This window comes from Brienomyrus brachyistius, unplaced genomic scaffold (genome assembly GCF_023856365.1).
Source record: "Brienomyrus brachyistius isolate T26 unplaced genomic scaffold, BBRACH_0.4 scaffold433, whole genome shotgun sequence".
NCBI classification, from domain to species: domain Eukaryota; kingdom Metazoa; phylum Chordata; class Actinopteri; order Osteoglossiformes; family Mormyridae; genus Brienomyrus; species Brienomyrus brachyistius.
The window spans coordinates 1-114,962 of NW_026042708.1; the positions used below are offsets into that span (position 1 = coordinate 1).

Consider the following 114,962-nt stretch of genomic DNA (forward strand, 5'->3'; position numbering starts at 1 on the left):
TCAGTCCAAAACCACACCTGCTGCAGCCTGAGAAGCAGGAAGTTCCTCCCACTGTCACACACAGACGACTGTGAGAGAAAACGAGACTGAATCCTATCAGTGTTCGTGGTAAAATGGCAGAAGCCAGAGTTGCAGTGGATGTAAACGAGTTCAGCTGTGCAATCTGTCTGGATCTACTAAAGGATCCAGTGGCTATTCCCTGTGGACACAGTTACTGTATGAGCTGCATTAAGAGCTGCTGGGATCAGGAAGATCATGCTGGAGTTTACAGCTGCCCCCAGTGCAGACAAACCTTCGTACCCAGACCTGTTCTGGGCAGAAACACCATGCTGGCTGAAGTGGTGGAGAAACTGAAGAAGACTGGACTACAAGCAGCTGCTCCTGCTGACCAGTATGCTGGACCTGGAGATGTGGAGTGTGACGTCTGTACTGGGAGAAAACACAAAGCTGTCAAGTCCTGCCTGGTGTGTCTGGCCTCCTACTGTGAAACTGACCTGCAGCTTCACAACAAACTCCACCATGCAAAACAGCACAAGCTCATTGATGCCATCGGCCATCTGAAGGACAAGGTCTGTTCCCACCATGACAAACCGCTGGAGGTCTACTGCCGTACCGACCAGCAGTGTATCTGTTATCTCTCTACGATGGATGAACACAGAGGCCATGATACAGTCTCAGCTGCTACAGGAAGGGCGGAGATACAGGTCAGGCTAATTTAAAAGAATTTCCCCTTTCTATCTAAAAGAATTTCCCCAAAGGGATCAGCGAAAGTATCAATTATTGTTCTTATCTAAAAGTAAATTTTAAATAAATGGATTTTGTCTTAACACATGTTAGTGTAATTGCTACGAAACACTCAGATCAAGTCTGGTTCGGTAAAGTTGTCATGACCTACTTGTCCGGTCTTACTAGCGGGGTTACTAGCTTGTCGGATTTAAGGTAGTCTGGGCAAAATGTAAGTAAACGAATATGAAGTCCATTTAAACTGTGGTACCTTACATCCGACAAGTTACCCCGAAAAGCCAGTAACCCTTCATAGTACAGAAGAACTCACTAGAGCCACAGTACAGTAAGGCCGTGCCGCCGAAGATGTTTGTACGGGACGCCATGACACTCAAAATAAAATAATAAGTATATCAAAAAATATAAATAAAATGATAAATATTTCAATAATGAATCCTTTTATTTTTAAATAATTTCATAAAATTTCATAAATTTCATAAAATTATGTTTCATAATAACACTTGTCTTCTATGTATAATTTTTAAATTTGACAATTTATTGTTTCGTAATAATGTTGCGATTTTCATTAGACAATTATTATTATAAAATAATATTTTCACAATAAAGTTTAACTTTTCACATTATCCACATGCATATTTATACTGCATCAGGAGGTGTTTTGCAGGATTGGCACTGCAGCCACCGGATAAAACTCACACTGTTCCATTGGGACTGGTGTGGTGCTGAGGTGTCACCCACTGCACGGCTGCACTCAGGTTCTCATCCCTGAGGTGGTTCGTCGTGTGGTGGGTGCGGTAAGGCACTGTACTCAGTGTGTGCTCCTTACCTCCGTACCTTACCTTACCTTACCTTACCTTACCTACATCAACACAGTACAAATGTACATGTTAAAAAAGGTCTTTCGGTACCAAGATATACGTAGATTAATACTTTTCTATTCAAGGTTAAAGGGTTCAGCCTTTAAAGCATTGTGTTGGTTGCCATAGGATAATATTTTGGCTTTCAATGATAACCAGTGAAGCTCAAAATTTATGACAATATTAACAAAGAGGTTCATTGTTTTGTCTAATATGCTGAATTATGTCTGACTTGGAACAAATGAAGTAAAAGTAGTCAGGGCTGCAGTGGGACTGAATATCTAACCTGGAATTCAAGCCCCCGGACAGCCCAATATAAAACTATATAAACAATTACACTGTTATTATATGTTTCTATTCACACATCCATTTGCTTGGCTACTGAACACACATTCTTACCTACATGCTTTAATTTTACCTTCATGTCATTTTTACCGGCACATTTCACTAATATTAATAACGCGTGGAGCAGCTTTGACATAAATAATGAAGCTTCGCCTCAGTGCCTGTCCTTGTGTCTCTTCCCCGTGTGGCCAGCAGCCATCGCTATCCATCCCCTTTGTCCTCTCATCGTCTTTGGCCCTAGTGTGTTCTTCCTTTTCCCCACATGGCTGCATTTGGCTCATTGGGATGAGTGTGTGACACAGAGGCTGGGACCAGCTGGTTAAGGGTTTGAGGCAGGTCAGGAACCAACCTCACCTCTTTCATTTAATTATTGCTTTTCTATTCTTCCCAGTGTTTGTTAGTTCTCTGTTCTGCTTGTGAAGCTTGTGCCTTGTTTTATTATGTTCCACATGTTTCTGTACTTTCTAAGTATTGAATTCCTTGTGTGTGTTTCTTACTTTCAGTGTTTGTGGGAGTTTTCCTAGTCTTGTGTTCATTAATATAAGTTACTGCACTTGTTGCCTGTTTTCCCTGCACTGTTGTTATTGGTTAATTGTCTCACATCTGTCTTTGTTAATTCGCTACAGCAGCCTGAGCATTAGATTGGCTACAGAAACCTGCAATGCAGGTTGTGTGTCTGACACAGACAATCACATTTTGTGCAGCGTCAGTGTGAGCCATCGGACTTTATTCTGTATTCCCCACTCCTCCATCAGGCTGCCTCGACTGCAGCCATGTTTTCTGCAGAATGAGACTCTGGGAATTTTCCTGCTCCCAATAATAAGGTCAACAGCTCAGTCTTATCATTTATAAAATGGCATTTGACTGCTAAATAAGCTTCCATATGTATGAATGTCCACATGTCAGATGTTAGTCTTACTGCTTTGGCATTTCTCACCTCTTCCTTTGCTTTCTCTTTTTCTATCTTAAATGTTTCTGTCACCAAACCCTTTCATGTTTGCCTGGATGGGAGAATGTAGGTTGGATCCAGGATCCCCACAACCTCCCTAAATCCTGCGTTATCCACTATGGTGAAGGGTTGTGCATATTGACCAAAGCCTCATCAATCATTTGTTTCTTGGTCTCTATACTGGGAAAATTATACAGATTATTGGGTAATACCCTCACCCAAATCTGATATTATGTATTCATACAATTATTATTATCATTCATACAATTATTATTAAATTATTGAATTATTAAATTAATTATTGAAAATGAATTATTATTAAATTATTATGATGATTAAAACTTACGCTGCAGTGTGTGTGTACGCCGAAATATGTGCTGTACAACAGGTTTGAAACCGGTAATGAGGATTGTGCCACATTTTCAGTTTCCAAAGCAGTCACATGGTTGAGTGCAGAATGAAGCTTCAGATGACCATGGTCACGTGTTCAGGGTGGAACGAAGGAAACTGAAGCTGTGCTTCAGAATGTAGTGAATCGCTTTTTTATTGTCAAGCTTAACATCACTAGCTGCCCCATTCCCTCTGTTAGTCTACGTGTCATTTTCTTAGCTACTTTTTCCCTGGTGAGTTTTGACCCCTTATTGTTCCTTTATTGTGTGTCTTTCCAGTTTGGTTCAGTCTCCTTAATTCCCTTTGTCTTGGAGCTTTTAAGTGGATCCTCACCTTGTTTCCCTGCCTGCACCAGGCTGCGCCCCAACATGCACATTAAATATATGATATGTTCAAATTCTGAAGAATCTTTAATGAATCCCATTTTACACATTTTCCTTTCTGAATTTGCGTGGAACATCAGTGATGCAGACTTTGTCACAGTTTCCATATGAATGGGTCAAACAGTCCAATATTAAACCAACTTCCCTGCAGATTCAGAGTTTTTAGGGTCGCAGGAGAAAAGATGCATTGTTGTTGTTCACAGTGCAGTTTATACACAGTGGCCCATTATCAACTGACATGCGATCTGACATCAATCTAATAGGACGTCAGTTGAGTAGCCGGTCCTGCAGTGCAGCCCAGGACACATTCGCCTTCACATTGCTATAAGAATGTGGCCATATGCAGCCCAGACCACCTCCTAATGTGGTTTGAGTGATCGGATCTCAATGCATCTTCAATGCGTCCTGGGTAATTAGCGCTGTCCACTTGTGATTGGATCACCCAGGACGCATGTTAATACCAGGTGGAAACAGGACCAAAGGGTCTATGTCCATTGAATCCTACCTACAGTCAATAAATCATTAATGAATATCCATCCATCCATCCATCCATCCATCCATCCATCTCCTATCCGGTAATCCAGGTCAGGGTCAGGGGGAGTGCCTGGAGCCTTTCCCAGGCAGCATAGGGCCCAAGGCTGGGGTCCACCCTGGACAGGATGATAAATGAATGTAATCTCAGCTAATGAAACAAACTTGTTTTGTTGTCTTGTTTTCTATCTGTAGAAACAAATGGGTGAAATACAGAGGGAATTTCAGCAGAGAATTCAGATGAGAGAGAAGGAGCTGCAGGAGCTGAGAGAGGCTGTGGGCTCAGTCACAGTGAGTATGAACCTGAGGAGAAGATAACAGCTGGCTTGTAATCATATTGTATCTTCTTTCAGATTCAACAGATTGCAGATTTACAGACTTGTGCGGATTAATCAAATTAATGCTGCTGTGGGTTATTCTGGGTCAGTGGGATAAAGTTGCTGGATTACAGAGTTTAACCAAGTGTTGCAGCAGTAGTAGTTTATTTATTTAAAAAATACCATAAAAGGCCCATTTGAGAAAAATGCAACTTTTCACAACCCAGCGTAATGCAAATAAACACTAAAAAAGTCACCTATTAAACTGAGACCTAATGGTGACAACCAACCTGCCCCATACAGCCACCAGTCTCTGCCAAATCCCTGCAGCTGACAGTGTATGAGCTTAATGAGCGATCATTTCCAATCTGTGCTGGATGGGTTTCAGTACCTGAGGCGTCCAGCATGGTGTCGCTCCAAACCCCAGCCCTGTGCTGTTTTTATACCTCCTGTCGGCTCACATCTCTATTGTACAATGAGGCTCTCTGGAGTCTCAAAAGGGGCCAATTGTAATTTACCGTCCTCTGCTCCCTGTGTCACCAACAGAGCTCAGCACAGTCAGCAGTGGAGGACAGCGAGAGGATATTCACTGAGATGATCCGCTCCATTGAGAGAAGACACTCTGAGGTGACAAAGCTGATCAGAGATCAGGAGAAGGCTGCAGTGAGTCAGGCTGAAGGAGACATGGACAGACTGAAGCAGGAGATTGATGAACTGAAGAGGAGACACTCTGAGCTGGAGCAGCTTTCACACACAAAGGATCACGTCCATTTCCTCCAGGTAACAGAACAGCTACTTTGGCAATAAGAAAACCAGAGTATTCAAATGGATGCATGTTCTCATTTGTATTTCAACTAGTCTGTCATTGGTCAGATGTTAAAGGTTCTGTTAATTAGATTGCAATACACATTTGTGTTGATGAAGCTGTTTAATCAGACTGTGTGTCTGTAGAGGCGCCAGGCTCTTCCTGTCACTCCTGAAGCTGGATTTGGACCCAGAATCTCTGTCAGTCCCAGATCTGATTTTGGGAATTTGAGGAAGGCGGTTTCTGAGCTGAAAGATCAACTGGAGAATGTTTGCAGAATGAAAATGGCAGAGATCCATCACCAGGTTAATACATTTTCTAGTCTGTTCATGTTAATATAGACCAGGGCTGGCCAATCTTACCCAGAAAGGGCTGCTTTTGCTGGATTACTAATTAGAGGACTGATTGGCTGAAGGGTCTCACACCTGGGGTTGAACAGCTGCAGAGAGAGTATGCAGTACAGTCAGCCTCACATTTGTGTGACCAAGTCAGTTTGTTTACAATAAGTTTAAATCTTTGTGATAACTGGTGAAAGAGCTTCACATTCTACTGGCTGCAAAACCCAGATCACATGAAACATGTTTCTTCTACATTACAGAAACCAAAAATCTGTATTATGTGTAACTTACCATGATTTGCAGTTTGTTAAAATGCAATTTTATTTTTTATTGTCCCTCATAATGATAATACCCCACTGCTGTTATCTCCACAGTGAGTGAAGTCCATCTCCCACAAGTAAATTCCTTTTACTCACATCGCTGTTTCTCTCTGTCTCCTTCTAGTTACCAAAGACACCGTCCTACCAGTATTAGTGCCCAGGACCAGAGAAGAATTCTTACACTGTGAGTCTGTTCACACACACACTTCTCTCTCCCTGTATGAGGTGGAGTGTGTTTTATTGTGTTTCATTTTCTACTGCTAGTGGAGCTTCTCTTTCTCTCTCCCGCTGCCTCCGGGTCTTTCACATTTACATGAGCTTTTTATCTCAGTGGACTTTAAATCCAATTGCTAAGTAAGGCAAGTTTATTCAGGGTGCTTTTCCACTGCACCAGGTTCGGTACTTTTGGTTCTTTCCCTTTTCCATTAACTTCCAGTTGAGTACCAGTACCAGAAGTTCCAGTACCAAAAAGCACCACTGCAACTGCGATACTTTTTCGGTACTTCAGAACTTTGGTGTGGGACTTACAAACACGTTCATTGTTGTCTTGCCCGGCTCGTCCACTTCTCATGTGTGCCACGCCCCCTGATTACCCACTTGTGCTTCCCTGATCGTCTCCAGCTTTGTCCACTTACTTTGATTAGTCCCGTCCTATTTAAGTCCTGGTCTTACCTGTTTCCCTTGTCAGTCATAGATGTTAGTCGGCGTCAGATGTTTTCAGTCCTGAGTCTCCCCATTAAACCCCCGTATACCCTGAATCCTGCCTGTTTGCCTGCTTTCCGCTTGCTCGCCCACCTGTGCGATTACCCGCGTCCAGCGAGATCGTGACAATTGTCAATTTAAAAGACAATTTTAAAAAGTCTAAAAGCCCAAAAAACAAACAGTTAACTTAAAAGAAGTGACATTGTAGAGGCAGCGTATGACTCAACTCCTGCTGATTTAATTTATTGAGAACCTGCAGCAAACAGTAACGTTTTAATCCCTGATTATAATGAACTGACAGTGTTAGCAGACCTCAGGTCTTCAGGAAGCTTATTCCATAGACAGGGAGCATAGAAACTAAAAGCTGCTTCAGCCTGTTTGGTCTTCATTCTGGGACACTGAGTAAAGTTTCAGGGGTCTGGATGCTTCAAAGGTTTAAGGAAGTTAGTGCCATTTAGTGCCTTGTAGACAACGAATAATATATTTAAAAATCAACCCAGGAAGCCAGTGCAGTGATTAAGGAGCTGTGTGATATGCTCCACTTCCTTGGTGTTAGTGAGGACTCTGGTGGCAGCATCCTGGATGAGCTGCAGCTGTCTGACTGATTTATTACCAAGACCTGCAAAGACACCATTTCAATAGTCTAGCCTGCTGGAAATAAACACATGAACAAGCTTTTCCGTATCTGGTTTAGAGAGAAATCCTTCTCTCTCTCTCTTATTGTGCTAGTTTCAGCTTCTGTTGGGTGGATCTTAAGCAGACCTTGGGCTGGACCTGGGAACACTGTACTGATGCCTCATTTCCACCAACATGGAGCCGGTGCTGGGCTGGTTGTCACTTGATGCCTTTTCAGAACCTGCCTGCATTTCCACCAGTTTAAAAAATGAACATAGGTGACAGTGAGAGTAAAGGCTCATATGTATTCCGTTTTGTTGGATTTGTTCTAATCTGTTCCAGAGTAAGTTTTTATAAGCTGCCAACTGTCCTCTTACCGATCGCGCTATTAAAGATGCCAATAACTGAACTTTGCAATCTGCCTCATGATCTCTTCGCCACTCAAGTGCCACTATTTTATTTATTAGACCTGGTTTTCATTTATAATGCAAAGTTACTCCGATAATAAGCTGGCTAGTTGTTTTACTGCTGGCACCGGAAATATTAGACAAAACTATATTGGTGATTGACTGAATTATCCAGGTATGCGGACGGTTTGGACACGATGGCCCCTCCCACTTGCACTGATGTTATGAGAACTTTTTTTTTTTTTTTGTGGTGGCCTATAGCCTTCTACCTTTGACCGAATCACAGCCATGATATACCGGAGTATCTTCTTATATGTTATTGCTTAATTATACTGCACTCATAAAGCATTATAAACACAGCTATAAATATTTATAAAAAAGCATAACACATTATATCCACCATTATAACGCTTTATGAATGCTTTATGACACACTCAGCTATAAGGCACTATAGATACCTTCATAATGCAATACAAAGCATCCTTAATGCTTATACCGATCATTGTAATGCATTATGAAGGTATTTATAAGGCACTAAAGATGAAAGCTTCATACATCATTCATTATGCATAATAAGCATGCCTATAATGTGTTATGCCTTTTGATAAATATTTAAAGCCATGATTATAATGCATAAGAATGGATTATTATTTGTTGTGATTTTTTTTAAATTACTAACAACATGGCCTTAAGTGTTCCAGAGATTTTATAGTGTTCCGTAATCTGAGCAAATGGAAGCATGTAGATGATGAACAAAGAGGCTCAGTGAGGATTATAATTCTAATTGGTGATCAGTGTTGACACACCACAGCACACAGTGCACAACACCGAAATGTGTCCTCTGCATTTAACCCATATGTGACATCGTGACATAGCAAGGGGCAGCTAATTCAGCGCCCTGAGAGCAGTGTTTTGCTTAGGGTCCCTCAGCGGTGCCTTGCTGGTCGGGGATTCAATCCAACAACCATTAAGCCACCACTGCCCACTGCCAATAACGGACCCTTGAGGAACTCCACATGTAATTTCTGTTCATTCAGATTCATAATTACCCTTCTGACAGAAAGTAGTGCCTGACTTGTAAAAATAATTCAAACCCATTAAATAAGGCGGCGGCTCCACCTCCTTCCCTAAGTGCTCTAGTCTCACTGATAAAGGGCAGGTAGGAGTAGCTGGTTTGATCAGGGCTGCTGCATAGTTTTCATTTGACCCCATTTCAGTTTAACGCATAAAAATCAAGGTTTATCTTGATATTAAAATCAGTCATTAATAATGATTTTCCAGCCACAGACCTGATATTCAGTAAAGATCAGTTTAATGTATTAAACACATTGTCTGACCCAGTGTGTAGGTGACACACAACTGGAGTCAGATGAGAGAGAGAGTAGCTGTGGGCTTTGATGCACTTTGTTCCCCCTGAAGTCAGTCAGAGCAGGAATGGCTGACACTGGGGCTGCTCCTCACTGCCTAGTGTGGGCTGTAGCTACAGCAGGGGATCCAAACCAAGTCAGCGGCGGGCGGTGGGGTAAGAGCCCAGCCTGTCCTAGGTGTCATCATGCACTGTAATGCTGAAAGCTGGGAAACTGCCCTCGCTTTGTTTGGGTAGCAGGAACTTTTGGTATCACTCAGTAACAGCTCATCAAAACCTTTTATCTGCATCCTTATCTTGTGTGAGCTACAGTATCTATGAGCAGTGAGGTCCGGGGGGGGGGGGGGGGGGGCTTCCTTCCCTCACATTTGCCCTTTTTGTGCATTCGCTGACTGTACTTTTTTTCAGATTCATTAATATTGCCTAAGACGGCACCTGCAGTCTTACCCAAACTGGCTGTGACACTGAACATCTCCTAAGTCTGTGCTTTAGGGCCATGACTTCACACGGCACGACTACACTTGCGTGCGTAGTTTACATCTATCTGGAGGACTGAAGGTCATGTCCACCGGGGGGCAGTGCGAGAAAACCATCTTGGTCGGTTCCTTCGTTTCCAGTCTCACTTGTTAGTATGAGGTTGTGGCATTAAATGTTGTACAAGGAGTCAAGACGGCACTCTGAAGAACACGCTTTGATTAGAGCTACAAGCCCGCTTGGTTTGTTTACCATGTACTGTGAACTATATGCAGTTTTACTACTGTCTGGTTTTATTTAATCATCCAGTGACTGCAATAACTATACATAGTCATGGTTAGCTTGATGATAGGCTTGCTGACTTTCTAGCCTAAAGAAATAGGCTGAGTTCTGCTCACCTTGTTCAAGCCATTTTTGCCACAATCTAACAAAGGCTCCTTCTGCCTTATGTTTATATATAATCATACAATTTATTCTGTAAGTCACCTCCTACAATTTTTTCTGTATCAGTAAGACGAATGACTGGTTTGCAGGTTAAAGCAGTAAATCTCATTTATAATTTTGTTTTCTTCATCTCTTCCGATTCGAGCCAAGTCACTACTAAACCTTCTGACAAATTTTGCTACATGATGTTATTATTGCAATACGTTTTTCTGTATTGGGTCTGTTCCAGTGTAAGTCAGTTAATTATTCTATATTTAAAATAGCTACTTTATTTCTCAAGATTGATCTGTTTATTATCCAGTTTGAAGATATTTTATATCCAGTAGACGATGACAAAGATTGCATGTTCTCCCCATGTCGTTGTGGGGTTTCCTCTGGGTACTCCGGTTTCCCCCCACAGTCCAAAGACACGCTGAGGCTAGTTGGAGTTACTAAATTGCCCATAGGTGTGCATGTGTGAGTGACTGGTGTGTGAGTGTGCCCTGCGATGGGCTGGCCCCCCATCCTGGGTTGTTCCCTGCCTCGTGCCCATTGCTTCCGGGATAGGCTCCGGACCCCCCGCGACCCAGTAGGATAAGCGGTTTGGAAAATGGATGGATATATATATAATATATATAACCGCACACACACACACACACACACAAATAGATTATATGTTATATATTAGATAAGTGTCAGAAAAATCGATGGATGGATGGAACTGTATGAAAAATAATGCTGCTCATGAAAGTAGGCAAGTAAGAATTTCAGGTTAGAATTTCATTGTACCTTGTACGCATGACACTGCTTTCTTAGAAACTTATACTGCCATTAAATTTTGAAGACGCTGTACAAAGAAGGACACAATAGTGTTCGGAATATTTCTTTTCTTGTCTGTGAAAATATACAGCTCTTCTGGACACTCATTCTTAAAAAAATCAGATGCTACTTTAATACTATCTGTACCGTTAGTAAAGACAATGTTCCGTGACAAAACGTGACCATACTGCCACCCCAATTTCTGGTGGCACTGCACGTCGCGCATGCGTCTTGTTATCCTCATGTAAGTGCACAGACGAAGCCGGAATCAACACAGAAAACGTGGCAGCCAGACTGGTACCTCTCCGCGCACGTATAAGCGGACGTGTTTGTATAGACTTTTATGATGCATTTTACTCCTCCGCGGACGACCGCCTGCCGCACTCCAAATTTGTCTTTAAACGCCAACATAGATGATTTTGATGAGGATTGGGGTAGTTTGCAAACCCTACAGCCAATTTGCACGGTAATAAAACTGTTACATACATATAAATGCGTATGCATATGTGTGCAGACTTGTTGACCAAATTGAAAATCTCACACCAGCCAGTTGATCAAAGCTGGCAGCCCCGTGAACTGCCGCTCTGAATTTGTAAAACGTAGGGAAACATACACAGACCTCGCGGCTGTGGTACGTGTGCAGGGAATATCAGAATTACTACTAATACTTAAATAGGACACGTGCGCATGTGCAAAGTACACAGCTTGACCAGAGAAATATGAACGTTTCCATGTACGCATACGCGGTGTAATACGCGAGTGCTGCGCTTTGCGGAGAACCAGCCTAGATGCGTCCGCGTTGGGAGCGTCGAGTCGGCGCGCTGCTGGAGAGAGGTGTGTGTCCAAAGTGGATTAAAAGACGTTCATATTGTGACCTAAAGACAAACTCACTTTTAGTGGTAATCTTTGTTGTGTAATTTTATGGTTAATATGTTTGATGAATGCTGTTTGTAATTTTATTTACCTGTAATTAAGCCTATTAGTTTAACATGCGCGTCATTTCGGCGCGTCTTCCCACCGGCGTCGCGCGGGCGACCAACATTTCCTGAGGTAATTCACATATTAGACTTTTTATATTTTATGTATCGTACAGAATAATAGAGCGCAGGCTAAAGTGCAGTTTGGCCCCAGCGAGTCTCTCAGCGCGGCGTGTCTCACAGCGCAGGGGGCAGCCGGAGCGCCGCAGACTCGGGCGGCTACATGAGTATATTGGGAATAAAATGTGTGTATTGGAGCGAGTTCTGTGTGAGTGAGTGTGTGAGGTGTGACAGTGATAATGATGGAGATGCTGGGCTTTGTCATGGCATCAATCGCTCTTCCTCTTGCCTACAGACTCCTGCCAGCTGACGCTGGACCCCAACAGCAGAGAAGTGTCTCTGTCGGGGGGGGGGGACAGGAAGGTGACAGGGGGGGCAGAGCAGCCATATCCTGATCATCCAGAGAGATTTGACAGATGGAGCCAAGTTCTGTGGAGAGAGAGTCTGACTGGTCGCTGTTACTGGGAGGCTGAGTGGAGTGGAAATGGAGCCTGGATAGCAGTGACTTATAAAGGGATCAGGAGGAAAGGAGGGAGTGACTGTGGGCTTGGATTCAATGACAAGTCATGGAGTCTGTACTGTAATACTAACAGTTACTCTGTCCTGCACAATAATAAACCGACTCTCATACCCATAGAGCCCTCAGGCTCCCGCAGAGTAGGAGTGTATCTGGACTGGGGGGCTGGTGCTCTGTCCTTCTACAGAGTCTCCTCTGATGGACTGACCCTCCTGTACAGATTCACCTCCTCATTCACTGAACCCCTCAATCCAGAGTTTTGGGTTTATCCAAACCCCCCCGTGTCGCTGTGCATGCTGGGATAGCTCACTGTGTGCTGGAGGAATCATTTTTACCTTATCAGAGTCTCACATGTCGCTGCTTCTCCGTGGCAAAAAGGTAAAATCTCTGCTTTATAACCAGTATAACCCTTTTTACTCTGTCTGAAGTGTGACGTATGTTAATAATTGGGTTCTGTAAGCTGAACAAACATACAAAATGACTGTTTTTCTCTGACTTATGTTCTATGTTGTCTGTAAATGCACCAAAACTGCCAAAACAAATTCATAGTACATGCAGTTGTACCAATAGAGTGAATTCTGATTCTGAAAAAAATAAAATGTAATGAAATCTAAGCCTGATGAGTGGGGGGAGCTTTTCCCCTCCCCTCTATATGTATATTTTATATTTCTGTCTATATATTGTATTTGCTACCTGTACACTGACAATAAAGGCTTCCTATTCTATCCCATTAATGTCCCGGTTCCGCGCTGCCCAGAACGTAACTGAGTAACAGACTTAATCCGCGCTCTCTGCTCACTGAGCGCAGCAGCCTGATATCGCAGCGGCGACGCTTTGGCCAGCAGGGGGCGGCAGATGGCAGACCGTTTATTAACTCAAAACCTACAGCGGTCCTGAGGTAACTTAGTAAAGATAATAACATAATCAAATTAATCATATATTAACTAAGTAAACATAAATAACATAAAATCTTAATAAGGCACGTTAGTACAACAACAGAAAAGCACCTGATCATCATCAAGTAGTGTAGGTGATTACCAATTACCAGAAAAAAATCACATAAATCCTGTTTCATTAGGAATCCTGAGATATATACAGTACTGTGCAAAAGTCTTAGGGAGTCATAGGAGTCATCAGCTGGGTCCAATAAATCTGACCGCCGTAGTCACAGTTAGCATTAGCACAACTTCTCTATCCATGGCCTTCTCACTTCATAAGTCAAAGTCAACTTTACTGTCATTGTGTATGAGCACAACGAAATGGGGTAGTAGGGCCAATAAAGGCAGTAGAATAGAATAAATAACAATAAAGGCAGTGCGACAATTAGCGTCCTGAATATATACATATATATATGAAATTGCTAATGGCCACATTCGGATTCAGATATAAAGTCAAAGTAATTAAAAATCTGGGGCCGAGTGCCTGAAAGACTACAAGTCCTGCTACAGGTTGTCCTGTAACTAATAGTTGTCCTATGGACAGATTCCCCCACCTGAGCTGTAGATCTCTGCAGCTCGTCCAGAGTCACCATGGGCCTCTTGGCTGCATTTCTGATCAGTGCTCTCCTTGTTCGGCCTGTGAGTTCAGGTGGACGGCCTTGTCTTGGTAGGTTTACAGTTGTGCCATACTCCTTCCATTTCTGAATGATCGCTTGAACAGTGCTCCGTGGGATGTTCAAGGCTTTGGAAATCTTTTTGTAGCCTAAGCCTGCTTTAAATTTCTCAATAACTTTATCCCTGACCTGTCTGGTGTGTTCTTTGGAATTCATGGTGTTTTTGCTCCCAATATTCTCTTAGACAACCTCTGAGGCCGTCACAGAGCAGCTGTATTTGTACTGACATTAGATTACACACAGTTGCACTCTATTTAGTCATTAGCACTCATCAGGCAATGTCTATGGGCAACTGACTGCACTCAGACCAAAGGGGTCTGAATAATTACGCACACCCCACTTTGCAGTTATTTATTTGTAAAAAATGTTTGGAATCATATATGATTTTCGTTCCACTTCTCACGTGTACACCACTTTGTATTGGTCTTTCACGTGGAATTCCAATGAAATTGATTCATGTTTGTGGCTGTAATGTGACAAAATGTGGAAAAGTTCAAGGGGGCCGAATACTTTTGCAAGCCACTGTAAACCACAGGCATCCCCCTAACGGTAAGAAGTGTGATCCGCTTACGACTGACACGCAGTAGAGACAGGATCCCATCCAACACGGGATCCACTATAGGCTCACACAGAAATAAAGGAGAAAAACACCAGCTGCCTTTTCCAAGCTGTTTACATTCCTGCGCTTCCTCATGGTGACAGTAACAGCCCGTGTCACATGACCACTGTCATGTCCTACCCATCACACCTGCCTGACCCTCCTGTCTCCTCATTAGCGTGACCCTGATGATTCATGCCTGTTGCTTGTTGCCCCTCGTTAGTCTTTGCATTTAAGTATCTATTTGTCTCGTCAGCCCCAGTCCGGTCATTGATGTTAAACCTTCCTGCTGCCTGTGACCTTCCCGGTTGCCAGTCCTCCCATTTGTGATCCCTCACGATCCTCTTTGTTTCCAGTCTCAGCCCATCTAGTTCAGCAAACCCCCTTTTTCTTTCGCTACCAAGGATACAGAGATGAGAGTCTTTTACCAAGCGTACGGTGTCCAGAGTGGATGAGCATGACCACAGTGAGAAGAGGATCTGATGGATGGAGGACCTAAGTACCATAATCTTAGTAACGCATGAGCAGAATTGGACCATAAGAGGAACTGGCCGGCTCCATCTCACACATGGTACGTGGGTGTAGAAGTTACTCAAAACCATATGGCTGAAATCCTCCACATGTGCATTTTGAATGTATTGGGCATGTTGTCCTGTTTTAACCATGAGAATCCAGTGAGGGGCGACTCAGTGGGTAACAGGGCTGCCTTGCAGCTGCAGTGTTGAATGTTTCCATCCTTCTCCTACACTGTCTGTGTGGCGTTTGTTTGCTCTCTTTATCCCACATGGGTTTCTTCCTGCAGCGACTCAGACAGGCATCTGTAAATTGTCCGGACTCCATAACTGTGAGTGTGCCTTGTGATTAAATGGCATTCTATCCATGGTGGACCCCAGCTTTGTGCCCTGCGTTTCCTGTAATTGGCTCTGGGATACCCTTGTGATAAGTGTTTGGAAGATGGATGCATCACATCTTAGTACTTGTGACGATCTATCCCGTCTCCTCCCAATTGAGCCAGCAGAGGTCACTAAATGCCCTCCGTAACTCTCCTAACCCTCCCCAGCTGTATCCCATCATTGACGTTCTCCACCCTGATCTGTTAGCCTCCTACACCTCTCTCCCATCGGTGATTACTGTGTATAAATGTTCCTGCTCTCATGGTTCCTCAGCTCCGTCATCGTTGTTCCAAGTGTTGTTTGCTGTATTCCCTTAATAAAGCCTGTGTCTTTCCCAGAGCTACTGCATCTGAGTCGTCCTTAACCCAGATTATATTACTCATCACATAGAATATCCATTTACATTTAACCCCATGGACACTAAGCTTTTCTCCCAGGGGTCTAAGGTAAGAGAGATCAATTGGACCAATTCGTCCAGATAAATACATTTGTAAAAGAAGTAGTGAATACGTTTCCAATCAATTCCTATTACACATTGATGTTATAATCAGAAGCCACATTATGAAATGGAATATATCCAAACAGCATTTTAATCTGACCAGTAGGGCATGCTGTTGTATCACTTGTAGAAACACTTTTGCATTTACCAGACTTGTTTACCCAAAGTGACTTACAGCAGTGGGAAGGGTTATGTTTTATGCATATTCTTGGGGGATTTGAACCCATGACCAATGCATCATAAATGCAACACTCTACTTGTTCAGCTAGAGAATCTCTATGAAAAAAGTCCTAATGACTTGAAGTAATCAGCTCCTAATGCCAGGTAGCTGAAAACACAATGAGGTTCTTCCTCAATGTGATGCTGCCCAACCCAGCAGACGGGAATCTGATGAATCAGACACGCCTGCCAGTGTCCAGTTTAACCTTTGGGGTCCGTAGACTCGACGGCCAATCAGAGATGGCAGACAGCTGTCCGCATGGCCCCGATTGAGCGGTACGTTTGCGTAACCTGCTGGCTGTAAAAGGAGACCATGTGTTTGAATGCTGCATCGCAGGCCTGACACATGAGAAAGACCAGATGCCAGCCACCTCAGACATGTGGATTTTATCTGTGTTCCACAGGCACTTCCATATAAGTGATTTACAGGAACAGCCAGTCTAGTGCAGGGCAGCGCAAACACCCTCATGCATATACTGGTTTTAGCACAGCTTCATTGTAAAGCATATCAGATGGCCTCAGAATCCTGCTCCCTGCTTAATACAAGGTGAATAGGGAGTAGGAACTGGGGGACCAAGGAGTAGTGGACTATGGTATTAGGGGCCACAGGACTAGGAGACTATGGGACTAAGGGAATAGGGGACCAGGGGAAAAGGGGCTACAGTGTTAGGGACTATGGGACTAAGAAACAAGGAGACTAGGGACTTGTGGATCATGGAAGTGGGGCAAAGGGGAATTGGGCACTATGGACTATGAGACTAAGGTATAGAGGCACCACAAAATTTGAGCACTTAAGACTAGAGGACTGTGGGACTGCAATGCATCATCTCCGGAAACCTGTTTACTCCTGCTGGGCAGCTTTCATGTGGCACCCCCTGCTGGACAGTGGAGACACTACAGAGGCTGTGTATTGTGTTCAGTCACCTTTTACTGTAAATCACACATGGGTTCGCGCTCATTTGTGTCTGCTCTGAATCCCCATGCGCCGAGGTGAAAACTCCATCCACTTCAGGTAATTCAGGGGCCTCTTGCCAAGTTATGTGAGCTTCGTGTCTGATTCTTTGGGCTTCCGTACTGGAAGCAGTCCAGGGTAATTCTGGGAAAGTGTGGAGCTTAGACAAACCAAACTACAGCGTAACATGCAGCCAAGGGGGATTTTAAGATTTTGGTATATTGTGTGGGCATCTTTCTGTTCTTGATATTGATTGATGTATGTAATTATGTAGTATTTTTAATATACGGATAGCGCACTATTGTATACAAAGCGACAAGCCAAGCTTGCAGTTTTGCAGTGATCATGTGCTGCCACCTTCTGGGAAAACGAAGAACGGATTTTCAGATTAAGATCTAAAAAACTACACATTTACATTTTAGCCCATGTTACACTGGGCTTTTCTCCCAGGGCAGTAAGGTCAGAGAGACCTACCAGAGAGAAATCTACCATAGTTACTGTTGTATATACATTTATACTGACTTACATTTTACTTATTTATCAGAAGCTTTTATCAAAACGACATACAAATGAGGAAGCAGATTGACACTGTACGGTGCTGGGCGTCGCCCCGGTATGCAAAGTGCTTGGAAAGATTAAAAGCGACAAAACATTGTATCAAAGATCGAGTGCAAGTGCATCAATTATTAAAAATAATACTTAAGAATATCAGTAACAGAGCTCAGCACCAGCATGTATGGGTCCGCAGGACCTGGGATGATGAGCCCAAAAACACCAACGCAAATCCCCAAACTGCACAATACCCACCAACTGTCTACTACCCCTCTTCCATCCGGAAGAAGATTCTGCAGCATCAGGAGCAGGTCTGCACGACTGTGCAATAGCTTCTTCCCCCAAGCAGTCCGGCTCCTGAACAGCAATAAGTCTTCCATTCATGGAATCTGGTATTTTCTTGATCTGTTGACAATAAACTTTTTGTGCAGCAGCAACCACAGCCTCCCAGATACTGTTCAGAGAGCTGTACTGCTTTCCTTCACTGTAAATCTCCCGTTTAAGCAGGGCCCACAAGTTCTCAATAGGGATTATGTCAGGTGATTATGTCATTATTCTGTCATCCTTAAGGCCTTTACTGACTAGCCATGCAGTGGAGTACTTCGATGCATGCGATGGAGCATTGTCCTGCATAAAAATCATGGTCCTGCTGAAAGATGCTGACTGTTTCCTGTACCACTGCTTGAAGAAAGTGTCTTCTAAAAACTGACAGTAGGTTTCGGAGTTGAATTTGAATCCATCTTGGTATTTTCTGGGAAAGTAGAGTGTACCCTTGGGGAGGTGGGCTCCGGCTGGGCTTAAGATACGGTTTCATTAATGAGACTCACATGGTCAGAAGGATTGAGGTAAACGAGTCTCACTGGCTGTTTCTGAAAGTGGGACCCCCCCCCCCCCAATAAAAATCTCACATCTTCCCATTAAAATTATAAAATTGTAACTCTCCACTATGATTATTCATGTTACAAGGTCCAACTGACAGCACTACTTTGAGGAGAGTTCTTCATCTTCTACCTGTGTGTTGGTAGAATAGTGATTCAGAACTTGGGCCTGTGATCTGAAGCAGGCGGGTGTTTGCCGTTGTACCTTTGAGGGAGGTTCCTCACTGAATTAATCTTGTTTGTATAAACCTTCAGCAGCGAGAGTAGTAACTATTGTAGTGAGATGGAGCTGGAGGGTGCGATCTCTTAAGGTATCGTGATTTTGTTAAATTGATTGATTAATTGTTGTGGCCAGCGTGCGTATATAAGATCCAGTTGTAGTTGTCTGTTGGACCGCCCTGTAACCAGTGACGCGACTCTCCATGTGCCAGTATCTCCTTTTTCAAAGTTGTGGGTATCTCCATCGCTGCAGTTTGCGAGGGCTTGGTAACCTAGCCACTTGCAGTTGTTTCCCGTTTTAAGGTTCCCTTTTAATAGCGCTTGTACTCAGTCAGTGGATGGCGATTTGGTGGAGTGTCCCGGACCGGCGTGAGCCAGGCAGCCGGCGGGATACTGAGCCACTGCAATTGCTGCTGTTTTGTCCTGCTGTGTTTTCTGCTTTTGTTTCGTTTATTTTGTTTTCGGGTTTCCTGTTTAATTAGTATTAAGTATTTATGTGTTTTGTTTAGTTTGTTGTACGTAAACCGTGGGGCGCCGTTGGGGAGGCTTGGTGTTGGGTGGTGAGGATCTGGTTTGGGGGGGGGGGGGGTAGGTCCTGGCGATATAGCGCTGCGTGGTCGCTCTGCCTTCTTAGCCCACCCCCCTGGTGTGTGTATCTACGCCATGTGATGTGCTGACCCCATGGAGTACCTTCTGACAGTGTGTCCCCCCACCCCAAGGTAATAGCTGCTGGGTTTGGGTTTCTTTGTGTGATTGGAGTGTTATTCTAACATGATTTGATTTGTACCATTTGTGGGTAGTAATTTGTTTGCTGTTTGGTTTTTCCTTTGGAGTGTTAACTGGAAGCAAAATAATAAAGGCAGTGTTCATGGTCTTCACGTCCCCCAGGCGGTGATTACGAATCTGTGTCCTTTTATATCGGAGTGGGTTGCAAACTCCTGTACTTAATTCTCTGGGTGAATTTCCCAGAGTGGCGTAGTCGGGTCTCCATTTCTGTGTCCCTCTCTGCTTCCTCCCTAACCGCTACAGATTTGACGCAGTCGGCAGGATTTCACCAGTATATGGTGGAGATGTGACTCCCTGATCGCTCCCTGGGAAGGTTAGGTGAGATTTTTTTGTTTTTTTATTTTTTGGTGTTTAATGTGTATTAGTGGAAAGGCAAAGTAAAACAGCAGCATTTGTTTCTCAGGAGTCGGTACTATTTTGAGTAAATTTTGTTTGCTGGGCTTTGTGTATCCTGTCTAGTTTTATCCTCTGTTGTCATTATGGACAATAATGTTGTCACAAAGCTAAACATTGGGTGATCATCTAAGACAGAATTCCATGGCACAACATAGGCCTTCATTGTGGATTGTAGCCTGAGGTAGAAGAAAAATGAGAAGCCAGGCAGACTGTATTCTTTTTGAATGTCCTGGAATGTGCGCACAACATTCGCATCAAACGTATTAGAAAATGTGAAAACCCCCTTGGATGACCAGGGGGGACAAACAAAAGCTTTATAGTCTGACAGAAAGTGGAAATTGTTCCATAAAGGAGATTGTTGACCTATTACTTTTTCAGCGTTGTACCATGCAGCTAAGGTGGATGAAAAGATACAACCAAGTTTGTGTCGTGATTTACGAAGACCTATCCCTGGGAAAGGTAAGTCCTGGAGTCCGTGGGGATGCACTATAGCCGATTCAATACCTCTCCACGACACTACACTGCCTGCGTCTGTCCAAGTGCGCATAGCCCTAATTTGAAATGCCCAATGCTAGAGCTTAAAATCAGGGAGGGCGAGGCCACGGTCTGATTTGGTGCGCTGTAAAACTGAGAACCGTTTCCTGGGTTGTCTGCCGTTCCAAATTAATTTGGATACAATGAAATTCAAATCTTCAAAATAATTTGGAGGTGGTACACATAGAATCATAAAAGACCAAAAGATAAGTGAGTAAAATATTCATTTTGATTGAACGGCATCTTCAGCTAGAGAAAGACGTGGAGACAAAAGGCTGGAGGAGATAAAGACAGTGCAGAAAGAAGACGACGTATGCAGACAAGTGACAAACCACTGTTTCACAGAATGGCCAGAGAGATGTAAGTTAGATCCAGACATTAAACCATACTGGCAGCGCACAATGGATTTTCACCTTGTTCACGACCTTCTCATGAAGGGAGAAGGACTTGTGATACCTCCCCCCTTGAGAGCGGATGTTCTTCAGCGTCTGCATGAAGGCTATCAGGGAATTACAAAATGCCGAGCCAGAGCTACACTGTCAGTATGGTGGCCCGGTATCACAGCACAGATTAGCCAGATGGTGGACAGCTGGGTCCTAAATGGCCAGATCTGCAAGTTTTTCGCAAGCAGGATGAGGAGAGAAGGCGTCAGCAGGCAAAACACTACAACCGCAGACTCCACTCCAGACCTCTCGCAGAACTGACATCTGGTCAGACAGTTTGGATTAGCACAGAAGGGACTGCTGGGAGTCGTCAGACCTGCAGATACTCCTAGACCATATGTTGTAGAGACTGTAAAGGTCATCTTTGGCCTACAGGGACTGTTACTAAGTCAAGTTGACTGGAAAACCACCTGACAGAATGGACTTGTGAACAAAGAGGGAAGTTCAGTAGAAGAGAGAGAGAGAGAGAGAGAGAGAGAAGGAGGTTGTTGATAGCAGTAACAGAAATTAATGTCAAAAGGTACACAGCACATTTGACTTAAGCTAAAAGGAGGAGGTGTAATAATAGGACTACTGTTCCCATAATGCTCTATTCCCCACAGTGCTTTTGTGCCTTGTATGCGGTATTCCAGTTGTTGTATTAAACACAATCTAACCATGTAGAGACAGTCCTATCTGCTCATTATACAGTTTAGTCAGGGTGATGACTGACTGATGACTGATAACTGACGGGGACAGTAAAGTTACTTTGGTTAGTCTTTATTTATTTACAATTTTTTTATTTTTGGTTATTTCTGTATGTTTTTCCCTTTTTTTAAATATTCTTTCATTACATTTGGTTGTTTGGAGCCTATTGACACTTGATAGAGGGATTTAATGGACAATAAAGAATGTGCATCCTATCCTATCCTGCAAGGCATTCAAGTTTGTCCATCAGCCCACAGGCCAGCAAGCAAAGGCAGTTTAAAGTTTATAAAAGTTTAGATGAATGCAAGTATTTTCTGGCTGATCATGTACGCGGGACTGATTGCTTCCTAATTGTATAGTTTTTATTGTTTATCATTTTATATGTTTTATCCTGGGGGTGGCATGGTGGTGCAGTGGTTAGCACTGTTGCCTCACACCTCTGGGACCCAGGTTCGAATCTCCGCCGGGGTCACATGTGTGTGGAGTTTGCATGTTCTCCCCATGTCATTGTGGGGTTTCCTCCAGGTACTCCGGTTTCCCCCCACAGTCCAAATACATGCTGAGGCTAATTGGAGTTACTAAATTGCCCATAGGTGTGCATGTGTGAGTGAATGGTGTGTGAGTGTGCCCTGTGATGGGCTGGCCCCCCGTCCTGGGTTGTTCCCTGCCTCGTGCCCATTGCCTCCGGGAAAGGACCCCCCGCAACCCAGTAGGATAAACGATTTGGAAAATGGATGGATGGATGGATATATATGATATTTGATGTATACACAGGCCTATAGAGGACTCGGACGTCAGCCCCTCACACAGGCCTGTAGAAGACTCGGACGTCAGGACTAGCCCCTATAGAGGACTCGGAGGTCAGCCCCTCGCACAGGCCTATAGAGGACTCGGAGGTCAGCCCATCGCACAGGCCTATAGAGGACTCGGACGTCAGCCCCTCGCACAGGCCTATAGAGGACTCGGACATCAGCCCCTCGCACAGGCCAATAGAGGACTCGGACGTCAGCCCATCGCACAGGCCTATAGAGGACTCGGACGTCGGCCCCCCACACAGGCTTATAGAGGACTCAGACGCCCCTCGCACAGGCCAATAGAGGACTCGGACGTCAGCCCCTCGCACAGGCCTATAGAGGACTCAGACGTCAGCCCCTCACACAGGCCTATAGTGGACTCAGACGCCCCTCACACAGGCCTATAGAGGACGCGGACGCCAGCCCCTCGCAGGCCTGTAGAGGACTCGGACGTCAGCCCCTCGCACAGGCCAATAGAGGACTCGGACGTCCGAGTCCGGACTAGCCCCTATAGAGGACTCGGAGGTCAGCCCCTCGCACAGGCCTATAGAGGACTCGGACGCCGGCCCCTCGCACAGGCCTATAGAGGACTCGGACGTCGGCCCCCCACACAGGCTTATAGAGGACTCAGACGTCAGCCTCTCACACAGACCTATAGAGGACTCAGACGTCAGCCCCTCACACAGGCTTATAGAGGACTCGGACGTCGGCCCCCCACACAGGCTTATAGAGGACTCAGACGTCAGCCTCTCACACAGACCTATAGAGGAATCACTGAAAGTATCCTTACCAGTGGCAGTGAGAGGAAATCTCTTCAAGGAGTTGTTGTAAAAACTGCAGGATAAAGGATCATTGGCTCTGACCTCCCCTCTTTGGACACATTATATACACAATGCTGTCGGAGGAAAACTCAAAACATACTCAGTGATCAACATCACCCAGCATTATGCCTGTTTAGGAGGAAGAACTTTATGATACAACCTAAGACACCGCAGGCCAGAGAGCATGACCGCCTACAAAACACGATTCTACAACAGCTTTATCCCAGCCACAGTTAGACTGATGGCTAAGCACATTAAAGTGGGTATGAAATACAGGCCCCCCACTTCCCCCGTGGACATTACCTGGACAGTTACCACTCCAAAGAGGCAATCAGACACATCGGAGCACTACAGCCTCACTTTCATTCTTTCTCTTAGGTAGTCAAATAACTCTTTCAGTGCAATAGTCTAACAAACATGTGCAATATTCCACTTTTCTGTACATTATACTGTCTTGATATTATTTCTGTGAAATAATTCACTCACACACCCAGGCCATGCACTCTGTATCCTGTATCTGCATCTGTACACAGTGTGTAACCACTTACTGTATTACGTTCTGGAATTAGTGTGTTGGCTGCTTTTATTATTTACATTTTTTATATTATGTTATTTAATGTTTTAAAAAACTATCTCTTCTCCTCTGTCTCTCTATTTTTTTAAAATGACTCTGGGAGATACGCACAAGAATTCCAATGTACTTCTACTGACCTGTTCCTGTGCAAATGGCAATAAAGATATCTACTACTACTCTACCAATGATATACCAGGCCCTTCAGGTCTGGGTGTGCAGCAGGACCACAAGACAGGAGAGTTCAGGACAACTGACTTCACTGACTCGACCTGGTCCACTGATGCTGAATAACCTCTCAGGTGACAATGAGCGAAAGCGGAGAGATGTAGGTGGGAGCTATGGAAGTGAGAAGAGTGAGCAAACTGTAGGATATACCCAAGATGACGTAAACCAGGATGGGTTACCAAAACATAATAGTGGAAATTGGTGGTATAAAGGGGCTGATACACCGCTGCTTCATTAGGGAGGAGGATTGTGTGGTGTGTGCGAGTGCAGAGATTCCAGCTCAGGGAGTCCACTAATAACCAGTGTGGAGACTGGGGAATGGAGAGAGTTAGAAGGGTCTGGAAGGGTCTGTGTCAGGATGGTTTGATTCCCCTGATAAAGTATGCAAACTTAAATCTAGTCCGAAAGTGCGCATGCAGTACTGTCCATATTGGTGCCTGATATACCAGGGAAATATTAAATATGCTTATAGGGTGGACAGTTTAGGCCTTGGGAAGGTGGACAGCGATATATTATGGGGCAGAAATTGAGTTTTTTTCAAGGGACTTCCTTGTGAGTGTTTTAAGAATAATGGGACAGAGGAGGTGGGGATCTCCGGGGGAAACTGTGGAACTGTTTGGGATGTGAAAGGCGACCAAGTGCAGAATGGAGAAGTATGGAGCATTCCGCTGGATGCATTAGAGAACCAGAGCGTACCTCTGGCAGATACGTGGTGGCTGTGTGGTCAGGAGGGAGGATTGAGGCCTCCTCTCCCCAATAATTATGGAGGCCTCTGCACTAGGGGGATGTTAGCTAGCCAGGTGGATATTTACTCTGACAAACAGCCCTCTAGGTCCCACAGGTTTGTTACGAGCTGCGAAGATGATCCCAGTGTGTATATAGATGCCATATGCCAGCCGAGGGGCATTTCAGACAAATATAAGGTGAGAAGTGAGATAGCTGCAGGGTTTGAATCAATATTAATTTGGCCTACTGTTAACAAAAATGTGGAATGGAAAAATTATTTGTACTATAATCAGCAGAGGTTTACCAACTATACTCAGGAGGCACTCGCATCTCTGGGGGAGCAGCTTCAGGCCACCAGTCTGAAGGCATGACAGAACAGGATGGCCCTGGATTGACTCCTGGCAGAGAAAGGGGGAGTGTGTGTGCTGTTCGGGGATCAGTGCTGTACATTTATTCCCATTAATACAGCCCTGGATGTTTCATTTACTGAGGGTATGAGAAAGTTGCAGGGGTTACAGGATGAGATGGCGAGAAATTCGGGACAACATGACGGGTTGTTTGACTGGTGCTATAATATGTGGGGTAGTTGGCAGTAAGCCCTTATGAAAGCACTCTGTGTGCGTGCTGTGTTCATTCTTGCTTTGCTACTAATCTTTTGTTGTGTAGTTCCTCTTGTTCGCTCCCTAGTGGGAAGAGCGCTGTCTCAGCAGGCGACTATAGCTGCAATGTTTAGAGTGGTGGGAGGACCGTTTGGAGCGGCAACCTCCTGGACCAACACGGAAACGGATGGCGACATAGACACCTTGGATACGCTCCTGCCCATAGCTGAAGTTCGGCCGTACCGCCTGTGAATACTCCATGTTGGAAACGCTGCAGCCTGCCTGCTGCCCACGACACCTGGGACTTTCCTGCTCATGACAGAGTGCCTGTTATAGTAATCTACAGTGTTATCAGTTAACCTTTCAGTTATCTTTGCATTAGCCGTATATGTTTATGTAATGAGCTTGTGGTAGGTGATGTACTCCTGGTAGATTATGTATTCCTGATAATATATGCAATGTATCCTGGGGAGTTCATTGCTGTTGGTTGATTCTGAGTGTTGATAGTTTGTGAGCCATGTCAGCCATGGACCCCGAAGGGGGGCCGCGCCTGTGGCGGGCTGGGAGTGGAATTTCCCTAGATCTTAGGGTTTTAGCCCTCCCTCCTAGGCTGGATGGACAGAATTGTGTGTGGGACTCTTTAGAATCCCAAAGGGGGGAAATATATGGGATATTATTTAGCACTATACAATGTAGAATATAATCATTACGGTATTATTAAAAAGCATGCCAAATTCCCGTGATGTAATCATTGCAATGTAATCATTATAATGTAATCAACACAATGTAATCAATTGAGTATGTATTTGCACCTTGTATTAGCCTCAAACTTTCTGTTAGCTACTTTATGTTAGCCCTGAATGCATGAATATCCACCTTTATTAGTGTTATGCCTTATCATTATGTTGAATGACAAATATATTATCAACCCTCTAATTAGACAATGTGCAACAGGTTGAAGCTGCCAAGGTTTGCTACTGAAGGAAGGTATTCGCCCGAGTTCCCCAAAAGTTCACGACTGAGCATTTTTAAAAAACCAATTGGAGATGGTCGCACCACCATTATGTTCGGCTGAGGGACCAAACAGTAAAAGAAATGATGGACAAACTTATCACCTAGGGGTGTGGATTGATGTAAAAAACAATGATTGTGAATGGTTGAAGGAATGATGATGCTTAAGTGACGAGATATTGTTAAATGATAAGAACTTGTATAAAAATAGGTATAAAACAGTACTGGACACACTTTAAGTGTCCGGCCTTGGTTGTAACTTGTTTGCAATAAAGACTGAATTTGGATCTACACCGGCGGCTTCTGACTTCTGATTTAGCAGGGAATGAAAAACCACAAAACTAACATTTTGCCTTTTTCCCCATCTGTAACTGTTATTATGTTATTATCATTTAGAACTGAATATCCATACTCCCTTTTAATCTCATGCATCTTTTTTATCATTCCCCAGACTTTACTAATGTCAGTTTCCCGTCCTACTGAATTACAGAAGGACCTCCAAAACTCCCTCTTTGCTCATTTAACTACCCTCCTTACGTTAGCCTGCAACTTTTTGTACTCAATCAAATTCTGAAAGTTGTGAGTACTATTTAACATTGTAAAAGCTTTGTTTTGAGACTTAACTGCAGTATCACATTCCTTTGTTTACTATGAGATCTTTGGTTAGTCTGCTTTGCTGCCTCTAGAATTACTGCATCATGGTTAGATTTCTTTTGTCCGACATAAAGCCGGCCCTGCAAAACGTCACCTAACGTCACCAAGTCACATGGTACAAAAACCTACAAGACGATCGTGACAGATCGTGCAGCACGTGCAGAGAGCAAGTAAGATCGTGCAGCACCTTTCAGCCGGCATAACTGTAAATGTCGCTACTATGTGCCCCTGGCTTATTTTGTAAATGTCTCGTAAATGTTCTTGTTTGTTTTGTTAATGTTAATGGTCACTGGTCAGCTATTACTTCTGTTGTAATTTAAAGCTTCAATAACAAAAATAATAAAAAAAACCTCTCAGCCGGCTGCACAAACTGGAACTGCCTCCGTGACACAACTTTGCCCTTATTGGCTGAACAATTTTAGCATGACGTTTGTATCTCTGGAAGTTCCGATGCGTTATCTGCTATTTCTCCCGAAAAGCCTGTAAAGAAGTAAAGTTTCAATAAATGCTCTAATAGTACACATAAGTTAATCGTTTATTTATTGTTAGTTACTGTAATCTTGCGCTGCTTTATGTGTTTAATCGTCTAGTCTGTGAAGAAGGCATTCAAGTAAGAATTGCATTGTATTCTGTGCATGACAATAAAAACTTTGAATCCTTGAAATAAATGTATTTGATCTTTTTCCTGGCAGCTATCTTTTCACTGCTAGCAGTTTGGATCAGGAGTTGGTTATTGTAGAAGAAGTAATGTGCATGCAGGTGATATTTGTATAGATGTATCTACACCCTTCTGGCAGTGCGGCCATCTCAGTCAGGTCTCGCACTACGAGGAGTAGAAGTTGTCTAGTTTGGCTGCTGTCAGTTTATATTACAAGTTTATATTACAGTTTATATTATTATATTACACTCCTGCAGCCGCCGGCAGATGGCGCTCCCCCTCACGTCAGCTGCAGTCAGACCTAAGTGAAGTCGAACGCACCCAACGCATTCCCAATTATCAAAAAAACCCACTAATTGAATGGGTCGCGTAATTATCGCTATGAATTCTGGGAGTCTGTGCAACTTCAAGACCGCAGCTCTCGTGTTACTTATAACAAGGAAGGAATATTATTCTATATTTTTAATGGCGACCGAATGATTGATTGATATAATGTAGTGTTTCATTCTATATCCTGTTTTGATAAGATATCGACATTTCGTAAACATTCGATATACAGTTAAACCATAATTGGTCCGTCTTGTTTCTTTGTCACCCAGAAACTTCACAACTGTGTTGTGAGCGGATTTTCAGCGCTTATATGTTTTTAAACTTGTCTTAAAAATTTGTGGTACTTCTACGTTTCTGCGCTTTTGTAAATGTAGATCGTATGTTTCGTCATTTGATTAAAGCGTTTGAAGACTTTGCAGCGCTCTGACACCAATCGGCCACCGTAGCTTAGCAACCGAATCATAACAATTCTTTTCCGTTTAGAGTTTTCATTTGAACATTTAAAGCAGCTCAGACTTGCAGTTTATCAGCAAGAGAGAAGACGCGAAAGATGTCCATCGTGAAAACCACCGTGAATCTCCAGAGGATTGACTGGCTGCTGCCGAAAGGTGCAGTCAGTGTGCGGATCGCCCCGGAATACATCCCCGGTCCAGTTGGCCGAGGTAAGGATGGCAAAATGATGCCCAGACTAACTCAGCACTTAAAGAGTTAAAGTCAGAATATGCTTGACTAGTCTTCTTGAATCTTCTGTTCTATTATCTTGTTTTAGAAGTACATGTCTAAATAATAAAGTAGTTCACCTTTAGCTTTAATATACGGGAGTCTTTTTGCATGTCTACTGCATTATATAATGAAATCAGTAAAATCTGTGGCTGTGCTGTGTTTAAAAATCAGAGAAAATCATCATGAAGTGGTAAAGTAACAGCTGAATATGTCCTAATATACGGTGTTTCCCCGAAAATAAGACAGGGTCTTATATTAATTTTTGCTCCAAATGACGCGTTACGGCTTATATTAAGGTAGTATTTTCCCAAGTATAACATGCTACAGTATATTTACCGGTATTCATGAAAAAAAATCCACATTTATTCAAACACAGACATCATGTCATCAACAGTATCTTTCCATGTAAACAATTTGACGGTGAATTTATTCATGAACAAAATTCTGCTGTATACTGCATATGTTTATTCAAATATAGTCGTAGTCATGTTCTTCTGGAACATCATCGTAAATCTCCAAGTTCCAAATTCCGTCCTGAATATCTCGCAACTCAATTTCCTGTAGAACCAGTGTCCCCAATCTCTCATGTTTAGCAATAACTCTGTCCTTAAATGAGCGCCTCTTGTCCATGTAGCCTTCTCGTAGTATAACCGCATCTCATTCTAGTTACCGTACAATCCATGGGACAATAACTAGGGCTTATATTACGAGCTTCTTGAAAAATCATGTTAGGGCTTATTTGCGGGGAAACGCGGTAGTAATCAGAAAAAGCATAAATCTTAGTTTGGTACCTTGAGAGTGAATAAATAATGCAACTTATGGAAAGTGTAAGATATGTAAAGGATTTGACTTAATAGTCAGTTGTTGATGCCAGCATTTGGATTGAGTGGGCTGCTATATTTGATGCACATGAACCTTTCCAGTGTTGTTTTTCGCTGTTGTTCTGCGTATCAGGGAATCTGTGCACAAACTGGCTTGTTTTTATAGGTCAGGTTCCCCTGCTGAAACGCAGACGGCCCAAGTCAAGACCAGCGCATAAGTTTCCCAAGCGTGTGTTTCCTGTATCCAATAAAGACTGCAGAATTTTTCTTAGTGTGCAATACCGACTGCCAAGTGTGATATCTGTGATGGTTGTGATGTAGTGTTGTTGTACAGTGACATAATGTTTCATTTAAATTAAATATGCTGTCCCCTGTCTTTATAATCCCAAAGGACAAACCAGTTCCAGTGATGCTGGCCGTCGGAAGAAGTGCCGCACCAGGCCGCCGGCAGCCAGCTCCCTGACCACGTCTGCCTCTCCTGGATCTGCTGCCATCCCGGTGGCAACCAGCAGGGGTCAGCAGGGCACAGGCCGCCGTAGAAATACGGCGGGAGGCCAGTCAGGGCGAAGAAGGAGGTATGACCAACAGAAGGGGTTAGAGCCTAAGCCCAGCTCACCAACCTTCTCCTCCTCTTCATTTTTATTTCTGTCTTCAGCCCCCTCCCCTTTTGTTTCATCCCCATTTCTTTTTATGGGCTCCTCTGTTTTATCCCCACACTTAGTCACACCTGTAAGCCCAGCTCCACATCCATTTTCAGCTCCAGGCCTGGTTCATCTGACCCCTCTGCTTCAGGCTCCAGCACAGGCTGTAGCCGCCTCATCTCACCTGGAAAAATTCTATTGGTTGTATAACTATTATGTAACAAAGTACTCTAAAATGACCTATGACGCCAAGTGCTTTACTGAGTACTGGTGTCAGGAGTTTTGGAACAGACATTTAAATGAAATTAACTTAGCGAAACAGGGGAAGAATGAGGATAATGAGGGTACTCATTCAACCAAGAGGCGTAGGATTGATGAAGATGAGTTCATCTTTCCTATTGATGCACTGGAGCAGCTAAGTACCATGCCCAGGGCTCAGGAGATGGGTGTGGAAATGGGCTATCAGTCAGATGCACATAGCTACATTTCCCTGTAGATTCAGCACATAATTACACGAGAGTTGTCATACATACTTAGGATAAGATAAAATACCATGTAGTTCTATAGCATAAGGTACTATAGGATAAGATTAAGATAGGATAAGGTTAAGATTGTATATAATACGATAGGACAAGTTAAGATAGTCTTAACTTGTATGCCATTTTATGTTTTACAAAGACATGATAAATTACCATAAGTTTAGGATACGATTATATAAGATAACATAGTATAAGAATAAGATAGGATTGCATAGCATAAGATAAGAAAGATAGGATAAGATAACATAGAATAAAATTAAGATAGGATAGGTTACGGTAAGCTTAAGATTGTATAACATAGGATTAGATTAATTATAAATAAAGCAGTCCTCCTTAGAGGGGGGGTGGTGGAGGGAATATTTAAAAAATAAAAATAGGGTTAGTTAACATAAGGTTAAGATAAGATTGTATAACATAGGATTAGATTAATTATAAATAAAGCAGTCCTCCTCAGAGGGGGGGTGGTGGAGGGAATATTTAAGAAATAAAAATAGGGTTAGTTAACATAAGGTTAAGATAAGATTGTATAACATAGGATTAGATTAATTATAAATAAAGCAGTCCTCCTTAGAGGGGGGGTGGTGGAGGGAATATTTAAGAAATAACCTTATCTTAATTAATCCTATTTTTAAGATAAGATTGTATAACATAGGATTAGATTAATTGTAAATAAAGCAGTCCTCCTCAGAGGGGGGGTGGTGGAGGGAATATTTAAGAAATAAAAATAGGATTAATTCAGAAGGTTAAGATAAGATTGTATAACAGGGCTACAGTGAAGAAATCAAAAATTTCAAGGCAGCATGAAGGTAACGCACAATCAGGGATGTGCAATTTCTGAGGCATGTATTCAAAAAAAGTATTTTAATTGTGTTTTATGATTCATATTTGACTTAGTTCATGAAATAAAATGTTTTTTTCTACAGATCAGTGTTTTTGTATTTTGTAAAATACGAGAAATACTGTATGCATGGTAATGTCAGGTGTGCAAAATGTTTGTGCTAACAAAGGACACAGAGCCCCTAGAAGGGCACAGAGCCAGGCTGAGCACCACAGCGCTATCCAGCCCATGGCTGCCGATGGTCACATTCCACCAGAACCCCCCAACACTAACTCCCCAGGGAACTTCCAAGCAGCAGAGCAGATTCCAACAACCGAGGATCAAAGGAAAAGAAAAGATACTGGCAGGAAGAAGATGATCTTGTGGCCAAAGGTTAAAAATGTAGAAGTTTGGAGAACAAATGTGTTACAAATGAAATATTATTTGAAATGTGCTACAGCTTAATCATTCTATCATACATCTATCCATCCATTTTCCAAATCGCTAATCCTACTGCGTCGCGGGGGGTCCGGAGCCTATCCCGGAAGCAATGGGCACAAGGCAGGGAACAACCCAGGATGGGGGGGCCAGCCCATCGCAGGGCACACTCACACACCATTCACACCTACAGGCAATTTTTTAGCAACTCCAATTAGCCTCAGCATGTTTTTGGACTGTGAGGGGAAACCGGCGTACCCGGAGGAAACCCCACGACGACATGGGGAGAACATGCAAACTCCACACACATGTAACCCAGGCGGAGACTCGAACCTGGGTCCCAGAGGTGTGAGGCAACAGTGCTAACCACTGCACCACCATGCCGGCCCAAAAATTTAAACAAATTCATTTTAAAAAACTTTAATCTCAGAGCCAATTGCCATGTGCCCACAAATATTTCAATTATTATTGTTTATGATCATAAATGCCAAATACATTCCTGGAGCCTTCGATTTAGCATACACAGTGCCCTCTACAGGATTCTGTCGAAACAGCATCTCTCAACCTCGTTCACAAGATTTGTTTTCACAAAACGTTTTTTTTTGTAAATCCCAAAATCTTCCTATAAATGTATGTATGAATGCTTCTCGTCTTTTTCAGTCACACGAAGCCTTTATAAATGAGCTCCCCGATTAATCTGTTTACATGAAAACATCTTAATTGCGTTAAGGCATGTAAACGTAGCCACCTAACGAAAGGTAACCACGTGACTTAGCAGACTGCATGTTCCTCATCTCCTCTGTATGGACCATAGAGCTGTGTATCAGAGAGTCTGACAACACGCTACGTTTCAAGATACAGGCATTACAATTCAGTGCGCTGCTCTATTTTGCCATTCTTTTTAAAAAATCTGCTTTTAGGAAAACATGGCACATTATAGAGAGCACACCACCAAATGGATGAAATCTGAGTAAAAACATTTGATTTTTAACGCAATCAGAATAAAGGGGTCTGCATTTATCACTGTCCCTGTAACAATCCAGCATCGTAGCACTACAGCTATTTCGGATTCAGCCAACGAATAACGTTGCTAGTCAGCAGCCTTGTGCAAGCTACTGAAAATTACTAATTACCAATTACTGTATATAAAAGTAATTATAATAAGGGTGGGATTCGACCGTGTGTCTGCCTGGGGGGTCGCCGGCCAGGATCGCCAGCAGTTTGGACGTGTGGTTGGTGCGGCAATGTGCTGCATCAGCGTCTGCTCCCTCTGCCTGACCTGCCCAGTATAATTACATAATCAAGGAAAATAACAGTGGGCTAAAGGTTGCATAGTGATCACAGTAACATCGCGTCGATGTTGAAATACATGGTGCAAACAAAAGTAGTGGAATTACACTGACGAGTTACTACCAACACTGCTAGGCAGCTAGGTTTGCTAATGCTAACGTTAGCAGCGCACCCATATGCTACTTCCTCTCGCAAGATAAGGCAGCGTTACTGTCACTGTGTAAATACAATGAGATCTCTTTGGAGCAAGCCTGTCGATACCATGTTAAGTGTAAAACCACAAGTAAAATACCTTAAAAATAATAGAAATATAGATGGTGCTGAACCATGGTGAACAGTGGAGTCATAACAGAGGCTGTGCGTTGTGTTCAGTCACCTTTCACTGTAAATCACACATGGCTTCACAATCTTTTGTGTCTGCTCTGAATCCCTCAGGGCTGGAGTGAAAACTCCATTCACACTAACATGGTGCCAAGTGGTATTGGGTAGACATGATTCTATCCTTTTTGGAAGTAATTTGTTTTACTGATTTAAATAAGTTTTAAAAAATTTCAAAATGTAAGGATAGCTCATTGTATCCAAAGGGATGTGCCAAGCTTGCAGTGTTGATGTGCTGCCACCTTCTGGGAAAACGATGAACTGATTTTCAGATTAAGAACATGTATGGTTTTCTGGTATCATTTGAGAACCGTTCATGCTGCGAACCTATGCTTATGGGTTAGGGTTAAGCTTGGGTCTAGAGCTCAGGGTACTTCCAGGCTTGGAGGCCAAGGGTAAGGTCTCTCTTTCCCCATGTAAGCATTTAATGATGATCCAGCACCAGGGCTTGGGTAAGTCACCACGAGTTGGGAGCCTCATTCCCCAGGTAAAGGATGAACGATGTCCATCCAGCCCAGGGATTCTGGTGAACCTCTCCTTACGCTGGAAGCCTCCTCCCTCAGGTAAGGGTTTAAGAATCTCGCGGTACTTCCATTGAGCCTTGGGGTTCTTGAGAAAAATCCCAGGGCCATCCAACTGTAGCAGTGTGGAATTTTGCGGGTAGGACTTGTTGATTATTTCCGGTAAGTGTGTGTGGGGACCCCTAGTGTGTGGAGGCGTCATTGGCGTTTCCCGGTCCGGTAACTCCCCTTCCACACCGCAGTGGTCTGCCGTGGTACGCTGGCATGCTGGCTGAGGTTCACACTTATTCTGTGTCTTGGTGGGAGGTTTTGCTGTTTTAATTAGCGTTAATCCTCTGCTTGATTTAAATGGCTAATGGTAATATTTTATATTGCAGTGTTTCTCTTGTGTCTGTGTTGCAGCTCCAGTGGTTGCAAGTTATTCTGGTGACTAGGCCTATAGCTACTTGTCAGTTGCTTTACTTGATGTGTTTTAATTGTAGTTACGGTTGTTGCCAGGATTACAGTTTCAGTTGCTCGTCAGCTTCAGTTTATGCCTCTTCCAGCAGGTTTGTCAGACAATAATAGTTTGAACCTGCACTGTGGCTGCTGTGTTTCCTACGTCAGTTTTTCTTTTCCATCAGTCTTGTCTTGTCCTCAGCCGGTCCGATGTCGCCCAACAACTGCTGCTTGAAGCTCCTGATCCTCGGTGGGACATCGGCGATGTGCTGGGAGCCTTGGAACGCGCTAAGGATCGTCGCACCTTTTCCTGCATTTGGAGCTGTTTCATTCCCTAGTTCTGCGACTTAACAGACTTTGGGCCGCCCTTTCTTTCTGTATGGGACTGATACAGAGGGACAGCCTGTATTCTGCTACTCATTGTTTGCACTCTTCATAGTTTTCAACACTCAGATTCTTGGTTAGATTGGGGTATTTTCTGGGAGACTGTGAGCAGTGGCTGCCTCGATTGATCTGGCTAACTAAGATTTGATTGGTCTGGGGTGGTAGTGTTCACACTTTCACCTTGTGCAGTATATTTGTGTGGGGATCAGTGTGGTGGAGCACAGGTGCGTGTGTGTGTGTGTGTGTGTGTGTGTATGTGTGTGTGTGTGTGTGTTAGTTTAAGGGACTCTATTCCCCCTTTTGATCAACTTCCCCGGACACCTGTCTCCTGCTTGAGTTTAGTCAGCCAGTGGCCAAAGGCTGGTTGCTGGTTTATTTTTTAAGGTTGTTGATGCTAAAGCGCTTGTCTTGTTTTTTTGTTTTATATTTTCAACAACCTGTTAATAGTACAAACACGTCTCTAGCTCCATTCGGTAAATGAACTTGTGTGCTCTTAATTTAGAGTAATTTTTCCTGTGGTGAAATTCCCCAGGTGGCATAGTCATGTCCTTGTACTACTGACCGCTCTCTGCCACAAACACTTTACTCTAAACCTAAGCCTAATCCTAACCCTAACCATAGCCCCAAACGTCATGTCCTGCCACCTCCCTGACGTGGCTCTAATAAGCCATGCCTGCTGCTCGTTGGTCTCGCGTCTCGTTCCATCCCTCATGTTAAACACTCCCTGCTACCTCCAGTCTGTTCCCTTGTTATTCCTGTATAAGTGCTTCCTGGCCCTGTGTTCCCCATTGATGTGGTGCCCTCCATGTTGCTCGTTCCCTAGCCTCCCATCTTGATCCCAGTAAATCCCAGTTTATTGTCTGACAACACCTGCTCCCAGAGTCGTTCATCCTGGCACCCAACAGACTGACGGAACTCGACAAGCCCCAGTAGATTCCCCAGGTCCCTACAGCCGATCACTGCTGCTTGTGTCAAGCATACCTAATGTCGCTGGTTCAGGCCGCAGTACATCTTTGCCCAGAGAGAATGGCCCATCTCTGACAGATGGCATAGCCCTCTCCCCGGACTCCCAAGTGGAGGGTGTGGCAGCTATAGCGGAGATCCTCAGGGCCCTCTGGAATGGAGTGAGTGTGCTGAACCCCGCAGAGGTGGGGTGCTCTGGAGAAAAGGAGCCCGCCGTCTCCATGTCGTTTGCCGTAGGGCGACCTGCGTCCTCATTGTCACTTGAAGTCTGACGATGATGCTTCTCTGGGATTTACTGTGATCCCCCTGTTCGCCAAAACATGCTCCCCAAAGCTCTCCAGCACAGAAGAACAGGCTTCACTCCTAGTTCTATGGTTGTCAGAGTGCTGGACCACAGTAGAGGTCGGACTTTGCTTCAACATGGTTTTATTGGAAGTCTGCACACAATACAGATGTTTCCTACCGTCCTTCGTTCCAATTAAATGTGGAAACGTTTTGTCAGCTGGCTGGACAAGACCCTACTGCCTCTTTTAATAGTACACATAGTAGTGAGCAGTGGTGACTTAATGGTTAGGGAAGCGCACTCGTGATTGAAAGACACTGAATCTACAGCATCTGGCCCAGGAGAGCCAGCCGTTGCAGTCGTTACATCCGCACTTAAGGCTCCCGGCCCAGAGAGGGAGGCTCAGGCCGCACCCACAGTGTCCAACACAGGTGAGGCCTTGGTTGCCTCTAGGCTTCTCATAGAATCTGACACGGTTCCCTGGTAACCAGCCGACACCTGCCACACTGCTCCATAATGTCAGGCCAGCGTCCACCTCGCTGTCCCCTGATGCCTGGCCAGCACCCACCTCAATGTCCCCAGACGTCCAGCCGGCGCCCACCTCATCTCCTGACGGCCTGCTGGTGCCCACTTTCTATCCTGACGTCCCACCGGCACATGCCTGCAGGCTGCCACCAGCCCAGAGAAGATGGATCCAGAGGATGTCCTGCTGGACTGCCCTGGGTCCTGATACGTGGGTCCCTCCTTCATCCCAGACTCCGTTTACTCTGGTCCCAGTTTCTGGTTGGTACTGTCACATTAAGCAATGCCATTTTTATCCACTATGCCTGTCCATTTATGTGTCAACGCATGTTCTGACCATCCATGCTCTCTGCCTCCCCACATTTCCAGGTGCTGCCCGGGGGGGGGCACCATCTGAGCTGGAGTCCTGGTTCTGTCCCAAGGAGGGGTGACACTGCGAATTGGACCTGCTAACTGTGTCATCCTGGGTGCAGCCTTGAGTGTCACCCTACACAGGCCAGCGTGGAGAACAGGCTTATTGACAGACTTTAATCACACCTCACACCTGGCCTTTAGCAAGCAGCTCCACTCTTTTCTGTTCTCAGTAATATTAGTCTGCGGGGGGGGGGGGGGGGGGGGTTGGGCAGCCAGTTGTCCATGGACCTCCAGAGGTCTATTTTATCTCCTTACTTGGGGGTTTTGGTTCCTCTCCTCCGTTGTCATCTGGCTTTCTTTATTTAATATCTTTCTTTCCTTTTTCCCGTTGTGTATTAATGTCTTTAATGATGTTGTAATGTATGACTACACATCTATGTAAAGTGCCTTGGGACGACTCTGTGATGCACTATATAAAAATGTAATTAAATGTCCCGCCTCCTCCCTAACGTGGCTCTAACAGGCCATGTTTGCTGCTTGTTGGTCTCACGTCTCGTTCCAGCCCTCGTGTTAAACACTCCCAGCTGTCTCCAGTCTCTTCCATCATTAGTCCTCCATATAAGTGCTTCCTGGTCCTGTGTTCCCCAGTTCGATCACTGATGTTGTGCCTTATGTGTTGCCGGTTCCATAGCCTCCCATTCTGATCCCAGTAAGTCCCTGTTTGTTGTCTGACAAACACCTGCTGCACCCCGGTGACCACGACACCAACCACCAGTGATGTCTGTGGAGCCCAGAAATACCAGCCTAGCTGCACTAGTGCCCAGGCAGCACCTTGACAGCGGCATGTTTGCATTGTTATATTTGCCTCACTTGTTCACCACTTTCAGCAACAGTATCTGCTATGTACTAGAACTGTAATCATATGTGAGTGAGTCTGTCTGCTTTGAAGGAGCAGAGATCCCAGCTCCTTACTGTAGGTACAGGGCACAGAAACGGGTAAATCCTGTAAGGTAACATTCTTACAGTCAGCATAGATTCCAACACAGTTCTGGAATATGAAGTTCATAGTCAGTCATCATTTTGTAGCATTAAAATGTAACTTTTAAATAAATCCTAACAGTATGTGTGATTGTGGGGGGGTGTGGGGTCTCGGGGAGTAACCTCTGTCTCTTGGCTTGTTTCCTGTCCCTCCTGCTGTATGTGTGAAGTCTGCATGTTCTTCCAATGTGGGCTTTCTCCTCCTACTTTGGAGAACATGAAACTGCGATCAGCCGATTGGAATCTCTAAGCTGCCCTTAGTGTGCGTCTGTATGTGTGAGTTTGTGCTCTGCTATAAACTAGTATCCTGTCCATTGTGTCCCCCGCCCTGTGCCACCTGGGACAGGCTCCAGGCTCCCCACCCCCCCGTACAGGATAAGCAGTAATGCAGGACGGCTCCACACTGTTCCAAAGAAATGGCGCTACAGCTCCCTTCAGGACTTCAGACCAGCTGCTCTCACTTCACACCTCCAGGCTTGTGGGTGTGGTTCCCAGTCCTGGTTCTGGTTCTCCCCGTGTTCCTGTGGGTTTCCTCAGGTTTCCTCATGCTGTCCACGATCATGCAGTTTGGTGAATTAGTGTCTCTTGATTGTCCTCAGCATGTGAGTGAGTGTTTGCCCTGTGATGGACTGGCATCCCATCCAGGGTGTCTCTGCCTTGTGCCCTGTGCTTCCTGTGATGTGTGTGTCCCATAACCCTGTACTGCAGTTATTGGAATTTGTTGGATACTTTTTTGATATATGATCTTTCTGTTCCTGGGGATGGCTGAAGCTGGTCCATTAACTTTTGGCTTAAATATAAGAGTAGTGTTCAATTTTCATTATTAGAGTATGGAATTATTTTGGATGATTAAAATGATCACTCTGAACTTGACTGTCCTTCCTAACATAAATACACTCCCTGCACAAACACACAGAAAGAAAAGTTAGAGATGACATATATTTTCATGAATATTGTATATAGAATAATGTAAAAAAACAAATCTGTGCATTGACAGCACTTGTCAAAGCTTGTTCTGTCTAATCCTGACACAGTCTGTCTATAACTGCACATCCCTGCATGTTTCACCTGAAACCACATGATCCCAAACATGTTTCTAAACCGACACAGAAATTCATTCTCAGTAGATCTGCTCTCTTATACCTTTATACCTAATTTCTATCTACTGCAAAAAATCAAAGAGTAGGATTATAGTTTGTGTACAGAAAAACAATGTCAGTAACTGTTATTCTCATAAAAGATAAATAAATGTTTGCTTTGGGTACAGTTTGTATAATGTACTATTTTGTTCATAAACTGCAGCTCCACTGTTTGCCCAGTCTGCTCTTCTCAGTCTGGTCTCAGTCCAAAACCACACCTGCTGCAGTCTGAGAAGCAGGAAGTTCCTCCCACTGTCACACACAGATGACTGTGAGAGAAAACGAGACTGAATCCTATCAGTGTTCGTGGTAAAATGGCAGAAGCCAGAGTTGCAGTGGATGTACAGTTGAAACCAAAAGTTTACATACACTGTATAAAAAGACATATAACTTTTTTTTTCTTACTGTCTGATATGAAATCATACAAAACCCTTTCAGTGTTAGGCCTGTTCGGATTCCCAAAATAATTTATATTTGCTAAATGTCAAGATAATGTGTGAGAGAATTTTTCAGAGATTTTTTTAGTACTTTCTTCAAAGTCAAAAGTTTACATAAATTTGCTTAGTATTTGGTAGAATTGCCTTTAAACTAAATGACTTGACGCAAACGCTTTGGGTATCCGTCCACAAGCTTCTCACAACAGTTTAATGGAATTTTGGCCCATTCCTCCTGACAGAACTGGTGTAATTGAGTCAGGTTTGTAGGCCGCCTTGCTCTCACACGTCTTTTCAGCTCTGACCACAAATTTTCTATGGGATTGAGATCAGGGCTTTGTGATGGCCACTCCAAAACATTGACTTTGTTGCCCTTAAGCCACTTTGTAACCAATTTTGCAGTATGCTTAGGGTCATTGTCCATTTGGAAGACCCATTTGCGCCCAAGCTTTAACTTCCTGGCTGATGTCTTGAGATGCTGCTTCAATATTTCAACATACTGTTCTTTCTTCATGATGCCATCTATTTTGTGAAGTGCACCAGTCCCTCCTGCAGCAAAACACCCCCACAACATGATGCTGCCACCTCCGTACTTCACAGTTGGGATGGTGTTCTCAGGCTTGAAGGCTTCCCCCTTTTTCCTCCAAATATGACGATGGTCATTATGGCCAAACAGTTCAATTTTTGTTTCGTCAGACCACAGGACATGTCTCCAGAAATTAGGGTCTTTGTCCCTGTGTGTATTTGCAAAGTGTAATCTGGCTTTTTTATGTCGCTTTTGGAGTAATGGCTTTTTCCTCGCTGAGTAGCCTTTCAGCGCATGTCGGTACAGGACTCGTTTCACTGTGGATAGTGATACACTCTTACCAGCTTCAGCCAGCATCCTCACAAGGTCTTTTGCTTTTGTTCTGGGATTGATACGCACATTCCGCACCAAAACACGTTCATCTCTTGGACTCAGGAGCCGTCTTCTTCCTGAGCGGTATGATGGCTGGACATTCCCATGTTGTTTATACTTGCGTATAATTGTTTGAACAGATGAACGTTGCACCTTCATATATCTGGAAATTGCTCCCAAGGTTGAACCAGTCTTGTGGAGGTCCACAAATCTCTTCCTGATGTCTTGGCTGATTTGTTTAGACTTTCCCATGGTGTCACAAAAGGAAGCAGTGTGTTGAGGTTTGCCTTTACATACATCCACAGGTGTGCCTCCAATCAACTCAAGTGGTGTCAATTAACCTATCAGACGCTTCCAAAGCTATGACATCATCATCTGGGCTTTCCCAATTAGTTTTAAGACATAGTAACCTTAGTGTATGTAAACTTTTGACTTTGAAGAGAGTACTAAAAAAATCTCTAAAAAATTTTCTCACACTTTTTCTTGAAATTTAGCAAAAATAAATTACTTTGGGAATCCGAACGGGCCTAAAACTGAAAGGGTTTTGTATGATTTAATATCAGACAGTAAGAAAAAAAAGTTATATGTCTTTTTATACAGTGTATGTAAACTTTTGGTTTCAACTGTAAATGAGTTAAGTTGTGCAATCTGTCTAGATCTACTAAAGGATCCAGTAACTATTCCCTGTGGACATAGTTACTGTATGAGCTGCATTAAGAGCTGCTGGGATCAGGAAGATCATGCTGGAGTTTACAGCTGCCCCCAGTGCAGACAGACCTTCATACCCAGACCTGTTCTGGGCAGAAACACCATGCTGGCTGAAGTGGTGGAGAAACTGAAGAAGACTGGACTACAAGCAGCTGCTCCTGCTGACCAGTATGCTGAACCTGGAGATGTGGAGTGTGACGTCTGTACTGGGAGAAAACACAAAGCTGTCAAGTCCTGCCTGGTGTGTCTGGCCTCCTACTGTGAAACTGACCTGCAGCTTCACAACAAACTCCACCATGCAAAACAGCACAAGCTCATTGATGCCATCGGCCATCTGAAGGACAAGGTCTGTTCCCACCATGACAAACCGCTGGAGGTTTACTGCCGTACCCACCAGCAGTGTATCTGTTATCTCTGTACGATGGATGAACACAGAGGCCATGATACAGTCTCAGCTGCTACAGGAAGGGCGGAGATACAGGTCAGGCTAATTTAAAAGAATTTCCCCTTTCTATCTAAAACAATTTCCCCAAAGGGATCAGTGAAAGTATCAATTATTGTTATTATCTAAAAGTTAATTTTAAATAAATGGATTTTGTCTTAACACTTGTTCGTGTAATTGCTACGAAACACTCAGATCAAGTCTGGTTCGGTAAAGTTGTCATGACCTACTTGTCCGGTCTTACTAGCGGGGTTACTAGCTTGTCGGATTTAAGGTAGTCTGGGCAAAATGTAAGTAAACGAATATGAAGTCCATTTAAACTGTGGTACCTTACATCCGACAAGCCAGTAACCCTTCATAGTACAGAAGAACTCACTAGAGCCACAGTACAGTAAGGCCGTGCCCGGCGAAGATGTTTGTACGGGACGCCATGACACTCAAAATAAAATAAATAAGTATATCAAAAAATATAAATAAAATGATAAATATTTCAATAATGTATCCTTTTATTTTTAAATAATTTCATAAAATTTCATACATTTCATAAAATTATATTTCATAATAACACTTGTCTTCTATGTATAATTTTTTAATTTGACAATTTATTGTTTCGTAATAATGTTGCGATTTTCATTAGACAATTATTATTATAAAATAATATTTTCATAATAAAGTTTAACTTTTCACATTATCGCCATGCATTTCTATACTCCATCAAGAGGTGTTTTGCAGGATTGGCACTGCAGCCACCGGATAAAACTCACACTGTTCCATTGGGACTGGTGTGGTGCTGAGGTGTCACCCACTGCACGGCTGCACTCAGGTTCTCATCCCTGAGGTGGTTCGTCGTGTGGTGGGTGCGGTAAGGCACTGTACTCAGTGTGTGCTCCTTACCTCCGTACCTTACCTTACCTTACCTTACCTACATCAACACAGTACAAATGTACATGTTATAAAAGGTCTTTCGGTACTAAGATGTACGTAGATTAATACTTTTCTATTCAAGGTTAAAGGGTTCAGCCTTTAAAGCATTGTGTTGGTTGCCATAGGATAATATTTTGGCTTTCAATGATAACCAGTGAAGCTCAAAATTTATGAAAATATTAACAAAGAGGTTCATTGTTTTGTCTGATATGCTGAATTATGTCTGACTTGGAACAAATGAAGTAAAAGTAGTCAGGGCTGGAGTGGGACTGAATATCTAACCAGGAATTCAAGCCCCCGGACAGCCCAATATAAAACTATATAAACAATTACACTGTTATTATATGTTTCTATTCACACATCCATTTGCTAGGCTACTGAACACACATTCTTACCTACATGCTTTAATTTTACCTTCATGTCATTTTTACCGGCACATTTCACTAATATTAATAACGCGTGGAGCAGCTTTGACATAAATAATGAAGCTTCGTCTCAGTGCCTGTCCTTCTGTCTCTTCCCCGTGTGGCCAGCAGCCATCGCTGTCCATCCACTTTGTCCTCTCATCGTCTTTGGCCCTAGTGTGTTCTTCCTTTTCCCCACATGGCTGCATTTGACTCAATGGGATGAGTGTGTGACACAGAGGCTGAGACCAGCTGGTTATGGGTTTGAGGCAGGTCAGGAACCAACCTCACCTCTTTCATTTAATTATTGCTTTTCTATTCTTCCCAGTGTTTGTTAGTTCTCTGTTCTGCTTGTGAAGCTTGTGCCTTGTTTTATTATGTTCCACATGTTTCTGTACTTTCTAAGTATTGAATTCCTTGTGTGTGTTTCTTACTTTCAGTGTTTGTGGGAGTTTTCCTAGTCTTGTGTTCATTAATATAAGTTACTGCACTTGTTGCCTGTTTTCCCTGCACTGTTGTTATTGGTTAATTGTCTCACATCTGTCTTTGTTAGTTCGCTACAGCAGCCTGAGCATTAGATTGGCTACAGAAACCTGCAATGCAGGTTGTGTGTCTGACACAGACAATCACATTTTGTGCAGCGTCAGTGTGAGCCATCGCACTTTATTCTGTATTCCCCACTCCTCCATCAGGCTGCCTCGACTGCAGCCATGTTTTCTGCAGAATGAGACTTTGGGAATTTTCCTGCTCCCAATAATAAGGTCGACAGCTCAGTCTTATCATTTATAAAATGGCATTTGACTGCTAAATAAGCTTCCATATGTATGAATGTCCACATGTCAGATGTTAGTCTTACTGCTTTGGCATTTCTCACCTCTTCCTTTGCTTTCTCTTTTTCTATCTTAAATGTTTCTGTCACCAAACCCTTTCATGTTTGCCTGGATGGGAGAATGTAGGTTGGATCCAGGATCCCCACAACCTCCCTAAATCCTGCGTTATCCACTATGGTGAAGGGTTGTGCATATTGACCAAAGCCTCATCAATCATTTGTTTCTTGGTCTCTATACTGGGAAAATTATACAGATTATTGGGTAATACCCTCACCCAAATCTGATATTATGTATTCATACAATTATTATTATCATTCATACAATTATTATTATTAAATTAATTATTGAAAATGAATTATTATTAAATTATTATGATGATTAAAACTTACGCTGCAGTGTGTGTGTACGCCGAAATATGTGCTGTACAACAGGTTTGAAACCGGTAATGAGGATTGTGCCACATTTTCAGTTTCCAAAGCAGTCACATGGTTGAGTGCAGAATGAAGCTTCAGATGACCATGGTCACGTGTTCAGGGTGGAACGAAGGAAACTGAAGCTGTGCTTCAGAATGTAGTGAATCGCTTTTTTATTGTCAAGCTTAACATCACTAGCTGCCCCATTCCCTCTGTTAGTCTACGTGTCATTTTCTTAGCTACTTTTTCCCTGGTGAGTTTTGACCCCTTATTGTTCCTTTATTGTGTGTCTTTCCAGTTTGGACAGGATGATAAATGAATGTGATCTCAGCTAATGAAACAAACTTGTTTTGTCGTCTTGTTTCCTATCTGTAGAAACAAATGGGTGAAAAACAGAGGGAATTTCAGCAGAGAATTCAGATGAGAGAGAAGGAACTGCAGGAGCTGAGAGAGGCTGTGGCCTCATTCACAGTGAGTATGAACCTGAGGAGAAGATAACAGCTGGCTTGTGATCATATTGTATCTTCTTTCAGATTCAACAGATTGCAGATTCACAGACTTGTGCGGATTAATCAAATTAATGCTGCTGTGGGTTATTCTGGGTCAGTGGGATAAAGTTGCTAGATTACAGAGTTTAACCAAGTGTTGCAGCAGTAGTAGCTTATTTATTTAAAAAAATACCATAAATGCCTATTTGAGAAAAATGCAACTTTTCACAACCCAGCGTAATGCAAATAACCACTAAAAAAGTCACCTATTAAACTGAGACCTAATGGTGACAACCAACCTGCCCCATACAGCCACCAGTCTCTGCCAAATCCCTGCAGCTGACAGTGTATGAGCTTAATGAGTGATCATTTCCAATCAGTGCTGGCTGGGTTTCAGTACCTGAGGCATCCAGCATGGTGATGCTCCAAACCCCAGCCCTGTGCTGTTTTTATACCTCCTGTCAGCTCACATCTCTATTGTACAATGAGGCTCTCTGGAGTCTCAAAAGGGGCCAATTGTAATTTACTGTCCTCTGCTCCCTGTGTCACCAACAGAGCTCAGCACAGTCAGCAGTGGAGGACAGCGAGAGGATCTTCACTGAGATGATCAGCTCCATTGAGAGAAGACGCTCTGAGGTGACAAAGCTGATCAGAGATCAGGAGAAGGCTGCAGTGAGTCAGGCTGAAGGAGACATGGACAGACGGAAGCAGGAGATTGATGAACTGAAGTGGAGACACTCTGAGCTGGAGCAGCTTTCACACACAGAAGATCACATCCATTTCCTCCAGGTAACAGAACAGCTACTTTGGCAATAAGAAAACCAGAGTATTCAAATGGATGCATATTGTCATTTGTATTTCAACTAGTCTGTCATTGGTCAGATGTTAATGGTCCTGTTAATTAGATTGCAATACACATTTGTATTGATGAAGCTGTTTAATCAGACTGTGTGTCTGTAGAGGCGCCAGGCTCTTCCTGTCACTCCTGAAGCTGGATTTGGACCCAGAATCTCTGTCAGTCCCAGATCTGATTTTGGGAATTTGAGGAAGGCGGTTTCTGAGCTGAAAGATCAACTGGAGAATTTTTGCAGAATGAAAATGGCAGAGATCCATCACCAGGTTAATACATTTCTAGTCTGTTCATGTTAATATAGACCAGGGCTGGCCAGTCTTACCCAGAAAGGGCTGCTTTTGCTGGATTACTAATTAGAGGACTGATTGGCTGAAGGGTCTCACACCTGGGGTTGAACAGCTGACCTAAAGGTTACCCCAAAGACCTGCGTACACACTGGACTTTGCGGGTAGAATTGCCCCCCCCCCCCCCGATGTGGACCATGCAGAGAGAGTATGCAGTACAGTCAGCCTCACATTTGTGTGACCAAGTCAGTTTGTTTACAATAAGTTTAAATCTTTGTGATAACTGGTGAAAGAGCTTCACATTCTACTGGCTGCAAAACCCAGATCACATGAAACATGTTTCTTCTACATTATAGAAACCAAAAATCTGTATTATGTGTAACTTACCATGATTTGCAGTTTGTTAAAATGCCTGTTATTGTCCCTCATAATGATAATACCCTACTGCTGTTATCTCCACAGTGAGTGAAGTCCATCTCCCACAAGTAAATTCCTTTTACTCACATCCCTGTTTCTCTCTGTCTCCTTCTAGTTACCAAAGACACCGTCCTACCGGTATTAGTGCCCAGGAACAGAGCAGAATTCTTACACTGTGAGTCTGTTCACACACACACTTCTCTCTCCCTGTATGAGGTGGAGTGTGTTTTATTGTGTTTCATTTTCTACTGCCAGTGGAGCTTCTCTTTCTCTCTCCCGCTGCCTCCTGGTCTTTCACATTTACATGAGCTTTTTATCTCAGTGGACTTTAAATCCAATTGCTAAGTAAGGCTAGTTTATTCAGGGTGCTTTTCCACTGCACCAGGTTCGGTACTTTTGGTTCTTTCCCTTTTCCATTAACTTCCAGTCGAGTATCAGTACCAGAAGTTCCAGTACCAAAAGCATCATTGCAGCTGTGGTACTTTTTCGATACTTCGGAACTTTGGTGTGGGACTTACAAACACGTTCATTGTCAATTTAAAAAACAATTTTAAAAAGTCTAAAAGCCCAAAATACAAATAAACAGTTAACTAAAAAGAAGTGAGATTGTAGAGGCAGCGTATGACTAAACTCCTGCTAATTTAATTTATTGAAACAAAGCAGCAACAAAAACGTTTTAATCCCTGATTATAATGAACTGACAGTGTTAGCAGACCTCAGGTCTTCAGGAAACTTGTTCCACAGACAGGGAGCATAGACACTAAAAGCTGCTTCAGCCTGCTTGGTCTTCATTCTGGGACACTGAGTAAACTTTCAGGGGTCTGGATGCTTCACAAGGTTCAAGGAAGTTAGTGCCATTTAGTGCCTTGTACACAAGTAATATTTAATTATTAATCCTATGATGCTCAGGAAGCCAGTGCAGTGATTACGGACCTGTGTGATATGCTCTACTTCCTTGGTGTTAGTGAGGACTCTGGTGGCAGCATCCTGGATGAGCTGCAGCTGTCTGACTGATTTATTACCAAGACCTGCAAAGACACCATTTCAATAGTCTAGCCTGCTGGAAATAAACACATGAACAAGCTTTTCCGTATCTGGTTTAGAGAGAAATCCTTCTCTCTCTCTCTTATTGGGCTGGTTTCAGCTTCCGTTGGGTGGATCTTAAGCAGACCTTGGGCTGGACCTGGGAACACTGTACTGATGCCTCATTTCCACCAACATGGAGCCGGTGCTGGGCTGGTTGTCACTTGATGCCTTTTCAGAACCTGCCTGTGTTTCCACCAGTTTAAAAAATTTACATAGGTGACAGTGAAAGTAAAGGTTCATATGTATTCCGTTTTGTGGGATTTGTTCTTTTCTGTTCCAGAATAAGTTTTTATAAGCTGCCAACTGTCCTTTTAAGGATCACGCTATTAAAGATGCCAATAACTGAACTTTGCAATCTGCCTCATAATCTGCGGCATGGTTTTCATTTACAATGCAAAGTTACTCCGATAATAAGCTGGCTAGTTGTTTTACTGCTGCCACCGGAAATATTAGACAAAACTATATTGGTTATTGACTGAATTATCCAGGTATGTGGATGGTTTGGACACGATGGCCCCTCCCAGTTGCACTGATGTTATGAGAACTATTTTTTTAAATTTTTTGTGGTGGCCTGTAGCCTTGTGCCTTTGACTGAATCACAGCCATGATATACCGGAGTATCTTCTTATATGTTATTGCTTAATTATACTGCACTCATAAAGCATTCTAAACACAGCTATAAATATTTATAAAAAGCATAACACATTATACCCATGATTATAATGCTGTATGAATGCTTTATGACACACTCATCTATAAGGCACTATAGATACCTTCATAATGCAATACAAAGCATCCTTAATGCTTATACCGATCATTATAATGCATTATGAAGGTATTTATAGTGCACTAAAGAAGAGAGCTTCAAACATCATTCATTATGCATAATAAGCATGCCTATAATGTGTTATGCCTTTTGATAAATATTTAAAGCCATGATTATAATGTATAACAATAGATTATTATTTGTTGTGAATTTTACTAACAACATGGCCTTAAGTGTTCCAGAGATTTTATAATGTTCCGTAATCTGAGCAAATGGAAGCATGTAGATGTTGAACAAAGAGGCTCAGTGAGGATTATAATTCTAATTGGTGATCAGTGTTGACACACCACAGCACACAGTGTACAACACCGAAATGTGTCCTCTGCATTTAACCCATATGTGACATTGTGACATAGCAAGGGGCAGCTAATTCAGTGCCCAGAGAGCAGTGTTCTTGCTGGTCGGGGATTCAATCCAACAACCATTAAGCCACCACTGCCCACTGCCAATAACGGACCCTTGAGGAACTCCACATGTAATTTCTGTTCATTCAGATTCATAATTACCCTTCTGACAGAAAGTAGTGCCTGACTTGTAAAAATAATTCAAACCCATTAAATAAGGCGGCGGCTCCACCTCCTTCCCTAAGTGCTCTAGTCTCACTGATAAAGGGCAGGTAGGAGTAGCTGGTTTGATCAGGGCTGCTGCATAGTTTTCATTTCACCCCATTTCAGTTTAAAGCATAAAAATCAAGGTTTATCTTGATATTAAAATCAGTCATTAATAATGATTTTCCAGCCACAGACCTGATATTCAGTAAAGATCAGTTTAATGTATTAAACACATTGTCTGACCCAGTGTGTTGGTGACACACAACTGGAGTCAGATGAGAGAGAGTAGCTGTGGGCTTTGATGCACTTTGTTCCCCCTGAAGTCAGTCAGAGCAGGAATGGCTGACACTGGGGCTGCTCCTCACTGCCTAGTGTGGGCTGTAGCTACAGCAGGGGATCCAAACCAAGTCAGCGGCGGGCGGTGGGGTAAGGGTCCAGCCTGTCCTAGATGTCATCATGCACTGTAATGCTGAAAGCTGGGAAACTGCCCTCGCTTTGTTTGGGTAGCAGGAACGTTTGGTATCACTCAGTAACAGCTCATCAAAACCTTTTATCTGCATCCTTATCTTGTGTGAGCTACGGTATCTATGAGCAGTGAGGTTCGGGGGGGGGGGGGGGGGCTTCCTTCCCTCACATTTGCCCTTTTTGTGCATTCGCTGACTGTACTTTTTTTCAGATTCATTAATATTGTCCTAAGACGGCACCTGCAGTCTTACCCAATCTGGCTGTGACACTGAACATCTCCTAAGTCTGTGCTTTAGGGCCATGACTTCACACGACACGACTACACTTGCATGCGTAGTTTACATCTATCTGGAGGACTGAAGGTCATGTCCACCGGGGGGCAGTGCGAGAAAACCATCTTGGTCGGTTCCTTCGTTTCCAGTCTCACTTGTTAGTATGAGGTTGTGGCATTAAATGTTGTACAAGGACGAAGGAGTCAAGATGGCGCTCTGAAGAACACGCTTTGATTAGAGCTGCAAGCCCACTTCTTTTGTTTACCATGTACTGTGAACTATATGCAGTTTTACTACTGTCTGGTTTTATTTAATCATCCAGTGACTGCAATAACTATACATAGTCATGATTAGCTTGATGATAGGCTTGCTGACTTTCTAGCCTAAAGAAATAGGCTGAGTTCTGCTCACCTTGTTCAAGCCATTTTTGCCACAATCTAACAAAGGCTCCTTCTGCCTTATGTTTATATATAATCATACAATTTATTCTGTAAGGCACCTCCTACAATTTTTTCTGTATCAGTAAGACAACTGACTGGTTTGCAGGTTAAAGCAGTAAATCTCATTTATAATTTTCTTTTCTTCATCTCTTCCGATTCGAGCCAAGTCACTACTAAACCTTCTGACAAATTTTGCTACATGATGTTATTATTGCAATACTTTTTTCTGTATTGGGTCTGTTCCAGTGTAAGTCAGTTAATTATTCTATGTTTAAAATAGCTAATTTATTTCTCAAGATTGAACTGTTTAATATCCCGTTTGAAGATATTTTATATCCAGTAGACGATGACAAAGATTGCATGTTCTCCCCATGTCGTCGTGGGGTTTCCTCTGGGTACTCCAGTTTGCCCCCACAGTCCAAAGACACGCTGAGGCTAGTTGGAGTTACTAAATTGCCCATAGGTGTGCCTGTGTGAGTGACTGCTGTGTGAGTGTGCCCTGCGATGGGCTGGCCCCCCATCCTGGGTTGTTCCCTGCCTCGTGCCCATTGCTTCCGGGATAGGCTCCGGACCCCCCGCGACCCAGTAGGATAAGCGGTTTGGAAAATGGATGGATGGATATATATATATATATATATATATATATATATATATATATATATATATATATATATATATATATATATATACCGCACACACACACACACACACAAATAGATTATATGTTATATATTAGATAAGTGCCAGAAAAATCGATGGATGGAACTGTATGAAAAATAATGCTGCTTATGAAAGTAGGCAAGTAAGAATTTCAGGTTAGAATTTTATTGTACCTTGTACGCATGACACTGCTTTCTAAGAAACTTATACTGCCATTAAATTTTGAAGACACTGTACAAAGAAGGACACAATAGTGTTCGGAATATTTTTTTCTTGTCTGTGAAAATATACAGCTCTTCTGGACACTCATTCTTAAAAAAATCAGATGCTACTTTAATACGATCTGTACCGTTAGTAAAGACAATGTTCCGTGACAAAACGTGACCATACTGCCACGCCAATTTCTGGTGGCACTGCACGTCGCGCATGCGTCTTGTTATCCTCATGTAAGTGCGCAGACGAAGCCGGAATCAACACAGAAAACACGTGGCGGCCAGACTGGTACCTCTCCGCGCACGTATAAGCGGACGTGTTTGTATAGACTTTTATGATGCATTTTACTCCTCCGCGGACGACCGCCTGCCGCACTCCAAATTTGTCTTTAAACGCCAACATAGATGATTTTGATGAGGATTGGGGTAGTTTGCAAACCCTACAGCCAATTTTCAAGGTAATAGAACTGTTGCATACATTTAAATGCGTATGCATATGTGTGCAGACTTGTCCCAAATTGAAAAGCTCACGCCAGCCAGTTGATCAAAGTTGGCAGCCCCGTGAACTGCCGCTCTGAATTTGTAAAACGTAGGGAAACATACACAGACCTCGCGGCTGTGGTACGTGTGCAGGGAATATCAGAATTACTACTAATACTTAAATAGGGCACGTGCACATGTGTAAAGTACACAGCTTGACCAGAGAAATATGAACGTTTCCATGTACGCATACGCGGTGTAATACGCGAGTGCTGCGCTTTGCGGAGAACCAGCCTAGATGCGTCTGCGTTGGGAGCGTCGCGTTGGCGCGCTGCTGGAGAGAGGTGTGTGTCCAAAGTGGATTAAAAGACGTTCATATTGTGACCTAAAGACAAACTCACTTTTAGTGGTAATCTTTGTTGTGTAATTTTATGGTTAATATGTTTGATGAATGCTGTTTGTAATTTTATTTACCTGTAATTAAGCCTATTAGTTTAACACCCGCGTCATTTCGGCGCGTCTTCCCGCCGGCGTCGCGCGGGCGACCAACATTTCCTGAGGTAATTCACATATTTGACTTTTTATATTTTATGTATCGTACAGAATAATAGAGCGCAGGCTAAAGTGCAGTTCGGCCCCAGCGAGTCTCTCAGCGCGGCGTGTCTCACAGCGCAGGGGGCAGCCGGAGCGCCGCAGACTCGGGCGGCTACATGAGTATATTGGGAATAAAATGTGTGTATTGGAGCGAGTTCTGTGTGAGTGAGTGTGTGAGGTGTGACAGTGATAATGATGGAGATGCTGGGCTTCGTCATGGGATTAATGGCTCTTCCTCTTGCCTACAGGCTCCTGCCAGCTGACGCTGGACCCCAACACTGCAAACAGAGAAGTGTCTCTGTCAGGGGGGGACAGGAAGGTGACATGGGGGGGGGCAAACTCCCCCGTGTCGCTGTGCATGCTGGGATAGCTCACTGTGTGCTGGAGGAATCATTTTTACCGTATCAGAGTCTCACATGTCGCTGCTTCTCCGTGGCAAAAAGGTAAAATCTCTGCTTTATAACCAGTATAACCCTTTTTACTCTGTCTGAAGTGTGATGTATGTTAATAAAACAAGTAATTGGGTTCTGTAAGCTGAACAAACATACAAAATGACTGTTTTTCTCTGACGTATGTTCTATGTTGGCTGTTAATGCACCAAAACTGCCTAAACAAATTCATAGTACATGCAGTTGTACCAATAGAGTGAATTCTGATTCTGAAAAAAATAAAATGTAATGAAATCTAAGGCTGATGAGTGGGGGGAGCTTTTCCCCTCCCCTCTATATGTATATTTTATATTTCTTTCTATATATTGTATTTGCTACCTGTACACTGACAATAAAGGCTTCCTATTCTATCCCATTAATGTCCCGGTTCCGCGCTGCCCAGAACGTAACTGAGTAACAGACTTAATCCGCGCTCTCTGCTCACTGAGCGCAGCAGCCTGATATCGCAGCGGCGACGCTTTGGCCAGCAGGGGGCGGCAGACGGCAGACAGTTTATTAACTCAAAACCTACAGCGGTCCTGAGGTAACTTAGTAAAGATAATAACATAATCAAATTAATCATATATTAACTAAGTAAACATAAATAACACAAAATCTTAATAAGTCACGTTAGTACAACAACAACAGAAAGGCACCTGATCATCAATGAAGTAGTGTAGGTGATTACCAATTACCAGAAAAAAATCACATAAATCCTGTTTCATTAGGAATCCTGAGATATATACAGTACTGTGCAAAAGTCTTAGGGAGTCATAGGAAATGTTTAATGTTTAATGCTATTTATCTGGGTAGTAAATTTATATTTTCTCAGTATTAAAAACAAATTTTAATATTAGAACATGTGCAAATTATGAGTAAAACAAAAAAAACTAAAAGGAATTTCTTATGTTCTCCAAAAAGTTACTGATATCTTGTTGGATGGCTAGATGAACACCAATATGGTTCCTAAACCTCTCCTCAGGTTCACCTCGGCCATTTCATGTATTGAAATTGAAATTTCACCACCAGCTCAATTAATTCATGAAACTAGTTTTGAAAAGTCACTGAGGTATTGATTAGCTATATGAGGTGAGCTAGTGGTCATGTCAAAAAATACATGAGTATATTGAAAATACTGCCAATACTGGGATGACTTTAGGAGAGATTTTGAAACGGTTAAGGGCAAACAGTTTGACAGACATAATATCATAGGTTTAAATCAACATGGAGATCATTTTAAAAGTTTATGTGACTGCCTAATATATATATATATTAATATATATATATATATCCATCCATCCATCCATCCATTGTCCAAACCGCTTACTGGGTCGCGGGGGGTCCGGAGCCTATCCCGGAAGCAATGGGCACGAGGCAGGGAACAACCCAGGATGGGGGGCCAGCCCACAGCTGTTTCTGCTCCCATTGCATTAATATGGAAGCCATCTGCTTGTGTTGATGTTTCGCCTGATATTTCAGGTGATATTTCAGGATGCAGGCGGGTGGACTGGGTGGTGGTACTGTTATAGTGGGGTTTGCTGGATAAATGGACGATTCACAGTTTATATTCCATGAAAGTCCACATATATCATTCCATTCACCCTATTCATGTTCACCATCGCAGTGGCCAGCGTCCAGGCAGGATGTTCACCAGCACTTTTCAATCTCTTAATGCATGTTACAGTGAGCAGCTGCCATTCTGGGAAAGTCTGGCTTCCCTCTTGGGGACATGATCAACAGAACAACGTGTGAAAGATGATGTGTTTTGGGGTAACTCTCAGGGGGGAGGATGATTTATCACTATTTGCCCAATTGTGAGTCAAAGTCAGAAAACAAAAGCCTTTGTTCTGTTTTGGGCTCCTGCGCCCAGATGGGGTGACTGGCCCTGCAGGCTGTTTGACTTCACTGGCTTGTTGTCAGACAGTTTAGCTGTATCTGTAGCTCAGAACACGTGGGGACTTGTGGAGCCCATCAGCTGGGTCCAATAAATCTGACCGCCGTAGTCCCAGTTAGCATTAGCACAACTTCTCTATCCATGGCCTTCTCACTTCATAAGTCAAAGTCAACTTTACTGTCATTGTGTATGAGCACAACGAAATGGGGTAGTAGGGCCAATAAAGGCAGTAGAATAGAATAAATAACAATAAAGGCAGTGCGACAATTAGCGTCCTGAATATATATTATATATATATATATATATATATATATATATATATATATATATATATATGACATTGCTAATGGCCACATTCGGATTCATTAAAGTCAAAGTAATTAAAAATCTGGGGCCGAGTGCCTGAAAGACTACAAGTCCTGCTACAGGTTGTCCTGTAACTAATAGTTGTCCTATGGACAGATTCCCCCACCTGAGCTGTAGATCTCTGCAGCTCGTCCAGAGTCACCATGGGCCTCTTGGCTGCATTTCTGATCAGCGCTCTCCTTGTTCGGCCTGTGAGTTCAGGTGGACGGCCTTTTGCAAGCCACTGTAAACCACAGGCATCACCCTAACGGTAAGAAGTGTGATCCGCTTACGACTGACATGCAGTAGAGACAGGATCCCATCCAACACGGGACCCACTATAGGCTCACACAGAAATAAAGGAGAAAAACACCAGCTGCCTTTTCCAAGCTGTTTACATTCCTGCGTTTCCTCATGGTGACAGTAACAGCCCGTGTCACATGACCACTGTCATGTCCTACCCATCACACCTGCCTGACCCTCCTGTCTCCTCACTAGCGTGACCCTCATGATTCATGCCTGTTGCTTGTTGCCCCTCGTTAGTCTTTGCATTTAAGTATCTATTTGTCTCGTCAGCTCCAGTCCGGTCATTGATGTTAAACCTTCCTGCTGCCTGTGACCTTCCCGGTTGCCAGTCCTCCCATTTGTGATCCCTCACGATCCTCTTTGTTTCCAGTCTCAGCCCATCTAGTTCAGCAAACCCCCTTTTTGTTTCGCTACCAAGGATACAGAGATGAGAGTCTTTTACCAAGCTTACAGTGTCCAGAGTGGATGAGCATGACCACAGTGAGAAGAGGATCTGATGGATGGAGGACCTAAGTACCATAATCTTAGTAACGCATGAGCAGAATTGGACCATAAGAGGAACTGGCCGGCTCCATCTCACACATGGTACGTGGGTGTAGAAGTTACTCAAAACCATATGGCTGAAATCCTCCACATGTGCATTTTGAATGTATTGGGCATGTTGTCCTGTTTTAACCATGAGAATCCAGTGAGGGGCGGCTCAGTGGGTAACAGGGCTGCCTTGCAGCTGCAGTGTTGAATGTTTCCATCCTTCTCCTATACTGTCTGTGTGGCGTTTGTTTGCTCTCTTTATCCCACATGGGTTTCTTCCTGCAGCGACTCAGACAGGCATCTGTAAATTGTCCGGACTCCATAACTGTGATTGTTCCTTGTGATTACATGGCATTGTATCCATGGTGGACCCCAGCTTTGTACCCTGCGTTTCCTGTAATTGGCTCTGGGATACCCTTGTGATAAGTGTTTGGAAGATGGATGCATCACATCTTAGTACTTGTGACGATCTGTCCCGTCTCCTCCTGTTTGGGCCAGCAGAGGCCACTAATGGCCCTCCGTAACTCTCCTAATTCTCCCCAGCTGTATCCCATCATTGACGTTCTCCACCCTGGTCTGTTAGCCTCCTACACCTCTCTCCCGTCGGTGATTACTGTGTATAAATGTTCCTGCTCTCATGGTTCCTCAGCTCCGTCATCATTCTTCCAAGTGTTGTTTGCTGTATTCCCTTAATAAAGCCTGTGTCTTTCCCAGAGCTACTGCATCTGAGTCGTCCTTAACCCAGATTATATTACTCATCACATAGAATATCCATTTACATTTAACCCCATGGACACTAAGCTTTTCTCCCAGGGGTCTAAGGTAAGAGAGACCAATTGGACCAATTCGTCCAGATAAATACATTTGTAAAAGAAGTAGTGAATACGTTTCCAATAAATTCCTATTACACATTGACGTTATAATTAGAAGCCACATTATGAAATCGAATATATCCAAACAGCATTTTAATCTGACCAGTAGGGCATGCTGTTGTACCACTTGTAGAAACACTTTTGCATTTACCAGACTTGTTTATCCAAAGTGACTTACAGCAGTGGGAAGGGTTATGTTTTATGCATATTCTTGGGGGATTTGAACCCATGACCAATGCATCATAAATGCAACACTCTACTTGTTCAGCTAGAGAATCTCTATGAAAAAAGTCCTAATGACTTGAAGTAATCAGCTCCTAATGCCAGGTAGCTGAAAACACAATGAGGTTCTTCCTCAATGTGATGCTGCCCAACCCAGCAGACGGGAATCTGATGAATCAGACACGCTTGCCAGTGTCCAGTTTAACCTTTGGGGTCCGTGGACTCGACGGCCAATCAGAGATGGCAGACAGCTGTCCACATGGCCCCGATTGAGCGGTACGTTTGCGTAACCTGCTGGCTGTAAAAGGAGACCATGTGTTTGAATGCTGCATCGCAGGCCTGACACATGAGAAAGACCAGATGCCAGCCACCTCAGACATGTGGATTTTATCTGTGTTCCACAGGCACTTTCATATAAGTGATTTACAGGAACTTCCAGTCTAGTGCAGGGCAGCGCAAACACCCTCATGCATATACTGGTTTTAGCACAGCTTCATTGTAAAGCATATCAGATGGCCTCAGAATCCTGCTCCCTGCTTAATACAAGGTGAATAGGGAGTAGGAACTAGGGGACTAAGGAGTAGTGGACTGTGGGATTAGGGGCCACAGGACTAGGAGACTATGGGACTAAGGGAATAGGGGACCAGAGGGAAAGGGGCTACAGTGTTAGGGACCATGGGACTAAGAAACAAGGAGACTAGGGACTTGTGGATCATGGAAGTGGGGCAAAGGGGAATTGGGCACTATGGACTATGAGACTAAGGTATAGAGGGGCCACAACATTTGAGCACTTAAGACTAGAGGACTGTGGGACTGCAATGCAGCATCTCCGGAAACCTGTTTACTCCTGCTGGGCAGCTTTCATGTGGCACCCCCTGCTGGACAGTGGAGACACTACAGAGGCTGTGTATTGTGTTCAGTCACCTTTTACTGTAAATCACACATGGGTTCACGCTCATTTGTGTCTGCTCTGAATCCCCATGGGCCGAGGTGAAAACTCCATCCACTTTAGGTAATTCAGGGGCCTCTTGCCAAGTTATGTGAGCTTCGTGTCTGATTCTTTGGGCTTCCGTACTGGAAGCAGTCCAGGGTAATTCTGGGAAAGTGTGGAGCTTAGACAAACCAAACTACAGCGTAACATGCTGCCAAGGGGGATTTTAAGATTTTGGTATATTGTGTGGGCATCTTTCTGTTCTTGATATTGATTGATGTATGTAATTATGTAGTATTTTTAATATACGGATAGCGCACTATTGTATACAAAGCGACAAGCCAAGCTTGCAGTTTTGCAGTGTTCATGTGCTGCCACCTTCTGGGAAAACGAAGAACGGATTTTCAGATTAAGATCTAAAAAACTACACATTTACATTTTAGCCCATGTTACACTGGGCTTTTCTCCCAGTGCAGTAAGGTCAGAGAGACCTACCAGAGAGAAATCTACCATAGTTACTGTTGTATATACATTTATACTGACTTACATTTTACTTATTTATCAGAAGCTTTTATCAAAACGACATACAAATGAGGAAGCAGATTGACACTGTACGGTGCTGGGCGTCGCCCCGGTATGCAAAATGCTTGGAAAGATTAAAAGCGACAAAACATTGTATAAAAGATCGAGTCCAAGTGCAACAATTATTAAAAATAATACTTAAGAATATCAGTAACAGAGCTCAGCACCAGCATGTATGGGCCCTCAGGACCTGTGATGATGAGCACAAAAACACCAACGCAAATCCCCAAACTGCACAATATTGTGTTTTGAGTGAAACCTCAATGAGTCTTTAGGTCCATGATACTGTAATAATTTCGAGGAACTTTATCGCTGCATGCAATTCCAAAAGCGCACCACTAGATGGCGGCTTCCTACCGTGAGCTGAAACAGCCGCCGTAGGGGCGATACGCGGCAAGTTTCCCCAGCCGCCAACCGGCGTGCACCGGGGCTGCGTCTGGGTCAGGCTTTTGCCTGCTGCTTTCCTCCAGCTTATTTTCTTGTGTAACTTGGTGCTGGGCTCCTCGCCATATAAACAAACTCAGCCTAGCAAACATTAAGAAATCTGGATGCTATGAAAGGATCGTCTACCATACTCCCATATTCCACTCTGCTTTCATCCAATTGTCTTTGGTTTGTGTTGCTGGGAACCATTATCGCTGTCCTTTTATTTTGCTGCAAACGTAATCGTATGATCACATTATATCGCGACGTCCCTTGTCCCCACCCACGTTTTGTTGAAACTGCATGAAGGTCAGACCCACTTTTGTACCGTTTGAAACACATGTTGATCATTTTTTCTCCTGCAAAAAAGAACATTTACTTTTATTTTGGAGATATTTTTTTGCAAAGCGACTTACAATTTAGAAAGCGGCGAGTTGAGCAGCAAACTTAAGGCGGTGTGACTAAGCAGGTTTGGACCCATGAAGCTCAAATTCCACAGTCAAACAATTTAAAATTGTTTCTTTGAGAAGGCAGACGCAGGCAGTCACCGGTGCGTTTGGGGTTAAGGGCCTTAGTCACAGGAGCATAGTGATATAAGCCACTGAGCCAAACGCCAACCCACAGCACTGACCTCTGGCAGAATTCACCTTTACAAGCATGTTTGGCAAATGCCACTAAGTACAAAACTGATGCACTTTTACATAAATAATTGTACTTATCATCAGGGTTCAAGTGTCAGAAGTGCTTCTGCTACTCTTTAGTAAGGTTGCAAATTCCATCTGTCCATCCATCCATCTTCTGTAGCCAGGTATACACAGACGCACACACACAGACGCACACACACACAGACGCACACACACAGAGGCGCACACATGCACGCTAATGCGCACACACACACAGACGCACATGCGCACACAAACACGCACGCACACGCGCACACACACAGAGGTTTGTAATTATGTCTTTGTGGGGACTCTCCATTTGTTTCTATGGTGAAAACTCTAATCCCAACAATGACAGTCTACCCAGCCCCAACCTTAACCATAAGTAAGCAAACAAAATACAAGATTTTAGGTATTTCCAGTTTTGTGATTCTATTCACAGATTTTTTTATGAAATTGAGGTTATGTTTGTGGGGTGTGGGGAGTGAAAAATATCCTTACATGGCAAAAGGTTTTTATCTCATCGTGGGGGACATTTGGTTCCCACAATGTAATACACTGTGTTCACAATTATTAGGCGAGTTGTGTTTTTGGGATTAATTTTAATAATAAACAAATATAGTGTCATCAGTCAGTCCAAAATGTTAATGAACCTGAAGCCTGAATGTTATGCAAGGGAAATAATAATAATAACCGACACTTTTATTGTCCCTGTAGGGAAATTGTCTTTACGCCTCCCACAACTTGCTCTTTTTTTTCCATAGAGGAAGTTGTCTGCGAAGGGCTGCCACCTGTAGCGGCACCCAGGGGTTAAGGGCCTTGTTCAAGGACCCACAGGCTGAGGCTGGGTTTGAACCTGCGACCTTCTGATTACAAGCACACAGGCTTAGCCCACAGAGCCACACGCTGCTCCCAATGTTCCCAGAAATGTGAGTGTGAACATTATCAGGGGAATACATGTCTGTGCACAATTATTACACAACTATTAGTGTGCAGAATTATTACACAACTATTAGTGTGCAGAATTATTACACAACTATTAGTGTGCAGAATTATTACACAACTATTAGTGTGCAGAATTATTACACAACTATTAGTGTGCACAATTATTATGCAACTAAATGGAACACCTACATTTTCCCATCTCCCTTGTTCATTATCATCTTTCAAAGTGCGATTAATAAACAAACATCACATAATTTCCAAATAAACAATTCTGACATGAAATATCAATTAGTGAGCAATATAGCCACCTCCTTACGGATGTAGTGGGAAGTGCGAGTGTCCTGCAGGCTGGAGAGCTTCTGATGACGCGCTCAGCGGTCCGGACCCTTCAGAAGACTGTGCAGACCGCTGAGTGCATCATCGGCAGCTCCCTCCCCAGCCTGCAGGACACTTACACTTCCCACTGCATCCGTAAGGCCACCAGCATTGTGACTGACCGGTACCATCCAACCCACCAACTGTCTACTACCCCTCTTCCATCCGGAAGAAGATTCTGCAGCATCAGGAGCAGGTCTGCACGACTGTGCAATAGCTTCTTCCCCCAAGCAGTCCGGCTGCTGAACAGCAATAAGTCCTCCATTCATGGAATCTGGTATTTTCTTGTTCTGTTGACGATTAACTTTTTGTGCAGCAGCAACCACAGCCTCCCAGACACTGTTCAGAGAGCTGTACTGCTTTCCTTCACTGTAAATCTCCCATATAAGCAGGGCCCACAAGTTCTCAATAGGGATTATGTCAGGTGATTATGTCATTATTCTGTCATCCTTAAGGCCTTTACTGGCTAGCCATGCAGTGGAGTACTTCAATGCATGCGATGGAGCATTGTCCTGCATAAAAATCATGGTCCTCCTGAAAGATGCTGACTTTATCCTGTACCACTGCTTGAAGAAAGTGTCTTCTAAAAACTGACAGTAGGTTTGGGAGTTGAATTTGAATCCATCTTGGCATTTTCTGGGAAAGTAGAGTGTACCCTTGGGGAGGTGGGCTCCGGCTGGGCTTAAGATACGGTTTCATTAATGAGACTCACATGGTCAGAAGGTTTGAGGTAAACGAGTCTCACTGGCTGTTTCTGAAGGTGGGACCCTCCCCCAATAAAAATCTCACGTCTTCAAATTAAAATAATAATTGTAACTCTCCACTACGATTATTCATGTTACAAGGTCCAACTGACAGCACTACTTTGAGGAGAGTTCTTCATCTTCTACCTGTGTGTTGGTAGAATAGTGATTCAGAACATAGGCTTGTGATCTGAAGCAGGCGGGAGTCGCCGTTGTACCTTTGAGGAAGGTTCCTCACTAAATTAGCCTAGTTGTGGGCATCTCCATCGCTGCAGTTTGCGAGGGCTTGGTAATCTAGCCACTTGCAGTTGTTTCCCGTTTTAAGGTTCCCTTTTAATAGCGCTTGTACTCAGTCAGTGGATGGCGATTTGGTGGAGTGTCCCGGACCAGCGTGAGCCAGGCAGCCGGCGGGATACTGAGCCACTACAATTGCTGCTGTTTTCTGCTTTTGTTTCGTTTTTTATTTTGTTTTCGGGTTTCCTGTTTAATTAGTATTAAGTATTTATGTGTTTTGTTTAGTTTGTTGTACGTAAACCGTGGGGCGCCGTTGGGGAGGCTTGGTGTTGGGTGGTGAGGATCTGGTTTGGGGGGGGGGGGGGGTAGGTCGTGGTCGTGGTCGCTCTGCCTTCTTAGCCCACCCCCCTGGTGTGTGTATCTACGCCATGTGATGTGGTGCCCCTGTGGAGTACCTTCTGACAGTGTCCCCCCCCCCACCCCAAGGTAATAGCTGCCGGGTTTGGGTTTCTTTGTGTGATTGGAGTGTTATTCTAACATGATTTGATTTGTACCATTTGTGGGTAATTTTTAAAGTAATTGCTTTGCTGTTTGGTTTTTCCTTTGGAGTGTTAACTGAACGCAGAATAATAAAGGCAGTGTTCATGGTCTTCACGTCCCCCGGGCGGTGATTATGAATTTGTGTGCTTTTATATCGGAGTGGGCGTAGTCGGCAGGATTTCACCAGTACATGGTGCAGATGTGACTCCCTGATCGCTCCCTGAGGAGGTTAGGTGAGATTTTTTTTTGGTTTTTTATTTTTTTGGTGTTTAATTTGTCATAGTGGAAAGGCAAAGCAAAACAGCAGCATTAGTTTCCCAGGAGCCACTACTATTTTGAGTAAATTTTGTTTGCCGGGCTTCGTTTGTGCCGTCTAGTTTTATTGTCCTATTGTCATTATGGACGACGAAGTGCAGCAGCTCAGGAATTTGTTGGGGCAGCTCCAGCCTGATAATGATCGTTTGCACCAGGAACGAGCAGAAGTTCCAGGTCCCTCTACTGCCACCCAATCCTCCCCCGCACCTCCACCTGTTTCGGTCGAGCCTCGTGTCTATACTGAACGTTTTACTTTTATTTCTAGAGACCGGAAGTGTCCAATGTTTGGGGGCAGGTCTGGTGTGAGCTTTGAGGAGTGGGAGGAAGAGGTGCGAGTTTGTATGCGGGCCCGGCTTCTGTCGTCTGCTGATCAAGCATTTTTTCTTTTTGACCATTTAGAAGCGGAAGCTAAGGAGGAGATTAAATATGGCCCTGCTGTTGAATGGGGTGACCCAAAAAGGAGATACTGGCACATGGAGAGTCACGTCTCCGGTTACAGGGTGGTCCCACACGCAACTACAACCGGATCTTATATACGCACGCTGGCCACAACAATTAATCTATCAATTCAACAAAATCACGATACCTGAAAAGATCGCACATGGAACTCATGTTTTTTTTCATTGGTACATGTCAGGGTCTTATGTTCACCAGAAATGGTTGTCAGTTCAACAAGACATGTATCAGGATGCACCAAGAGAGCTACAGAAAGTCAGTGATACCAGATGGGCATGCAGGTACTATGCATGTAAAAATCTCATGGACAGACTGCCAGCTGTATTGCGTGTACTACATGAGATAGATGGAGAGAGCAGTGCGGAGAGATCAGTGGATGCACGGGGCCTGCTTTCACAAGTAGACCTTACCTTTATTGGAATTCTAGCAGTTCTTAGGAAGATTCTTGGGGAAGCCAAATATCTGTCAGACATGCTTCAAGCACCTTCCCTTGATCTAGCTAGAGCTGTGGACCTAATCCAGGCCCTACAGGACACTTTATGGGAATACAGGGGTGAATCATGTTTTGATCAACCGTGACAAGATACTGTGTACAGCAAAAATGTATAATGTTGTAGTTGAGGCTGTTTTTTTTGTGATTATAATTTTATCATTCCGTCAATTTATCAGAAGGCACATGCAGGACAGAGATACCACAAGAATAAATGACAAAAAAGCAGCAAGAGAAAGGAGAAAAAAGAAAAGAAAAAAAGAAAAGGAAACACAGAACAACTTTTCACACTTGACATGTTGGCAGCAAACTCATATAAATTAGACCATTCAAAGAAGCTCTTTAAGAGCAGCAGCCATATTCCTCCAGGTATTTACAGTGATTGCTTTGCCTTGTTAATCTTTGCAGTTGTATACTCTAAACAGACAATGTAATGGAATGAGACAATCCAGAATTGCTTCAGGTTTGTATCAGGGTGTATCCATCGCTGTAGTGTGGTTTTCTTAGCAGCTGTAAAGCCTGCCTTTAACAGTTTTTTATCACGTAATGAGAACTGGTACATCAAGTCATCGTTAAGCAGTAGTAAGCAAGGCTCCATGTCAAAGTATAGTCCAGTAAGATCACATTACATACGAGTGACAAGCTTCCATAAATGTTGGGTCACTGGACAGTCCCAGAACATGTAGAAACGTACCGGTAGTGTCAGTGTTGCAAATGCTGCAGTATGGATGGGGAGCAGGTTTGATGAGATACCGTTTGTAGAGTTACAATAGAAACAATGGATAGTTTTAAAGTGAATACGTACATGACTAAGGTTTTTGGAAGTAAGGCAAAGATTTGACCGCACTGTTTCCCAAACCGGGTGGAATCCTAACCTAGAAAGTTCTAAATCCCATTTTGACAGAATCTTCAAAGGCTTATGAACGTTAAGGAGTAAATTGTTGTAAATGTTTGTGACTGTGCCTTTAGATGCCTCGACAGGATCGATCCAGCTAAACATTGGGTGATCATCTAAGACAGAATTCCATGGCACAGCATAGGTCTTCATTGTGGATCGTAGCCTGAGGTCGAAGAAAAATGAGAAGCCAGGCAGACTGTATTCTTTTTGAATGTCCTGGAATGTGCGCACAACATTCGCATCAAACGTATTAGAAAATGTGAAAACCCCCTTGGATGACCAGGGGGGACAAACAAAAGCTTTATAGTCTGACAGAAAGTGGAAATTGTTCCATAAAGGAGATTGTTGACCTATTACTTTTTTGGCGTTGTACCATGCAGCTAAGGTGGATGAAAAGATACAACCAAGTTTGTGTCGTGATTTACAAAGACCTACCCCTGGGAAAGGTAAGTCCTGGAGTCCGTGGGGATGCACTATAGCCGATTCAATACCTCTCCACGACACTACACTGCCTGCGTCTGTCCAAGTGCGCATAGCCCTAATTTGAAATGCCCAATGCTAGAGCTTAAAATCAGGGAGGGCGAGGCCACCGTCTGATTTGGTGCGCTGTAAAACTGAGAAGCGTTTCCTGGGTTGTCTGCCGTTCCAAATTAATTTGGATACAATGAAATTCAAATCTCCAAAATAATTTGGAGGTGGTACACATGGAATCATAAAAGACCAAAAGATAAGTGAGTAAAATATTCATTTTGATTGAACGGCATCTTCAGCTAGAGAAAGACGTGGAGACAAAAGGCTGGAGGAGATAAAGACAGTGCAGAAAGAAGACGACGTATGCAGACAAGTGACAAACCACTGTTTCACAGAATGGCCAGAGAGATGTAAGTTAGATCCAGACATTAAACCATACTGGCAGCACAGAATGGATTTTCACCTTGCTCACGACCTTCTCATGAAGGGAGAAGGACTTGTGATACCTCCCCCCTTGAGAGCGGATGTTCTTCAGCGTCTGCATGAAGGCTATCAGGGAATTACAAAATGCCGAGCCAGAGCTACACTGTCAGTATGGTGGCCCGGTATCACAGCACAGATTAGCCAGATGGTGGACAGCTGGGTCCTAAATGGCCAGATCTGCAAGTTTTTCGCAAGCAGGATGAGGAGAGAAGGCGTCAGCAGGCAAAACACTACAACCGCAGACTCCGCTCCAGACCTCTCGCAGAACTGACATCTGGTCAGACAGTTTGGATTAGCACAGAAGGGACTGCTGGGAGTCGTCAGACCTGCAGATACTCCTAGACCATATGTTATAGAGACTGTAAAGGTCATCTTTGGCCTACAGGGACTGTTACTAAGTCAAGTTGACTGGAAAACCACCTGACAGAATGGACTTGTGAACAAAGAGGGAAGTTCAGTAGAAGAGAGAGAGAGAGAGAGAGAGAGAGAAGGAGGTTGTTGATAGCAGTAACAGAAATTAATGTCAAAAGGTACACAGCACATTTGACTTAAGCTAAAAGGAGGAGGTGTAATAATAGAACTACTGTTCCCATAATGCTCTATTCCCCACAGTGCTTTTGTGCCTTGTATGCAGTATTCCAGTTGTATTAAACACGATCTAACCATGTACTGACAGTCCCATCTGCTCATTATACAGTTTAGTCAGGGTGATGACTGACTGATGACTGATAACTGAGGGGGACAGTTAAGTTTCTTTGGTTAGTCTTTATTTATTTATTATTTTTTTATTTTGGGTTATTTCTGTATTTTTTCCCCTTTTTTTAAATTTTCTTTAATTACATTTGGTTGTTTGGAGCCTATTGACACTTGATAGAGGGATTTAATGGACAATGAAGAGTGTGCATCCTATCCTATCCTGTAAGGCATTCAAGTTTGTCCATCAGCCCACAGGCCAGCAAGCAAAGGCAGTTTAAAGTTTATAAAAGTTTAGATGAATGCAAGTATTTTCTGGCTGATCATGTACACGGGACTGATTGCTTCCTAATCGTATAGTTTTTATTATTTATCGTTTTATATGTTTTATCCTGATTAATTCTGCAAGGTTTTTGTGGTTTTTCGACCTCCCAAGAGCAACTTCGATTTTGTTTTGTTTTTAGTTCATACTTGGTTCAGGCAGAAGTTCTTTTGGTAAGTAGTAGTAAATTTATCGGATTTAAAATTTTAAATAAAAATAATAATTAAGTTCCGTTTCAACCCAAGTAACTTATTTTAGTGTACTCGGCACTTTATTGCATTTAACGGTATGCTAATTAATCTTTAAAGTTAAATACGCTATATAAATTTACTGGGCTGGGAGTACGGGGTCATAGTGAGTTAGTTAATTATGGGGCCGGCTCAGTGTTGCGTTTGCAACATGTTTGCCCTTCTGGACGTTAGTGTCCAGTCGGACTTCATCTGCGAGCGATGTAAGCTAGTGGACTCGCTCATGGTCAAGGTTCGCGACCTTGAGGAGCAACCGGCTCTCATCCAATGCAACAGTGAGTTAGAGGAGCAAGTTAATACGCCTTTTAGGGAGAAGGTGTGTATGCCACTAGCCGGGAGGGGGGAGAATGAAGAGCAGAGAGGTTGAGAGAGCTGGGTGACCGTAGGTCGTAAACGCAGGAAAGGGCGTACACACGTTGCAGAGGCGGCATCACCTGAGGTGACTGTGTCGAACAGGTTTCAGGTTCTTCCAGCTTTAGAGCCGGAACGGACTGGGGAGGCAGGTGGGCCCTTGGGCACTGAGGAGCCCCCTCCCCCCAGGAAGAGGGAGGTTGTGCTAGTGGGGGATTCCATTATTAGGGGAGTAGACAGTTATGTGTGCACGCGTGATAGAGGGTCCCGTACGGTGTCTTACCTGCCTGGTGCCCAGGTAGGAGACCTTCCAGATCGTGTGGATAAGCTTTTGGCCCCAGCTGGGGTGGATCCAGTTGTCGTGGTGCATGTTGGCACCAACGACATAGGCAAGGGTAGAAGGGCTGTTCTGCAGGATAAATTTATAGAAGTCGCCAATAAGCTTAGAAGCAGAACGTCCACGGTGGTATTCTCCGAAATACTCCCCGTGCCACGTGCAAGTCAGGCTAAGTTAGCTGAGATAAGGAAATTAAATGCGTGGCTAAAAGGATGGTGTAGGAAAGAGGGGTTTAGGTTTATGGGGCATTGGAGGACCTTCTGGAACAGGTGGGACTTGTTCAAGCCGGATGGGTTGCACCTGAACCAGAGGGGAACCAGTGTATTGGGGAGGCGTATGTGAAGAGTAGTTGAGGAATGTTTAAACTAGGGACTGGGGGGGCAGGGAGGTTAGTTAACTATGTCAGTGGGGGGAAACGGAAAGCCCCAAATAATCATATTGTAAGTGGGCACCGTAATAGGCCTACCCTTTGTTGTCTGTATTTAAACGCCAGAAGTATTAGGAATAAAATTCATGATTTAGAGGCTTTTATCTCATCAGACTCTTATGATATTATAGGAATAACTGAAACGTGGTTGAGTGAAAAGGATGGACAAGAATATAATATGGATGGTTACACGTTGTTCCGTAAGGATCGTATAGGAAAAAAGGGAGGTGGTGTTGCAGTATATGTAAAGGAAAACTTGCAGGCAAGGGAACTTACTGATATAAATAAAACTACGGAAGCAATATGGGTAAAATTAGATGCTAAAAACTCAAATAGCCTAATTGTCTGTGTTTGTTACAGAACACCTAATATAGCTGCTGAAGAAAGCAGATTGTTATACAGTGATATTAGGACTATGAGCAATAAAAATGATGTGGTAGTTATGGGTGATTTTAATCTACCAGGAATGCAGTGGGACATTGTCACTGCCTCTTCAGAAAATGAACTGGAGATGGTGGAATTAGTACAGGATTGTTTTTTTACTCAGTTTGTTAACACCCCTACCAGGGGAGATGCCATTCTTGATCTTGTTCTCTCTAATAACCAGGACAGGATTGGTAAATTAGACATTTTAGAACCACTTGACAGTAGCGATCATAACATGGTCAAATTTGAGGTTAAGTTTAGTGTTCGAAGAGCTAAGTCCAAATCAAAAATATATAACGTTAGGAAGGCTGACTTTAAGTGTATGAGACTAAAACTAGAAAATGTGAACTGGATGGAGTTAAATAACAAAACTGTTGAAGAGGCCTGGGAATTTTTTAAAAGCACATTATTGCAAGTGCAAGAGGACTTCATACCTGTTTCCAGCAAGAATAAATCTAGGAAATTGAAACCTAGGTGGTTTACTAGGGAAATAAAGTATAAAGTAAGGAGGAAAAGGGCTTTGTTCCAGCAATGGAAAATAACTGATGATGACAGAATTAAGCAGGAATATCTAAGTCTACAGGCTGAGTTAAAAAATTATATTAGACGAGCTAAAAGAAATGTCGAAAGGATGGTTGCATTGGAAGCTAAGGATGACGTTAAAAGTTTCTTCCAGTATTTTAACTCTAAAAGAGCTCTAAAACCTGAAATTACTAATCTGCAGGATAGTAAGGGTCTTATAATAGTAAACGACATTGATATAGTAAATTAGTTCAATGATAGTTTTGCACGGGTATTCACTGTTGAGGACCATAGTAATTTACCAGTTATTACCTATCCAGCATTGTCTATAGCTAATATATATATAACTGAAGCAGATGTTTTGCAAAGCCTAGCTAAGCTCAAAATAAATAAATCACAGGGCCCTGATGGCATCTTACCTATAGTGTTAAAAGAGATGAGGGATATTATTTGCCGACCCTTAACTTTACTGTTTCAAAAATCCTTATCTGAAGGTGTGGTACCTTCTGATTGGAAGCACGCCTTCATAACGCATATTTTCAAAAAAGGGGATAGAAGTAATTTGTCTAACTATAGGCCAATCAGTCTAACTTGTATAACTGGTAAAGTTATGGAGGCTATAATCAAAGAGAAAATGGTAGATTACCTGGACTCCAATAACATTTTGCGGGATAGCCAGCATGGATTTAGGAGAGGTAGATCCTGTTTAACAAATCTGTTGGAGTTTTTTGAGGAAGCTACTCAGGAAGTTGATGATAAGAAGGCCTATGATGTCATCTACTTAGATTTCCAAAAGGCTTTTGATGTTGTCCCCCACAAGAGGCTCCTACTTAAACTCAAAGCGACAGGTATTTTAGGTACCGTAGCGACCTGGATTGATAACTGGTTAACAGATAGGAAACAGCGAGTAGTTATAAGAGGCACAATGTCACAGTGGGCTTGCGTTCATAGTGGGGTACCGCAGGGTTCGATTTTAGGACCACTATTGTTCCTAATTTACATAAATGATATGGATACCAATATATACAGTAAACTGGTGAAATTTGCAGATGACACCAAGGTGGGTGGTGTAGCAGATACTGAATTAGTGGCTCAGCAGCTACAGCGGGATCTTGATTTAATTAGTGACTGGGCCGATACCTGGCAGATGAAATTTAACGTCGATAAATGTAAGGTACTCCATCTAGGGAGCAGAAATATAAAGTACAGGTATTTCATGGGTGTCACTGAAATAAAGGTAGCTGATCATGAGAAAGACCTTGGTGTGTATGTTGATGCTTCCATGTCCCATTCTCGCCAGTGTGGGGAAGCAATAAAAAAGGCCAATAGGATGTTGGGGTATATCTCCAGGTGTGTGGAGTTTAAGTCAAGGGAGGTAATGCTAAGATTATACAATTCCTTGGTGAGACCTCACCTAGAATATTGTGTGCAGGTTTGGTCACCATATCTTAAAAAGGACATTGTGGCCTTAGAAAAGGTGCAGCGTAGGGCCACAAAAATTATTCCTGGTCTTAGAGGAATGTCATACGAGGAACGGTTACTTGAGCTTAATCTGTTCAGTCTCAAGCAAAGGAGACTGAGGGGGGACATGATCCAGGTATATAAGATTCTAACAGGTTTGGATGCTGTTCAACCAAATAGTTACTTCAGCATTAGTTTAAATACACGAACTCGTGGCCATAGGTGGAAATTAGCGGGAGAACATTTCAAGCTGGATTTAAGGAAGCACTTCTTTACACAGCGTGTAGTCAGAGTATGGAATAGCCTTCCTGATAATGTAGTGCAAGCTGAATCCTTGGGTTCCTTTAAATCAGAGCTAGATAAGATTTTAACGACTCTGAGCTATTAGTTTAGTTCTCCCCAAGCGAGCTTGATGGGCCGAATGGCCTCCTCTCGTTTGTATAGTTCTTATGTTCTTATGTATAATGACAGACAGACAATATGTAAATCAATTTTGAAATCAGCCTATGGCTGGGCAATATTGTACAATAGTAAAGTTTTTTTCATAGGAAATGACATTGATAATTATCACAACAATTTTATTCTACATTTTTACTTAAAATTCACATAATTGCGTTTAAAAAGGCAACGTGAAAATTGAGAAACGTGGAAATTGAATTGACTGCAAACTTAAATCTAAATTTAATAAATCATATATATGATATTTGAATGATGTGTGAATGTGCCCTGCGATGGGCTGGCCCCCCATCCTGGGTTGTTCCCTGCCTCGTGCCCATTGCTTCCGGGATAGGCTCCGGACCCCCCGCAACCCAGTAGGATAAGTGATTTGGAAAATGGATGGATGGATGGATGGATATATATGATATTTGATGTATACACAGGCCTATAGTGGACTCAGACGTCAATCCCTCGCACAGGCCTATAGAGGACTCAGATGTCGGTCCCTCACACGGGCCTATAGAGGACTCAGACGTCAGCCCCCCACACAGGCCTATAGAGGACTCAGACGCCGGCCCCCCACACAGGCCTATAGAGGACTCAGATGTCGGCCCCTCACACAGGCCTATAGAGGACTCAGACGTCAGCCCCCCACACAGGCCTATAGAGGACTCAGACGTCGGCCCCTCACACGGGCCTATAGGGGACTCAGACGTCGGTCCCCTCACACAGGCCTATAGAGGACTCAGACGTCAGCCCCTCACACGGGCCTATAGAGGACTCAGACGTCAGCCCCCCACACAGGCCTATAGAGGACTCAGACGTCGGCCCCTCACACGGGCCTATAGGGGACTCAGACGTCGGTCCCCTCACACAGGCCTATAGAGGACTCAGACTTCAGCCCCTCGCACAGGCCTATAAAGGACTCAGACGTCAGCCCCTCACACAGGCCTATAGAGGACTCAGACGTCAGCCCCTCACACAGGCCTATAGAGGACTCAGACGTCAGCCCCCCACACAGGCCTATAGAGGACTCGGACGTCGGTCCCCTCACACAGGCCTATAGAGGACTCAGACTTCAGCCCCTCGCACAGGCCTATAAAGGACTCAGATGTCAGCCCCTCACACAGGCCTATAGAGGACTCAGACGTCAGCCCCTCACACGGGCCTATAGAGGACTCAGACGTCAGCCCCCCACACAGGCCTATAGAGGACTCAGATGTCATTCCGCTGGATGCATTAGAGAACCAGAGCGTACCTCTGGCAGATACGTGGTGGCTGTGTGGTCAGGAGGGAGGATTGAGGCCTCCTCTCCCCAATAATTGTGGAGGCCTCTGCACTAGGGGGATGTTAGCTAGCCAGGTGGATATTTACTCTGACAAACAGCCCTCTAGGTCCCACAGGTTTGTTACGAGCTGCGAAGATGATCCCAGTGTGTATATAGATGCCATATGCCAGCCGAGGGGCATTCCAGAGAAATATAAGGTGAGAAGTGATATAGCTGCAGGGTTTGAATCCATATTAATTTGGCCTACTGTTAACAAAAATGTGGAATGGATAAATTATTTGTACTATAATCAGCAGAGGTTTATCAACTATACTCAGGAGGCACTCGCATCTCTGGGGGAGCAGCTTCAGGCCACCAGTCTGATGGCATGACAGAACAGGATGGCCCTGGATTGGCTCCTGGCAGAAAAAGGGGGAGTGTGTGTGCTGTTCGGGGATCAGTGCTGTACATTTATTCCCAATAATACAGCCCTGGATGTTTCATTTACTGAGGGTATGAGAAAGTTGCAGGGGTTACAGGGTGAGATGGCGAGAAATTCGGGACAACATGACGGGTTGTTTGACTGGTGCTATAATGTGTGGGGTAGTTGGCAGTAAGCCCTTATGAAAGCACTCTGTGTGCGTGCTGTGTTCATTCTTGCTTTGCTACTAATCTTTTTTTGTGTACTTCCTCTTGTTCGCTCCCTAGTGGGAAAAGCGCTGTCTCAGCAGGCGACTATAGCTGCAATGTTTAGAGTGGTGGGAGGACCGTTTGGAGCGGCAACCTCCTGGACCAACACGGAAACGGATGGCGACATAGACACCTTGGATACGCTCCTGCCCATAGCTGAAGTTCGGCCGTACCGCCTGTGAATACTCCATGTTGGAAACGCTGCAGCCTGCCTGCCGCCCACGACACCTGGGACTTTCCTGCTCATGACAGAGTGCCTGTTATAGTAATCTACAGTGTTATCAGTTAACCTTTCAGTTATCTTTGCATTAGCCGTATATGTTTATGTAATGAGCTTGTGGTAGGTGATGTACTCCTGGTAGATTATGTATTCCTGATAATATTTGCAATGTATCCTGGGGAGTTCATTGCTGTTGGTTGATTCTGAGTGTTGATAGTTTGTGAGCCATGTCAGCCATGGACCCCAAAGGGGGGCCGCGCCTGTGGCGGGCTGGGAGTGGAATTTCCCTAGATCTTAGGGTTTTAGCCCTCCCTCCTAGGCTGGATGGACAGAATTGTGTGTGGGACTCTTTAGAATCCCAAAGCGGGGAAATATCCATCCATCCATCCGTTTTCCAAACCGCTTATCCTATTGGGTCGCGGGGGGTCCGGGGTCTATCCCGGAAGCAATGGGCATGAGGCAGGGAACAACCCAGGATGGGGGACCAGCCCATCGCAGGGCACACTCACACACCATTCACTCACACATGCACACCTATGGGCAATTTAGCGACTCCAATTAGCCTCAGCATGTTTTTGGACTGCGGGGGGAAACCGGAGTACCCGGAGGAAACCCCACGACGACATGGGGAGAACATGCAAACTCCACACACATGTGACCCAGGCGGAGACTCGAACCCGGGGGGGGGAAATATATGGGATATTATTTAGCACTATACAATGTAGAATATAATCATTACGGTATTTTTAAAAAGCATGCCATATACCCGTGATGTAATCATTACAATGTAATCATTATAATGTAATCAACACAATGTAATCAATTGAGTATGTATTTGCACCTTGTATTAGCCTCAAATGTTCTGTTAGCTACTTTATGTTAGACCTGAATGCATGAATATCCACCTTTATTAGTGTTATGCCTTATCATTATGTTGAAGGACAAATATTTTATCAACCCTCTAATTAGACAATGTGCAACAGGTTGAAGCTACCAAGGTTTGCTACTGAAGGAAGGTTTTCGCCCGAGTTCCTCAAAAGTTCACGGCTGAGCATTTTTAAAAAACCAAGTGGAGATGGTCGCACCACCATTACGTTCGGCTGAGGGACCAAACAGTAAAAGAAATGATGGACAAACTTATCACCTAGGGGTGTGGATTGATGTAAAAAACAATGATTGTGAATGGTTGAAGGAATGATGATGCTTAAGTGACGAGATATTGTTAAATGATAAGAACTTGTATAAAAATAGGTATAAAACAGTACTGGACACACTTTAAGTGTCCGGCCTTGGTTGTAACTTAATTGTTGCAATAAAGACTGAATTTGGATCTACACTAGCGGCTTCTGACTTCTGATTTAGCAGGGAATGAAAAACCACAAAACTAACATTTTGCCTTTTTCCCCATCTGTAACTGTTATTATGTTATTATCATTTAGAACTGAATATCCATACTCCCTTTTAATCTCATGCATCTTTTTTATCATTCCCCAGACTTTACTAATGTCAGTTTCCCATCCTACTGAATTACAGAAGGACCTCCAAAACTCCCTCTTTGCTCATTTAACTACCCTCCTTACGTTAGCCTGCAACTTTTTGTACTCAATCAAATTCTGAAAGTTGTGAGTACTTTTTAACATTGTAAAAGCTTTGTTCTGAGACTTAACTGCAGTATCACATTCCTTTGTTTACTATGAGATCTTTGGTTAGTCTGCTTTGCTGCCTCTAGAATTACTGCATCATGGTTAGATTTCTTTTGTCCGACATAAAGCCGGCCCTGCAAAACGTCACCTAACGTCACCAAGTCACATGGTACAAAAACCTACAAGACGATCGTGACAGATCGTGCAGCACGTGCAGAGAGCAAGTAAGATCGTGCAGCACCTTTCAGCCGGCGTAACTGTAAATGTCGCTACTATGTGCCCCTGGCTTATTTTGTAAATGTCTCGTAAATGTTCTTGTTTGTTTTGTTAATCTTAATGGTCACTGGTCAGCTATTACTTCTGTTGTAATTTAAAGCTTCAATAACAAAAATAATTAAAAAAAACCTCTCAGCCGGCTGCACAAACTGGAACTGCCTCCGTGACACAACTTTGCCCTTATTGGCTGAACAATTTTAGTCACACGCATGACGTTTGTATCTCTGGAAGTTCCGATGCGTTATCTGCTATTTCTCCCGAAAAGCCTGTAAAGAAGTAAAGTTTCAATAAATGCTCTAATAGTACACATAAGTTAATCGTTTATTTATTGTTAGTTACTGTAATGTTGCGCTGCTTTATGTGTTTAATCGTCTAGTCTGTGAAGAAGGCATTCAAGTAAGAATTGCATTGTATTCTGTGCATGACAATAAAAACTGTGAATCCTTGAAATAAATGTATTTGATCTTTTTCCTGGCAGCTATCTTTTCACTGCTAGCACTTTGGATCAGGAGTTGGTTATTGTAGAAGAAGTAATGTGCATGCAGGTGATATTTGTATAGATGTATCTACACCCTTTTGGAAGTGCGGCCATCTCAGTCAGGTCTCGCACTACGAGGAGTAGAAGTTGTCTAGTTTGGCTGCTGTCAGTTTATATTACAAGTTTATATTACAGTTTATATTATTATATTACACTCCTGCAGCCGCCGGCAGATGGCGCTCCCCCTCACGTCAGCTGCAGTCAGACCTAAGTGAAGTCGAACGCACCCAACGCATTCCCAATTATCAAAAAACCCACTAATTGAATGGGTCGCGTAATTATCGCTATGAATTCTGGGAGTCTGTGCAACTTCAAGACCGCAGCTCTCGTGTTACTTATAACAAGGAAGGAATATTATTCTATGTCTTTAATGGCGACCGAATGATTGATTGATATAATGTAGTGTTTCATTCTATATCCTGTTTTGATAAGATATCGACATTTCTTAAACATTCGATATACAGTTAAACCATAATTGGTCCGTCTTGTTTCTTTGTCACCCAGAAACTTCACGACTGTGTTGTGAGCGGATTTTCAGCGCTTATATGTTTTTAAACTTGTCTTAAAATTTTGTGGTACTTCTACGTTTCTGCGCTTTTGTAAATGTAGATCGTATGTTTTGTCATTTGATTAAAGCGTTTGAAAACTTTGCGGCGCGCTGACACCAATCGGCCACCGTAGCTTAGCAACCGAATCATAACAATTCTTTTCCGTTTAGAGTTTTCATTTGAACATTTAAAGCAGCTCAGACTTGCAGTTTATCAGCAAGAGAGAAGACGCGAAAGATGTCCATCGTGAAAACCACCGTGAATCTCCAGAGGATTGACTGGCTGCTGCCGAATGGTGCAGTCAGTGTGCGGATCGCCTCGGAATACATCCCCGGTCCAGTTGGCCGAGGTAAGGATGGCAAAATGATGCCCAGACTAACTCAGCACTTAAAGAGTTAAAGTCAGAATATGCTTGACTAGTCTTCTTGAATCTTCTTCTGTTCTATTATCTTGTTTTAGAAGTACATGTCTAAATAATAAAGTAGTTCACCTTTAGCTTTAATATACGGGAGTCTTTTTACATGTCTACTGCATTATATTATATTTAAACATCAGAGAAAATCATCATGAAGTGGTAAAGTAACATCTGAATATGTCCTAATATACGGTGTTTCCCCGAAAATAAGACAGGGTCTTATATTCATTTTTGCTCCAAATGACGCGTTACGGCTTATATTAAGGTAGTATTTTCCCAAGTATAACATGCTACAGTATATTTACCGGTATTCATGAAAAAGAATCCACATTTATTCAAACACAGACATCATGTCATCTTCTAACAGTGTCTTTCCATGTACACAATTTGACGGTGAATTTATTCATGAACAAAATTCTGCTGTATACTGTATATGTTTATTCAAATATTCATGTCATGTTCTTCTGGAACATCATCGTAAATCTCCAAGTTCCAAATTCCGTCCTGAATATCTCGCAACTCAATTTCCTGTAGAACCAGTGTCCCCAATCTCTCATGTTTAGCAATAACTCTGTCCTTAAATGAGCGCCTCTTGTCCATGTAGCCTTCTCGTAGTATAACCGTATCTCATTCTAGTTACCGTACAATCCATGGGACAATAACTAGGGCTTATATTACGGGCTTCTTGAAAAATCATGTTAGGGCTTATTTGCGGGGAAACGCGGTAGTAATCAGAAAAAGCATAAATCTTAGTTTGGTACCTTGAGAGTGAATAACTAATGCAACTTATGGAAAGTGTAAGATATGTAAAGGATTTGACTTAATAGTCAGTTGTTGATGCCAACATTTGGATTGAGTGGGCTGCTATATTTGATGCACATGAACCTTTCCAGTGTTGTTTTTCGCTGTTGTTCTGCGTATCAGGGAATCTGTGCACAAACTGGCTTGTTTTTATAGGTCAGGTTCCCCTGCTGAAACGCAGACGGCCCAAGTCAAGACCAGCGCATAAGTTTCCCAAGCGTGTCTTTCCTGTATCCAATAAAGACTGCAGAATTTTTCTTAGTGTGCAATACCGACTGCCAAGTGTGATATCTGTGATGGTTGTGATGTAGTGTTGTTGTACAGTGACATAATGTTTCATTTAAATTAAATATGCTGTCCCCTGTCTTTATAATCCCAAAGGACAAACCAGTTCCAGTGATGCTGGCCGTCGGAAGAAGTGCCGCACCAGGCCGCCGGCAGCCAGCTCCCTGACCACGTCTGCCTCTCCTGGATCTGCTGCCATCCCGGTGGCAACCAGCAGGGGTCAGCAGGGCACAGGCCGCCGTAGAAATACGGCGGGAGGCCGGTCAGGGCGAAGAAGGAGGTATGACCAACAGAAGGGGTTAGAGCCTAAGCCCAGCTCACCAACCTTCTCCTCCTCTTCATTTTTATTTCCGTCTTCAGCCCCCTCCCCTTTTGTTTCATCCCCATTTCTTTTTATGGGCTCCTCTGTTTTATTGCCACACTTAGTCACACCTGTAAGCCCAGCTCCACATCCATTTTCAGCTCCAGGCCTGGTTCATCTGACCCCTCTGCTTCAGGCTCCAGCACAGGCTGTAGCCGCCTCATCTCACCTGGAAAAATTCTATTGGTTGTATAACTATTATGTAACAAAGTACTCTAAAATGACCTATGACGCCAAGTGCTTTACTGAGTACTGGTGTCAGGAGTTTTGGAACAGACATTTAAATGAAATTAACTTGGCGAAACAGGGGAAGAATGAGGATAATGAGGGTACTCATTCAACCAAGAGGCGTAGGATTGATGAAGATGAGTTCATCTTTCCTATTGATGCACTGGAGCAGCTAAGTACCATGCCCAGGGCTCAGGAGATGGGTGTGGAGATGGGCTATCAGTCAGATGCACATAGCTACATTTCCCTGTAGATTCAGCACATAATTACACGAGAGTTGTCATACATACTTAGGATAAGATAAAATTAGGATATGTTACCATGTAGTTCTATAGCATAAGGTACTATAGGATAAACTTAAGATAGGATAAGGTTAAGATAGGACAAGTTAAGATAGTCTTAACTTGTATGCCATTTTATGTTTTACAAAGACATGATAAATTACCATAAGTTTAGGATAAGATTATATAAGATAACATAGTATAAGAATAAGATAGGATTGCATAGCATAAGATAAGAAAGATAGGATAAGATAACATAGAATAAAATTAAGATAGGATAGGTTACGGTAAGCTTAAGATTGTATAACATAGGATTAGATTAATTATAAATAAAGCAGTCCTCCTTAGAGGGGGGGGGTGGTGGAGGGAATATTTAAGAAATAAAAATAGGGTTAGTTAACATAAGGCTAAGATAAGATTGTATAACATAGGATTAGATTAATTATAAATAAAGCAGTCCTCCTTAGAGGGGGGGTGGTGGAGGGAATATTTAAGAAATAAAAATAGGGTTAGTTAACATAAGGCTAAGATAAGATTGTATAACATAGGATTAGATTAATTATAAATAAAGCAGTCCTCCTTAGAGGGGGGTGGTGGAGGGAATATTTAAGAAATAAAAATAGGATCAGTTAACATAAGGTAAATATAAGATTGTATAACATAGGATTAGATTAATTATAAATAAAGCAGTCCTCCTCAGAGGGGGGTGGTGGAGGGAATATTTAAGAAATAAAAATAGGATCAGTTAACATAAGGTTAAGATAAGATTGTATAACATAGGATTAGATTAATTATAAATAAAGCAGTCCTCCTCAGAGGGGGGGTGGTGGAGGGAATATTTAAGAAATAAAAATAGGATCAGTTAACATAAGGTTAAGATAAGATTGTATAACATAGGATTAGATTAATTATAAATAAAGCAGTCCTCCTCAGAGGGGGGTGGTGGAGGGGATATTTTAAGAAATAAAAATAGGATCAGTTAATATAAGGTAAAGATAAGATTGTATAACATAGGGCTACAGTGAAGAAATCAAAAATTTCAAGGCAGCATGAAGGTAACGCACAATCAGGGATGTGCAATTTCTGAGGCATGTATTCAAAAAAAGTATTTTAATTGTGTTTTATGATTCATATTTGAGTTCATGAAATAAAATGTTTTTTTCTACAGACTTTGATCAGTGTTTTTGTATTTTGTAAAATACGAGAAATACTGTATGCATGGTAATGTCAGGTGTGCAAAATGTTTGTGCTAACAAAGGACACAGAGCCCCTAGAAGGGCACAGAGCCAGGCTGAGCACCACAGCGCTATCCAGCCCATGGCTGCCGATGGTCACATTCCACCAGAACCCCCCAACACTAACTCCCCAGGGAACTTCCAAGCAGCAGAGCAGATTCCAACAACCGAGGATCAAAGGAAAAGAAAAGATACTGGCAGGAAGAAGATGATCTTGTGGCCAAAGGTTAAAAATGTAGAAGTTTGGAGAACAAATGTGTTACAAATGAAATATTATTTGAAATGTGCTACAGCTTAATCATTCTATCATACATCTATCCATCCATTTTCCAAACCGCTAATCCTACTGGGTCACGGGGGGTCCGGAGCCTATCCCGGAAGCAATGGGCACAAGGCAGGGAACAACCCAGGATGGGGGGGGCAGCCCATCGCAGGGCACACTCACACACCATTCACACCTACAGGCAATTTTTTAGCAACTCCAATTAGCCTCAGCATGTTTTTGGACTGTGGGGGGAAACCGGCGTACCCGGAGGAAACCCCACGACGACATGGGGAGAACATGCAAACTCCACACACATGTAACCCAGGCGGAGACTCGAACCTGGGTCCCAGTGGTGTGAGGCAACAGTGCTAACCACTGCACCACCATGCCGGCCCACAAATTTAAACAAATTCATTTTAAAAAACTTTAATCTCAGAGCCAATTGCCATGTGCCCACAAATATTTCAAGTATTATTGTTTATGATTATAAATGCCGAATACATTCCTGGAGCCTTCGATTTAGCATACACAGTGCCCTCTACAGGATTCTGTCGAAACAGCATCTCTCAACCTCGTTCAGAAGATTTGTGTCTTTTTCACAAAACGTTTTTCTTTGTAAATCCCAAAATCTTCCTATAAATGTATGTATGAATGCTTCTCGTCTTTTTCAGTCACATGAAGCCTTTATAAATGAGCTCCCCGATTAATCTGTTTACATGAAAACATCTTAATTGCGTTAAGGCATGTAAACGTAGCCACCTAACGAAAGGTAACCACGTGACTTAGCAGACTGCATGTTCCTCATCTCCTCTGTATGGACCATAGAGCTGTGTATCGGAGAGTCTGACAACACGCTACGTTTCAAGATACAGGCATTACAATTCAGTGCGCTGCTCTATTTTGCCATTCTTTTTAAAAAATCTGCTTTTAGGAAAACATGGCACATTATAGAGAGCACACCACCAAATGGATGAAATCTGAGTAAAAACATTTGATTTTTAACGCAATCAGAATAAAGGGGTCTGCATTTATCACTGTCCCTGTAACAATCCAGCATCGTAGCACTACAGCTATTTCAGATTCAGCCAACGAATAACGTTGCTAGTCAGCAGCCTTGTGCAAGCTACTGAAAATTACTAATTACCAATTACTGTATATAAAAGTAATTATAATAAGGGTGGGATTCGACCGTGTGTCTGCCTGGGGGGTCGCCGGCCAGGATCGCCAGCAGTTTGGACGTGTGGTTGGTGTGGCAATGTGCTGCATCAGCGTCTGCTCCCTCTGCCTGACCTGCCCAATATAATTACATAATCAAGGAAAATAACAGTGGGCTAAAGGTTGCATAGTGATCACATTAACATCGCGTCGATGTTGAAATACATGGTGCAAACAAAAGTAGTGGAATTACACTGACGAGTTACTACCAACACTGCTAGGCAGCTAGGTTTGCTAATGCTAACGTTAGCAGCGCACCCATATCCACTACTTCCTCTCGCAAGATAAGGCAGCGTTACTGTCACTGTAAATACAATGAGATCTCTGGAGCAAGCCTGTCGATACCATGTTAAGTGTAAAACCACAAGTAAAATACCTTAAAAATAATAGAAATATAGATGGTGCTGAACCATGGTGAACAGTGGAGTCATAACAGAGGCTGTGCGTTGTGTTCAGTCACCTTTCACTGTAAATCACACATGGCTTCACAATCTTTTGTGTCTGCTCTGAATCCCTCAGGGCTGGAGTGAAAACTCCATTCACACTAACATGGTGCCAAGGGGTATTGGGTAGACATGATTCTATCCTTTTTGGAAGTAATTTGTTTTACTGATTTAAATAAGTTTTAAAAAATTGCAAAATATAAGAATAGCTCATTGTATCCAAAGGGATGTGCCAAGCTTGCAGTGTTGATGTGCTGCCACCTTCTGGGAAAACGATGAACTGATTTTCAGATTAAGAACATGTATGGTTTTCTGGTATCAGGTGAGAACCGTTCATGCGGCGAACCTATGCTTATGGGTTATGGGTTAAGCTTGGGTCTAGAGCTCAGGGTACTTCCAGGCTTGGAGGCCAAGGGTAAGGTCTCTCTTTCCCCATGTAAGCATTGAATGATGATCCAGCACCAGGGCTTGGGTAAGTCACCACGAGTTGGGAGCCTCATTCCCCAGGTAAAGGATGAACGATGTCCATCCAGCCCGGGGATTCTGGTGAACCTCTCCTTACGCTGGAAGCCTCCTCCCTCAGGTAAGGGTTTAAGAATCTCGCGGTACTTCCATTGAGCCTTGGGGTTCTGGAGAAAAATCCCAGGGCCATCCAACTGTAGCAGTGTGGAATTTTGCGGGTAGGACTTGTTGATTATTTCCGGTAAGTGTGTGTGGGGACCCCTAGTGTGTGGAGGCGTCATTGGCGTTTCCCGGTCCGGTAACTCCCCTTCCACACCGCAGTGGTCTGCCGTGGTACGCTGGCATGCTGGCTGATGTTCACACTTATTCTGTGTCTTGGTGGGAGGTTTTGCTGTTTTAATTAGCGTTAATCCTCTGCTTGATTTAAATGGCTAATGGTAATATTTTATATTGCAGTGTTTCTCTGGTGTCTGTGTTGCAGCTCCAGTGGTTGCAAGTTATTCTGGTGACTAGGCCTATAGCTACTTGTCAGTTGCTTTACTTGATGTGTTTTAATTGTAGTTACGGTTGTTGCCAGGATTACAGTTTCAGTTGCTCGTCAGCTTCAGCTTATGCCTCTTCCAGCAGGTTTGTCAGACAATAATAGTTTGAACCTGCACTGTGGCTGCTGTGTTTCCTACGTCAGTTTTTCTTTTCCGTCAGTCTTGTCTTGTCCTCGGCCGGTCCGATGTCGCCCAACAACTGCTGCTTGAAGCTCCTGATCCTCGGTGGGACATCGGCGATGTGCTGGGAGCCTTGGAACGCGCTAAGGATCGTCGCACCTTTTCCTGCATTTGGAGCTGTTTCATTCCCTAGTTTTGCGACTTAACAGACTTTAGGCCGCCCTTTCTTTCTGTATGGGACTGATACAGAGGGACAGCCTGTATTCTGCTACTCATTGTTTGCACTCTTCATAGTTTTCAACACTCAGATTCTTGTTTAGATTGGGGTATTTTCTGGGAGACTGTGAGCAGTGGCTGCCTCGATTGATCTGGCTGACTAAGATTTGATTGGTCTGGGGTGGTGGTGTTCACACTTTCACCTTGTGCAGTATATTTGTGTGGGGATCAGTGTGGTGGAGCACAGGTGTGTGTGTGTGCGTGTGTGTGTGTGTGTGTGTGTGTGTGTGTGTGTCTGTGTCTGTGTGTGTGTGTGTGTGTGTGTGTTAGTTTAGGGGACTCTATTCCCCCTTTTGATCAACTTCCCCGGACACCTGTCTCCTGCTTGAGTTTAGTCAGCCAGTGGCCAAAGGCTGGTTGCTGGTTTATTTTTTAAGGTTGTTGATGCTAAAGCGCTTGTCTTGTTTTTTTGTTTTATATTTTCAACAACCTGTTAATAGTACAAACACGTCTCTAGCTCCATTCGGTAAATGAACTTGTGTGCTCTTAATTTAGAGTAATTTTTCCTGTGGTGAAATTCCCCAGGTGGCATAGTCGTGTCCTTGTACTACTGACCGCTCTCTGCCACAAACACTTTACCCTAAACCTAAGCCTAATCCTAACCCTAACCATAGCCCTAAACGTCATGTCCTGCCACCTCCCTGACATGGCTCTAATAAGCCATGCCTGCTGCTCATTGGTCTCGCGTCTCGTTCCATCCCTCATGTTAAACACTCCCAGCTACCTCCAGTCTGTTCCCTTGTTATTCCTGTATAAGTGCTTCCTGGCCCTGTGTTCGCCATTGATGTGGTGCCCTCCATGTTGCTCGTTCCCTAGCCTCCCATCTTGATCCCAGTAAATCCCAGTTTATTGTCTGACAACACCTGCTCCCAGAGTCGTTCATCCTGGCACCCAACAGACTGACGGAACTCGACAAGCCCCAGTAGATTCCCCAGGTCCCTACAGCCGATCACTGCTGCTTGTGTCAAGCATACCTAATGTCGCTGGTTCAGGCCGCAGTACATCTTTGCCCAGAGAGAATGGCCCATCTCTGACAGATGGCATAGCCGCCCTCTCCCCGGACTCCCAAGTGGAGGGTGTGACAGCTATACCGGAGATCCTCAGGGCCCTCTGGAATGGAGTGAGTGTGCTGAACCCCGCAGAGGTGGGGTGCTCTGGAGAAAAGGAGCCTGCCGTCTCCATGTCGTTTGCCGTGGGGCGACCTGCGTCCTCATTGTCACTTGAAGTCTGACGATGATGCTTCTCTGGGATTTACTGTGATCCCCCTGTTCGCCAAAACATGCTCCCCAAAGCTCTCCAGCACAGAAGAACAGGCTTCACTCCTAGTTCTATGGTTGTCAGAGGGCTGGACCACAGTAGAGGTCGGACTTTGCTTCAACATGGTTTTATTGGAAGTCTGCACACAATACAGATGTTTCCTACTGTCCTTCGTTCCAATTAAATGTGGAAACGTTTTGTCAGCTGGCTGGACAAGACCCTACTGCCTCTTTTAATAGTACACATAGTAGTGAGCAGTGGTGACGTAATGGTTAGGGAAGCGCACTCGTGATTGAAAGACACTGCATCTACAGTATCTGGCCCAGGAGAGCCAGCCGTTGCAGTCGTTACATCCGCACTTAAGGCTCCCGGCCCAGAGAGGGCCGCTCAGGCCGCACCCACAGTGTCCAACACAGGTGAGGCTTGGTTGCCTCTAGGCTTCTCATAGAATCTGACACGGTTCCCTGGTAACCAGCCGACACCTGCCACACTGCTCCATAATGTCAGGCCAGCGTCCACCTCTCTGTCCCCTGATGCCTGGCCAGCACCCACCTCAATGTCCCCAGACGTCCAGCCGGTGCCCACCTCATCTCCTGACGGCCTGCTGGTGCCCACTTTCTATCCTGATGTCCCACCGGCACATGCCTGCAGGCTGCCACCAGCCCAGAGAAGATGGATCCAGAGGATGTCCTGCTAGAGTGCCCTGGGTCCTGATACGTGGGTCCCTCCTTCATCCCAGACTCCGGTTACTCTGGTCCCAGTTTCTGGTCACCAGTATCAACAGGAGCCCAAGAAAGCGGCAGGCAGAATGTCTGTCTCCCAGAGAGGGTTTGCCAGTATCTGCTCTTGCCCTGTATGTCCCTTGTCATCTTCCTGTTCCTGTCCTGTTGTCTCCTTGCTGCTCTACTGCTCTGCGGTTCTCTCATCGCCCGCCAACCCCTCACGTCCTCCGGCCCTGCTGGCCCCCCCAGACCCTCTGGTCCTGTGATTCGGCAGAGTTCAGCCTCACCTGGAAAGGGGCCTAGGAGGGTCCCCAGCCCCGAATCTTCACCTGGCTTCCCTGGATGCCCCATGTTATTCCTTTTTGTGCCTCAGTGTTTGTCTTGTTGCTCTGTCCCACCTGTATCTCTCCTTGTCTTCTGCATCCTGTGCCCCTGTTCTTGTTGACCCTCCACCTGTCCGTCCTGTTTTGGGGTCTGACAGGACTGCTGTACCTGTGGTTCCTAGCTTTTCCTTTATCCGCTCCATGTCCTTAGTGATGTCCTGCAACTGCTCTTATGTCTGGTGTTGCTGTCTGTCTAGTGTTCTGTCTAGTCTTGTCTGGTCTTGTCCTGTCTACCATCTGTTCTGTTGTCCCCTGTCTAGTCCAGACTCCAGTCTGGTTCCATCCCTGTTGTCTAACCCCCTTGGACTTCATGGCCGGAGCGCATGCTTTTGGTGGGTTGGGGGGGGGGGGGGGTACTGTCACATTAAGCAATGCCATTTTTATCCACTATGCTTGTCCATTTATGTGTCAACGCATGTTCTGACCATCCTTGCTCTCTGCCTCCCCACATTTCCAGGTGCTGCCCGGGGGGGGCACCATCTCAGCTGGAGTCCTGGTTCTGTCCCATGGAGGGGTGACACTGCGAATTGGACCTGCTAACTGTGTCATCCTGGGTGCAGCCTTGAGTGTCACCCTACACAGGCCAGCGTGGAGAACAGGCTTATTGACAGACTTTAATCACACCTCACACCTGGCCTTTAGCAAGCAGCTCCACTCTTTTCTGTTCTCAGTAATATTAGTCTGCCGGGGGGGTTGGGCAGCCAGTTGTCCATGGACCCCCAGAGGGCTGTTTTATCTCCTTACTTGGGGGTTTTGGTTCCTCTCCTCCTTTGTCATCTGGCTTTCTTTATTTAATATCTTTCTTTCCTTTTTCCCGTTGTGTATTACTGTCTTTAATGATGTTGTAATGTATGACTACACATCTATGTAAAGTGCCTTGGGACGACTCTGTGAGGCACTATATAAAAATGAAATTAAATGTCCTGCCTCCTCCCTGACGTGGCTCTAACAGGCCATGTTTGCTGCTTGTTGGTCTCACGTCTCGTTCCAGCCCTCGTGTTAAACACTCCCAGCTGTCTCCAGTCTCTTCCATCATTAGTCCTCCATTTAAGTGCTTCCTGGTCCTGTGTTCCCCAGTTCGATCACTGATGTTGTGCCTTACGTGTTGCCGGTTCCATAGCCTCCCATCCTGATCCCAGTAAGTCCCTGTTTGTTGTCCGAGAAACACCTGCTGCACGAGTCTTTCACCCCGGTGATCACGACACCAACCACCAGTGATGTCTGTGGAGCCCAGAAATACCAGCCTAGCTGCACTAGTGCCCAGGCAGCACCTTGACAGCGGCATGTTTGCATTGTTATATTTGCCTCACTTGTTCACCACTTTCAGCAACGGTATCTGCTATGTACTAGAACTGTAATCATATGTGAGTGAGTCTGTCTGCTTTGTAGGAGCAGAGATCCCAGCTCCTTACTGTAGGTACAGGGCACAGAAACGGGTAAATCCTGTAAGGTAACATTCTTACAGTCAGCATAGATTCCAACACAGTTCTGGAATATGAAGTTCATAGTCAGTCATCATTTTGTAGCATTAAAATATAACTTTTACATAAATCCTAACAGTATGTGTGATTGTGGGGGGGTGTGGGGTCTCGGGGTGTAACCTCTGTCTCTTGGCTTGTTTCCTGTCCCTCCTGCTGTATGTGTGAAGTCTGCATGTTCTTCCAATGTGGGCTTTCTCCTCCTACTTTGGAGAACATGAAACTGCGATCAGCCGATTGGGATCTCTAAGCTGCCCTTAGTGTGAGTCTGTATGTGTGAGTTTGTGCTCTGCTATAAACTAGTATCCTGTCCATTGTGTCCCCCGCCCTGTGCCACCTGGGACAGGCTCCAGGCTCCCCACCCCCCTGTACAGGATAAGCAGTAATGCAGGACGGCTCCACACTGTTCCAAAGAAATGGCGCTCCAGCTCCCTTCAGGACTTCAGACCAGCTGCTCTCACTTCACACCTCCAGGTTTGTGGGTGTGGTTCCCACTCCTGGTTCTGCATGTACAGCTTGCATGTTCTCCCCGTGTTCCTGCTGGTTTCCTCAGGTTTCCTCATGCTGTCCAAGATCATGCAGTTTGGTGAATTAGTGTCTCTTGATTGTCCTCAGCATGTGAGTGAGTGTTTGCCCTGTGATGGACTGGCATCCCATCCAGGGTGTCTCTGCCTTGTGCCCTGTGCTTCCTGTGATGTGTGTGTCCCATAACCCTGTACTGCGGTTATTGGAATTTGTTGGATACTTTTTTGATATATGATCTTTCTGTTCATGGGGATGGCTGAAGCTGGTCCATTAACTTTTGGTTTAAATATAAGAGTAGTGTTCAATGAATATCTAGAATAAATTTTCATTATTAGAGTATGGAATTATTTTGGATGATTAAAATGATCACTCTGAACTTGACTGTCCTTCCTAACATAAATACACTCCCTGCACAAACACACAGAAAGAAAAGGAAGAGATGACATATATTTTCATGAATATTGTATATAGAATAATGTAAAAAAACAAATCTGTGCATTGACAGTACTTGTCAAAGCTTGTTCTGTCTAATCCTGACACAGTCTGTCTATAACTGCACATCCCTGCATGTTTCACCTGAAACCACATGATCCCAAACGTGATTCTAAACAGACACAGAAATTCATTCTCAGTAGATCTGCTCTCTTATACCTTTATACCTAATTTCTATCTACTGCACAAAATCAAAGAGTAGGATTATAGTTTGTTTACAGAAAAACAATGTCAGTAGCTGTTATTCTCATAAAAGATAAATAAATGTTCGCTTTGGGTACAGTTTGTATAATGTACTATTTTGTTCATAAACTGCAGCTCCACTGTTTGCCCAGTCTGCTCTTCTCAGTCTGGTCTCAGTCCAAAACCACACCTGCTGCAGCCTGAGAAGCAGGAAGTTCCTCCCACTGTCACACACAGACGACTGTGAGAGAAAACGAGACTGAATCCTATCAGTGTTCGTGGTAAAATGGCAGAAGCCAGAGTTGCAGTGGATGTAAACGAGTTCAGCTGTGCAATCTGTCTGGATCTACTAAAGGATCCAGTGGCTATTCCCTGTGGACACAGTTACTGTATGAGCTGCATTAAGAGCTGCTGGGATCAGGAAGATCATGCTGGAGTTTACAGCTGCCCCCAGTGCAGACAAACCTTCGTACCCAGACCTGTTCTGGGCAGAAACACCATGCTGGCTGAAGTGGTGGAGAAACTGAAGAAGACTGGACTACAAGCAGCTGCTCCTGCTGACCAGTATGCTGGACCTGGAGATGTGGAGTGTGACGTCTGTACTGGGAGAAAACACAAAGCTGTCAAGTCCTGCCTGGTGTGTCTGGCCTCCTACTGTGAAACTGACCTGCAGCTTCACAACAAACTCCACCATGCAAAACAGCACAAGCTCATTGATGCCATCGGCCATCTGAAGGACAAGGTCTGTTCCCACCATGACAAACCGCTGGAGGTCTACTGCCGTACCGACCAGCAGTGTATCTGTTATCTCTCTACGATGGATGAACACAGAGGCCATGATACAGTCTCAGCTGCTACAGGAAGGGCGGAGATACAGGTCAGGCTAATTTAAAAGAATTTCCCCTTTCTATCTAAAAGAATTTCCCCAAAGGGATCAGCGAAAGTATCAATTATTGTTCTTATCTAAAAGTAAATTTTAAATAAATGGATTTTGTCTTAACACATGTTAGTGTAATTGCTACGAAACACTCAGATCAAGTCTGGTTCGGTAAAGTTGTCATGACCTACTTGTCCGGTCTTACTAGCGGGGTTACTAGCTTGTCGGATTTAAGGTAGTCTGGGCAAAATGTAAGTAAACGAATATGAAGTCCATTTAAACTGTGGTACCTTACATCCGACAAGTTACCCCGAAAAGCCAGTAACCCTTCATAGTACAGAAGAACTCACTAGAGCCACAGTACAGTAAGGCCGTGCCGCCGAAGATGTTTGTACGGGACGCCATGACACTCAAAATAAAATAATAAGTATATCAAAAAATATAAATAAAATGATAAATATTTCAATAATGAATCCTTTTATTTTTAAATAATTTCATAAAATTTCATAAATTTCATAAAATTATGTTTCATAATAACACTTGTCTTCTATGTATAATTTTTAAATTTGACAATTTATTGTTTCGTAATAATGTTGCGATTTTCATTAGACAATTATTATTATAAAATAATATTTTCACAATAAAGTTTAACTTTTCACATTATCCACATGCATATTTATACTGCATCAGGAGGTGTTTTGCAGGATTGGCACTGCAGCCACCGGATAAAACTCACACTGTTCCATTGGGACTGGTGTGGTGCTGAGGTGTCACCCACTGCACGGCTGCACTCAGGTTCTCATCCCTGAGGTGGTTCGTCGTGTGGTGGGTGCGGTAAGGCACTGTACTCAGTGTGTGCTCCTTACCTCCGTACCTTACCTTACCTTACCTTACCTTACCTACATCAACACAGTACAAATGTACATGTTAAAAAAGGTCTTTCGGTACCAAGATATACGTAGATTAATACTTTTCTATTCAAGGTTAAAGGGTTCAGCCTTTAAAGCATTGTGTTGGTTGCCATAGGATAATATTTTGGCTTTCAATGATAACCAGTGAAGCTCAAAATTTATGACAATATTAACAAAGAGGTTCATTGTTTTGTCTAATATGCTGAATTATGTCTGACTTGGAACAAATGAAGTAAAAGTAGTCAGGGCTGCAGTGGGACTGAATATCTAACCTGGAATTCAAGCCCCCGGACAGCCCAATATAAAACTATATAAACAATTACACTGTTATTATATGTTTCTATTCACACATCCATTTGCTTGGCTACTGAACACACATTCTTACCTACATGCTTTAATTTTACCTTCATGTCATTTTTACCGGCACATTTCACTAATATTAATAACGCGTGGAGCAGCTTTGACATAAATAATGAAGCTTCGCCTCAGTGCCTGTCCTTGTGTCTCTTCCCCGTGTGGCCAGCAGCCATCGCTATCCATCCCCTTTGTCCTCTCATCGTCTTTGGCCCTAGTGTGTTCTTCCTTTTCCCCACATGGCTGCATTTGGCTCATTGGGATGAGTGTGTGACACAGAGGCTGGGACCAGCTGGTTAAGGGTTTGAGGCAGGTCAGGAACCAACCTCACCTCTTTCATTTAATTATTGCTTTTCTATTCTTCCCAGTGTTTGTTAGTTCTCTGTTCTGCTTGTGAAGCTTGTGCCTTGTTTTATTATGTTCCACATGTTTCTGTACTTTCTAAGTATTGAATTCCTTGTGTGTGTTTCTTACTTTCAGTGTTTGTGGGAGTTTTCCTAGTCTTGTGTTCATTAATATAAGTTACTGCACTTGTTGCCTGTTTTCCCTGCACTGTTGTTATTGGTTAATTGTCTCACATCTGTCTTTGTTAATTCGCTACAGCAGCCTGAGCATTAGATTGGCTACAGAAACCTGCAATGCAGGTTGTGTGTCTGACACAGACAATCACATTTTGTGCAGCGTCAGTGTGAGCCATCGGACTTTATTCTGTATTCCCCACTCCTCCATCAGGCTGCCTCGACTGCAGCCATGTTTTCTGCAGAATGAGACTCTGGGAATTTTCCTGCTCCCAATAATAAGGTCAACAGCTCAGTCTTATCATTTATAAAATGGCATTTGACTGCTAAATAAGCTTCCATATGTATGAATGTCCACATGTCAGATGTTAGTCTTACTGCTTTGGCATTTCTCACCTCTTCCTTTGCTTTCTCTTTTTCTATCTTAAATGTTTCTGTCACCAAACCCTTTCATGTTTGCCTGGATGGGAGAATGTAGGTTGGATCCAGGATCCCCACAACCTCCCTAAATCCTGCGTTATCCACTATGGTGAAGGGTTGTGCATATTGACCAAAGCCTCATCAATCATTTGTTTCTTGGTCTCTATACTGGGAAAATTATACAGATTATTGGGTAATACCCTCACCCAAATCTGATATTATGTATTCATACAATTATTATTATCATTCATACAATTATTATTAAATTATTGAATTATTAAATTAATTATTGAAAATGAATTATTATTAAATTATTATGATGATTAAAACTTACGCTGCAGTGTGTGTGTACGCCGAAATATGTGCTGTACAACAGGTTTGAAACCGGTAATGAGGATTGTGCCACATTTTCAGTTTCCAAAGCAGTCACATGGTTGAGTGCAGAATGAAGCTTCAGATGACCATGGTCACGTGTTCAGGGTGGAACGAAGGAAACTGAAGCTGTGCTTCAGAATGTAGTGAATCGCTTTTTTATTGTCAAGCTTAACATCACTAGCTGCCCCATTCCCTCTGTTAGTCTACGTGTCATTTTCTTAGCTACTTTTTCCCTGGTGAGTTTTGACCCCTTATTGTTCCTTTATTGTGTGTCTTTCCAGTTTGGTTCAGTCTCCTTAATTCCCTTTGTCTTGGAGCTTTTAAGTGGATCCTCACCTTGTTTCCCTGCCTGCACCAGGCTGCGCCCCAACATGCACATTAAATATATGATATGTTCAAATTCTGAAGAATCTTTAATGAATCCCATTTTACACATTTTCCTTTCTGAATTTGCGTGGAACATCAGTGATGCAGACTTTGTCACAGTTTCCATATGAATGGGTCAAACAGTCCAATATTAAACCAACTTCCCTGCAGATTCAGAGTTTTTAGGGTCGCAGGAGAAAAGATGCATTGTTGTTGTTCACAGTGCAGTTTATACACAGTGGCCCATTATCAACTGACATGCGATCTGACATCAATCTAATAGGACGTCAGTTGAGTAGCCGGTCCTGCAGTGCAGCCCAGGACACATTCGCCTTCACATTGCTATAAGAATGTGGCCATATGCAGCCCAGACCACCTCCTAATGTGGTTTGAGTGATCGGATCTCAATGCATCTTCAATGCGTCCTGGGTAATTAGCGCTGTCCACTTGTGATTGGATCACCCAGGACGCATGTTAATACCAGGTGGAAACAGGACCAAAGGGTCTATGTCCATTGAATCCTACCTACAGTCAATAAATCATTAATGAATATCCATCCATCCATCCATCCATCCATCCATCCATCTCCTATCCGGTAATCCAGGTCAGGGTCAGGGGGAGTGCCTGGAGCCTTTCCCAGGCAGCATAGGGCCCAAGGCTGGGGTCCACCCTGGACAGGATGATAAATGAATGTAATCTCAGCTAATGAAACAAACTTGTTTTGTTGTCTTGTTTTCTATCTGTAGAAACAAATGGGTGAAATACAGAGGGAATTTCAGCAGAGAATTCAGATGAGAGAGAAGGAGCTGCAGGAGCTGAGAGAGGCTGTGGGCTCAGTCACAGTGAGTATGAACCTGAGGAGAAGATAACAGCTGGCTTGTAATCATATTGTATCTTCTTTCAGATTCAACAGATTGCAGATTTACAGACTTGTGCGGATTAATCAAATTAATGCTGCTGTGGGTTATTCTGGGTCAGTGGGATAAAGTTGCTGGATTACAGAGTTTAACCAAGTGTTGCAGCAGTAGTAGTTTATTTATTTAAAAAATACCATAAAAGGCCCATTTGAGAAAAATGCAACTTTTCACAACCCAGCGTAATGCAAATAAACACTAAAAAAGTCACCTATTAAACTGAGACCTAATGGTGACAACCAACCTGCCCCATACAGCCACCAGTCTCTGCCAAATCCCTGCAGCTGACAGTGTATGAGCTTAATGAGCGATCATTTCCAATCTGTGCTGGATGGGTTTCAGTACCTGAGGCGTCCAGCATGGTGTCGCTCCAAACCCCAGCCCTGTGCTGTTTTTATACCTCCTGTCGGCTCACATCTCTATTGTACAATGAGGCTCTCTGGAGTCTCAAAAGGGGCCAATTGTAATTTACCGTCCTCTGCTCCCTGTGTCACCAACAGAGCTCAGCACAGTCAGCAGTGGAGGACAGCGAGAGGATATTCACTGAGATGATCCGCTCCATTGAGAGAAGACACTCTGAGGTGACAAAGCTGATCAGAGATCAGGAGAAGGCTGCAGTGAGTCAGGCTGAAGGAGACATGGACAGACTGAAGCAGGAGATTGATGAACTGAAGAGGAGACACTCTGAGCTGGAGCAGCTTTCACACACAAAGGATCACGTCCATTTCCTCCAGGTAACAGAACAGCTACTTTGGCAATAAGAAAACCAGAGTATTCAAATGGATGCATGTTCTCATTTGTATTTCAACTAGTCTGTCATTGGTCAGATGTTAAAGGTTCTGTTAATTAGATTGCAATACACATTTGTGTTGATGAAGCTGTTTAATCAGACTGTGTGTCTGTAGAGGCGCCAGGCTCTTCCTGTCACTCCTGAAGCTGGATTTGGACCCAGAATCTCTGTCAGTCCCAGATCTGATTTTGGGAATTTGAGGAAGGCGGTTTCTGAGCTGAAAGATCAACTGGAGAATGTTTGCAGAATGAAAATGGCAGAGATCCATCACCAGGTTAATACATTTTCTAGTCTGTTCATGTTAATATAGACCAGGGCTGGCCAATCTTACCCAGAAAGGGCTGCTTTTGCTGGATTACTAATTAGAGGACTGATTGGCTGAAGGGTCTCACACCTGGGGTTGAACAGCTGCAGAGAGAGTATGCAGTACAGTCAGCCTCACATTTGTGTGACCAAGTCAGTTTGTTTACAATAAGTTTAAATCTTTGTGATAACTGGTGAAAGAGCTTCACATTCTACTGGCTGCAAAACCCAGATCACATGAAACATGTTTCTTCTACATTACAGAAACCAAAAATCTGTATTATGTGTAACTTACCATGATTTGCAGTTTGTTAAAATGCAATTTTATTTTTTATTGTCCCTCATAATGATAATACCCCACTGCTGTTATCTCCACAGTGAGTGAAGTCCATCTCCCACAAGTAAATTCCTTTTACTCACATCGCTGTTTCTCTCTGTCTCCTTCTAGTTACCAAAGACACCGTCCTACCAGTATTAGTGCCCAGGACCAGAGAAGAATTCTTACACTGTGAGTCTGTTCACACACACACTTCTCTCTCCCTGTATGAGGTGGAGTGTGTTTTATTGTGTTTCATTTTCTACTGCTAGTGGAGCTTCTCTTTCTCTCTCCCGCTGCCTCCGGGTCTTTCACATTTACATGAGCTTTTTATCTCAGTGGACTTTAAATCCAATTGCTAAGTAAGGCAAGTTTATTCAGGGTGCTTTTCCACTGCACCAGGTTCGGTACTTTTGGTTCTTTCCCTTTTCCATTAACTTCCAGTTGAGTACCAGTACCAGAAGTTCCAGTACCAAAAAGCACCACTGCAACTGCGATACTTTTTCGGTACTTCAGAACTTTGGTGTGGGACTTACAAACACGTTCATTGTTGTCTTGCCCGGCTCGTCCACTTCTCATGTGTGCCACGCCCCCTGATTACCCACTTGTGCTTCCCTGATCGTCTCCAGCTTTGTCCACTTACTTTGATTAGTCCCGTCCTATTTAAGTCCTGGTCTTACCTGTTTCCCTTGTCAGTCATAGATGTTAGTCGGCGTCAGATGTTTTCAGTCCTGAGTCTCCCCATTAAACCCCCGTATACCCTGAATCCTGCCTGTTTGCCTGCTTTCCGCTTGCTCGCCCACCTGTGCGATTACCCGCGTCCAGCGAGATCGTGACAATTGTCAATTTAAAAGACAATTTTAAAAAGTCTAAAAGCCCAAAAAACAAACAGTTAACTTAAAAGAAGTGACATTGTAGAGGCAGCGTATGACTCAACTCCTGCTGATTTAATTTATTGAGAACCTGCAGCAAACAGTAACGTTTTAATCCCTGATTATAATGAACTGACAGTGTTAGCAGACCTCAGGTCTTCAGGAAGCTTATTCCATAGACAGGGAGCATAGAAACTAAAAGCTGCTTCAGCCTGTTTGGTCTTCATTCTGGGACACTGAGTAAAGTTTCAGGGGTCTGGATGCTTCAAAGGTTTAAGGAAGTTAGTGCCATTTAGTGCCTTGTAGACAACGAATAATATATTTAAAAATCAACCCAGGAAGCCAGTGCAGTGATTAAGGAGCTGTGTGATATGCTCCACTTCCTTGGTGTTAGTGAGGACTCTGGTGGCAGCATCCTGGATGAGCTGCAGCTGTCTGACTGATTTATTACCAAGACCTGCAAAGACACCATTTCAATAGTCTAGCCTGCTGGAAATAAACACATGAACAAGCTTTTCCGTATCTGGTTTAGAGAGAAATCCTTCTCTCTCTCTCTTATTGTGCTAGTTTCAGCTTCTGTTGGGTGGATCTTAAGCAGACCTTGGGCTGGACCTGGGAACACTGTACTGATGCCTCATTTCCACCAACATGGAGCCGGTGCTGGGCTGGTTGTCACTTGATGCCTTTTCAGAACCTGCCTGCATTTCCACCAGTTTAAAAAATGAACATAGGTGACAGTGAGAGTAAAGGCTCATATGTATTCCGTTTTGTTGGATTTGTTCTAATCTGTTCCAGAGTAAGTTTTTATAAGCTGCCAACTGTCCTCTTACCGATCGCGCTATTAAAGATGCCAATAACTGAACTTTGCAATCTGCCTCATGATCTCTTCGCCACTCAAGTGCCACTATTTTATTTATTAGACCTGGTTTTCATTTATAATGCAAAGTTACTCCGATAATAAGCTGGCTAGTTGTTTTACTGCTGGCACCGGAAATATTAGACAAAACTATATTGGTGATTGACTGAATTATCCAGGTATGCGGACGGTTTGGACACGATGGCCCCTCCCACTTGCACTGATGTTATGAGAACTTTTTTTTTTTTTTTGTGGTGGCCTATAGCCTTCTACCTTTGACCGAATCACAGCCATGATATACCGGAGTATCTTCTTATATGTTATTGCTTAATTATACTGCACTCATAAAGCATTATAAACACAGCTATAAATATTTATAAAAAAGCATAACACATTATATCCACCATTATAACGCTTTATGAATGCTTTATGACACACTCAGCTATAAGGCACTATAGATACCTTCATAATGCAATACAAAGCATCCTTAATGCTTATACCGATCATTGTAATGCATTATGAAGGTATTTATAAGGCACTAAAGATGAAAGCTTCATACATCATTCATTATGCATAATAAGCATGCCTATAATGTGTTATGCCTTTTGATAAATATTTAAAGCCATGATTATAATGCATAAGAATGGATTATTATTTGTTGTGATTTTTTTTAAATTACTAACAACATGGCCTTAAGTGTTCCAGAGATTTTATAGTGTTCCGTAATCTGAGCAAATGGAAGCATGTAGATGATGAACAAAGAGGCTCAGTGAGGATTATAATTCTAATTGGTGATCAGTGTTGACACACCACAGCACACAGTGCACAACACCGAAATGTGTCCTCTGCATTTAACCCATATGTGACATCGTGACATAGCAAGGGGCAGCTAATTCAGCGCCCTGAGAGCAGTGTTTTGCTTAGGGTCCCTCAGCGGTGCCTTGCTGGTCGGGGATTCAATCCAACAACCATTAAGCCACCACTGCCCACTGCCAATAACGGACCCTTGAGGAACTCCACATGTAATTTCTGTTCATTCAGATTCATAATTACCCTTCTGACAGAAAGTAGTGCCTGACTTGTAAAAATAATTCAAACCCATTAAATAAGGCGGCGGCTCCACCTCCTTCCCTAAGTGCTCTAGTCTCACTGATAAAGGGCAGGTAGGAGTAGCTGGTTTGATCAGGGCTGCTGCATAGTTTTCATTTGACCCCATTTCAGTTTAACGCATAAAAATCAAGGTTTATCTTGATATTAAAATCAGTCATTAATAATGATTTTCCAGCCACAGACCTGATATTCAGTAAAGATCAGTTTAATGTATTAAACACATTGTCTGACCCAGTGTGTAGGTGACACACAACTGGAGTCAGATGAGAGAGAGAGTAGCTGTGGGCTTTGATGCACTTTGTTCCCCCTGAAGTCAGTCAGAGCAGGAATGGCTGACACTGGGGCTGCTCCTCACTGCCTAGTGTGGGCTGTAGCTACAGCAGGGGATCCAAACCAAGTCAGCGGCGGGCGGTGGGGTAAGAGCCCAGCCTGTCCTAGGTGTCATCATGCACTGTAATGCTGAAAGCTGGGAAACTGCCCTCGCTTTGTTTGGGTAGCAGGAACTTTTGGTATCACTCAGTAACAGCTCATCAAAACCTTTTATCTGCATCCTTATCTTGTGTGAGCTACAGTATCTATGAGCAGTGAGGTCCGGGTGGGGGGGGGGGGGGGCTTCCTTCCCTCACATTTGCCCTTTTTGTGCATTCGCTGACTGTACTTTTTTTCAGATTCATTAATATTGCCTAAGACGGCACCTGCAGTCTTACCCAAACTGGCTGTGACACTGAACATCTCCTAAGTCTGTGCTTTAGGGCCATGACTTCACACGGCACGACTACACTTGCGTGCGTAGTTTACATCTATCTGGAGGACTGAAGGTCATGTCCACCGGGGGGCAGTGCGAGAAAACCATCTTGGTCGGTTCCTTCGTTTCCAGTCTCACTTGTTAGTATGAGGTTGTGGCATTAAATGTTGTACAAGGAGTCAAGACGGCACTCTGAAGAACACGCTTTGATTAGAGCTACAAGCCCGCTTGGTTTGTTTACCATGTACTGTGAACTATATGCAGTTTTACTACTGTCTGGTTTTATTTAATCATCCAGTGACTGCAATAACTATACATAGTCATGGTTAGCTTGATGATAGGCTTGCTGACTTTCTAGCCTAAAGAAATAGGCTGAGTTCTGCTCACCTTGTTCAAGCCATTTTTGCCACAATCTAACAAAGGCTCCTTCTGCCTTATGTTTATATATAATCATACAATTTATTCTGTAAGTCACCTCCTACAATTTTTTCTGTATCAGTAAGACGAATGACTGGTTTGCAGGTTAAAGCAGTAAATCTCATTTATAATTTTGTTTTCTTCATCTCTTCCGATTCGAGCCAAGTCACTACTAAACCTTCTGACAAATTTTGCTACATGATGTTATTATTGCAATACGTTTTTCTGTATTGGGTCTGTTCCAGTGTAAGTCAGTTAATTATTCTATATTTAAAATAGCTACTTTATTTCTCAAGATTGATCTGTTTATTATCCAGTTTGAAGATATTTTATATCCAGTAGACGATGACAAAGATTGCATGTTCTCCCCATGTCGTTGTGGGGTTTCCTCTGGGTACTCCGGTTTCCCCCCACAGTCCAAAGACACGCTGAGGCTAGTTGGAGTTACTAAATTGCCCATAGGTGTGCATGTGTGAGTGACTGGTGTGTGAGTGTGCCCTGCGATGGGCTGGCCCCCCATCCTGGGTTGTTCCCTGCCTCGTGCCCATTGCTTCCGGGATAGGCTCCGGACCCCCCGCGACCCAGTAGGATAAGCGGTTTGGAAAATGGATGGATATATATATAATATATATAACCGCACACACACACACACACACACAAATAGATTATATGTTATATATTAGATAAGTGTCAGAAAAATCGATGGATGGATGGAACTGTATGAAAAATAATGCTGCTCATGAAAGTAGGCAAGTAAGAATTTCAGGTTAGAATTTCATTGTACCTTGTACGCATGACACTGCTTTCTTAGAAACTTATACTGCCATTAAATTTTGAAGACGCTGTACAAAGAAGGACACAATAGTGTTCGGAATATTTCTTTTCTTGTCTGTGAAAATATACAGCTCTTCTGGACACTCATTCTTAAAAAAATCAGATGCTACTTTAATACTATCTGTACCGTTAGTAAAGACAATGTTCCGTGACAAAACGTGACCATACTGCCACCCCAATTTCTGGTGGCACTGCACGTCGCGCATGCGTCTTGTTATCCTCATGTAAGTGCACAGACGAAGCCGGAATCAACACAGAAAACGTGGCAGCCAGACTGGTACCTCTCCGCGCACGTATAAGCGGACGTGTTTGTATAGACTTTTATGATGCATTTTACTCCTCCGCGGACGACCGCCTGCCGCACTCCAAATTTGTCTTTAAACGCCAACATAGATGATTTTGATGAGGATTGGGGTAGTTTGCAAACCCTACAGCCAATTTGCACGGTAATAAAACTGTTACATACATATAAATGCGTATGCATATGTGTGCAGACTTGTTGACCAAATTGAAAATCTCACACCAGCCAGTTGATCAAAGCTGGCAGCCCCGTGAACTGCCGCTCTGAATTTGTAAAACGTAGGGAAACATACACAGACCTCGCGGCTGTGGTACGTGTGCAGGGAATATCAGAATTACTACTAATACTTAAATAGGACACGTGCGCATGTGCAAAGTACACAGCTTGACCAGAGAAATATGAACGTTTCCATGTACGCATACGCGGTGTAATACGCGAGTGCTGCGCTTTGCGGAGAACCAGCCTAGATGCGTCCGCGTTGGGAGCGTCGAGTCGGCGCGCTGCTGGAGAGAGGTGTGTGTCCAAAGTGGATTAAAAGACGTTCATATTGTGACCTAAAGACAAACTCACTTTTAGTGGTAATCTTTGTTGTGTAATTTTATGGTTAATATGTTTGATGAATGCTGTTTGTAATTTTATTTACCTGTAATTAAGCCTATTAGTTTAACATGCGCGTCATTTCGGCGCGTCTTCCCACCGGCGTCGCGCGGGCGACCAACATTTCCTGAGGTAATTCACATATTAGACTTTTTATATTTTATGTATCGTACAGAATAATAGAGCGCAGGCTAAAGTGCAGTTTGGCCCCAGCGAGTCTCTCAGCGCGGCGTGTCTCACAGCGCAGGGGGCAGCCGGAGCGCCGCAGACTCGGGCGGCTACATGAGTATATTGGGAATAAAATGTGTGTATTGGAGCGAGTTCTGTGTGAGTGAGTGTGTGAGGTGTGACAGTGATAATGATGGAGATGCTGGGCTTTGTCATGGCATCAATCGCTCTTCCTCTTGCCTACAGACTCCTGCCAGCTGACGCTGGACCCCAACAGCAGAGAAGTGTCTCTGTCGGGGGGGGGGGACAGGAAGGTGACAGGGGGGGCAGAGCAGCCATATCCTGATCATCCAGAGAGATTTGACAGATGGAGCCAAGTTCTGTGGAGAGAGAGTCTGACTGGTCGCTGTTACTGGGAGGCTGAGTGGAGTGGAAATGGAGCCTGGATAGCAGTGACTTATAAAGGGATCAGGAGGAAAGGAGGGAGTGACTGTGGGCTTGGATTCAATGACAAGTCATGGAGTCTGTACTGTAATACTAACAGTTACTCTGTCCTGCACAATAATAAACCGACTCTCATACCCATAGAGCCCTCAGGCTCCCGCAGAGTAGGAGTGTATCTGGACTGGGGGGCTGGTGCTCTGTCCTTCTACAGAGTCTCCTCTGATGGACTGACCCTCCTGTACAGATTCACCTCCTCATTCACTGAACCCCTCAATCCAGAGTTTTGGGTTTATCCAAACCCCCCCGTGTCGCTGTGCATGCTGGGATAGCTCACTGTGTGCTGGAGGAATCATTTTTACCTTATCAGAGTCTCACATGTCGCTGCTTCTCCGTGGCAAAAAGGTAAAATCTCTGCTTTATAACCAGTATAACCCTTTTTACTCTGTCTGAAGTGTGACGTATGTTAATAATTGGGTTCTGTAAGCTGAACAAACATACAAAATGACTGTTTTTCTCTGACTTATGTTCTATGTTGTCTGTAAATGCACCAAAACTGCCAAAACAAATTCATAGTACATGCAGTTGTACCAATAGAGTGAATTCTGATTCTGAAAAAAATAAAATGTAATGAAATCTAAGCCTGATGAGTGGGGGGAGCTTTTCCCCTCCCCTCTATATGTATATTTTATATTTCTGTCTATATATTGTATTTGCTACCTGTACACTGACAATAAAGGCTTCCTATTCTATCCCATTAATGTCCCGGTTCCGCGCTGCCCAGAACGTAACTGAGTAACAGACTTAATCCGCGCTCTCTGCTCACTGAGCGCAGCAGCCTGATATCGCAGCGGCGACGCTTTGGCCAGCAGGGGGCGGCAGATGGCAGACCGTTTATTAACTCAAAACCTACAGCGGTCCTGAGGTAACTTAGTAAAGATAATAACATAATCAAATTAATCATATATTAACTAAGTAAACATAAATAACATAAAATCTTAATAAGGCACGTTAGTACAACAACAGAAAAGCACCTGATCATCATCAAGTAGTGTAGGTGATTACCAATTACCAGAAAAAAATCACATAAATCCTGTTTCATTAGGAATCCTGAGATATATACAGTACTGTGCAAAAGTCTTAGGGAGTCATAGGAGTCATCAGCTGGGTCCAATAAATCTGACCGCCGTAGTCACAGTTAGCATTAGCACAACTTCTCTATCCATGGCCTTCTCACTTCATAAGTCAAAGTCAACTTTACTGTCATTGTGTATGAGCACAACGAAATGGGGTAGTAGGGCCAATAAAGGCAGTAGAATAGAATAAATAACAATAAAGGCAGTGCGACAATTAGCGTCCTGAATATATACATATATATATGAAATTGCTAATGGCCACATTCGGATTCAGATATAAAGTCAAAGTAATTAAAAATCTGGGGCCGAGTGCCTGAAAGACTACAAGTCCTGCTACAGGTTGTCCTGTAACTAATAGTTGTCCTATGGACAGATTCCCCCACCTGAGCTGTAGATCTCTGCAGCTCGTCCAGAGTCACCATGGGCCTCTTGGCTGCATTTCTGATCAGTGCTCTCCTTGTTCGGCCTGTGAGTTCAGGTGGACGGCCTTGTCTTGGTAGGTTTACAGTTGTGCCATACTCCTTCCATTTCTGAATGATCGCTTGAACAGTGCTCCGTGGGATGTTCAAGGCTTTGGAAATCTTTTTGTAGCCTAAGCCTGCTTTAAATTTCTCAATAACTTTATCCCTGACCTGTCTGGTGTGTTCTTTGGAATTCATGGTGTTTTTGCTCCCAATATTCTCTTAGACAACCTCTGAGGCCGTCACAGAGCAGCTGTATTTGTACTGACATTAGATTACACACAGTTGCACTCTATTTAGTCATTAGCACTCATCAGGCAATGTCTATGGGCAACTGACTGCACTCAGACCAAAGGGGTCTGAATAATTACGCACACCCCACTTTGCAGTTATTTATTTGTAAAAAATGTTTGGAATCATATATGATTTTCGTTCCACTTCTCACGTGTACACCACTTTGTATTGGTCTTTCACGTGGAATTCCAATGAAATTGATTCATGTTTGTGGCTGTAATGTGACAAAATGTGGAAAAGTTCAAGGGGGCCGAATACTTTTGCAAGCCACTGTAAACCACAGGCATCCCCCTAACGGTAAGAAGTGTGATCCGCTTACGACTGACACGCAGTAGAGACAGGATCCCATCCAACACGGGATCCACTATAGGCTCACACAGAAATAAAGGAGAAAAACACCAGCTGCCTTTTCCAAGCTGTTTACATTCCTGCGCTTCCTCATGGTGACAGTAACAGCCCGTGTCACATGACCACTGTCATGTCCTACCCATCACACCTGCCTGACCCTCCTGTCTCCTCATTAGCGTGACCCTGATGATTCATGCCTGTTGCTTGTTGCCCCTCGTTAGTCTTTGCATTTAAGTATCTATTTGTCTCGTCAGCCCCAGTCCGGTCATTGATGTTAAACCTTCCTGCTGCCTGTGACCTTCCCGGTTGCCAGTCCTCCCATTTGTGATCCCTCACGATCCTCTTTGTTTCCAGTCTCAGCCCATCTAGTTCAGCAAACCCCCTTTTTCTTTCGCTACCAAGGATACAGAGATGAGAGTCTTTTACCAAGCGTACGGTGTCCAGAGTGGATGAGCATGACCACAGTGAGAAGAGGATCTGATGGATGGAGGACCTAAGTACCATAATCTTAGTAACGCATGAGCAGAATTGGACCATAAGAGGAACTGGCCGGCTCCATCTCACACATGGTACGTGGGTGTAGAAGTTACTCAAAACCATATGGCTGAAATCCTCCACATGTGCATTTTGAATGTATTGGGCATGTTGTCCTGTTTTAACCATGAGAATCCAGTGAGGGGCGACTCAGTGGGTAACAGGGCTGCCTTGCAGCTGCAGTGTTGAATGTTTCCATCCTTCTCCTACACTGTCTGTGTGGCGTTTGTTTGCTCTCTTTATCCCACATGGGTTTCTTCCTGCAGCGACTCAGACAGGCATCTGTAAATTGTCCGGACTCCATAACTGTGAGTGTGCCTTGTGATTAAATGGCATTCTATCCATGGTGGACCCCAGCTTTGTGCCCTGCGTTTCCTGTAATTGGCTCTGGGATACCCTTGTGATAAGTGTTTGGAAGATGGATGCATCACATCTTAGTACTTGTGACGATCTATCCCGTCTCCTCCCAATTGAGCCAGCAGAGGTCACTAAATGCCCTCCGTAACTCTCCTAACCCTCCCCAGCTGTATCCCATCATTGACGTTCTCCACCCTGATCTGTTAGCCTCCTACACCTCTCTCCCATCGGTGATTACTGTGTATAAATGTTCCTGCTCTCATGGTTCCTCAGCTCCGTCATCGTTGTTCCAAGTGTTGTTTGCTGTATTCCCTTAATAAAGCCTGTGTCTTTCCCAGAGCTACTGCATCTGAGTCGTCCTTAACCCAGATTATATTACTCATCACATAGAATATCCATTTACATTTAACCCCATGGACACTAAGCTTTTCTCCCAGGGGTCTAAGGTAAGAGAGATCAATTGGACCAATTCGTCCAGATAAATACATTTGTAAAAGAAGTAGTGAATACGTTTCCAATCAATTCCTATTACACATTGATGTTATAATCAGAAGCCACATTATGAAATGGAATATATCCAAACAGCATTTTAATCTGACCAGTAGGGCATGCTGTTGTATCACTTGTAGAAACACTTTTGCATTTACCAGACTTGTTTACCCAAAGTGACTTACAGCAGTGGGAAGGGTTATGTTTTATGCATATTCTTGGGGGATTTGAACCCATGACCAATGCATCATAAATGCAACACTCTACTTGTTCAGCTAGAGAATCTCTATGAAAAAAGTCCTAATGACTTGAAGTAATCAGCTCCTAATGCCAGGTAGCTGAAAACACAATGAGGTTCTTCCTCAATGTGATGCTGCCCAACCCAGCAGACGGGAATCTGATGAATCAGACACGCCTGCCAGTGTCCAGTTTAACCTTTGGGGTCCGTAGACTCGACGGCCAATCAGAGATGGCAGACAGCTGTCCGCATGGCCCCGATTGAGCGGTACGTTTGCGTAACCTGCTGGCTGTAAAAGGAGACCATGTGTTTGAATGCTGCATCGCAGGCCTGACACATGAGAAAGACCAGATGCCAGCCACCTCAGACATGTGGATTTTATCTGTGTTCCACAGGCACTTCCATATAAGTGATTTACAGGAACAGCCAGTCTAGTGCAGGGCAGCGCAAACACCCTCATGCATATACTGGTTTTAGCACAGCTTCATTGTAAAGCATATCAGATGGCCTCAGAATCCTGCTCCCTGCTTAATACAAGGTGAATAGGGAGTAGGAACTGGGGGACCAAGGAGTAGTGGACTATGGTATTAGGGGCCACAGGACTAGGAGACTATGGGACTAAGGGAATAGGGGACCAGGGGAAAAGGGGCTACAGTGTTAGGGACTATGGGACTAAGAAACAAGGAGACTAGGGACTTGTGGATCATGGAAGTGGGGCAAAGGGGAATTGGGCACTATGGACTATGAGACTAAGGTATAGAGGCACCACAAAATTTGAGCACTTAAGACTAGAGGACTGTGGGACTGCAATGCATCATCTCCGGAAACCTGTTTACTCCTGCTGGGCAGCTTTCATGTGGCACCCCCTGCTGGACAGTGGAGACACTACAGAGGCTGTGTATTGTGTTCAGTCACCTTTTACTGTAAATCACACATGGGTTCGCGCTCATTTGTGTCTGCTCTGAATCCCCATGCGCCGAGGTGAAAACTCCATCCACTTCAGGTAATTCAGGGGCCTCTTGCCAAGTTATGTGAGCTTCGTGTCTGATTCTTTGGGCTTCCGTACTGGAAGCAGTCCAGGGTAATTCTGGGAAAGTGTGGAGCTTAGACAAACCAAACTACAGCGTAACATGCAGCCAAGGGGGATTTTAAGATTTTGGTATATTGTGTGGGCATCTTTCTGTTCTTGATATTGATTGATGTATGTAATTATGTAGTATTTTTAATATACGGATAGCGCACTATTGTATACAAAGCGACAAGCCAAGCTTGCAGTTTTGCAGTGATCATGTGCTGCCACCTTCTGGGAAAACGAAGAACGGATTTTCAGATTAAGATCTAAAAAACTACACATTTACATTTTAGCCCATGTTACACTGGGCTTTTCTCCCAGGGCAGTAAGGTCAGAGAGACCTACCAGAGAGAAATCTACCATAGTTACTGTTGTATATACATTTATACTGACTTACATTTTACTTATTTATCAGAAGCTTTTATCAAAACGACATACAAATGAGGAAGCAGATTGACACTGTACGGTGCTGGGCGTCGCCCCGGTATGCAAAGTGCTTGGAAAGATTAAAAGCGACAAAACATTGTATCAAAGATCGAGTGCAAGTGCATCAATTATTAAAAATAATACTTAAGAATATCAGTAACAGAGCTCAGCACCAGCATGTATGGGTCCGCAGGACCTGGGATGATGAGCCCAAAAACACCAACGCAAATCCCCAAACTGCACAATACCCACCAACTGTCTACTACCCCTCTTCCATCCGGAAGAAGATTCTGCAGCATCAGGAGCAGGTCTGCACGACTGTGCAATAGCTTCTTCCCCCAAGCAGTCCGGCTCCTGAACAGCAATAAGTCTTCCATTCATGGAATCTGGTATTTTCTTGATCTGTTGACAATAAACTTTTTGTGCAGCAGCAACCACAGCCTCCCAGATACTGTTCAGAGAGCTGTACTGCTTTCCTTCACTGTAAATCTCCCGTTTAAGCAGGGCCCACAAGTTCTCAATAGGGATTATGTCAGGTGATTATGTCATTATTCTGTCATCCTTAAGGCCTTTACTGACTAGCCATGCAGTGGAGTACTTCGATGCATGCGATGGAGCATTGTCCTGCATAAAAATCATGGTCCTGCTGAAAGATGCTGACTGTTTCCTGTACCACTGCTTGAAGAAAGTGTCTTCTAAAAACTGACAGTAGGTTTCGGAGTTGAATTTGAATCCATCTTGGTATTTTCTGGGAAAGTAGAGTGTACCCTTGGGGAGGTGGGCTCCGGCTGGGCTTAAGATACGGTTTCATTAATGAGACTCACATGGTCAGAAGGATTGAGGTAAACGAGTCTCACTGGCTGTTTCTGAAAGTGGGACCCCCCCCCCCCCCAATAAAAATCTCACATCTTCCCATTAAAATTATAAAATTGTAACTCTCCACTATGATTATTCATGTTACAAGGTCCAACTGACAGCACTACTTTGAGGAGAGTTCTTCATCTTCTACCTGTGTGTTGGTAGAATAGTGATTCAGAACTTGGGCCTGTGATCTGAAGCAGGCGGGTGTTTGCCGTTGTACCTTTGAGGGAGGTTCCTCACTGAATTAATCTTGTTTGTATAAACCTTCAGCAGCGAGAGTAGTAACTATTGTAGTGAGATGGAGCTGGAGGGTGCGATCTCTTAAGGTATCGTGATTTTGTTAAATTGATTGATTAATTGTTGTGGCCAGCGTGCGTATATAAGATCCAGTTGTAGTTGTCTGTTGGACCGCCCTGTAACCAGTGACGCGACTCTCCATGTGCCAGTATCTCCTTTTTCAAAGTTGTGGGTATCTCCATCGCTGCAGTTTGCGAGGGCTTGGTAACCTAGCCACTTGCAGTTGTTTCCCGTTTTAAGGTTCCCTTTTAATAGCGCTTGTACTCAGTCAGTGGATGGCGATTTGGTGGAGTGTCCCGGACCGGCGTGAGCCAGGCAGCCGGCGGGATACTGAGCCACTGCAATTGCTGCTGTTTTGTCCTGCTGTGTTTTCTGCTTTTGTTTCGTTTATTTTGTTTTCGGGTTTCCTGTTTAATTAGTATTAAGTATTTATGTGTTTTGTTTAGTTTGTTGTACGTAAACCGTGGGGCGCCGTTGGGGAGGCTTGGTGTTGGGTGGTGAGGATCTGGTTTGGGGGGGGGGTTAGGTCGTGGTCGTGGTCGCTCTGCCTTCTTAGCCCACCCCCCTGGTGTGTGTATCTACGCCATGTGATGTGCTGACCCCATGGAGTACCTTCTGACAGTGTGTCCCCCCACCCCAAGGTAATAGCTGCTGGGTTTGGGTTTCTTTGTGTGATTGGAGTGTTATTCTAACATGATTTGATTTGTACCATTTGTGGGTAGTAATTTGTTTGCTGTTTGGTTTTTCCTTTGGAGTGTTAACTGGAAGCAAAATAATAAAGGCAGTGTTCATGGTCTTCACGTCCCCCAGGCGGTGATTACGAATCTGTGTCCTTTTATATCGGAGTGGGTTGCAAACTCCTGTACTTAATTCTCTGGGTGAATTTCCCAGAGTGGCGTAGTCGGGTCTCCATTTCTGTGTCCCTCTCTGCTTCCTCCCTAACCGCTACAGATTTGACGCAGTCGGCAGGATTTCACCAGTATATGGTGGAGATGTGACTCCCTGATCGCTCCCTGGGAAGGTTAGGTGAGATTTTTTTGTTTTTTTATTTTTTGGTGTTTAATGTGTATTAGTGGAAAGGCAAAGTAAAACAGCAGCATTTGTTTCTCAGGAGTCGGTACTATTTTGAGTAAATTTTGTTTGCTGGGCTTTGTGTATCCTGTCTAGTTTTATCCTCTGTTGTCATTATGGACAATAATGTTGTCACAAAGCTAAACATTGGGTGATCATCTAAGACAGAATTCCATGGCACAACATAGGCCTTCATTGTGGATTGTAGCCTGAGGTAGAAGAAAAATGAGAAGCCAGGCAGACTGTATTCTTTTTGAATGTCCTGGAATGTGCGCACAACATTCGCATCAAACGTATTAGAAAATGTGAAAACCCCCTTGGATGACCAGGGGGGACAAACAAAAGCTTTATAGTCTGACAGAAAGTGGAAATTGTTCCATAAAGGAGATTGTTGACCTATTACTTTTTCAGCGTTGTACCATGCAGCTAAGGTGGATGAAAAGATACAACCAAGTTTGTGTCGTGATTTACGAAGACCTATCCCTGGGAAAGGTAAGTCCTGGAGTCCGTGGGGATGCACTATAGCCGATTCAATACCTCTCCACGACACTACACTGCCTGCGTCTGTCCAAGTGCGCATAGCCCTAATTTGAAATGCCCAATGCTAGAGCTTAAAATCAGGGAGGGCGAGGCCACGGTCTGATTTGGTGCGCTGTAAAACTGAGAACCGTTTCCTGGGTTGTCTGCCGTTCCAAATTAATTTGGATACAATGAAATTCAAATCTTCAAAATAATTTGGAGGTGGTACACATAGAATCATAAAAGACCAAAAGATAAGTGAGTAAAATATTCATTTTGATTGAACGGCATCTTCAGCTAGAGAAAGACGTGGAGACAAAAGGCTGGAGGAGATAAAGACAGTGCAGAAAGAAGACGACGTATGCAGACAAGTGACAAACCACTGTTTCACAGAATGGCCAGAGAGATGTAAGTTAGATCCAGACATTAAACCATACTGGCAGCGCACAATGGATTTTCACCTTGTTCACGACCTTCTCATGAAGGGAGAAGGACTTGTGATACCTCCCCCCTTGAGAGCGGATGTTCTTCAGCGTCTGCATGAAGGCTATCAGGGAATTACAAAATGCCGAGCCAGAGCTACACTGTCAGTATGGTGGCCCGGTATCACAGCACAGATTAGCCAGATGGTGGACAGCTGGGTCCTAAATGGCCAGATCTGCAAGTTTTTCGCAAGCAGGATGAGGAGAGAAGGCGTCAGCAGGCAAAACACTACAACCGCAGACTCCACTCCAGACCTCTCGCAGAACTGACATCTGGTCAGACAGTTTGGATTAGCACAGAAGGGACTGCTGGGAGTCGTCAGACCTGCAGATACTCCTAGACCATATGTTGTAGAGACTGTAAAGGTCATCTTTGGCCTACAGGGACTGTTACTAAGTCAAGTTGACTGGAAAACCACCTGACAGAATGGACTTGTGAACAAAGAGGGAAGTTCAGTAGAAGAGAGAGAGAGAGAGAGAGAGAGAGAGAAGGAGGTTGTTGATAGCAGTAACAGAAATTAATGTCAAAAGGTACACAGCACATTTGACTTAAGCTAAAAGGAGGAGGTGTAATAATAGGACTACTGTTCCCATAATGCTCTATTCCCCACAGTGCTTTTGTGCCTTGTATGCGGTATTCCAGTTGTTGTATTAAACACAATCTAACCATGTAGAGACAGTCCTATCTGCTCATTATACAGTTTAGTCAGGGTGATGACTGACTGATGACTGATAACTGACGGGGACAGTAAAGTTACTTTGGTTAGTCTTTATTTATTTACAATTTTTTTATTTTTGGTTATTTCTGTATGTTTTTCCCTTTTTTTAAATATTCTTTCATTACATTTGGTTGTTTGGAGCCTATTGACACTTGATAGAGGGATTTAATGGACAATAAAGAATGTGCATCCTATCCTATCCTGCAAGGCATTCAAGTTTGTCCATCAGCCCACAGGCCAGCAAGCAAAGGCAGTTTAAAGTTTATAAAAGTTTAGATGAATGCAAGTATTTTCTGGCTGATCATGTACGCGGGACTGATTGCTTCCTAATTGTATAGTTTTTATTGTTTATCATTTTATATGTTTTATCCTGGGGGTGGCATGGTGGTGCAGTGGTTAGCACTGTTGCCTCACACCTCTGGGACCCAGGTTCGAATCTCCGCCGGGGTCACATGTGTGTGGAGTTTGCATGTTCTCCCCATGTCATTGTGGGGTTTCCTCCAGGTACTCCGGTTTCCCCCCACAGTCCAAATACATGCTGAGGCTAATTGGAGTTACTAAATTGCCCATAGGTGTGCATGTGTGAGTGAATGGTGTGTGAGTGTGCCCTGTGATGGGCTGGCCCCCCGTCCTGGGTTGTTCCCTGCCTCGTGCCCATTGCCTCCGGGAAAGGACCCCCCGCAACCCAGTAGGATAAACGATTTGGAAAATGGATGGATGGATGGATATATATGATATTTGATGTATACACAGGCCTATAGAGGACTCGGACGTCAGCCCCTCACACAGGCCTGTAGAAGACTCGGACGTCAGGACTAGCCCCTATAGAGGACTCGGAGGTCAGCCCCTCGCACAGGCCTATAGAGGACTCGGAGGTCAGCCCATCGCACAGGCCTATAGAGGACTCGGACGTCAGCCCCTCGCACAGGCCTATAGAGGACTCGGACATCAGCCCCTCGCACAGGCCAATAGAGGACTCGGACGTCAGCCCATCGCACAGGCCTATAGAGGACTCGGACGTCGGCCCCCCACACAGGCTTATAGAGGACTCAGACGCCCCTCGCACAGGCCAATAGAGGACTCGGACGTCAGCCCCTCGCACAGGCCTATAGAGGACTCAGACGTCAGCCCCTCACACAGGCCTATAGTGGACTCAGACGCCCCTCACACAGGCCTATAGAGGACGCGGACGCCAGCCCCTCGCAGGCCTGTAGAGGACTCGGACGTCAGCCCCTCGCACAGGCCAATAGAGGACTCGGACGTCCGAGTCCGGACTAGCCCCTATAGAGGACTCGGAGGTCAGCCCCTCGCACAGGCCTATAGAGGACTCGGACGCCGGCCCCTCGCACAGGCCTATAGAGGACTCGGACGTCGGCCCCCCACACAGGCTTATAGAGGACTCAGACGTCAGCCTCTCACACAGACCTATAGAGGACTCAGACGTCAGCCCCTCACACAGGCTTATAGAGGACTCGGACGTCGGCCCCCCACACAGGCTTATAGAGGACTCAGACGTCAGCCTCTCACACAGACCTATAGAGGAATCACTGAAAGTATCCTTACCAGTGGCAGTGAGAGGAAATCTCTTCAAGGAGTTGTTGTAAAAACTGCAGGATAAAGGATCATTGGCTCTGACCTCCCCTCTTTGGACACATTATATACACAATGCTGTCGGAGGAAAACTCAAAACATACTCAGTGATCAACATCACCCAGCATTATGCCTGTTTAGGAGGAAGAACTTTATGATACAACCTAAGACACCGCAGGCCAGAGAGCATGACCGCCTACAAAACACGATTCTACAACAGCTTTATCCCAGCCACAGTTAGACTGATGGCTAAGCACATTAAAGTGGGTATGAAATACAGGCCCCCCACTTCCCCCGTGGACATTACCTGGACAGTTACCACTCCAAAGAGGCAATCAGACACATCGGAGCACTACAGCCTCACTTTCATTCTTTCTCTTAGGTAGTCAAATAACTCTTTCAGTGCAATAGTCTAACAAACATGTGCAATATTCCACTTTTCTGTACATTATACTGTCTTGATATTATTTCTGTGAAATAATTCACTCACACACCCAGGCCATGCACTCTGTATCCTGTATCTGCATCTGTACACAGTGTGTAACCACTTACTGTATTACGTTCTGGAATTAGTGTGTTGGCTGCTTTTATTATTTACATTTTTTATATTATGTTATTTAATGTTTTAAAAAACTATCTCTTCTCCTCTGTCTCTCTATTTTTTTAAAATGACTCTGGGAGATACGCACAAGAATTCCAATGTACTTCTACTGACCTGTTCCTGTGCAAATGGCAATAAAGATATCTACTACTACTCTACCAATGATATACCAGGCCCTTCAGGTCTGGGTGTGCAGCAGGACCACAAGACAGGAGAGTTCAGGACAACTGACTTCACTGACTCGACCTGGTCCACTGATGCTGAATAACCTCTCAGGTGACAATGAGCGAAAGCGGAGAGATGTAGGTGGGAGCTATGGAAGTGAGAAGAGTGAGCAAACTGTAGGATATACCCAAGATGACGTAAACCAGGATGGGTTACCAAAACATAATAGTGGAAATTGGTGGTATAAAGGGGCTGATACACCGCTGCTTCATTAGGGAGGAGGATTGTGTGGTGTGTGCGAGTGCAGAGATTCCAGCTCAGGGAGTCCACTAATAACCAGTGTGGAGACTGGGGAATGGAGAGAGTTAGAAGGGTCTGGAAGGGTCTGTGTCAGGATGGTTTGATTCCCCTGATAAAGTATGCAAACTTAAATCTAGTCCGAAAGTGCGCATGCAGTACTGTCCATATTGGTGCCTGATATACCAGGGAAATATTAAATATGCTTATAGGGTGGACAGTTTAGGCCTTGGGAAGGTGGACAGCGATATATTATGGGGCAGAAATTGAGTTTTTTTCAAGGGACTTCCTTGTGAGTGTTTTAAGAATAATGGGACAGAGGAGGTGGGGATCTCCGGGGGAAACTGTGGAACTGTTTGGGATGTGAAAGGCGACCAAGTGCAGAATGGAGAAGTATGGAGCATTCCGCTGGATGCATTAGAGAACCAGAGCGTACCTCTGGCAGATACGTGGTGGCTGTGTGGTCAGGAGGGAGGATTGAGGCCTCCTCTCCCCAATAATTATGGAGGCCTCTGCACTAGGGGGATGTTAGCTAGCCAGGTGGATATTTACTCTGACAAACAGCCCTCTAGGTCCCACAGGTTTGTTACGAGCTGCGAAGATGATCCCAGTGTGTATATAGATGCCATATGCCAGCCGAGGGGCATTTCAGACAAATATAAGGTGAGAAGTGAGATAGCTGCAGGGTTTGAATCAATATTAATTTGGCCTACTGTTAACAAAAATGTGGAATGGAAAAATTATTTGTACTATAATCAGCAGAGGTTTACCAACTATACTCAGGAGGCACTCGCATCTCTGGGGGAGCAGCTTCAGGCCACCAGTCTGAAGGCATGACAGAACAGGATGGCCCTGGATTGACTCCTGGCAGAGAAAGGGGGAGTGTGTGTGCTGTTCGGGGATCAGTGCTGTACATTTATTCCCATTAATACAGCCCTGGATGTTTCATTTACTGAGGGTATGAGAAAGTTGCAGGGGTTACAGGATGAGATGGCGAGAAATTCGGGACAACATGACGGGTTGTTTGACTGGTGCTATAATATGTGGGGTAGTTGGCAGTAAGCCCTTATGAAAGCACTCTGTGTGCGTGCTGTGTTCATTCTTGCTTTGCTACTAATCTTTTGTTGTGTAGTTCCTCTTGTTCGCTCCCTAGTGGGAAGAGCGCTGTCTCAGCAGGCGACTATAGCTGCAATGTTTAGAGTGGTGGGAGGACCGTTTGGAGCGGCAACCTCCTGGACCAACACGGAAACGGATGGCGACATAGACACCTTGGATACGCTCCTGCCCATAGCTGAAGTTCGGCCGTACCGCCTGTGAATACTCCATGTTGGAAACGCTGCAGCCTGCCTGCTGCCCACGACACCTGGGACTTTCCTGCTCATGACAGAGTGCCTGTTATAGTAATCTACAGTGTTATCAGTTAACCTTTCAGTTATCTTTGCATTAGCCGTATATGTTTATGTAATGAGCTTGTGGTAGGTGATGTACTCCTGGTAGATTATGTATTCCTGATAATATATGCAATGTATCCTGGGGAGTTCATTGCTGTTGGTTGATTCTGAGTGTTGATAGTTTGTGAGCCATGTCAGCCATGGACCCCGAAGGGGGGCCGCGCCTGTGGCGGGCTGGGAGTGGAATTTCCCTAGATCTTAGGGTTTTAGCCCTCCCTCCTAGGCTGGATGGACAGAATTGTGTGTGGGACTCTTTAGAATCCCAAAGGGGGGAAATATATGGGATATTATTTAGCACTATACAATGTAGAATATAATCATTACGGTATTATTAAAAAGCATGCCAAATTCCCGTGATGTAATCATTGCAATGTAATCATTATAATGTAATCAACACAATGTAATCAATTGAGTATGTATTTGCACCTTGTATTAGCCTCAAACTTTCTGTTAGCTACTTTATGTTAGCCCTGAATGCATGAATATCCACCTTTATTAGTGTTATGCCTTATCATTATGTTGAATGACAAATATATTATCAACCCTCTAATTAGACAATGTGCAACAGGTTGAAGCTGCCAAGGTTTGCTACTGAAGGAAGGTATTCGCCCGAGTTCCCCAAAAGTTCACGACTGAGCATTTTTAAAAAACCAATTGGAGATGGTCGCACCACCATTATGTTCGGCTGAGGGACCAAACAGTAAAAGAAATGATGGACAAACTTATCACCTAGGGGTGTGGATTGATGTAAAAAACAATGATTGTGAATGGTTGAAGGAATGATGATGCTTAAGTGACGAGATATTGTTAAATGATAAGAACTTGTATAAAAATAGGTATAAAACAGTACTGGACACACTTTAAGTGTCCGGCCTTGGTTGTAACTTGTTTGCAATAAAGACTGAATTTGGATCTACACCGGCGGCTTCTGACTTCTGATTTAGCAGGGAATGAAAAACCACAAAACTAACATTTTGCCTTTTTCCCCATCTGTAACTGTTATTATGTTATTATCATTTAGAACTGAATATCCATACTCCCTTTTAATCTCATGCATCTTTTTTATCATTCCCCAGACTTTACTAATGTCAGTTTCCCGTCCTACTGAATTACAGAAGGACCTCCAAAACTCCCTCTTTGCTCATTTAACTACCCTCCTTACGTTAGCCTGCAACTTTTTGTACTCAATCAAATTCTGAAAGTTGTGAGTACTATTTAACATTGTAAAAGCTTTGTTTTGAGACTTAACTGCAGTATCACATTCCTTTGTTTACTATGAGATCTTTGGTTAGTCTGCTTTGCTGCCTCTAGAATTACTGCATCATGGTTAGATTTCTTTTGTCCGACATAAAGCCGGCCCTGCAAAACGTCACCTAACGTCACCAAGTCACATGGTACAAAAACCTACAAGACGATCGTGACAGATCGTGCAGCACGTGCAGAGAGCAAGTAAGATCGTGCAGCACCTTTCAGCCGGCATAACTGTAAATGTCGCTACTATGTGCCCCTGGCTTATTTTGTAAATGTCTCGTAAATGTTCTTGTTTGTTTTGTTAATGTTAATGGTCACTGGTCAGCT

At 43.8% G+C, this 114,962-nt stretch overlaps 2 protein-coding genes across 3 annotated transcripts; both read left to right on the top strand.

The window, feature by feature from the left end:
• The first annotated feature begins 71 nt into the window (after positions 1–71).
• On the top strand, positions 72–93,806 carry LOC125729050 (E3 ubiquitin-protein ligase TRIM47-like). Its single transcript, XM_049005601.1, has 5 exons — positions 72–704; positions 4,395–4,490; positions 45,385–45,618; positions 45,790–45,948; positions 93,768–93,806. The coding sequence occupies exons 1-5, from the start codon at positions 114–116 to the stop codon at positions 93,795–93,797; spliced, it is 1,110 nt and encodes a 369-aa protein (XP_048861558.1). The 5' UTR covers positions 72–113; the 3' UTR covers positions 93,798–93,806.
• Positions 28,222–31,312, top strand: LOC125729051 (uncharacterized). 2 transcript variants are annotated; one of them, XR_007389567.1, is made up of 3 exons: positions 28,222–28,661; positions 29,935–31,116; positions 31,234–31,312. XR_007389567.1 is itself a non-coding variant. In XM_049005602.1 (2 exons), exons 1-2 carry the CDS (start codon positions 28,550–28,552, stop codon positions 30,678–30,680), a joined length of 858 nt encoding a protein of 285 aa, XP_048861559.1. In that variant the 5' UTR covers positions 28,222–28,549; the 3' UTR covers positions 30,681–31,275. The 2 variants fall into 2 exon arrangements, 1 of the variants encoding a protein (XP_048861559.1); XM_049005602.1 differs by having other exon boundaries at positions 29,935–31,275.
• Positions 93,807–114,962: the final 21,156 nt, after the last annotated feature.

Coding starts and splice junctions, on each gene's coding strand:
- LOC125729050 (XM_049005601.1), top strand. CDS start 114: ATGGCAGAAGCCAGAGTTGCAGTGGATGTAAACGAGTTCAGCTGTGCA. Junction 4,491..45,384: donor AGGCTGTGGGCTCAGTCACA/GTGAGTATGAAC, acceptor TGTCACCAACAG/AGCTCAGCACAGTCAGCAGT. Junction 45,949..93,767: donor TGGCAGAGATCCATCACCAG/GTTAATACATTT, acceptor GTCTCCTTCTAG/TTACCAAAGACACCGTCCTA.
- LOC125729051 (XM_049005602.1), top strand. CDS start 28,550: ATGTCCATCGTGAAAACCACCGTGAATCTCCAGAGGATTGACTGGCTG. Junction 28,662..29,934: donor CCCCGGTCCAGTTGGCCGAG/GTAAGGATGGCA, acceptor ATAATCCCAAAG/GACAAACCAGTTCCAGTGAT.